Here is a 144,179-nt window from a genome sequence, read left to right on the forward strand (position 1 = left end):
GATGCCTAGCACACAGGGGAGGGGGTAGGAAAAAAAGAGTGAAACACTCACACACACAACACGCAACACCCCCATCCCCACCCTAACACCATACACACAACCAGATGCAATAACATTACATATTCACCCCCCACCCCTCAGGAATAATGCAAGGAAAAAATGATTTGAAGAAAGTGAGTGTAATAATATAAAATACTAGAAATACGTCCTCAAAAGTCAAAACAGTATATACATATATACAAATGGAGGGGCACTGCCCAGTTCACAGTGTCCGTGGGCCACAGGGCCATATCACATAGGCCAAGGCCTCACTTGACTCCTTCCTCAATACGGAGAAAACACTGCTGGGGCATTAGGTCAAAAATACACAGGCACCTCAGGGGGAAGGGGAAGGGGGGCACCTCAGCTAGAAGATGGTACAACACCACTGCTCCTAGAGGGGGCTACATGCCCTCTGTGATGGCCTGGGAAGTGCAAGGCCAAAGTCTCTCAAGTGGGTGGTTTGCCCACTGCTTGGTCCTGGGAAGTGCAGGGCCACAGTCTCTCTAGTGGGTGGTTTGCCCACTGCTTGCTCCTGGGGAGTGCAAAGCCACTATCTCTCAAGTGGGTGGTTTGCCCTCTGCTTGGTTCTGGGGAGTGCAAAGTCATAGTCTCTCAAGTGGGTGGTTTGCCCACTACTTGGTCCTAGGGAGTGCAAGGCCACAGTCTCTCTAGTGGATGGCTTCTCCACTGCTGCTGCTACCAGTGGTGCTGGTGGTGGTGCATGTGGCGGTGCAGGTGGTGGTGCTGCTAGTGGTGGGGGGAGACTCCAGCCCTTCCCCTGCAGCCGTGGATGGCTGAAGTGGCATGGTTGGTGGTGGGGGCTCAGATCCTGTCAAAGCCCCAGGCCACCTGTCCCTCCTGCAGGGGAATGCCCTTTGCCCTTGCCCTAGGCAGCTGGTGGTGCCTCCTTGCCCTTGGCAGCTGGTGGTGCATCCTTGGCCTTTGCAGCTGGTGGTGCATCCTTGGCCTTGGCAGCTGATGGTGCCTTCTTGTACTTGGCAGCTGGTGAGGCATCCTTGGCCTTGGCAGCTGGTGGTCCCTTCTTGCCCTTGGCAGCTGGTGGTTGTTCCTTGGCCTTGTCCTTGGCAGCTGGTGCAGGCACACTGCCAGTGCTGATTGGTGTCTCCTTGCGGCCACTCACACATGCAGTCGCTGCCGAAACTACAGTGGCCGTGGACTGGCTGGCTGAGGTGCTGGCCTGGGTTCTGTTCAACCTGGCCTGAAGTGAAGGACGGGGGGTAGGGGTAGGGAAGAGGTCAAGGGTGGAGAGGAAAAACTTCTTAGGGACACCCAGGTGGGAAGATGGTGAAGGTTTGGGAGTGGAGGAAGAGGAAGTGGTTGTAGGAGGTGTCTGTCTGCAGTGTTTGGGTGCAGGTGCATGGGCTGGATGCTGTTGTGAAGTGGATGGCTGTTGGGTGTCTGAGTTCTTGAATTTGTGTACTTTGGGAGTAGGGGGCACAGACAAAGTGGGAGAGGACACAGGGGAGAGGACACGCATGGATGTGGGGGTGGTGACTGCCGGTGAGGGGTGTTTAGTGATGGGCGTGCTGGTGATGGATGTAGTGGATGAGGATGTAGTGCATGCAGGTGTGAGTGGAGACGCAATTGGGAGGGAGGTGGACGACAATGAGGAGGGGGGCACTGTGGATGTTGGTGTTTCTGCTTCTTGATGGTGTTTGTGTGAGTGCCTGAGGGATGATGTGTGGTGCTTGTGTCTGCCTGAGCCATTCCTGTGTGTTGTCTTGGGTGCATGCAGGTCTGACTGTGTGCTTGGGATAGGTTGGGGTTCAGTGGAATGGGACTGGGTAGAGGAAGTTGGAGGGGGAGGCTAGAGACAGGGACAATGGCTGCCATTAGGGAGGAGGCCAGAGCCTGGAATGGATGGTTGCCATGCCAGAGTGAATGGCCTCAAGGAATGCAGTTGTATGTTGCAAATGCCCTGCAGGCCCCTGGATGGTATTCACTATGGGTGACTGCCCAACAGAGATTGATCGCAGGAGGTCAATAGCCTCCTCACTCAGGGCAGAAGGGCTAACTGAGGTAGGACCTGAGATGCCTGGGCGAAGGAGATGCCCACCCTCCCCTGGGTGAGCGGGCACGGGATACTCGCTGAGGGGCTGCTGGGAGGCCAGTGCTGGGACGGGGGTGGGCGCTGTACCTGTACTTGGGGTGGCCACAGAGCTGTCCGCCACCAGCAGGGAGCGTCCATTGGAGGAGGTATCAATGTCAGAACTGTCCCCTCCTGTCTCTGCCGTGGTGCTCTCCTCGCCCTCCGCCCCACTGGTGCACTCACGGTCAGTGGATATGGCATCCAGGGCCATGTGGGATGCAGCTCCCTCCATCGCCGGTGCCTCTGCTTCTCCGCCAGATGATGCTAATGCACAGAAGGACAGGGTGACAAAACATTAAGGGGGGTGAAGAGACAGAGGATACACTTGGTCAATGCCAGCAACAACACACTGTTGCTGTACACAACACCTAGGGGACAGACCAACGTTATGCGATCCACTACCACTCACAATGCTAGTCACCTGGCCATGGCCAATCCCTAACACCAATAGCAGCGTACCTGAGACCCAGTCCAGTGGTTGATGCCCACTAGCATGTTTGGGGGTGGAGTGCTTCAGCCCCAGCCCCAGCCCAACATTGAACCTACCCTGCAATGTCTGGCCTGGCCTAGGGGCACCCACAGGGCCACAACCCTGACCCAGAGACCACCCCACCATGCACAATTTAAAGATTTGAAACTGTACTCACCCCCTTGTGGCTGCTGTGATGCCCTCAAGTGCCCATCCAGCTCTGCAAAGGGCACCGCAAGTATGCAGAACATCAGGGGGGTCAGGGTCTGACGGGCACCCCTTCCTCATTGGGAGGCCAACCCCAGCTGGGCCTCCACCGTCTTCCTTGCCCAGTGTCTCAGGTCCTCCCACCGTTTCCAACAGAGGGTGCTCCGCCTACCGTAGACCCCCAGGGTCCGCAGGCCCTTGGCGATGGAACACCATATACCATTTTTCTGATGGGCACTGACCTGCATGTCTACAGATTGTTAATGGAATACATACTTCAATCATTTGACATTGCAGATTGTTAACGGAATACATACTTCAATCATTTGACATACTACATACTTGTATTTTTTATAGTGGTGTTTAATTACTTGCTGAAAATATTATGGGGATGTGCAATGGGCTGGGGTGATGGTGGAGGAATGTCCAGGACTCTATCACAGGTGTATTGTCCAAGGGGGCATAGGAAGTGGAGCAATGGCAGTTCAAGGTGGACAGGGTGACAGAGTGGGAAACAAGGGTGACATTCAGGAGAGTCTTATTTCCTGGCGGTGGTCTTGGCAATGTTCTCTGGCTTCTGCCTGGATCGCTGGGACCATTTGAGGGGTGGTTCACCTTCTGCAGGGGAAAGGTGCTGGTGGCCTGTTGTTCCTGTGGCGGGGCCTCCTGTCCACTAGCATCAGAGGAGGTGGAGGGCTGTTCATCGGTGTGGCTAGTGTCAGGGGCCCGCTGGTGTGCCACTGCCTACCTCATGGTGTTGGCCATGTCTGCCAGCACCCCTGCAATGGTGACCAGGCTGGTGTGGATGTCCCTCAGGTCCTCCCTGATTCCCAGGTATTGTCCCTCCTGCAGCCGCTGGGTGTCCTGCAGCTTGGCCAGTATCTCGCCCATCATCTCCTGGGAATGGTGGTATGCTCCCAGGATGTTGGTGAGTGCCTCCTGGAGAGTCAGTTCCCAGGGCCTGTCCTCCCCCGTCGCACAGCAGTCCTCCCAGCTTCCCTGTTGTCCTGTGCTCTGTCCCATGAATCGTGTGCCCACTGCCACTGACCCTAGGTCCCTGATCATCCTTTGTTTGTGAGGCTGCCGAGGGTCTCTTTAGTGGTGGACCCACTGCTGATTGACATGTCCTGGGGACAGAGGTATGGGCCCGCCGGGTGGGTGCTGTGCTGATGTTTCCTGAGGGGGGAGGCTCTGTGGTGCATGAGACTGTGGCTGGGTAACCGACTGTCCGGAGGTCCCTAATGGGCCAGGTTGGTCATCCTGATCCAGACGAGCAGAGCTGCTGTCATCACTGTGGGCCTCTTCTGGGGATGTACTGGATGTTGCTGGCACCTCCTCTCTGGTGACGTTGGGTGTGGGGATGTAAAAGCGGTGTTATTGTTTCTGCGTGTGACATCTTGTGCATGGGTGTGTTGCCCTGTATGGTTGTGAGTGCCTGTGAGCTTTGCCTTCTGTGAGCAGTTATTTTGTGGGCTAGGTGACTCTCTCTAGTGTTCATGCTGTGGTGATGGGTGTCCATGCAAGTCTGTGAGTGGTGTTCATGCATTGGCGGTGCATACAGTGCTGGGTACTGAGATGGGTGGCTTGTGATGGTGGGGTGTGTGGGAGGTGGTGGAGTGATGGGAGTGAGGGTAGGGGTATGTGATGGCATGCAGGGAGTGGTGTGATAGTAATAGAGAGTTGACTTACCAGAGTCCAGTCTCCTGCTACTCCTGCCAGGCCCTCAGGATGCAGTATTTCCAAGACTTGCTTCTCCCATGTTGTTAGTTGTAGGGAAGGAGGTGGGGATCCACCGCCAGTCCTCTGTACAGCTATCTGGTGTCTTGCAACCACGGAATGCACCTTCATCCGTAGGTCATTCCACCTCTTCCTGATTTCATCCCTTGTTCTGGGGTGCTGTCCCACGGCATTGACAGCTGTCCACGATCCTCCACCATAGCTCCATCTTCCTAGCAATGGATATCTGCTGCACCTGTGATCCGAATAGCTGTGGCCCCACCCGGATGATTTCCTCCACCATGACCCTTGGCTCCTCCTCTGAGAACCTGGGGTGTCTTTGTGGTGCCATGGGTGTAATGTGTGTGGTATGTGTGAGGGTGTGTGAGGTGATGTGTTGGGTGTGTGCTGTGAGGTGTGTGGATGGTGTATGGGTGACAGTGTTCTGTGGCTCTGGTTCTGTGGGTGCTCTTGATGTGTCTCTCAGTTGTCAATTTCTTTGAGTTGTAAAGGGATGTGGGTGGTGTGTGTTTTATAGTGGTGTGGGTGTAGTGAGTGTATGAGTGTCAGGTGTGTGTAGCTTGAATTGTCCAATGTAGTGTTGTTTTGTTAGGTTGTGTGCATTTTGAGCGCAGCAGTATATACTGCCAATGATTTACCGGAGGTGAATGTCTGCTGTGGAGATTTGTGGGTCATAATGCTGTGGACGTAATTCTGTTGGCGTAACGGTGTGGGTTTTGCTTCTACCAGTTTATCACTGACCTTTGGGCTGGCAGACTTGTGTTGTGTCTGTATAGTGATATACAAAAAGTACACTGTTCCAAGAGTGTTTAACTAGCCTAGAGCACCCGAGGTGTCAGAAGCAAAACCCTCAAGCATCACAATGGATGACTAGCATCATCATTGGGAATTGCTCCTCGCCAGGCTGGCGCTGCAACGCCTGACGGGCTCCCCTAAAAAGGGGGGCACTCAGCCGTCCTGTTCTGATGATATCTCATCAGACAAAAATACCTATATTTAGGCACCAGCAAACGTTCGGAGAGAGTGAAACTAAAATTAGTTATTCATCCCATGTTTTGCGTCGTGCGGTCCAACAGGATCCAATGACGCTCCTAGAGAGGCGCGAGACGCCGGTTTCAGAGGGTAGGTCCCAAGTGTTGGACCTGGATAACCTGAGTTGTGTTTTTTCCAAGTCCCCGAAACACGCCTCTCAAGGAGCCCTTCCTGACTAAGGGGATGGGCGACCTGATAGTGACGTAGGCAGCTCCCTTGAATTGTAAGTGACCGACACATATATTTAACTTTTTCATTATTAATTGGAGAAGAACTGACATAATAATTCTTGTTTGGTCCTGATGAAGCGTCATTGGATCCTGTTGGACCGCACGACGCGAAACATGTCGACCCTTTCCTGAGGGTACTGTTAAACCACAGACCCTGGTAGTGTGTTTGCTCTTTGAAAGTAATTGAGCATTAACACTCAGTCTATTACTTTCACTTTTTATTTTTAATCTTGGTCTTCATCCCAGTATATTGATTAAAGGTATGAAATAATTTTGGGATGAATAACTAATTTTAGTTTCACTCTCTCCGAACGTTTGCTGGTGCCTAAATATAGGTATTTTTGTCTGATGAGATATCATCAGAATAGGACGGCTGAGTGCCCCCCTTTTTAGGGGAGCCCGTCAGGCGTTGCAGCGCCAGCCTGGCGAGGAGCAATTCCCAATGATGATGCTAGTCATCCATTGTGATGCTTGAGGGTTTTGCTTCTGACACCTCGGGTGCTCTAGGCTAGTTAAACACTTTTGGAACAGTGTACTTTTTGTATATCATATCAGTGGGAGACTGTACACTGGACCACATAATCTCCTGGTCCCTCCCCCCCCTTTCTTTGCTCTAGTGTCTGTATAGTGACAGATTGCAATGTCTGGGTCATAATATGGATAGCTCTATACCGCTGCCGTCGCGGTATGTTGGTGGCAGTCGGCATGGCGGTAAGCGGGACTTACGGCCAATGTCATAATTAGGGCCTTTATCTCCGCAAAGAACTCCTTGTGTGATGAAAATCACTGCACGCATGCATGGCTCCCCGAGTGGAGATTGACGCAGTGCCAGAGTTGCGACCGGAACTTGGACACACGGCCCACTGGATCCACACATCCGGAACGACGCAGCCTGACTTCCTGCAAGAAAAATCGACTCATCGCCTGCAGTGCAACAGAAATTTTCCTGCATCGCCCACCAGATCAATTTCCCTGCACACCCAGGATTTCTCTGCATCGTCCCGATGTGTCCAAATACCCCGCAACCCAAAGAGGATCCAAGTCTGCATGCCGCAAATCGATTCAAGGTCTTGGCTGTGTGAAAAATAACAATGCGTTTTGTGTGTGCGCCTGAGACACCGACGCGCACCTCCCCGTTTTCCACGCATCTCCTCCGCTGCAGTCTCTTGCAGATAATTAGATGCAAACCAGGTACTTTCTGCTTGCAAGAGACACTTATTGCTTTTAAGAACTTAAGACTCTTTTTATAATTTTCTAAAGTGATATTTTAATGTGTACTTATCAAATCTTGACCGTTTTGACCTTATTTTATCCAGAAATATATTTTATACTTTTCTAAACCTATGTGGTGTATTTTTGTGGTGTTTATACTGTGTTATCGCATGAATTATTGCACAAATACTTTACACATTGCCATCTAAGTTAAGCCTGACTGCTCAGTGCCAAGCTACCAGAGGATGGGCCCAGGATAATTTGGATTGTGTGTGACATACCCTGACTAGAGTGAGGGTCCTTGCTTGGACATGGGGTAACCTGACTGCCAACAAACACCCCATTTCTAATAGTGAACATAATGGTGCACAGTTTCACATTGACAGGCGGGGGATGGTGCATGGGCAAGTCTGGTGTTGGTAAGACTGGCAGTGCAGTGTACCTTTTGCGAATGGCAGTATGAGTTACATGTTGGGATGGTGGGTGGAAATCTGTCTGCTCAAGGTAGCTCTGTGGGGCAGGTACCACAACATTGTTGATGGATCAAATAGAGTCAATGCCAGTTTTGGGGTGCATTGGGTGTGACCGGACATGCTGCTATTAGCCCGGGAAATAAGGCAGTGGAAAGAGCAAAAGGGACTGGGCATGGGGCCCTCTGTACTGCCTATGCCAGGTGCATGGGCTGTGCAGGGGCACCCAGGGACACACCACATCACCACCAACCTTTGCATGGGGGTTTCACCGCCATGCAGAGTAGAAAAGTGGGAACATACCTGGAGGGTAGGGATGATCGCAATCCTGGTCTGGTGCCATAAGACAGGTGGCATTGCCAGTCTGCAAGCTGCTGGCAACCTGCCAGTGCCAAGCCATTGGTCCCTGGGCATAGCCCATGGACAACATGTGCCACTACCACCTGTGCTGTTGGGGGTGGTCATGGCAGTCATGGTGGTCATATGACTGCCGGACTTGTAATGAGGGTCCATGTATGCACCAGCATGACTACCTGCAAAATCACCATCAAACTAGCTCTAGGTCCTGACCTAAGTTCAACTTTAGCTAAGTGGCTATGTCCAAATTATTTTACCATCAGGCACTGCAATGCAGAAACTGAAGTACACAGCAACAAAAGATACCCATGCTGGCCATCCCTGGGTCCTCCCCTGTGCCTGTGTCAATTTAGCTGCACTGCCAGAATGCTGAGTCTCTTGCATCATAGTGCAAGGATGGCTGCATTTAGGGGGAGATCCTAGTTGTGTAGGAAGGAGTACCTTCCAGCACAGACAGAAACTGAAATGGAAATCTGCTAGGTCCATGTGTGCTGTACAATGTAGCACACATACACCAACAAGAGGAGCAATCAAAGGAAAAAACAGCATAGTGTCTTGGCAATGCCATCCCTGGGGTGGTGTAAGGTTTCAGTACCGCCAGGGTGTATGTGAAACATTGAAGACTGGGACAGGGGCATATTCCAATGAGTGTTTGGCTTGACCACTGCAACACACATTGCAAGGCCTGACCATGCAAATGGATGCACAGGAAGGGTCCACAAGACCAAGATGGCGTCAAGCCACCTAAAGGATTTACATCACAACTAGTAGATATGACGCAGTCTATTGCACCACCTGAGCTTCTCATGTGACACTTAGGTGGGGCAAAGGGCTGATAGTCCGGAACCATGATGTACAGGGACAAAGGTGCAGATTTATGGAAAGTGGCACTGAAGTGTGTGTGGCCCTCTTTACTTCCCCACGACCACTATCAAGGGCAGAGGAGACACTGCACACATCTGAGGATGAAGATGTGGAACAGATCAGCTTCACTCGTAATAGTTCACGGTAGCACATGGCCAGTGTTCTCCTTTGTCCTGTGCTTCTGATTATGCCAGTGTTAGCACAGTTGGATATGTGTACTCTTCACCCACACACTGTTGACATGTCTGCTATGGACTGTCATTGTCTCTCACTTACCAATTGGCAATTGCTGTTCCTCTGTACTTTACAACACTTCACCCAAGCATGTCCCATGACATGTCCCTCAATCCTGGACTTGTGTTGAGTCACAATTGTATGGATTTCACACATGGGGTCACTGACCTGGACTACAACAGTCATAAATAAACACCTCCTACACAATTCTGCATGTCTTTGTGTATTGTGATCCATCTACTACGCTTAGTAATTTAGATGTGTGTATCCATGTCATTGGTCACAGAATATCAGTACAAGAGTGCAGGACTGTGTGGGCACAAAGCTACACACAAGGTCCCTAACATGACAAATGATTATGCTGTTCTTATCCCCTGCAAGCAATTCACTGAGTACATCACAAATAAAGAACACATGTATGCTTCACTCGTTATATATGACAGGAATGGCTGCAAAACAGTCCTAGGGCAATATCATCAGCTAGGAATACCAGTAGAACATGTTGGTATGATACAGAGGTACCTAATCTCATTAGTGATTGCCACCGGTCAGTTTTACACAATAGAGTTCAAATATAGGATATTGTCAGATGTGCCACATTCCTACACAGGACCCCAACACTGGGGGATGAAGTACCACACCTATCTGTCCAATACAAAGTAAACATAGGTGGTCATTTAGACAAACCAGTTACCGCAACGCTGATGGCTGCCAACTAACCACTGCAGTGGCGATTATCCATTTGTTATATTATGACACACACAAACACCAAACCAACAGAATACAGCCACGTACACAAATCCGCCAGCCCAAAGGTCAGTAGTAAACTGTCAGTCCCAACACCCATAACGTTACGCCAACCGAACAACACCCACAACATCATGACCCATGAACATTCAACAGCAGTAAACCACCAGTGCGCTCAAAATGGACACCCAAATTTAAACTACACAACATTGGCCAATTAAAAAAACACACACCTGACACCCATACACACTCTACACCCACCCACTCACACCATTATAGAACACACACCCACATTGCCCACAACCCTTTACGAATACAAATTATTGCCACCAGACAGACATCAAGACCACTGCAACAACTACACACACACCCATACATCCCTCACGCACTCCACTACGCACACCCAATTACACCATGCGATACCCACACACTTACACTCACTACACAACACCCAAGGCCCCAGAAAGGCACCTCCTTTTCACAGATGAGGAGTTGCGGGTCATGGTGGAGGAAACAGTCAGGATGGAGCCACAGCTGTTTCGAGCACAGGTAAAGCAGATATCCATTGCAAAGAAGATGGAGCTATGGCTGAGAATCATGGACAGGGTGAATGCCGTGGGAAAGCATCCAAGAACAAGGCACGACATCAGGAAGATGTGGAACGAACTACAGGGGAAGATACGTTCCATGGCAGCAAGGCACCAGCACGCCATAAGGAGGACTGGCAGTGGACCCCCACCCGCTCCCCCACAGATCACACCATGGGAGGAGCAAGTCTTGGCATTACTGCATCCTGAGGGACTTGCTGTATTGCCGGAGGACTGGACACTGGTAAGTAAACATTTAACACTTATCCCCCCCATACCTGCATGCCATCTCACACCCTCACTCCCATCACTCCACTCCATCCCACACACTACACCTACACATATGACTAACCACAATGCAAAGCCCTGCATGCCATACCAATGCATGAACAGCCCTCCCAGCCCTGCATGGACACCCATCACCAAAGCATGCACAGCATAGAGAACTAACAAGCACACAATACACCACCATATACAAACAAAGGTGGCAGGGCAACAACAATGATAGAGAGGAAGATAGGGAGGTACAACATGTCACAGGCATGAAGCATAATACATCACTTACATCCCCAAAGGTGCCCCAGCCAATTTCAGTGGAGAAGAGGTGCCACGACTATCCACTCCCCCAACAGGATATGCCCCCAGTGATGACAGTAACTCTGGACTCCAGGATATGGATCAACAACCTTGCTCATCAGGGACCACTGGTCAGTCAGTCCCCCCAGCCCACTCCCATTCCACTACAGAACCTCCCCCATCAGTATCCAACACCACAGCACCCACCCAGCATCCCCACACCTCTGTCCCCAGGACTTGTCAATCAGCAGTGTGCACACCTGTACAGGGACCCCAGTCCACACGTCATACCCAAGACAATCAGGGACCTGGGGTCAGTGGCAGTGGGCACACCATTCAGGGGACACAGGCACAGGGCAACAGGGACACTGGATGGACCGCCGTGCGCCGGGGGAGGACAGGCCCAGGAAACCAAATCTCCAAGAGGCCCTCACCAATGTCCTGGGTCCCTTCCAAGGACACGATGGGCCAGATCCTGAACAACATGCAGGAGAACAAGCAGCTGTAGGAGGAATATCATCAGGAGATCAGGGAGGACTTGTAGGCCCTCAACACCACCATGATCTCCATAGCAGGGGTGCTGGCAGACATGGGCAACATCATGAGGGAATGGACTGCACAGCAGCGGGCTCCTACCACTAGCCAGCCTACAGACCAGCCCACCACATCCACTGCAGCTAGTGGACAAGAGGCCCCGCCACAGGACCCACAGGCCACCAGCACCCCATCCCTGCAGAAGGTGAACCACCTCACAAATGTTCCCTGCGGACCAGACAGAAGCTACAGACAATTGCCAAGACCAAGACCACCACCAGGAAATGAGACTCTCCTGATTGTCCCCCTTGTACTCCACCCTGTCACTTTGCCCACTTTGAACTGCCTTCGCTCCCCTTCCTATGGCCCCTTGGACAATGAACCTGTGCTACAAACAGACTGGAACAATACCCTGGACTTTCCTCCACCATCACCCCATTCCATTGCACTTTACCCTCAATTTTATATCACTACAATAAACACCCTTGAACACAATTTGAGTAACACTGTTTTATGTGTCTTAAATGTGCATTTGTGGGAACATTCACATTGAGTGCAAATGATCTGAACACTGTGACAGCTAACAAAAAATGACCTGGATCTGTCTGTAGTGATCACATCAGGCCAATGTTGTCACATCACCAACATCTGAAAAACAAGAAGCCATAGGTGACAGTAAGTAGAGATGCAAAGGAAGTGAATGCAATCATTCCACAGGCACACAGATTAATAAATAGTCAGAGAAATGGGCAGTCCCACTGTTTCAACTGTGTGTCATTGGAACTATTGTTGTATAACTGATGTTCTGTTGTCCTCATCCTGAATCCTCTGCCACCTCATCCCCACTGTCCTCAGGGTCCACTGCTGCCACAGGGCCATCTCCAGTCCCCTCCTCCTGAAGAAAAGGCACATTTCCTCTGAGGGACAGGTTGTGCAACATGCAGCATGCCTCTACTATCTGGCAGACATTTTCGGGTGAGTAACACAGGCATCCACCTGTCAGATGGAGGCACCTGAACATGGCCTTCAGGAAGCCAAAGGTCAGCTTGATTATTCTTCTGGTTCGCCCATGTGGCTCATTATAACGGTCCTCAGCCTCTGTCCTGGCATTCCTCACAGGGGTCAGCAGCCACAAGAGGTTTGAGTAGCCAGAGTCACCTGTAAGTATTGAGGGACAACATATAGCCTTACACAATCCTATGGGGAGAACACCTGAAGGCATACACTGACATACAGTGGGTGGGGGATCTGGCTCACCTATTAGCCACACTGTAGTTGGGCAATCACATTTGGGATGCTGCTGTTACTAAGGACGAAGGCGTCATGCACTGACCCAGGATACTTGGTAGTGACGTGGGATATGTACTGGTCCGCCAGGCACACCATTTGCACATTCAGTGAGTGGAAACTCTACCAATTCCTGAACACCTGTTCATTCTGGCGGGGGGACTAATGCAATATGTGTACTGTCAATTGTCCCAATCATATTGGGGATATGGCCCATTGCATAGAATCCTGCCTTTACTGGGGCCAAATCTTCCACCTGGGTGAAAGCAATGTAACTGCACGAGAGTTTCACCAGGACAGACAAGACCCTTGCCAGCATGTTAGAAAACGTAGGCTGTGACATTCCAGCTGCTAATCCCACTGTCACTTGGAAAGAACCAGTTGCCAGTAAATGGAGCTCTGATAGCACTTGCACAAGAGGGGGGATCTCAGTGGGGTGACTGATAGCTGATATTAGGTCAGGCTCCAATTGGGCACACAGCTCTGTGATTGTGGCCATGTCCAGTCTATAAGCCTGTATAATGTGCCTGTCCTCCAGTGTAGCCAAGTCCACAAGGGGTCTGTACACAGGGGTTCATCTTCTCCTCCCATTAATCTGCAGCTGTAGCTATCTAAGGGACACATGAGTGAGTAGGCTGTCACAATTCGAACAATGGAACCACAACCTCAGTGTACATGTTGCATTTATGTGATGGGGCAGTGGAAATGCAAGGTATGTGCAAATCTAGGCAGTGATGCAGTAAAGGTTAATCTGATGTTCGTCCATCACCATGACATGGCGACCGTCTGTCCTGTATGTTAGGACAGGTGGAAGTGAGGTAACTCCGCTGACGTTGTGCATCGTGGCGGAAGGCAGTCTTGCACCACCATGCAATTCCTTATTGGATAATACGTGGCTCTATGGAGTACAGTGGCCAATGGGGATCTGTGCTGACGGTGATGGTGTACACCGCCGCGGACGTGACCACCATTTTCTATCTGATTCCTCACTTGTTTCCTGACCTTCAACAGGAGAACACCTACACTGCTTGTGCTGCTTGGGACCTGTGTCTGGAACCTACCATGGCCTGTGGGACCGGGGAAAGGTCCCCTGCCTTCACTTCGGAGGAGTTTGGAGCGATTGCTGGATGGGGTCCTACCCCAGTACGGACTGCTGCATGGGCCTCCAGACCAACAGGTGAGTATACCTTGGGCATGATGCATGTGGGAAGGATGCATGGAGATGTGTGTGCAAGCATCGTGTCATCGGGGGATGATGTCATATGGTGGTGTACATGATGTGCACCGGCCGATGTGTGTGCCAGCAATGAATGAAATGGAATTGGTGGGCCATATCTGTGACAGGCTGGAAGTGTAATGGTGTCATCCCGCCTGTATCAACTTTGCAAGTCAGCGCCCATCAAAAGAAGCCATAATGGCATGCAATCTCCAAGAACATGTGGACCCTGGGGGTCTATGGCAGGCGGAGCACCCACTGTCGGAAATGGTGGGAGAACCTGAGACGCCGGGCACGGAAGACCACCAAGGCACAGCTGGTGATGGTCTCCCAACAAAGAAGGGGTGCCCGTTGGAACCTGACCCCTTTGATGGCCTGCATACTGGTGGTGGCCTACCCAGAGCTGGATGGGCGCTTGAGGGCATGACAGCAGCCACAAGCGCTGTTACAACAATATTTTGTAGGTGACATGGGATCCGGGTGGTGTGTGTCAGTTAGGTGCCTCTTAATGCCAGGCCAGGCATTGCATCGTGATCCAGCTTCAGGTTAATGTTTGAAAATGAAAACAAGGTAACATAGAGAGGTTGCATTCCATGTCAGACAGGGCTTAGTGGGTCCCAGGAGGTGTGCAGTTGGCGGTGTTTGGCCCTCATCTTGCTGTTGCATGTTGCCAAATCAATGGCAGTGCAATACATAGTGCTCAAACCTGATCCCTGTGTGTGACGGTGCTGTGTATTCCAACTGTAGTGTTGGTGCAGTAATTGACCCAGTGTTCCCTTTCCATCCCCCCTTTATCTTCTGTCAACCTGTCCATGCGTGCATTAGCATCATCTGGCGGAGGAGCAGGGGCACCAGTGACAGAGGGAGCTGCATCTCACAGGACCAAGGAGGCAGAGTCCACTGACGCCAAAGGAACCAGTGGGATGGAGGGCGAGGGAAGCACCTCGGCAGAGACAGGAGGTGACAACACAGACTCAGATACCTCCTCTGATGAAAGCTCCCTGGTGGTGGCAGACACCTCTGTGACCACCCCAGCTGCAGGTACAGCTGCCACCCCCGTACCAGCACCACCCTTGCAGTAGCCCCTCAGTGAGTTGCCCATGCCCCTACACCCAGGAGGGTGGCATCTCCTAACCCCCAGGCACCTCAGGCCCTGCCCCAGTGAGCCCTGCTGCCCTGAGTGAGGAGGCTAATGACATACTGAAATCCATCTCTGTAGGGCAGTCAACCATTGTGAATGCCATCCATGGGCTGGCATCCCAGATGCAGCAATGCAATGCATTCCTGAAATGCATCAACAGTGGATTGGCTGCCCAACAGAGATTGATTCAGGCTCTGGCCTCCTCTCTGATGGCAGCCATTGTCCCTGTCCCTACTGTCCCCCTCCACTTACCACTTCCCAGTCCCAGTCTCCTCAACCCCAACCCATCCCATGCACACATCCAGACAAGCATGCACAATGCACACAAGAGTGGCACAGTCAAACACAGGCACCACACTTCAACAAACAAGCACACATGCAAACACCAGACAGTTGCAGACACAACCACATCCACTGCCTCCACTGTCTCCCCCTCCTCCTCTCCTCCACCTCCCACACAGTCACATCCACACTCAGACCTGCATGCACTGCTTCAACATTCACCACCAGCATCACCATACCAAGCAGCACACACACCTCACTAGCAGACACCTCAATACACATGTCCCCTGTGTTGTCTTCAACCCTGTTTTTTCCCCCAAAGGTCACAAACGCAAGCACTCAGACACCCAACAGCCATCCACCTTAACCTCCACTCTCATCCCCCCTCCCTCTTCCCACCCCACCATCCCTAAGAAGCTTTTCCTTGCCCAACATGACTTCTTCTGTCCCCGCCCATCCTGCCCATAAAAGCAGGGTCCTAACAACCCAGCCCAACACCTCAGCCAAACAGTCCACGCGGACAGTGAGGGTACCTCCTAGTCGTGGAGGCAAGACAGTGTTGGCTCCCACTCCACCAGCCAGAAGGGTAAGGATCCCACAGCCACTGACATGAAGGGGAAGAAGCCCTCGACTCCTGCCATGAAAGGGAAGAATTCCTTGACTCCTGTCATGAAGGGGAAGAAGCCCTCGACTCCTGCCATGAAAGGGAAGGAGGCCCCACCTCCTGCCATGAAGGGGAAGAAGCCCTTGACTTCTGCCATGAAGGGGAAGAAGCCTTCGACTCCAGCAGAGGTTGGCAGGATGACACCACCAGCAGTAGTCACGGAGCCCTCACCTCCCACAGAGGGCATGCTGGCTACCCTCCTGGGACTGCTGTACAAGGAGCCAACTCCAGAACCAGTGGGCAAGTCACTCACCTGAGAGACTGTGGCCTTGCACTTCCCAGCACAGAGAAATGGGCATGGAGCCCCCTCCAGAACCAGTGGGAAAGTCACCCACCTGAGAGACTGTGGCCTTGCACTCCTCAGCACAGAGAAATGGCCATGGAACCCCCTCCAGAACCAGTGGGAAAGTCACCCACCTGAGAGACTGTGGCCTTGAACTCCCTAGCACAGAGAATGGGCATGGAGTCCTCTCCAGAACCAGTGGGAAAGTTCCCGAATTTGACTGAGGTGCCCCCCCACTCCTATCCCCCTGAGGTGCCAGCCCACTTGCCAAATGATGCCTCTACAGAGTTCTGTGCAGTTGCTGTCAGGGGACAAGTTGAGCCTTGGACTGTGCCCTGTGTCCATGTGGGCCCTTTGTACTTTGGACTGGCTATTGGCCCTTTGTGGACAATTGTACATATCAGGTGGCTTTTCCCTTGATAATACATTGTCAGTACTTCTGAAATCTGGTCCTTGTTTTATTGTGCAGTGTGTCATGTGCCTTTGGTTTATGTCTGCAGTTGGTTGTGTGTATGGTGTGTGTGAATGGTGTGTGTTGTGCATGTGTGTGTCACTCTCATTTTCCTTCCTCCCGCCCTTGTGTGCTAGGTGGCTGTACTTACCGCCATCGTCTTCATCGGCGTTGGTGTTCCAGGTGGAGCATGGCATAGAAGATCATCGGGAAGACTTGAACTTCCGGTTCCATGGCTGCAGCGGAGTCCTCTGTGTACTTGTTTTTCATTTTCTGTGTTCTGTTTCTGCCAGGCTTTTGATGGTGTTGGCACCGCCCCGGAAATCCTGGCGGTTTCCTGTGTCATAACATGGTGGGTGGTACTTTGTCTTCTGCCTGGCTGTTGATGGTGACCACTGTTGTGCGTGGTGTTAACGTCCTGGAGGATGGTTTGGTACATTGACTGTCTATGGGAGTTCTCACCACCATGGTCATAATTTGGCGGTAATTACCGCCACTTTATCACTTACCGCCAATGTCATGATGAGAGCCATAGTCATCTTGAGTGGTGGGTACACTGGATGGCAGATGCATGTACAAGTGTTGTTGTTGCCAATGTGACAGCTCTGTTGTCAATAGGTGACACACATGTCAACAGACATATTCGGAGGCAGGATGGAATCCCTAGACCAACACATAATTTGCACTGTGCACCCATGGGAAGACCCTGAGACCCAGGAATATATAACACAAAATTTATGGGAATAGGCAAAAATGTTTATTAAACTTTCAACAAATCTAAAAGAATAAATAAGACCTACCCTATCCTAAACTAACCTATTCTAATTATACTTATCGGACAACTAAAGCTATCTACCCTATGCTAAACTTAACTTACACATTTAACACCACACTCTAAACTTTGCCCCCCCACCCCCCTTACAAGACACATGTAGGACAACATATACTTATAATATACTAATAATACACATATACTAACTCATCCTAAACAAATATATATTTTTTGTAATTTTATTTTTGCATTTTTTCATTTTTTTAAATAAAAATAAACACATAGATACCCTAGCATGACCCCCCACCCATCCACCCACTAATTAACACATAAGTAAAGAAAACACCCCAAATACACTTATCCTATCTAATCTACATACCTACACTAACCCAACACTAACCCCCTAAAACCCACAATAAAATATATTAGAACATTGGAAGGGAAGGGACAGAACTTGGAGGTGGCAGATAACATCAGAGTCAAAGTTTGGCCTTCTTTAGTTTTTTCTTCATGTATTTCAACATCTTAGTACTGGCGGCTACCTCTTCTTCCAAGCTGTCCAAACGTTTTAGTATGAGGGATACATCCCTCTGCAGATCATGCAGCAACTGTGTGGCAATGGCAGCATGTGGTGTGGGCTTTTGCGGTGATGTGGTTACAGTTGCTGCCGATGTGGGTGTGGTGCCAACTGTGCCCCCCTGCACCGCTGAGGAGCTAGGAGTCTGCTGAGCCTTCTTAGGCAGTGTGGGGGCCCCTTGTGGGAATGCCCACCATTCCCCAGTTCCATTCTCTGCACGGAAGCAGCGAGCCATGCATCTGAACCCACCCTGCCAGGATATGGAGGCCTCACATTGCAGCATAGGTCCCCTGGTGCCAAGGGTCCAGAAGGGATAATCCTGCTGTCTAGCTTGTAGACATCCACTACTGGTCAGGGCTGCTTGTGTCCCAGGTGTGCTACAATTGGCAGTGTGTGCCCCTACCCATGCCTTGGTGGCAAGCTAGTTCTCTGCTAGTGCTATGGATATTGAGTAGGCCTGTTCCCTGTGTGTGAGGGTGCTGTGTACGCCAACGGTAGTGTTGGTGCAGCCTTTGACCCAGTGTATCCTTTGTCTCTCACCCCCTTTTATGTTTTGTCATCCTGTCCTTATTAGCATCGACTGGCAGAGGAGCAGTGGCACTGGCGACGGAGGGAGCTGCATCCCACAGGACCCAGGAGGCAGAGTCCACTGACGCTGAGGGCACCAGTGGGACAGAGGGTGAGGGGAGCACCATGGCGGAGACTGGAGGGGACAGTTCTGATGCAGATACCTCCCCTGATGGAAGCTCCCTGGTGGTGACGGACACTTCTGTGACCACCCCAGCTACAGGTACAGCCGCCACCCCTGTACCAGCACCACCATCCCAGCAGCCCCTCAGTGAGTTGCCTGTGTCCGCTCACCCAGGATGGTGCAGGAGTCTTCCCCCACCAGCAGCAGCACCACCTCCACTTAGCTGGCGGATGGAATGTAATCCTGCCTCCGTGGCCTGCTGTGTGGCCTGTCTACTCCAGCACTAGTGGGTATGACACCCACCTAAGAGACTATGACCTTGCACTCCCCGGGACCAAGCACAGGGTATATTGCCCCCTCTAGAACCAGTGGGTAAGACACCCACATGGCCAACACTCCCCAGGATCAAGGGCACAGCACACGAGGTCCCCTCAAGAACAAGTGGGTAAGACACCCACTTGGCCAACACTCCCCAAGATCAAGAGCACAGGGCATGATGCCCCCTCCAGAACCAGTGGGTAAGATACGCACATGGCCAACACTCCCCAGGATCAAGAGCACAGGGCACGATTCCCCCTCCAGAACCAGCGGGTGGGACACCCACTCCAGAGACTGTGACTTTTCACTCCCCAGGACCAAGCACAGGGCATGTTGCCCCCTCTAGAACCAGTGGTCTTGTATCATCTCCCGGCTGAGGTGCCCCCCGTCCGCAGTCCCCCTGAGGTGCCTGCCTATTTACCATCTGATGCCCATGCAGTGTTCTCTCTGTGTTGAAGCAGGTGACATGTGTGGCCTTGGACTTTGGCCTGTGGCCATGTGGTCTACGAACATTGTGAACTGGGCTGTGTCCCTTTTTCTGTACATATGTATATATCTTTTATCTTGCCTAACTTATTTTTCATGTTTGTCCTTGCATTATTCATCCACATTACGGGGTTAAATTGTTTTTGTAATGCAGTTGATTGTGTGTAGAGAGGGGGGATGGGGTGGTGCATGTGTGTGTGTGTGTGTGTCACTCTCTTATTCCTCCCTCCCTCCCTTGTGTGCTAGGCGGCTGTACTAACCGTCGTCGTCCTCGCCGGCGTTGGTATTTGTGGTGGAGCAGAACTTAGAAGATGATGGGGAAGACATGCAGTTCTGGTTCCATGGCGGAGTGGTTTTTCCATTAGTCTCCAATGGTGATTCCTTTCCCTTCTGAGGTCTTTTTCTGCCAGGCTTTTGATGTCGTTGGTACCGCCCCGGAAGAGGCGGCGGTTTGGCATGTCTTAATATGGTGGGTGGAACATTGACATTCGCCTGGTGGAGACGGCTCCCGCCGTGGTGGCTGTTGTTTCTACCCTGGCCGTCGGTGTGGTACATTGGTTGTCTTTCGGAGATCTTTCCGCCATGGTCATAATTTGACGGTGGTTACCGCCAGCCGGTTGGCGGTATTACTGCCACTTTAACACCAACCACCAGGGTTGTAATGAGGACCATAGTGTGTATGACACACTCTGCCTACATTCCACCCAGAATATGGATGGATCACATATTTGGGATTTCACTCATTGCATATACCAATGGTTGTTGTTTTTGTATGGTCAACCTGTAGCCCTAGCTGCAAATGTTCTCATCCATACTACTGTGCATACCACAGACATGTCTGCGCAATGAGTGAGGTCGTGTTTACTCTGTGTCAAGGATTTGCCCCATGCCAGTGGCAGGACAGATTACTATGGATAGACTGTGCAGGCTCAACTTCTTCCACTAGTTATTATCCCTGGGCAAATCATGGTGGCCTTAGTTACCAATGATGCCCCCCTCATTACACATGTTCCATGCAGCCATTGCAACTCTCACACTGAGTTGTGACAGTGTTCAGTTCCAACATGACTTTATTTCTATTTGTCAACATCCCCGACCTCAGGTGTAGGCCCCTTGCATACATCCTATTGGGACATGATGTAGTCGGGTGTGATGAGCTATTGATTAGCAAGTTGGCAATGTGAATGTACATAATATGTTGTGGCCCGTGGATTGTGTCCTGCAGTTGTCACATACCAGTGATAAGGCTGTAAGTGATGTGTGTGATGGTGGCAGTACAATGTAAGACATCACATATGATGTCACAACATCACTTTTCAGATTAGCAACTGTTACATACTCCCTGAGGTTAGACTCACCTTCCTATGGTATAAGTAGTGGAGATTGAATAGACCAAAGCAGGATTGGTTATATTTGTGAAGTGTTTATTTACAAGTTTAACATGGTGATTTCAGTGGCTCTTATGTGTAAAACTTGTCCACAATATGCTGTCTCTGGCGTACCCCAGCAGCTGTGTTGTTCTGTTCCCCCTCCATATCGTCAACACCATCCTCCTCCTCCTCCTCAGGCAGGCCAGCAACCTCGTTGTACATTGGCATGTTCATTTGCACACATATGTTGTGCAGGATAGCACATGTGAGGATAATTTTGCTCACAATGAGTGGGGCATAAAGGAGGCTGCCTCCTGTCAGGTCCAGGCATCTGAATCTGGATTTTAGTATGCCAAATGTTCTTCCCACCACATTGCGTGTCTGACGTTGTCATTCATTGTAGGCATGCTCTGCTGCTGTGTTTGAGTTTGCAAATGGGGTCATCACCCACGGCTGTATACAGTAACCCTGATTCGCTGCAAAGGAAAAAAGATGTAAGTTAGTGTTAAAGCTTGGAACATGTTTAATATGTAGCATAGCAGTTGTCATTTGGATTTGGTTGTGGCTCAGATGTGTTTGTGGTATGGTGAGAGTTCCTGGCCTTGGGCTAAGTTTTACTAGCACTGTGTTGTAGTATATGACAATCTTGGGAATTGGCTCAGGGACCTGGGACATATAGGCCCTCATTATGAACATGGCGGTCCGTTCCGCTGGCAGTAGAAACCGCCAACAGAGGAGTGGGCCGGACCGTCAAATAATGAACCAAACGAAAGTCAGGCATCCTGCGAACCACCCACCACCAGCAGAGGAGTGCCGACGACGACGGCAGAGTCCGCCCACAGGCCGTCGGAAAGGCCCAACCCGCCCATCAAATTATGAACCACCATTTCGCCGCCAGTTCCGGGGCGGGAACCACTGCCACACACAGCCAGGCGGAAATGAACCAAATATATGGAAACACTCACCGGAGTCCCACAGAACGTGCTGTGGCAGACACGGATAGAGAGCTGCAGATCATGCCAACCCTGCTCCTTGCCATATACCTCCACGACTGAGACCGCCGACGAAGACGACGACGGTAAGTACCGCAACCTACTGAACAAGGGAAGAAAGGGCACAGACACATACCCACCCACTCTACCCACCCTGCAATGCCCCCAACCCTTCACAGCAGCACAACCCACACCCCCCACAGCAAGAGATACTTACCCGACACAAAGCCCATCCAACTTGACCATAGTACATACAAATACCCCATACCCATAACAAATGTTACAAAAGACCAGGGTTCAACGGCGTGCAGCCCAAACACAGGCCACACAGAAACTTTAATATGAAGCTCACAGAGCCAAACAGTTTAAACAGGGCCAATGGCCAGTCCGTATGGCGACAATTGCCATGAGCCACAACGGGCCCAACCTGACTCCCACAAGTGCATGGCACTCCACCTAATGGGGGACCACATGGGCATCCAGGCACCTCATGGAAGGGGGGCAGGGGGTGGTCGGGTGGGGATATTTTCGACGGGGGTGGGCCTTTGACTTTCGTTTGGGAAGTGGAGGGGGTGGGCTTGTCCTTTGAAGGGGGTGAGGGCTGTTTGGATCGGGTGGAGCTAGATGGCCTAGACTCAGTCCGGGCCTTTTTCTTATCTGGGGAAGGGCAGACAGGGGTGGGGTGTGATGTGGAAGGAGCGGAAAGGGCAAGGAGGTGAGCACGTTTGGGGACAAGACGGGTGGGCCAGTGGGTTGGAAGAGGTCAGCACGGGAGAGGAAAAGTTTCTTTGGAGCAATTGGGGTGGGTGTGGATGGGGGCGTGGGAGTGACGGTAGAGGGTGTGGATGTATGTAGTGTAGGGATGCGTGTAGTGGATGCAGGTGACTGCTCAGTATGCTGTGGTGTGGCGGATGTCTGATGGGTGGGTGTCTTGGTGCGTTTGTGTGTTTTTGGAGGGGGTGGACACAGTGCGAAAAAACAAACAGTTAGTGTGGATGTATGTTGTGTGGGTGTCTGCAAGTCTGGTGAGTGTGCTGCATGTGTCAACTACAGTAGTGGTGGTGAGTGCAGGTGTGGTGTATGGGGTGCATGTATAGATGTCTGCTATTGTGGTGAGTGCAGGAAGAGGAGCAGCAACAGTGAGTGAAGGTACAGTGCATGAGAGTGTGGATGTAGAGGAGACAGACAGGGAGGCGGAAGAGGTGGGCACACTGGGGAAAGTGGACGTTGTTGTGTGTGCAGGTGTCTGTTGGCTGTGTGAATGCTTGTGGTGGGAGGTGTGGTGCTTGTGTTTCTGGATGGGCTGGCACGGCCAACTCGGTAGGGAGCAGAGGGGAGGGCGGTGATGGAATGGAGGTGGTGGAAGATGTCACAGTAGTGGTGTGTGCACTAGGGTCCACCACCGCCAGGGAGCCCCCATTGGAGGAGGTCTGGGAGCCACTACCTCCTGTGGTAGTAGCCTCCCCCATGGAACTCCTCTCGCCCTCCCACCCACTGGTCCCCTGGACTCCAGGAAATCGTAATCAGCATGCCATTCCAACTGAAGTGCTGGTGCTCTCTGCACTCCATTTCCTGGCCACGGGCTCATTTCAAGTGACAGTGGTCATGGGTGCTGGTTTTTCACAGCCAAGGTTCAGCCAGGTACTGACAAGATTTCTGAATGCATTTGGATGACATCTGCAGTCCAATGTGAGGTTTCCCCAAGGTACTGACCTACCTGTCATCAAGTCTGAATTCTATGCCTTTGCCAACATACCCCATGTCATAGGTGCCATCGATGGCACTCACATACCGATCATCCCCCCAAGAGTGAGTGAACAGGTGTACAGAAACAGAAATAACTTTCACTCCATGAACATCCAATTGGTATGTACTGCAGACCACTACATTTCACATGTGAATGCCATGTTTCCAGGTTCAGTCCATGATTCCTTTGTGTTGAGGAACAGTAGTGTGCCACAGAAGATGGAACAACTACAAGAGGACAGAGGGTGGATCATAGATAAGTTTGCCTGCCAGTAACTGACACATTGCAGAAAACCAGTCTGTCTGGCTTAGGGTCATACCAATGACGAGTCTGTATTGCACCATCTTCTAGGTGATTCTGGCTAATCAAATTTGCATTGGCTCCTGACACTAGTGAGGAATCCCAGGACGGATGCAGAGATGAAAAACTATGAGGCCCATGTACGTACTAGGAGGGTAATAGAGTGAACTATAGGTCTCCTGAAGGCTAGATTCCGGTGTCTACATATCTCTGGGGGTTCCCTGGCCTATGGGCCTGATAAGGTGTGTAGAATAGTGGTGGCCTGCTGCATGCTGCACAACGTGGCAGTGAGACATTCTATCTCCCTCTTGGAGGTGGAGGGTTTTATGGGTCCTGATCAGTTACCTCAGAGAGGTGAGGAGAGTGATGCTGATTATGAGGAAGGGGAAGATGACAATTCCAGGAACCAACTGTTACAACTCTACTTCCAGTAAATGTGTGGGACTTTTCCCTGACATTGGGGTTAGTGACTAATACTGTCAGTGTGCTTTGTCATATAGGGGGTGTTGGTAATGATAGGCGATACATGGCTCACTTCTGCATGGTACTGACTGAAAATATATGCATTTCCTCCTTGCCACCCTTTAGGCACAAAGGACTCCCATAATGCACAGATTCAACAATAAAGTTGTTCTCTGCCAGTTGCATTCATACTCCACTTTGTTCACAATTTAACACAGGGGACAGTGTTACAGGTGTGAAATGTGTTTTATTGGTTGAAGTGAGTGAATTGTGCTATTTACAGTGATGGGAAGTCGTAAGGGTGGGGGGGTCCTCAAGACCAGCCTTGTTGCTAGTATTGATGGGTCCATCTTGTCTAACAGTACTTCATATTGCCTCTTAGCAAAGTGTGGTTGGTCGTTGGGTGGGATGGTTGCTTTGCATTTGTTGCAGAGTTACTTATTGGAGGGGGCCTTGTTTTTAGCTGGGGTTCCAGTGCCATATCTTGGCCTGAGGTTCCGTTTGGGTGCCTGCTGTTGACCTTCATGGGATGACATGGTAGGTAGGCCCTTCTGTTTCCTGTGAGGGTAGTTCCTGGGATGTTTCTGCTGCTGGGGTCATCTGATGCTGGTTGTCCGGTGCTGTTGTGGGGGCATCTTGTCCGGTGTGGGTGTCAGACTGGTTTTTGACCAGCTGCAGCAGTACTCCTGCTATGGTGGCCATTGCGGCATTGTGCTCTTTCCACTGCTCCATGGCCTGTTGGTGGTGTTCCTGCTGCATCCCCTGACTGTTCTCCAGGGTGGACACAATCTTTGCCAACCTGCCTTATGTATGTTGGTAGGCCCCCAATACCTAAGATATCATGTCCTGGGCTGCTTTATCCATCCTGTGGCCTCCCTCTGGCCCACTGCGACCCTTGCACTTCCCTAGCCCCCTGCGCCTGTGTCCCCTGCACAGGTCTGGCAGTACCACTTGTACTGGGGTCCTCGCCTTCCTGCATGTTGGGAGTGGAAGACTGTGGCCTCTGTACCTGTGTTCCACCAGTCTGTGCCCTGGGTACACTGGTGTGGGGACCCCTGCCCTGGGCTGCTGGTCTTGTCTGGGTGGTTGGGGTGACAGTCATTTCCTGGGTGGGGCTGCTGCATGGTGAGAGTCCATGACTGTGTGGGGGGCCTGCCTGCCCATCAGTGTCCAGGGAACCTTCACCAGTGTCCTGTTAGGAGGCCTCTGTCTCCCTAGGGGGCACTGGCACTCCTTGTCCCGTCCGTTAGGGTTGCATGGGTGGTGGTGCCTGCTGGGGGATATAGACATGTCTGCTACATATGCATGAACGTTTGAGGTGAACAGTACTATGCTATTTTGTGCTGGTGTTACTTTCAGTGGCCTTCCAAGGTGCCTTTGTGAGGTTGACATTGCATTTAGCGCCAGTGTGGGGTTGCATTGTGGTGGGGGGTGTCGTTCCATTGTGGGTACGTGCAGGGGTGGGTGACTGTGCACAGCAGGAGGGATGTGGGCCTGTTAGTAGGTTTGTGGTCATGCAGGGAGGTGGATGTAGTGGCTGATGCCTGGGTGGGGTGTAGGTCCTGGTGGGTGTGGGTGGGGTGGGGTGGGGTGGTGCATGCATTACAGGTGTGGTGGATATGGGGTAATTGTAGATGACTTAACCGATTCCATTCCTCCAGTGAGTCCAGTGAGTCCCTCTGGGTGCAGGATAGCCAGTACCTTTTCCTCCCCCAGCCTTCTGCATTGTGATGTGGTGACTTGATGCCATGCCCTGGACCTTCCCCTGCAGGTCGTTCCATCTCTTCCGGATGTCGTCCCTGGTGCGTGGATGGTGTCCCACTGCATTGACCCTGTTCACAATGGTCTACCACAGCTCCATTTTCCTGGTGATGGGTGTGTGCTGCACCTCGGCTCCAAAGATTTGTGGCTCCACCTTCAAGATCTCGTCCACCATGGTCCTTAACTCCCTTTTCGTGGAGCGTGGATGTTTGGGGTGGACATGGTGAGTGTGGTGAATGTTGTCGGGGCGGGGAACGAGGTAAGGGTGCTCTTCTGTGGGTCGTGTGCATCTCCTGTATGCTAGCGTTCGCTGTCTGCCTCTGGTGCTCTCCTTCTTCTTGTCCTGCTTTCGTTGCAGGGGACTGTGGGATGTGTCTGGGGGAGTTTTATTGGGTTCTGGATTCAGGTGTGTGGGCCATACGCCTATCCAATGTGTGCACTTCTTGCTGTTGAGTCCACTTCCCGCCCGCTGCGGTTGCAGCCACCAATGGTCGTCCGGCCTCCACTGTCCACTGAGGTGATTTGTGCATCATTATTTGGAGGGCGGGATGTGGGTGTACTTGGCGGTGGCGATTGGGGTGGGGAAGTCCAGGATTCCCACCGACAGAGTCATGGATGGGAGTGGTGGTCTGGTGATTTTTGGCGGGGTAGGGTTTTTCGTTCATTATATGGCGGGTTTCCATTCACCGGCAACTACGGGATTCTGTTCACCGCCGACACGGAGGTCTTTCCCGCCGTGTTCATAATGACCGCCATAATTTGGAATCCTAACTGATGCTCAGTACATATGTAGCATGTGTTGTGTAGTGCATCTTTGTAGCAGTGTGCTATCAGTAGAGGGGACATGACACATCCTTGCGACACAATGGGGTCAGATGTAGTGACAACACGGTAGTGCCCTACACAGCCTGAACATCCCAGCCATTTTGACATGTGTCAGTACAGATGACGTGCAAACCTTAGGCCCATTTTAATGAGTAAGTTACAGTGCACAACACAAATCCAAAATTGGCATCACTGTGCTGCATGATTTTCACTATGCAGGAATGCACCATTTGTAATATGTCACAAGGCAACCCTTTGTTGTCCCCTGCGCCGGTGCCTAATATGCAACTGTACGCCAACACTGCTGACCTTGCACCAGGGTGCTTGGCTGGTTGCCCTGTGGAGGTGAATATATCTGTGCAGGAAGGGACACCTTCCTATACATATACTAGTTTCATGGGCAATTAGCTCTTTCTGTGTGTGCAGCAGTATGCAGCAAGCATAGGTGGCACGTTCATATGAGGTCAAATAACAGTCAATTTCCTTACTGCAACCTGCAAACGCCATCCCTGGGGTGATGTTTGATCTTGGCACTGCCTCAGGTTTTAGGTGACACTTACATAAGAGTTAGCATCATCATGCTATGTATCTTGCAGTAACACACCTACAGCAACACACATTGCACGCCCCTTCCACACAAAGTGCTGTGGAGGAGGGGGCCATATTTACAATGTAGCTTCAAATCACAAAAGAGTGGTCATCTGCCAACCTGTACATACAGTGCAGACCATGACAATGGCATTAGGGTCTCTTACATTTGTCTCTTAGTGATCTTGAGTGGCAGCTGATGTTTGTGCCAGCCATCAGGTGTCCAAGGGTGTGTTTTCCATTGTTTCTTGATGATCAACATTACTTCCAGTGTCTCTCCTATCTTCCAATACATGAATCATCATTTATAATGTCAACACATGCACAGTGCAGGCTATTGGATGGGGCTCAGCTACTTAGCAAATGTGTTCCTTAGCATGGTGCATGTAAGGTCAGTGGTGTCCTAACTAATCCTACATAGTCCCACCATAGCATCCATGATCTGCACTGTCTAACAGTGACTCTGCCCCATGGCTGGCCATGTATTGTTCACGATACAGACATGATGGTGTTGTGGATCAGTAAATGGTGCATGTGAGGTGTCACTACAGTAGGTGTGGTGCCACTTCTCACAAATCTGGCACATGGTATGTGAAGGTTGTTAAATTGTATTCCTATGTGTGTGACCCAATGCATCAGGCAGATGTATATGCACACTACAGGTAAGTCAGGTATGTGTTGACGAGATGTAGTTGGTATTGGCACCAGTTGTCTGGCATTGGATGTTTGTTCTGGCAGAGACTTCCACGGCATGATTTAAGGGGTCTATGCCGATGTGGGACTTTCGTTACATGAGCATGGTGCATGCCATTGACATTGCTGTGCTATTCTTTGTTTGGTGTAATGTGTCTGAAGTGTGTGTAGTAGCCAACCTTTGGGCACTTGTAGTGGTTTGTGGACATCTTCTGTTAGCAAAGGGTACATATCTCCACCTGTCATTCCCGTGGTGTGCCTGTCAAGTTGTGGATGTGTTACGTACAGGTGGATGTATGTGTTTGTTCTGTGCACTAATTGTGCTGTACTGCAGCATGATGCATATGTATTGTTACCTGCACATCTGTGTAACCCTGGCTATGTGTTTTTGGAGTCGTGTATGTCTTGTGTGTCCTACAGGGTTTGTGTGTTGTGTGTATATTGCTAGGTTTGTTGACTTACCCACAAGTAGGCCATTGCCATATTGGCCATCCTGGAAGTGTTCCATGATCCTGCTGTGCCTGAATATGTAGGTGTCATGGGTGCTACCAGGATACTTGGCTAAAATGTTTGTAAATAGTCCATGGTGGTCCACTATGGCCTGAACATTTATGGAATGGGCATTCTTCTGTTTTCTGTAAAAATGTTCTCTTGCCTCAGGTGGGATAAGTTGGACATGGGTGTAGTCCATTGAAATCCAGCACATGCGGGAAGCCAGCAAATTGGTAAAATCCCTGTTTTATCTCCCGCTCCATTTGCTGGGTGTAGGGGAAGCAGATGTGGCGGGGTTTCAGAGATGATTGCGTCTAACACCTTCAGCAGGAAGACCAAGAAAGACAGCTGTGACTCACCAGCAACTAGTGCACCCATTGTCTGGAATGAGCCACTTCCCAGCATATGCAGGACAGCTAGCAGCTTTGTGACAGGTGGTATATTATGTAGTGTCTGCAGGCTGGCTGTGATCTGTGGCTTACTGGTGCAGCAGGCACAGTATGGCTTGCCGGTTGAGTCGGTATGTCCTAAAGAGATCTTGTTCCCTGAGACCAAGGAGGGTTGTCCTGTTGTTGAATATCCTCTCCTGCCTTCTGCGTTGCATTTGTGGGTGGCGTAGTGGTGGTTGTGGTTGCTGCAGTAGTGGTGGTGGGTGCTGTTGTTGTCCTTTGCGTCATCTCCCGAGCTGGAGCAGTAACACTTCCATCTTGTCCTGTGGGTTGCCAATGTTGCATCTGTGTGTTTCCTTAAGTAGTGGTGTGTGGGCCTCATTTTAACGCCTGGTCTGACCCAGTCATTAAAATTTGATGGCAATCGGGGTTAACGTAATTTTTTGGGTCCGCCTCCCATCCGTGCGTCATTGTTGCATGGGTGGATAAATATGGCGCTAAGGGCTTAGAGTCATTTTTTGGATGGGAATGCATACCTTGTATCTCATTGACGCAAGGTGGTTTCATGCATCCAGAAAATTACGTTAAATCCAATATTTTGACGTTAGATAGGTCTAGCGTCAAAATAGAAATATGGAGTTAAGTTTGCGCTGAATTAGCGTAATAAATTATGCTATTTCAGTGCAAACTGAGTTATAAATAAGGGCCTTAGGCGGTCATTCTGACCCTGGCGGTTAAAAACCGCCAGGCAGAGTGCCGCGGAAGCACCGCCAACAGGCTGGCGGTGCTTCTGGGGAAATTCTGACCGCGGCGGTAAGGCTGCGGTCAGAAAAGGGAAACCGGCGGTTTCCCGCTGCCCCAGGGAATCCTCCACGGCGGCGCTGCAAGCAGCGCCGCCATGGGGATTCCGACCCCCTTCCCGCCATCCTGTTTCTGGCGGTTTTCACCGCCAGAAACAGGATGGCGGGAACAGGTGTCGTGGGGCTCCTGGGGGCCCCTGCAGTGACCATGCCACTGGCATGGGCACTGCAGGGGCTCCCTAACAGGGCCCCATTGAGATTTTCAGTGTCTGCTTGGCAGACACTGAAAATCGCGACGGGTGCAACTGCACCCGTCGCACACCAGCAACTCCGCCGGCTCCATTCGGATCCGGCTTCCTCGTTGCTGGTGCTTTCCCACTGGGCGGGCTGGCGGCCTTTTGGCGGTCGCCCGCCAGCCCAGCGGGAAAGTCAGAATGACCGCCGCGGTCTTTTGACCGCGGTACGGTCTTCTTGCGGTTCCCGCCAGGCCGGCGGCTTCCGCTGCCGGCGGGGGTCAGAATGACCCCCTTAGTCTTTTCACTTCCCAGGGCAGTTGAAGGACATGCAGGACAAAGGTGTATCCAATAAACCTTAATACAAAATGAGGTTTTCCGACCAAAGTCCAGAGGTGGATGCATGCGAGTCCGTCTGTGTGCTTTTGGTGCTTCGGGGAAGAGGAAGGTGGAGTGGAGACGGAAGACAATTGGTAACTGGCTGCCATCAATGTGGAGGCCAGAGCCTGAAAAGATCTCTGTAGGCCAGCCATTGCACTGTGAATGCCTTCTAGGAGTGCATTGCTCTGTCGGATTTGGGTTGCCAGTCCCTGGATGACATTCACAATGATGGACTGACCCACAGAAATCAACCTCAGGAGGTCAATAGCCTCCTCACTAAGGACAGCAGGGTTAACAGGGGCTAGGGCCATGGTGCACGCTCAAAGGAGATGCCTACCCTCTTGGGTGGGCGGACACAGCCAACTGGGTGAAGAGCAACTGGGAGGGCAGTGATAGAATTGGTGTGGTGGACAAAGATGGTACTGCGGTTGTCCCCGATAGGTGGGCCACCACTAGGGAGTGACCATGAAGAATGATTGGTATCTTCTGTGGCACTCCCCCTGCCCTCTGGGTCAGTGAGTCCCTTTGTATCGATGGTGTCTTGACCCAAGTCCCATGTCCAGATGCTTCCCTACTCGGTGCGGCCCCATCTCCTTTGCCTGATGGTGCTGATGCTGTCAAAAGGGCATGAAGTAGGGTCATAACACTAACATGAGAACAATTCAATCACAATTGTGAGATACATAGCATACCATCATTTCAAGTGCCCCTCACATGAAGTGCCAGCAAAGTGTCACCATCATATGCCAATACAAAACCATGAATGCCATCTGGAATTACAAAGGTAACCCAAGAGAAAAACTTGGTCTCAGACAACTACATTAGTATGGTTGAAGTCTAGCTGCCACACTAACCCAACCAAAACTAGATGACCACTCTACCCCAAACCTGTGCCACAGACAGCACACCACATTGAACCAGTAGCCAACAATTGGACCTCATTGTAAAGTACCTTACCAGTTACACAGACACAAGCTTATGCACACATCCAACTTGCACTGATGTAATCTATCAACAATAACAGATGTTGCTAAAAAAATACAGACAACACTGGAACAAACATGTCATACCTGGACTAGGAAACAAGGAAACATTCATGCCAATACGAACAGATCACTACAATGTACAGTTCTACAACTGACATCTGCCCAAAATGAGTCCAGGAGGTAGTAGCAAGGCCACTCAGATGTGCCCCGCATGTGTGTTGCAAGGAACAACAATGAAGTTAGTTCCTAAAAATAATGGAGAGATGTCTTCTCAATACACACAAGAATGGTCCTTTAAGGCCCAGGTTAGCCCCCACCAATGTCTCATATACATATCCATGTTTACTTCTAAGTGTGTTTGTAGTAGACAACTGTACTGTGCAGGAAGGAGGGACAAAAACTTTGTAATCACTAACTGAAGGACACCAAATTGTTGTACAATGAGAAGCTACATTACAACCCACATATCAGACATGGCAAGTATGGCATCTGTCTGTGGATGAATGTGTGAACCCAAACACATATGATGCAAACATAAATGCAAATCAATCCATGATGTATCCTAAAAGTTAGTGCACAATTCCCAATTAACACACAGGTGCTGTGCGCCTACAACCAACATTCCACATTAGGCCTACAAATGGCCACAAAGGAGATCCACACCCTGGCCATACCTGTCATGTCCATCATAGCTACTGCCGTCACATTTGACTAATGACATACTATGAGGCATGATTGTATCTGTTTGAAAACATATGATGATTCCTCAGTCCTATCTGGGTTATCACAATAAATGGACAACCATTGCAGATGTACCTTTAAAGCAACAGGACCCTATGGACCTATATGTTACAGATTCCAGACATCAACCCATCTACATGGCTAGCACATGCCTACATCTAATGCATAGTTATTATCCTAGTGGAAATGGAGCACATGCAGACACATAGGCAACTGGAATGTTGGCTGCACTGATGACACATCACCCATGTCAATACACATTCCCCACTTACCAAGGGAAAGTAGTGTATTACAGCTGCCAAGGATTTGCCATGTACGTCATGTTACATGTATGATGGGCACTAATGCATCAAAGGCTGCTGTGAGGCACCAGCACTCAACATACAATAGAGAAAACATACACATGGTTTGCAGAGGTCACCATTCACATATCCCTAGACACATGGTAGTAGACAGTGAGCCGCATCATACCTACCTTTGGACTGTGACATTTTAGAGGAGTGATCTGTTGTTGGAAACTAACACCCACCAGAGTAGGTAAAGCAGAAGATGTGTACACTAAATACAGTCATGTATGCTCTGTCTTGTGCAATTGGAGTAAGTGTGGCCTACAGTTTATTCCCAGGTCCTAGCTCCAAAAGGATGAGCACACAAGTTTGAAATACACAGCCCGTCTAAACCAGTTTAATCCCAGATGATCTGTAACACATGACACATCCCACATTGTCAGGGGGAGCAAACTGTCCCTCACTCAATCACCTGGCAAAGAGTCAGGCATTAATTTGCATTGTACTCACCTCCTTCTAGCTCCATCCATCTCCGGACTGGCCACTGCCAAAATGCAGGCCATTAGGGGGTCATGGTCCTGTGGGAACCACATCCACGTTGGGAGGACAGACCCAGCTGGGCCTCTGCAGTCTTCTGGGCCCAGAAGCTCAGGTCCTCCCACCTCTTCTGACATTAGGCACTCCTCTGGCTGTGGACCCCCAGGGCATGCACCTTCTTTGCAATGGCTCTCCAAATTCCTTTCCTTTGATGGGCGTTGACCCGCATGGATGCAAGTCTCAAGACAGCATATTATGTCGAAAAGCCCCTTACAAAATGGCTGAGTCTTGTACATGTTAGTGCACCAAGCTAATTACATCCTGCTGTGACCATCCTGTTCACCTTTGGCACATAGCAGTCATTGGACCCTGTGACATGACTACAAACAGTCCTCAATAGGGTGCCCTACAGATGTTCCAGCTCAGGCCCTGCATTGACCGGGTAGGCCAACTGTGACTTTTGTGGGACATGAGCTGGCCATATGACATTGACCAGGAACACAATATAACACATCACACAAAGTGGCAAGTGATAGGTAAACCACCCAACAAAGAACATACACAAACATCCCCTAACTATGAATGTCACCCACTGCATAAAGCCCCTACAGGTCACAACCAGCCTACAGACTGACCCATTGTGCTTGGACAACAACAAAGGGAGTGACAGGTTGAGCATACAAAGAGTCAGGCCTGTCCATGTGTGAACATTTCTGACACAGATGCAGGCACCTACTACTGCAGGGGATAGGATTCTGTGTGTCAGATCAACATAACAATTCACACTTCACTAAACCTAGAGTACCTCAAGAGAAAACTGGCCATGCATGGTACATGTTCAGCTTTATGTCCAAACACCGGAGTCAAATATCATGGCAAATCAGTCAACAACACACTGACTGTAGATGTGCAATGTCCACAGTACAAGGAGCATTCATAGGACACATCAGACCTGGTAAAAGAGACAACAAGGCGGTGGGATCGAAGGACCTGTCAAGGTTAAGTGAGGCTCATTGTCAGAAGAGTACATCATTCACAGATTACCAGCCTGCCCCCAATGCAATTCCCATATTAATCAGTGGACAGAGGCTCAGTAAGCTGCATATCGGCAGAGAGGCATGATTTGGCAACATCACATGCTGTGCAGGGGTACAGGGAGTGGACACAGTGTCACACTTGCTTTGAAAAAAAGGAATCAATACCAGACCAGATTTCGACTTTTGCTGTGACTAACAAAAGACTGGCCCCGGTCTCTGCAGGCTGAGCAGACAGACCTACACAAAACACCATATCTGACAAGTCACGTTCATCACAGTACATCTTGTAGCCTACAGCCAATTGCCATTGGTTGTCTATGTGCAGAGCTGAGGGATATTGTGAGTCATTACCTGTCTGCAGAAGAACAGTCTAACAAGGCCAGAAGTGGCTAGAGATCACTGTGCAAACACAGAAAGAGCTCAATAAGTGATCAATCGACATATACAACATGCATTTACACCTGCTGTCATGCAATCACGTGACCACACATGAAACACATTTCATGCCAAGAGTTGCCTGGGGACGGCTGTTATTTCACCTCATCTACTCATGTGCATCCAACACAATATGGGTAAGGGAACACCCAATACACGCTCACCATATTGTTTCAGGACTCCAAACCTGTCACTTTATATAGATACACGCCCATGAACTCAACAATTACTTCACACTGTCAGCCCCTACAGGGATTTGAGGACACAGTCTGACAAACTAGGCCTAAGCCTAAACTGACTAAAGCTAAAATGTAGAGTTACTGAGAAAATTGCGCATATGAGGCACTTACCTGCTCCTCTGGTACGTCATAGAGCTGTCCACACAGGGACAGGACCCCATCCACCAACTTCTCAAGTTCTTCTGGGTAGAAGGCAGGGGTCCTATCACCTGTTCGATGAGGCATGATTGTTCCCAGAGGCAGTAGACAGTAGACAGCAGCTCAGGTAGTGGAGGTCTTGCCGGCAGCAGTGTCATGAGTCAAGTGAGGGATTCATCAGAAGATTGAGGCCACATCCGCCACATAAGCGACCATCACCATTGGCGGACACTGCCATTGGCCCAAGACTGCCACAGGCAGCAAAGTTATCCAGTGGCAAAGTCCATTGTGATACCATCTGCCTACCGCTAAGACGACATCCACCGGCGGTCGTGGGCAGTTTCTAATGTCCAGTGGAGTAGGTCAGGCAGCCGCCATTTTAGAGACAATGTGATGAAACGCAATTTTAGATGCGTCTCAAGTTTGAAGTGCTGGCCTGGTCCTGTTTTGTAGGTCAATCGATTCAGTGTACATATTGCTGTGTGGTCCAGCACATATGACAACATAATTGGGGGAGACCCACCACCCTCTCCCCCACCGGCATTCCAGGATTTTGGACATTGAATCACAGTCAGAGTTTCAAGTTAGATGCACATATTATTGTTATCCAGATAGGGGATGTGTGCACAAATGTTGAAAAGCAAGGGGGTAATGTGTTGCAAAAATGTTAACATGTCAGTGTTGTATGAGTGTATCATATTTTCAGTGACTCAGATGAAATGTCACAGGTCATATATTACATGTATTATGTAATATTCAAGGTACACAATGAAAGATGGCCACAACTTCCTTTTTTACCACATAATGACCATGGGAGGAGAAGGATCAGACAACCTACTGTGTACCATCCACTAGCAGACTTGAAGGCCATGGAGGACAGACACTTCATCCAGATTTACTGCCTGGATAGGCAGACAATTGTGGATCTTTGTTATCAGTTAGAGACAGATCTGATGCCAGCCACTTGTCATCCAAATGGCATACCACCCAGTACACAAGCCATGTCAATGATGCACTTCCTGGCCACAGGGTCCTTCAAACATACAGTGGCCCCATCTGCTGGGATGCCCCAGCCTTTGGTTAGTCTGGTCTTGAAGGATGTTCTCTCAGCAATGTTGAAACACCTGGACAGCTACATCCGGTTTCCCTAACGTGAGGAGTTTGGCAATGTGAAAGCAGAGTTCCATGGTTTGGCACACATTCCACATGTCGTGGGAGCCATTGATGGTAGCATTGGTTTCACTGCATGGCAATGAATAGGTCTATCATAACAGGAAGAACTACCATTCCATCAATGTCCTAATAGTTTGTCTGGTGGACCTCTACATTTCCCAAGTCTGTGCCCTGCACCCAGGATCAGTTCATGATGTCTTCATCATGCAGAACAGCACGATTCCACAGCTGAAGACACAACTGTACCCAGAGATGGCTTTATTGGTTGGTAAGTAACATATGTCACTTTATATGCTATGACTGCTACTAGTGGGACAACGCTTTGGACTGATTGTTGCACACATGTAGCATTCTCTTATAGGGGACTCTGCATACCTAAACTGTTCCTGTTTGTTGACACCGGTGAGGAACCCAACTATGCCAGGCGAATTCCGCTTCAACAAGGTACATGGAAGAACACAGCGTGTCCTGGAGTGGGCTTTGGGGCCCCGCAAGGCAAGATTCTGGTCCACTGACAAGACTGGTGGAGCCCTCTTCTACTCACCTGCATGCTCCACAACTTTGCCCTGAATAGAAACATCCCATATATCCCTGATGAGGGAGAGCTAACAGTGCCACTATGTGAGCCTCCTAGTGAGGATAACAGTGAATGACAGTGATGAGGATGAAGGTGGAGACATGCGGACAAATCGTATCAATCGGTACTTCACTTGAGTGTACGTATGTGATGTTCTGTGATTAGTGTGACTGCATGGGGTAGTGTAGGGGTCAGTATTTGTTGAGAAGGGTGTCTCTGTCACCATGAAACAGGGAATCTCATTCTATGCATCATACAGATCTGGTTTGCCGGCTACATCAGACTTGAAGATGTAACTCTCTTGAGGATCTCCTTTGTTTGGGGCAGTCACATTCAGTGAAACAACTGAAGTTTGGGAAGTGAGGTTTGTGTCTTATGTATGCCTTTACCTGTCTAAACCCAATGTATGTCACTAATTCCTTCCAGGTCTCCTCACCATGCCATCCCCATGTGGGCATTTCAGAGTTGTGTCATGGGCAGGAGGCTGTTGCTGGTCTGACATGTGAAGTGGACATGGATTGATCCAGGTAATGTTTGCTGCAGATTTGGAGTGTAAGTCTTATGACTGGGCTGCTGGAACAGTAGGAGGGCAGAAATCTGAGCTACACAATAGACCAGTTTGCCATGGTATGTTGCTCCAAAACATCTCATGTGTGTGATCATGTGCCATTGTACCATGTCATTCTGTGCAATTCAATCCTTCAACTTTCACAATGTGATGACATTCATCCTGTATGACCTGTTAGTGACTGTCAATATGTTTCCTCATTGCAGGCCAGTGTGCCTGTGCCACAGCACTGAAACAGGTATGTGGCATTCCACCAGGTGCTTGCTCTTTGTTATGGGAAGGGCCTGCGTTCAGGCTCTGTTGTACTGCCCTATGTCTGTGCCATGGCGTATGTTAAGTTGGCAGACCTTGTTTTGGCATGTGAGAAGGGTCAACTTGGAGACAAAATTCCATACTCTCTTTGCCTATTCTACGGGAAAGGTCTTACGGCCCTTCCAGGTGTGGTCAGGTGGATGTTAGTAACACGATGTCTGGCCTAACTCCATATGGCTGGATGTTCTTGGCTATGACTGTGCAGACATTCTTATCACCTTATGTGTAATACAGTACAATAAAATGTTAGATGTGACCACCTACCTGTGCATTGTGTTGTTAGTCATCCTCAGCATGACACTACCTGAGACATCTCCCTCCAACCATTGTCTCCTCATTACAACCCTGGTGGTCGGTGTTAAAGCGGTAGTAATACCGCCAACAGCCAGCGGTAAAAAAAATGGGATCACGACCACTGTGGAAACTGCCAACACAGACAACCAATTTAACACTCTGACCACGACGGTGGTAGCAACAAGCACTGCAGCAGTAACTGCCAACAGACAGGTGAAAGTCAATATACCGCCCACCCTATCACAACCCGCCCATCCGCCAGCTTTTCCGGGACGGTACTAACACCATCAAAGCATGGCGGAAACAGGACTTTGAAGAGAAACCACTCACCTATCGACACTCAATGAAGAACCAGGACACCATGGAGCCCGAGTTGCAGGTCCTGCCCATGCTGGTCTACCTCCTCATCTACCAGGAGTATGAACGGCAGTGGCGACGACCACAGTGAGTACTGCACCTAGCACACAGAGGAGGGGGGAGGAAAAAGAGAGTGACACACACACGCAACATGCAACACCCCCACCCCACCCTCACCCACAACACCATACACACAAACACATGGAACAACCTTACATTTACACCCCGTAGCCCCCTGGATGAACGCAGAACAAAAGAAATAGAGTCAAATCAGTGATATATGAGAAATAGTCAGATGTACGTAATAATTAGAAAAACAGTACTTACAAAAATATATAACATGTACATACGGCCGTACATTGTCCACTCAATATGTCCATGGACCACTATGCCAAAACTCATAGGCCAAGCCCACACTTGACTCCTGCCTCAATACGGAGAGAATACTGCAGGAGCATCAGGTTGAAAACACACAGGCACCTCAGGGGGAGGGTGAAGGGGGGGCACCTCAGATGATAAAACGGCATTGCTCCTCGCGGGGGCTCCATGCCCACAGCGATGTCCTGTGGAGTGCAAAGCCACAGTCTCTCAAGTGGGTGGTTTGCCCACTGCTTGGTCCTGGGGAGTGCAAAGCCAGAGTCTCAAGTCTCTCAAGTGGATGGGTTGCCCACTGCTTGGTCCTGGGAAGTGCAGGGCCACAGTCTCTCAAGTGGGTGGTTTGCCCACTGCTTGGTCCTGAGGAGTGCAAAGCCACAGTCTCTCAAATCTCTCAAGGGGGTGGTTTGCCCACTGCTTGGACCTGGGGAGTGCAAAGCCACAGTCTCTCAAGTCTCTGAAGTGGGTAGTTTGCCCACTGCTTGCTCCCGGGGAGTGCAAGGCCACAGTCTCTGAAGTGGGTGGTTTGCCCACTGCTTGGTCCTGGGGAGTGAAAAGCCACAGTCTCTCAAGTCTCTCAAGTGGGTGGTTTGCCCACTGCTTGGTCCTGGGGAGTTCAAAGCCACAGTCTCTCAAGTCTCTCAAGTGGGTGGTTTGCCCACTGCTTGCTCCTGGGGAGTGCAAGGCCACAGTCTCTCAAGTAGGTGGTTTCCCACTGCTTGCTCCTGGGGAGTGCAAAGCCACAGTCTCTCAAGTTTCTCAAATGGGTGGTTTGCCCACTGCTTGGTCCTGGGAGTGCAAAGCCACAGTCTCTCCAGTGGATGCCTTCTTCAACTGGTTCTGGAGGGGGCTTCGTGCCCAGTCTGCTTCATCCTGCCAAGGATAGGGTGAGTGGATGCCTTTCTCCACTGGTTCTGGAAGGGGTTTTGTGCCCAGTCTGCTTTATCCTGCCAAGGATAGGGTGAGTGGATGCTTTTCTCCACTGGTTCTGGAGGGGGCTTTGTGCCCAGTCATCTGCTTCATTTTGCCAAGGATACGGTGAGTGGATGCCTTTCTCCACTGGTTCTGAAGGGGGCTGTGTGCCCAGTGTGCTTCATCCTGCCAAGGACAGGGTGAGTGGATGCCTTCTTCCACTGGTTCTGTAGGGGGCTTGTGCCTAGTGATGCAACACATGGGGTGTGGCAGATCACACTCCCTCACCTGGGTGTCTGAGGCACGAGATTTGCAGGGACCAAGTTGCATGATAGTCTATGGAGGCAGGGCTAGACTCCATCCTGTGACGGCTACGGCAGCAAACTGGTGGTAGTGCCGGTGCTGGTGGGGGTGCTGCCAGTGGTGGAGGGAGGCTCCAGCCCTTCTCCTGCAGCCTCAGACTGCTGCCCACTGGGGCTGCTGCTGTTGGTAGTGGTGCTACTGTCAGCTGTGCAGGTGGCGGTGCTTGTGGCGGGGCCTGCGGTGGTGCTAGTGGCGGTACAGGTGACGGTGCTGGCCGTGGTGCCGGAGCTGCCAGTGGTGCAGGGAGGCTCCACCCATTCTCCTGCAGCCTCGGACAGTTGCCCACTGGGGCTGCTGCTGCTGACAGTAGTGGTGCTAGCAGCGGTGCAGGTGGCGGTGCTTGCGGCGGTGCTAGCGGTTGTGCTGGTAGCCACCAGGCCTTTAAATGCAGCCTTGGATGACTAAAGTGCCTTGCCTGATGTTTTGTGCCCCTTTCTCACCTTGGCAGATGGTGGTGTGACCTTGGGTCTGGCAGCTGGAGTCTTTGAGGTGGCCTTGCTGGGTGGTTGTAGCTCCTTCCTCTTGCTCGATGCTGTCCCCCTCTTCACCTTGCCAGGTGGTGGAATGGTTTTGGGCTTGACAGGGGGTTGGTGGTACACTGGCTGGGCCAACGTGTGCCCCCTTAGAGCATCTGATAGGTGCAGGAACCACAGCGGACGTCGACTTTGTGGCTGAGGTGCTGGGCTGGGTTCTGGCCACCGTGGCCCAAGGGGAAGGATGGGCGGGGGGAGGGGCAGGGAAGAGGTCAATGTTTGCCAGGAAAAGTTTTTTAGAGACACTGGGGCGGGAAGAGGGAGAGGGTTTGGGAGTGGAGGAAGAGGTAGTGGTTGTAGGAGGTGTCTGTCTACTGGGGTTGGGTGCAGGTGCATGGGTTGGATGCTGTTGTAAGTTGGATGGCTGTTGGGTGGGTGGGTGCTTGCGTTTGTGTACTTTGGGAGGAGGGGTCACAGACACACTGGGTGAGGACACAGGGGACGTGTGCCTGGATGTGGGGGTAGTGACTGCCAGTCAGGGTTGTGTTGTGATGGGCGTGCTGGTGATGGAAGTAGTGGATGAGGGTGTAGTACATGCAGCTGTGAGTGGAGACACTACTAGGAGGGAGTTAGACGAGGAGGGGGACACAGTGGAGGCAGTGGATGTTGGTGTGTCTGCATGGGGAATGTGCTTGTGTGAGTGCCTGTAGGATGAAGTGTGGTGCTTGTGTTTGCCTGAGACACTTTTGCATGTTGATTTGTGTGAATGCTGGTCTGAAGGTGTGCTTGGAATAGGCTGAGGTTGAGGGGATTGGGATTGGGACTGGGTAGAGGAAGTTGGAGGGGGAGGCTAGATACAGGTACAAGGGCTGTCATCAGTGAGGAGGCCAGAGCCTGAAATGCTCTCTGTTGGGCAACCACAGTGAATGCCCTCCAGGTATGCATCTTTTTGTTGCAAATTACTCTCAACACCCTGGATGGCATTCAGAGTGGTTGACTGCCCAACAGTTGGGGATCTCAGGATGTCAATACTCTCCTCACTGAGGGCATCAGGGCTGACTGAGACAGGGCCTGAGGTGCCTGGGGCGAAGGAGATGCCCACCCTCCTAGGTAAGCAGGCACAGGAAACACGCTGAGGGGCTGCTGGGAGGGCGGTGCTGGTAGGGGGGGTGGCGGCTGTACCTGTTGTTGAGGTGGGCACAGAGGTGTCCGCCATTGCCAGGGAGCTTCCATCGTAGGAGGAGTTGCTGTCTGTGGTGTCCCCTTCTGTTCTCGTTGTGGTGCGGCGCAGGTCCTCCCATCGTTTGCAGCAGTGGGTGCTCCGCCTGTCAAAGACCCCCAGGGTCCGCACCTCCTTGGCGATGGCATACCAAATACCCTTTTTCTGGTGGGCGCTGACCTGCAGGGAAAAGACAGCAGAAAAGGGAATTAGTCAACCGTCTGGACGGTCACACTTATGGCCCACTAGATCCCTCCCATCCCCTGACGCACATACATTGACCACCATACATGCAGCACTCTGGTCAGGACGCATCAGCCCCGACCCTACATGTGGCTTACACACACAGCAATCCATACATTCATGGCCCATGCATCATGCTCACAGTGTATTAACCTGTTTGTCTGGAGGACCGTAGAGTAACGTGTACTGGGGTTGGACTCCATCTACCAGTTTCTCCAACTCCTCCGCAATGAAGGCAGGGGCCTTTCCCCAGACACATGAGCCACTCTGTCTTCCATACACAGGTCACAGCAGCACTTGCAGTGTAGGTCCTCTCCTGTTGAAGGTCAGGTAGCAAGTGAGTGAACAGATAGAAAATGGCGGTCACGTCTGCAGCGGTGCGTACCGTTACCGGCGGCGTACATCGCCATTTGCTTCTGGAACCCATAGGGCCCAATGATAACCAATGGGAAGTTGTGCGGTGGTCATCGACCACCTACCGCAACGGCACACAATGTCAGCAGAATTACCTCATTTCCACTTGTCCCTCCTCACAGGTAGCCGCCATTTCAGAGGGACACAGGGCATGGCACCTAACTGTGTCACACCAGACATTGGCACAGCAACTGACTCTTGGATTCACATACTGGTTCTGTAAAGGAAAAGATGCATCAATATTGCTATATATGTGTGAATATGACCCTCTGCTCACCGTTTCCTTCCATAGGCTTCAACCGATGAGGCTGAATATGAGATGGCGACATCCTCTGGTGTACAGACCCCTGGTGGACCTTGCGACAATGGAGGACAGACACATTATCGTGACACACAGACTCGATCGGGCCACAATCCAGTAACTGTGTGCCCAATTGGTGCCAGACCTGATGTCAGCTATCCTCCAGCCCAAAGTTATCCCACTCTAGTGCAGGTCCTGTCAGTGCTCCATTTCCTGGCAAGTGGTTCCTTCCAAACAACAGTGGCCATGGCATCAGGGATGTCTCAGCCAATGTTCTCCAACGTGTTGAGCAGAGTGTTGTCCCTGCTGAAACACATGCACAGCTAAATGTTATTCCCCCAGGTGGAGGATTTGGCCACAGTGAAAGCTGACTTTTATGCCCTGGGACAAATCCCCAACATCATTGGTGCCATTGATGGTCACATGTGGCATTTGTCACCCCACCCCAGAGAAATAAACAAGTTCAGGAATGGAAAAAGCTATCCATCTATGAATGTGCAGGTGGTGTGTTTGGCGGATCAGTACATCTCCCATGTGAATGTCAAGTATCCTGGCTCTGTGCATGACACATTTATCTTGAGGAATAGTAGCATCCCATCCCGCTGGGTGTGGCTAATAGGTGATCCCAAGGTCCCCACCCAGTAAAAGTAGGTGTCTGGGTATGGGGTTGTCCTTAAGGGTTAGTGTGTGACTAACAGTTGTCCCTCGATATTTGCAGGTGACTCTGGTTATCCCAACCTCTCATGGCTATTGACCCCAGTGAGGAATCCCAGGACAAGGGCAGAGGAACGTTATAATGAGGCGCATGGGTGAACAAGGGGCATAATTGAACGAACCTTCACCTCCTGAAGGCCAGGTTCTGGTGCCTCCATCTGACAGGTGGATCCCTGTGCTACTCACCCAAGAAGGTGTGCCAGATCATCGTTGTATGTTGCATGTTGCACAACCTGGCCTTGAGACGCCAGGTGCCTTTTCTGCAGGAGGATGAGCAGTCTTTTAGTATCACAGGTGCATTGTCCAAAGGGGAATAGGAAGGGGAGTAATGACAGTTGAAGGTGGACAGGGTGACAACGTTGGACACAAGTGTGACAATCAGGAGAGTCTTATTTCCTGGCCGGGGTCTCTGCAATGTTCTCTGGCTTCCGTCTGGATCGCAGGGACCGTTTGCGGGGTGGTTCTCCTTCTGCAGGGGGTGAGGTGCTGGTGGCCTGTTGTTTCTGTGGCGTGGCCTCCTGTCCACTAGCGCCGGTGGAGGTGGAGGGCTGTTCATCGGTGTGGCTAGTGTCATGGGCCTATTGGTGTGCCACTGCCTCCCTCATGTTGTTGGCCATGTCAGCCTTCACCCCTGCAATGGTGACCAGGATGGTGTAGATGTGTTTGAGGTCCTCCCTGATCCCCAGGTACTGTCCATCCTGCAGCCACTGGGTCTCCTGCAACTTGGCCAGTATCTGGCCCATGGTCTCCTGGGAATGGTGGTATGCTCCCAGGATGTTGGTGAGTGCCTCGTGGAGAGTGAGTTCCCTGGGCCTGTCCTCCCCCGTCACACAGCAGTCATCCCAGCTTCCCTGTTGTCCTGTGCCTCTGCCCCCTGAACCGTGTGCCCACTGACGCCAGGTCCCTGATCGTCCTGGGTATGTGGGGTTGCCTGGGGTCCCTGTAGTGGTGGACACACGCTGATTGATGTGTCCTGGGGACAGTGGTATGGGCCCACTGGGTGGGTGCTGTGCTGGTGTTTCCTGAGGGGGGAGGCTCTGTGGTGGGTTGGGGCTGTGGCAGGGTAACCAACTGTCGAGAGATCCCTGATAGGCCAGGTTGGTCATCATGATCCAGGCATGCAGAGCTGCTGTCATCACTGTGGGCCTCTTCTGGGGGGCACTGGATGTAGCTGGCAAGTCCTCTCTGGTGACGTTCTGTGGGAATGCAAATGCAGTGCTATTGTATCTGCATGTGCCATCTTGTACATGGTGTGTTTCCCTGTATGGTTGTGATCTCCCTGTAAGCTTTGCCTTGTGTGTGTGGTAATTGTGTGGGCTGGGTAATTCTCTCTACTGGGCAACCTGTGGAGATAGGTGTCCATGCAGGTCTGTGACGGGGTTCCATGGATTGTTGCGGCATGCAGGGCTTGGTATTGGGATGGGTGGGTTGTGATAGTGGGGTATGTGTGAGGTGTTGGAGTGATGGGAGTGAGGGTGACGGTGGGGATATGTGATGGCAAGAAGGTTGGGGGGTGATAGTAGTAAAGATTTGACTTATCAGAGTTCAGTCCTCCTGATACTCCTGCAAGGCCCTCAGGATGCATTATTGCCAAGACTTGCTCCTCCCATGTTGTTAGTTGTGGGGGAGGAGGTGGGGGTCCATCACCAGTCCTCTGTACTGCTATCTGGTGTCTTGCAACCATGGAACGCACCTTCCCTCGTAGGTCGTTTCACCTCTTCCTGATGTCATCCCTTGTTCTGGGGTGCTGTCCCACAGCGTTGACCCTGTCCACGATTCTCCACCATAGCTCAATCTTCCTTGCAATGGACAACTGCTGCACCTGTGATCCGAATAGCTGTGGCTCTACTCGGATGATTTCCTCCACCATGACCCTTATCTCCTCCTTTGAAAACCTGGGGTGTCTTTGGGGTGCCATGGATGTGGTGTTAGTGGTATGTGTGAGGGTGTGTGGGGTGATGTGTTGGGGTGTGTGGTGTGAGGTGCCTGAATGGTGTATGGGTGATGATGTTTTGTGCCTCTGATTGAGAGGGTGCTCCTGGCTTGTCTCTCTCTCCTTGCTATCTTTTTTGTCGTTGTAAGGGGTTGTGGGTATTGTGGGTGTGTGTTTTATATTGGATTGGGTGTGGGGTTGTGGTGTGTGTATGTGTGTCAGGTGTGTGTAGTTTGAATTGTCCAATGTGGTGTAGTTTTGTAAGTGTGTGTGTATTTTGAGCGCGTCGGTTTGTACCACCAATGGTTTACCACGGTTGAAAGACCGCTGCGGTGATTCGTGGGTCGTGATACGGTGAGCGTATTCCTGTTGGCATAATGGTGTGGGTTTTGGTACCACCAGTTTATCACTGACCTTTGGTCTGGCAGACTTGTGTGGGTGTCTGTATAGTGGCGGATTTCTCTGTGTGGGTCATAATACCCGGAGCAGAATACTGCAGCCGTCACGATATGTTGGCGGCCGTCAGCACGGCGGTAGGTGACATTTACCGCCAGTGTTCTAATGAGGGCCCTAATGTCTAAGTCATGTACATTACGTGTGATTAGCATTCAACATCCCTGAAAAATAAAAAAGAGAGGTAGTAGGCAGTTTTTTTTGTGATGGCTGTGTTTATTTACATTTGAACAAAATTGAATAGTGATACTGTATACAAAACAATACTTCAGGTGAAGGGATCACTAATGGTGGATGCAATCAATAGAGTAGAGGCCACAACATTTGGGGTCCAGAGTCCAGTGTCTTACTAGCATGGAATATGGAAAGGGTTTAAGGAACAATCAACAGAGTGAGTCTGTGGCACACAAAGGAGTGACATCAGGAAGTGGTCACTTGCTGGCAGTGGTTGGTGTCTTGCCACCTACACCTCGTGATTGGCTGGACATCCCCACTTGCGGGTGCTCAGTAACTACAGAGGCAGCAGTGTCTGAGGTGGGTTGTTCCCCTGGCAGGGCCTCCATTCCAGTGGCTGGTATCGATTAAGGGCATGGTGTGGATGTACCAAAGGAAGGGGTGTGATGTTGTTGTCTATCCCTGTTCATGGTACTATTCATGTTCCTTAGCACCCCTGTTAGGGAGGCTATGTAGGAATTGTGGGCCTCTCACTGTTGCCGTGTCTCACAATGGAACTCCCTCTGTAGCTCAGTGATTTCGCTGAGTTAGTTCAGTACCTGGCCCATCACAGTTTGGGAAAGTTGGTAGGTACCCAAGACCTGACTGATCGTGTCCTGGTCAGGGCCATCACCAGCAACCTCTTTCTGCTGGGCCAGACCATCCGTCTCACACACCATACCCCCACATGCCTGCACCCTTGAATCAGCCTGCCTCCTTCCACGGGTTCCAGGTCCATCATTGTCAGGGTTGGCAGGTTGTGGCTCAGGAACCTGGACTGGGGAGGGCACAAAATGTCAGAGACTCTTGCAGAGATGCAGGTCTTGAGGCGATTTGCTGTCTGCGCTGTTGAGGCCACGGGGCTGGGAGGAGTAATGTGGTCAGGCTGAGGCAGATTGGGGTCATCTCGCTAGGTTTCCCGGATGGGCCAGAACTGTCCTCCACATCCAGCAGTCCAGGAGTGTTCATTTCACTGAGGGCTTCATCCATGGGGGTAGTGGCAGACTCCTCAGTGCCGTTGGTGATAGCTTTCCTAGTTGCAGTGGCAGCCTGACCTGTTGATGTGGAGAGATAATGTTAGTGGTGGTATTGTGACAGATACTTCCAATAGTTGACAGTGAGTCTGGGCAAGGGCCATGTTCACATTGTATTTGCCAGTTTCCCTCTCGTGACAAGTACACATATTGTCATTTGTAATTAGCTAACATTGTAGCTACATACTAATTCCTGTTCAGTAACCTAGCCTAAGACTGTCTGGAATGCTTAGCTGTTGGAGGGATGGTAGTAGACTCATGTTTTGCCAGCGGTGCAGGCAGGACATTGGCTGGGCAGGATGTTGTTGGAGTCATCTTGGAAGCTAAGTGTTTGTCATGCAGGCATTGTCAGGACCCTGGGTGATGTGTGATAGTTGTTATCCTGTGGTCAGTGCACTGTGGAAGTGAGTGCTGCCAATGACATACAACAGATGCATTCTGGGGCCTTTGATCCATGTAGGAAGTTCCTACCAAACGATTTGAGCTGTCCTTCCTGTCTACACTATTTTCATCTCGGCCTATCAGCTCTAGATAGATCAGGGTGTGTTGCCACCTCACAGGATGTACCATGACCTGTAGCCTTCTCCCTCCCAGGTATATCATGTTCATTGTGGGCTCAGGCACTGTTGCATAATATCACCTGGACAGTGGTCTGGTGTTTGGGGTGCATGTCCTGGTCCTCCTTGAATTTATTCTTACATTGCTCCTGACACAACTAAAGTTCACATTGTCTGTCCTCTGAGGTGAGTGGACTTACATAACAAGTATACGAACAGGGAACATTTACCATATCTAGAGTGGATTGAGTAATTGGATTTGGTAAACAGAGCATGCTGGCCTCAGCAGTCATGTGACTCCCTGTATTACATGCAGTTTTTCAGTTAGACTCTTCCAGGTGTGTACTCGTCATGAGTGTTTCTTCAGGTAAAGGTATATTTGCAGGTGTACAGTGTACTGTTGCTTGGATTGTGAGTAAGGGATCATCCTATGGGTAATAACCATTTAAATCCCTGTATTCCACACATTTTACAGTTATTCTCCTGTCAGGTGAGTACAGTTGTATAGCTGAATAGATGGAGAATGGTCATAGTAGCAGAGCACGGAGTTGTGGCTGAGTATAGTGAGAGTCCCAGTGCCTCTTGGCCTTAGCAGTCCTGTCGTTGGCTGTACCACACACACAGACTATATTGATGTGTTGTCATCCTCTCAGGTGGGTACACTCCAATGGGATTTTGACAAACAAGGTAATTTTGATTAGGCTACGCTGCCCTGGTTTAAGTGATGTGGAACAGTGCCTGCTAGGACTTGGAGTGTTGTCAATCACTGTACTACACTCACTATAAGAACATGTTGTTTCCCCAGGTTAGTCTACTTGATATTTTGGAGGCCAGACAGGGGTCTATGGACTGGTCGACACTGGATTGTTGAGTGGGATCATATAGTACGTGGCAAAAGGTGTCCAATGAGCATGCCTGCCAATACAATTTGGTGCCATTTTAGTTGTTGTGACTTACCCGACTCCACTCCCCCAGGTATTCCTGTCAAGCCCTCCAAATGCAGGATGGCAAAGACCTTCTCCTCCCATAAGGTTAGTTGTAGGGGAGGAGGTGGGGGATCACCATTAGTCTTCAGGACCGCAAGCTGGTGCCTTGATACTATGGTATGAACCTTTCCCCTCAGGTCGTTCCATCTCTTCCTGATGTCATCCCCTGTGCTCAGGTAGCTGCCTACAGGGATAGCTCTGATGACTATCTTTTATCAAATTTCCATTTTCCTAGCAATAGTAGTTTGCTGGACTTCGGCTCCAAATCGTTGTGGCCCTACTCTGATGATTTCATCCACCATGACTCTTAACTCGTCATCTGTGAACTGTGAAACATGGATGTTTCTGTGGTGACATGGTGGTGGAAATTAACCTGAAAAATAGATTTACTGGTTAGATGCTGTGTAATGAGGAGGTGACGGGGAGTAAATGGAGTGTAGAGACACAAATATGTGTTGTGGGTGTGTGTTGAGGATGTAGGATTTGTGCTTAGTACAAGTTAGAGGGCTGCCTAATCTATGGCTGGTGAAGTTGTGGGGCAGTGCTCTGGCTTGTGTTCGGCATGGAGATGCAAAGGATTGTAATGCGTGAAGGGTTGTGTTTTATAGTGGTTTGTAGGTGTGTCAAGTGTGTGGATGTGTGTCAGCTGGGTTGTTTTCACATGCAGCCAATGTGGTGTTGTGTATTACTATGTTGACTGCCGACTGCAGCAGTTCAGACCGCTATTGGAAGACTGCCATGGCGGGACCGCCATGGTGTTTTTCGACTTGTAATATGGTCAATGGTTAGTTGACGGCTTTTGGCGGGCCTGCTGGTGTAACTAATAATACAACAGTCTGTATGACCGCCAACATGATGGTCTTTGGTGGCCGCCAACATCACGGTCTGGCGGTCCAACCACCAAACTTATAATGAGGCCCATAGAGCCAGATAACCTCTTAGGTGCCTTTGAGGGCTGTGAGTAAATGGAAAACCATACATTTTCTACTATGCCAAACCAGGTCCCCAATTTAAAATTGTAATATGTTATATGCTTGGAAATTGCCATGGAATTTCCAAGTAGTTCATATTGATAATCATTCATTTTTATCTTGCTTGTAATTTCTGTGTAGCTGGAGTAAATACATACGTTTTAGTCCATTTTTGCATACATGACTTTGAACTTTTTCCAAACACCTATGTTACACAAAATAGGAGACAGTTCTCATAGACAAAGTGATTAATTATGGGATTCATTTGAGTTTGCTGAATGTTGTGTGATAGTATTGAATTTTTATTGTGAAAAATTAACTGTAAATAGATATATTTACTGTTTTTTATAGCTTAGTGTTTGGTACCATTGTCTTGAAACTGTTTGAGCTCATGGAATGTGTGTTCTAAAACTTTTCAACTAATTGAAAAACTGTATTGTAAAAAAAAGTAGTTTGTACTGTTTTCGGGCAATTGTGCGCTGATACTCGGCATTTTGCAGTCAAATTTGTGTTTATATCATTCCTAAAAATCACATTTTCCTCAATCAAACAGTGAAAAAATGACATTTTCCACCTAACAGTGCAAACGGCAGTTCAAGCTTGGTACTTATTTAATTTACATAGCATCTCCATTAAATTCAAATATGAATCTGAATTTAGTTGCAAGTTTAACATTTCAGATATATTTAATCATCTTCGCAGAATATAAAGTCCAATACATCCCATTACCATATCGTCTTTTTCACATACATTTAAGTACACTGTTACTCGAGCAAAAACTTTTTCTAATAATAAGATTTTGCAAAATTTTCCTTGAGTAGAACTGTATCCAAGAAGTATGCTTTCGTTATACACTATCCAAGTAATTAAATAACAATATAGGCATTCAGAATTTTGGAATTCAGACTCAACAGTATAATAACAATTAAAATGTGAACTAACTGCAAAATATGTTAATTTGTCTGAACCATTAAACAGATGGCATAATGTTTCTTTTACTGTTCTTGTACAGGGTTTCCAGCAAATTGGCAGAACATTTATTTTCTTTCATCAAAAAATACAGCATGAAAAATGTGTTGGAGTTTTTAGGAGTATGCATCACAATTTTCATTTGACGTCCTTTAACATGTTCATGTTATGATTGCAATTTCCATATTACGCAAATGATAATCTTAAAAATGGGGATGTTTTCAATCTGTCTTCTGATTTTGGTGCACTGGTGTTCCAGTGACAAAGTTCTCAGCGTTTAGGAAAGCATTACCCCGTTTTAAAATTGAAGTAACCACTTAAGGTTGTTTAGTTAGCCTCATCTAGTATTTTTATTGACACTGAGCTTGGTTGCCGGGAAGGCTTCCCAATATGTATTGGTTGATGCTAAATTATTCATGGCAATATGACGAAATTCTGGAGTGAGAATGTTGAGGAGGTAAACTGCTTAAAGTTTAAGTAAATAAAGCCAATGGCACCATTCAAAATGTAGTTTCAGACAAATGGAATTTAAGGCCCTTTTAGGATTGCACCAGCATATGCGCTGCATGTACTCTTGTATGTGAGAGATATAGGATACAACAAGGGGCTTGCCTCCACCCATTCATTAACATTCATTGGCTTCATTGTTACTCCTATTTGCTGCCTTCTAATTGGCCAGCAGTGCCGGCTTTAGTTCTTTTTCTTTCAGGTGTAACATGAACCAAGCACTAATTGCTTCAGCTTGATTGATGTCCTTCCGCTGAACTTGCTGTGATTAAGGCACTATTTTATTTTTTTCCCAGTCGCCTTTGTTTAACCTCTTCCCATTTGTAGCTATGTTTTGCTTTGCCTTACGTCACACACTTCAACGAAATCCTTTTCACCTTTGGATGGATGTGTATTGTATTGTGACAACAGATGTTATTTGCTTTTATTGTGACAACATAAGTCATTTACTTCCAAATGTATTTTCACTAAGACGCGGACATGGTCACAATTGCTTTTTTTGATGTGATAGCATTTTTTCCAAATATCTTTTTTTTTTTTTGGGTGCATTAACTTTTTGCTCAGAATCATAGGAGTGCTATTCAGATACATAACAAACATTGGAAAAGCAAATACTTCTTAGCTTTGAAACAATAAACTATGTTATATAGCAGTTTGGCTGCTGTGTAGCATGGCTAAGCATGTTAATGAAAAAAACAACTATGATGCTTCCAGTACTAATGTTCTTTAAAAACAACACATTAGTCATTTCTGCAGCATAATGCTGAAATCGTTTCTCTCATATAAATGATGCCAATTGGCTTTGCCACTGCTTGTTATCTGCCTTCATTAATTATTCTCAGCATATCTAAACAATCAGTGTGATAGTTCACTTCTAAAGTCTTTTCCTTCAATTAGATTCACTGAGTCAGCAAGCTGCTTTTGATTTTTTATATTGTGGTGTTTTAGGGCCATAAGGGCAAAGTATATTGTTAATGGTATAAAAGAGACCAGAGAGAGCAGGGAGTGGATGCGCCTGAATTAAAAATGCATAATTTCCTCTTTGACTGTGGGTGCTGTACTGATGCAATGCACTGGTTTTCCTGTATCTAGACAGATGCTCTAACCTTTGATTAGTTGGTTTCCTAATGTTAATATGTTGCCATCTTGTAGTGGTGCCTTTCATGAAACACTGAATCAGCAGCAATCTACATAAACAGAAAGTGGAAAACACTCACAACAAAAGAGTTAGGTAGTCCAGCTTTCACTATGTGCACAAAAGCATTCGTTCTTAAAAGCTTTTCTATATTGTTGTGATAAGCATTTATTTAATTCATATTGTGTTACAGAATTACATTACCAAAAAACTTGAAAAATAGTTGGAAGATACTTAGGGATATATGTAAGAGCCCATAGCGCCAATCGAGCATCACTGTACGCGACACTTCAGTGACGCTAAACCCTTCTCCATATTAACAAAGGAGGTGTAACGTCACTTTTTGTGGCGGTGTGCCACCAAGTAAATATGGGCCCTTCTGATGCAGTTTTGTGCATCAGAGGGGTGTGCAGTGGGTGTTGCTGTGGGTGTGCCACAGCAACACCCATTGCATTTTGACGAGATTTCGTAAACCTGAGGCAGCACCAAAATGTAACGCCACCCAACAGGTGGCATTAGCAAAGTGCAACAAGGAGGAATACTTTAATTCCTCTTCGTTTTTTGCTTTTTCTATGCATGCTGCATTTTGCAGCATGCATGGAAAGAGCAAAATGCCAGACATAATTGTTTAAGTGCGGGAAGGTGACCCTTCCTGCACATGAACAATCATTTCAAAATGACTCTTTGGCACTTCTGTGTGTGCTGCACTCTGCAGCACACACATAAGTGCCAAATCACCATTAGTGATTGTTTATGTGCAGGAAGGGACACCTTCCTACACATAACCAATCAAACCCCTCAACGCAGGCATCCTTGCATGATGGTTCAAGGATGCCTGTGTTCGCTCTGGCAGCTAAATTTAGTGCCAGCACAAGGGACAGCACAGGGGTGCGCCATACTCAATTAAATACAGCGCATCCCTATGTTGTGAAAATGAAGGAGCCGGGTGCTGCCAATTTTGCTGCAGCGTCGCGCTTCATCATTTTCTTTTAAATATGGGCCTGAGTTGTGTGCTAGATTGGAAGTAAAAGTCATCTTTTTTTATAGTGGCATTACCTAATACAAATTTTATTTTAACCAAACACTTACAATTTACCCCTTATCTGCTGGGACATTCCCCCCCAGTGCTGAGCACTTAGGCCCCCAAAATGTTTTGTCCACATGAGCTGTCCAAGCCTTTTTTTCCTATATCCTGGGGAATTCCAAAGGTACCCAGAGTTTGTTGGGTTCCTCTGAAAGAGAAATTAGACAAAATACAGCTGAAGTTTGTTTTCTTTGGGACAAATGAGGAAAAAAGTGCTGCAGAAAACAGTATCTGTTTTTTTGTTCTGCAAATGGGATCAACTTAGGGCTTGTGGTGCTGAAATCACCATCTTCCCAGCTTTTCGGAACATGCAGATCTGAATCAAAAATATATTTTTTTCCACATAGTTTTGGCATTTTACTGGGACATACTCCATTTTCACTATATTTGTGCTTTCAGCCTCCTTCCAGTTAGTGACAGAAATGGGTGTGAAACCAATGGTAGATCCCGGACATTTAAACACTTCTACAAAGTAGACAAAATTCTGAATTTAGCAAGAGGCCATTTGTGTAGATCCTTCAAGAGTTTCCTATAGAAAGTAACAGTTTAAATAAAAAAATATTGAAACTGAGTTGAAAAAAACAGCCATTTCTCTCTGTGTTTTCTTCTGTAACTTTTACCATATATGGCAGATTGTTGAAAGATTTTTGTTACATCTGCTTGACCCTTTGGGTTGTGGGGATATATATGGGGCTTGTAGGTTCATCAAAACCCAAGGTACCCAGAGCCAATAAATGAACCCTACCTTGCAGTGGGTTTTCCTTGTATACTGGGTATACAGCAATTCATTTGGTGAACTATAAAAAGTGAAAAACAGGTATCAAGGAAACCTGTGTATTTCTGAAATGGGCACAAGGTATGGAGCAGTGGTTATCTGCACATCTCTGAATTTAGGGTTACCCATACTAGCATGTGAATAACAGCACATTTACCAAAATGACTTTGTTCTTACACACTGTCTTACATTTGGAAGGCATAAATGTAGAGAAAGACAATTTGCAATAACACTTGTTCTTCTATTCTGTGTTTTTCCAGGTGTCCTGATAAAAATGGAATGTCACTTGTGTGGGTAGGCCTAGTGTCCGCAACAGGAAATGCCCCAAAACGCAACGTGGACACATTAAATTTTTCCACCGAAAACTGGCCTGATTTTGGCAAAGTGCCTAGCTGAGAATTTAGGCCTCTCGCTCAGCTAGCACCTAGGGAAAACTAGACACTATGGGAATCAAGAATGAGGTGACTAGTGGGGCTTTCACCAGGTTCTGTCACTCAGAAACAATTGCAAACTTAAAAGTTTGCCTAATAAAACACATTTTCCTCACATTTCAGAGATGCAAAGTTCTGGAATCTGATGGGACTCATAATCTTCCTTCCACCCAGCATTCCCCCAAGCCTCCCAAAAAAAATAGTACCTCACTTGTGTGGGTAGGCCTAGGGCCCATGACAGGAAACGCCACAAAAACACAACGTGGACAAATAAAATGTTTACATTTAAAATGGACACATTCTTTGCAAAGTGCCTAGTTGTAGATTTTTGCCTCTAGCTCAGCCGGCACCTACGGAAACCTAGCAAACCTATATATTTTATAAAAATAGACACCTTGGAGAAATGACTTGTGGGGTGACTTGTGGGGCTATCACCAGTTTCTGTCACCCAGAATCCTTTGCAAACCACAACATTTTTAAAAAAAAACACTCTAGTGCCTGCAGCAGGAAATGTCCCAAAACATAACGTGGACACATTACATCTTTCTACTGAAAACGGACTCAATTTTGGCAAAGTGCCGAGCTGTGAATTTTGGTCTCTCGCTAAGCTGGAACCTATGGAAACCTAGCAAACCTGTACTTTTTTGAAAACTAGACACCCAGGGGAATCCAGCATAGGGTGACTTGTGGGGCTCTCACCAGGTTCTGTTACCCAGAAACCTTTGCAAACCTCCAAATTTGTCTACAATCACTCACAATTCAGAGACACAATGTTCTGGAATCTGAGAAGAGTCACGATCTTCCTTCAACCCAGCATTTCCCTAAGTCTCCCAATAAAAATGGTACCTCACTTGTGTGGGTGAGCCTAGAGCCCGCCACAGGGAAGGTCCCATATCGTATTGTGGCGATAATGATAACTAAGATTGGTGTACTAATTAGTCCTGGGATCAGGAACAATTTAGGGAAACCTATCAAACTCAAACATTTCTGAAAAGTAGATATCAAGGGGAGTCCAGGGAGAAATAGCTTGTAGGGATTGCCCAAAGTTTCTTCACCAGAATGCCCTGCAAAGTTAAAAAGTTGAATAAAAGCACCAACTATTTTCCTTGCATTTCTGTGCAGTAAACTACAGGAATATGCAGGGATCCCCAAACTGCTTACAATCCAGCATTCTCCAACTTGTCCCAATACAAATGCTACCCCACTGGTGTGCCTGGGCTTGGTGCCAACGTACCAACAAAATTAACGTACCGACGAAATTAAAATATTACCTTTAAATTAAACAAAAAAAAAATACAGCTAATATAAAGTATTAAAATGATTAAATAAGCATTGAATAACAAAAAATAAAACATACTAATAATAAATAATGTTAATTAAAACCATGATACATGAATTCTTAAATAATATATACGCATTAAAGTATTTCAAATAAAGAAATAATAAATGAATGAATGAAAGAATTTTAGAAAACGCAAACAACTACTCGAAAGTGTCTAGGCTCTAAGTAGGAGTCAAGGAATTAGGTTAAATGACAGCCCCTAATCACTTGCTTGCATAAAAAGTCAAGTCTTTAAAGATTTTCTGAAAAGATACAGAGAAGAAGCAGACTTTATGCCAACAGGTAGCTGATTCCAAAAGGAGGCCGTGGATCCAAAAAAAGTTTCTTCAGCCCCCATGAGGAGTGTTTAAAGGGAAGAATCATCACACTCATGGCAGAGGCAGAATGTAATATTCTTCCCGGAACATATCTTCTCAGCTTTTATTTGAAATAATTGGGACCAAGCCCTCTAAGGGTCTTATAGGCCAGACACAATGCCTTACAAATAGTCTGGTATTTTACCGGCAGCCAGTGTAGCTTGCAGATGGCTGCTTTTGAGACAGCCATTTAGGAATGTCGTAGTTTGGACTCTTGCTCCAGGCAAGACTGCTGGTTTAAGGATGACAGTACTTATGTTTGTAGGCGACTATGCTTATCCTACAACAAGTAGCAACTGTCGTCCCAACCCTTCCGGCTCACTAGCAGCACCTCACCAAAAACCCAAATAGTAAAATGTGATTTGTGGCAGCCTTTACGCATCGACTCGAGAATAAGACATCTCGGGGAGTGTCGTGGTTAAACGGAGATTACCCCTTTCTCACAGATACATCATGTCTCATCCAAACACAGGCAATAACGAAGATGCAGTAAAGTTTCAATAGGTTTTATTTAACACAACTACAATCTGCGATAAGTTGCATGGGCTGCAATGATTAGGATAATGAACAGTGCAAGAAACAGAATTGTAAAGACGTGAGTAATTATGACAAAGACCCCCACCATCTTGCAATAGCGAGGAATGACATAAGGTGTGTAATATGTCCTGATACCCTAATACTATAGGCCTAACCTCCTACCTAAAGGAGAGCTGGGTTTGTTAAACCTAATCTGCCAATGCCATATCCATGAGAGGGGCCTCCAACCCTCGGTACCTTGGAATGAGGTCTCTATCTCAGACTCTGCAGGGACACGAAGACTGGGTCAGCGTCAAGACAACGTGCAGCATCGATATCAGCCATAGTGGCAATGCCCTCTGGTCGGAATCCCACTGATTATCTGACTAAAGTGTGATGTATTTATACAGATCTACTAGGACCCCTGACGTAGGTGTGTTTCCAAACAACAGATAACAGGCATGCTTGGGGCGGCAATTAATATAAACAATTCATTCGAAAGTATAGAGAGGGAAAGTCCCTAAGTGTGAACACCTAATGTTTGTTTGTCTTTGTCACTTGATCTTGACGCCTTAGCACGGTGGCACTTATAATGCAAAGCATAAAAAGTGGCCAAACTATAAAAAAGGCAGCCATCCTAGAAGAATTAAATAATTAAATGGACTAAGACATTGCAAGCTAAGTAGGTTAAAAGTCACTAGGTGACGGGGCACGAGTCTGGAAGCTGAAGGCTAAGCTAACTCCTGTTATCCCATTAAAACAAACTAGGATTCACTACAGGAATTGATAGCAGAAACTTTGCAGCTGCATTTTGCATGGATTGAAGTTTAGTGAGAGAGTCCTTAGCCAGATCCAGTTACAAACTATTGCAGTAGTCCAATCTGGCCAAAACTAGTGCAATGACTTCTGTCTTTAACAAAGCAAAAGGTATAAATCTCCTAATTTTATTGATCAGTCTTAAACATTGAAAAGAAGAGGAGGTGACCTTGTTCACTTGGCATTTGAACTTCAAGTTCATGATCCAGTATGACTTCCAGATTTTTCACCCTATCAACTGGGGTAGGGACTGTTGGACCTGGCCCTTTTACAGGGTCATTCCCCAGACCTTTTGCCTCCTTATTTTTTTGAACTTTGTTGGCTGATGTTTTGACTCTGAGCACTTTTTCACTGCTAACCAGTGCTAAAGTGCATGTGCTCTCCCTTACAAAATTGGTATGATTGGCTTATACCTAATTGGCATATTTAATTTCCCTGTAAGTCCCTTGTAAAGTGGTATCCCTATACCCAGGGCCTGTAAATTAATTGCTACTAGTGGGCCTGCAGCGCTGCTTGTGCCATTCACTGAAGCCTGTCAAACCAATCTCAGGCCTGCTAGTGCAGGGCCTGTGTGCGCAGTTTTCTGCCACAGGGACCCAGCATCTAACTTTAATAACCAGGCTCAGAACTCCCCTTTTACTACATGTAAGTCACCACTAAGGTACACCCTAGCTAGCCCTATGGGCAGGGTGCCATGTATGTAGAAGGCAGGTCATGTGACAGGTTGCGTGGCCTGTCCTGGTAGTGACAAACAGCCTAACTTGGTGTCTCACTGCTGTGAATGCTGCCTTCTTATAGGATTGCATTGGAAATGCCCTACCTTATGTCTAAGGGATATCGTCTGATTTATGAGGGGTAGCGTAGGCATGTTTGGTATGGTTGTGATAGTGATGAGAAATGCTGCTTCCTGGTGTGGGTGTATTTTTCATTACTATCACAGGAATGCCACTTCTAGAAAGTGCACATTTATCTGTGCTTATGACTGGTGTTTTGCAGCTTGCCTCCAATCCACGTCTAGGCAGACTGACAGTTGGGGCTTTGTGCATACTTTTCAGACAGCCTGAACACAGGGAGGGTGGAGGTGAAACAGAGGTGCATCTACATGTTGTAAAGCCTTCCTGGGCTGAGAGAAGGGAGAGGCAGGGCACACCTGCATTTGTAAAGGCTGTGCCCTGGCTTTGCACAATAGGGTCATTTACCCCCCCACTGATGTTTGGAGCCTGTGCTGGAGGAGAAAAAGGGCACTCCCAGAACTAGTTGTAACTGGTTAGAACCCCCTCTCATCCCCATTGCAAAACACACTGTAAACCTAGTATAAGTACAGGGGACTTTTCCCCACAATTTAGACATCACTTTGGGCATTCTTGGCACTCCAGGAACCTTACCTGGAGCTGGATGCAAGACGCTGTAGAGAAGGCTAACCAGGACCACCTTGGACTGCTGCTGCTGTGCTGGCCTGTGACCTGTCTGGTCACAAGGAGGAACTGCCACTGCTTGCACCCCTTTGTTGTGCTGACCTGCTGCTGGGTTCGCCAGCCCTGTGCCCCCTTCTTCATTTGTTGTCTCCAGAGTCAGGGTGCTGTGGCCGCTGTCCTCTGTAATTCCCTCCAGGAGATGAGTGCTGCTTTTGTAGCATAGCGCTCCCTTGTGACCTTAAAGCGCTTTCCAAAGCGTTTTTTGCCTGCTGGAGAAATCACCACTGCAGCCCGTGCTACAGATTTGGTCTTAGCAATTTGAAAAGCGCTCTGTTTATGCCCCCAAATCACAGCCACAACCCAGGCGTCGGATTATCATCCAGCGTGAGGATCGCGCTCTTTCAGGTGCCCCCGGGGGACGAGAAGATGGAAAGCGGAGCAAGCGTGCTCCTGTCGGTGCCCAGGGGGCACCAGGTGTCTCCGAATTCCACTAAACTTTCACCGCACAGCCTGGGAACCTTTCTCCAAACACTCGCGCACCGCATCGGGTACGGGCGAATGTCTTCTCGGGCCCCAGGAGGGGTCCGATCATCGAACCGCACCAGCAGGACTCGGGGGAAGGCACTGGGAGCACCCACTTTCCCGGGTCTCTGCCCTAGGAGCAGGACGCTCCTCTCTTTTTGAAAAACTGACATTTCCCTTTAAAAAAAGGGAAGGGAGACCTCGACGGAGGCCCCCTTCCTCTCACCCCAATAATTGTTTGTTGGGCCTCGCCTGGCCCCCACCCCGTGGACAGGATGTGAGGAGGCTGAGGCAGGCTCCACCAAAGATCGAGGGCCCCCTGAGGGGCTGGTTTATCATGAGGAGAGGGTGACGACCGCACCTGTCCCCCAGGAGCACCGTGTGGCCCCCGTTGTGCACACAGGATAGCCGGGGGCCCCCTATGCTCCCCTTTTAGGCACAAGGAGTACCTCTCCATCACAAACAGGTACTTTTCCTGGCATATTGGCTCCAGGAGCCTAGTATAGACCTTGGGGGTTTATAGGTTTCCTACCTGCTTTGGTGACATTACATATATGTGCTGATGTTCCTTTTATGGGCATGACCTGCTGATATGTATTTTTTATGACTTGTGATATGTTCTCTAATGTTCCTTTTATGGGTATTTATGAGGTATTCATGACAAGTGCATAGAATTCTTACTGTAGTTCCTGACTGCTGCTTATGTTGCAGAATCCTGAGTACTTATGTGTTCTATTGTGACAACTGCGTATTCCTGCAGAGTATTAGTAACTTGAGTAACGTTCTGAGAACTGCTAAGGTAGCAGGGTATTACTAATGTGTAATGTTGGTCTAATTATGTTTTGTGCAATACAGTTTATTTTTACATAGCTCAGTGTTGTGTTTACTGTGTGGTGTACAGTTTGCGTCACCTGTGTTGTGTGTGTTGTGCAAACGCTTTACACATTGCCTCTTCGATAGGCCTGACTGCTCGTGCCAAGCTACCAAGGGATGAGCAGGGGTTATCTTGGATGTGTAACTCCCTTGCCCTGACTAGAGTGGGTAGGTTCTGCCTGGCTGACGTGCATACTCTAGCCAACCAGAAACCCCATTTACAACATGGACCTTACCCAGATCCGACGTGGACCAAAAAACACATTGTTGTCAAAATGGATAACCTCCATTTTAGAGGAGTTAAGTTTAAGGCAATGGCGGTCCGTCCATTTGCTGACAGCTCTCATGCAGTTTTTGAAAAGCTTGCTGGAGGGGATATCATCTTTGGCAATGGAGACCACAATCTGTGTATCGTCGGCATATAAAGCCAATGCAAAGCCAAAGGATTTAATAAAAACTGCCAGTGGGGAATCATACAGATTAAGCAGCACACGGCAGAGCCCTGTGGCACCCAGCATGGCAGAGACAAGAGCTCTGGGGTAAATCTCCTAAGACTACAGATTGAAGATGTCCAGAGAGTATGGATTGCAGTAGCATAGCGGTCTGGCCTACAATCCCCATACTACAGATCCTATCTATCAGCAGCTCATCCTTAACAGTATCAAAAGCCGCTGAAAGGTCTAAGGGATCAAAGCGGCATTTCCGCCTCCATCCAGGGCTACTCTGATTTCCTTCTAAAGCCAAATTGTGTGTCATTGGGAAGTTGCTGATTTTCAATGAAGCAGTTAAGCTGACCATTCATCACTTTTTCTACCAGTTTTGCAGGAAACGGAAGTAGAGAAATGGGTCAATAATTGTTTGGGTCTAGCATATTTAAGATGGCCATTTTCAGTAGAGGGAGGACTGATGCCAGATTCCAAGCAGTTGGAAAAACCTCTGAATGAAACGTGGTAGTCACTATGTTAGCCAGATGTAACACTAAAATCTTAGAGGCCATATGCTAAATTTTGGGGGGGCAGGGATCCTGTGGGAGCCAGAATTGATGCCTAGCATGATTTTTTCTAACTGATCCACTGATGGAACCTCAAACTGCTCAAGGTGGCCTCTTGGCTCTCGAAATTTGCAAAGCGGGTTGCTTTGACAGGCTAAGGAATTACAAAAATCTTGAGTATTGGCTGCTACTGAAATCTGAGTAGGTATAGTCCATTTTTTATTGTCCTAAAGAGGGTTCTGTTAGAATCACTTGCCAGTCTAATTTTTTCAGAGAAATAATTGGATTTGGCCACAAACGATACCTTTTCATATTCTTCTAAGTAATCTTTATATTTCTTTTTTTCATTTGCATCGTAGTTTTTGCTGCATTTCCTCTCCTGCCTTCTGCAGCTGTGTTTAAGCACCCTCAGTGATTCATTGAACCATGGCTGAGGCTACTTATTATTATTATTAGTTCTGGTTGTTGCCAGGGTTATGACATCAAGGGCAGGAGTAACCCAATTTGAAAGATGTTCAGCCATCTAGTCGGGATACTGATGAATTTCGGGGGTAGAAGTAGCTAATATGGTATTCAATTTGGTATGATGAATCTTGTGCCAAGTTCTGCTCTCAACCTTTTTAATGCTATGAGCTGTGCATGCATTATCCTGTAGTCAAATGTCCCATGCCACCACCAAGTAATCAGACCAAAGAACTGGGACAAGATATGAGCACTCCAAAGTGGGATTATTAGTAAAAATCCCATCTAGAGTGTGACCAGTGGAATGGGAGGCACTATTCACTTTCTGGGTGTGACCTAAACAAGAGAATAGTTCACAAAGATGGTCAACATCTGGGTCAAACCTGTTCTCTAGATGAAAGTTGAAATCCCCTAGTACTGTGAAGTTCACTTCTGCAATAGATGCTTCGAGAAGTGAACTAATTTTGTTAATAAATGTTGTTCTGGGAACTGGAGGGTGATAGATAAGCATTCTCGAAAACCACTGAGAGTCAGTTAATTTAAACTTAAAAGATAAGGCTTCCCCTCCATTCAATGAGGCAGGAGAAAAGGTGGCTGATAGCCAGTCCCAATAGATGACCGCCAGTCTTTCCTCACTTTTTTGGAGTTTGTCCAAGTGATAGATCGAAAAGCTAAAGGGAACTACAGCTATTAGCTTGAAGGCAAGAGATTTCATCTGCCCAATTTCCGTAATGAAGGCCAAATCAACTTAATGGCCTGCTAAAAACTCATAAAATTCAAAATGATATTTTATTAAGGAGCAAGCATTTAATAGGATGCAACTAATCCTCCTGGCTGTCCCTGAGTTTATCATTTGACATGCTTCTAAGTGAGGGTGTACCCTCAGCCATCGTTGGTGAGAGACTGGAATGAATAACCATTATTTTACAGGCCTGAGAAACCATCCAACAAAGCTCTGACATAGTCTAGGGGCTCAAAGAGACAGAGGGGGTCATTCTGAGTCTGGCGGGCGGCGGAGGCCGCCCGCCAGACTTCCCCCCTCCAAAATACCGCTCCGCGGTCGAAAGACCGCTGAGGGTATTTTGGCCTTTGCACTGGGCTGGCGGGCGACCGCCAAAAGGCCGCCCGCCAGCCCAGTGCAAAAGACCCTTCCCACGAGGACGCCGGCTCAGAATTGAGCCGGCGGAGTGGGAAGGTGCGACGGGTGCAGTGGCACCCGTCGCGTATTTCAGTGTCTGCAATGCAGACACTGAAATACAAAGTGGGGCCCTCTTACGGGGGCCCCTGCAGTGCCCATGCCATTGGCATGGGCACTGCAGGGGCCCCCAGGGGACCCACGACAACCCATACCGCCATCCTGTTCCTGGCGGGAGAACCGCCAGGAACAAGATGGCGGTATGGGCTGTCAGAATCCCCCATGGCGGCGCAGCAAGCTGCGCCGCCATGGGGGATTCCCAGGGCAGCGGAAAACCGGCGGGAGACCGCCGGTTTTCCACTTCTGACCGCGGCAAAACCGCCGCGGTCAGAATGCCCTGCTCCCGCCGACCCTGGCCCCGGCGGTAAGGAACCGCCGGGGTCAGAATCAGGCCCAGAGTTTGCTGACTTACCAAGCAGTCTTATTGTGAGTAGTTCATCCTTAATGTAGTTTAGAGGCCTCTTCTGATCTGATGTAAAACGGCCAGGGAGACTGGTGCTAGGCGCGGTCTGGGTGCTGACAGGTGCAGACTGGCTTGCCTTTGGTGCACCTTCGGTGTGCCATTGGCGGGTTTGCTGCATCGACTCGCTCTTGGCTGAGTTATGTAGCCCGTCATAAGAGGGGGCGTGTCGATGAGCGTGGCAAGTGCTGCACTCATAGCGCGAGTCAGTATACATAAAAAAGGGCAGGAGAAAGCAAAATTCCAACTGACGTCCAGCAACTTCTATCGATTAGCACAGGCTCCCATGTCAGCTGATAATTCATGGAAGCCAAAAAGTTGAATGAAATAAAAGAGGGAGAAAAGCAACTCATAAACAGAATAACAGCAGACTAAAAGGGGCCAAGCCCTTATGCAACTGAGGTGCCGACCTATTGGGAGCCATGCAATTCCAAAACTGGCAACTCCGTGAGTACAAGAAAATAAAATGACACTATCCTTGTCTCAATAGCACAGACACGTTCTCGGGTGAGGTATTAAAGATAATATTATGCTACAAATACACAACTAAAAAGATTAACTAAAAACATTTTCAAAATTAAGGGGGTCACTATGATGTTGGCGGTTCCATGACTTCCATTTTGGCTGTGGTGGTTGTACCGCCAACATTCTGGAGGAGAATACCGCCAAATTATGACCATGGCGGAATTCACAACAGACTACAGCCAATACACTGCCAGCACTGCCATTGCTGTCAGGCCGCCATGGACAGGGGGAGGCCCCTTCAGGCTGGCAGAAACCATGTTACCGCAGGTTTCCAGCATGGTCACACCACCACAGAAACCCTGGCGGAACCCAACAGTATAAAAGGAGACATCCACCTTTTGGAAGTGCCATGACACCAGAACTACACATCTTCCCTCTGCTCCTGGTCACCGACTCCAGAACTAGCTAAGACAACAACAGCAACCATGAGGACACACACTTACCCATCCCTGTGGCAGAATGGCGCATACACATCCTGAATGGGTGGTGAGGGTAACACATACACGTCTTTTTACACTGACACACACATTAACACATAGCCTTATACACACACACAAAGTTTCAGGACACACACTACGTCCAACACACACTACCAAAACACATACTGAGCCACAGACACACAGCACCAACGCTGTCAAACACAACAACGCACAACACCAGCAAACTACACAACTACACAACAATCGTAACACCTCAAATGCACTGTCAATACTCCACAACACACACCCCCAAACCTGACAATACATAAATACAATACAACGCAACAACACCAATGTACTAAGACACACAATCACACAGTCATTAAACAAGGCATACGTCACACCACACAAACACAGCACACAGCATTTCTGGCATACCAATCACCACACCCACACATGCACACAGTACAACCACACAAGGGCACACCACACTCCAAATAACAATAGCCAACATATTCAATGCACACAATATCAACCTAAATGTATGACCCACACACATACATGCCCAACACACCATACCCAGCCATCACTGCGGGAGAAATGCAAAGCACACACCTACACAAGCAGCTCAGACACCACAGGTAGCACAATCACCACACACACACATAACACACTCACACACAATAAGAAGCAGGCAAGACCATAACAGCCATAAGGAATGAAAGCCAGGACAAAGATGATAATGTTGGAACCAACGACTGGTTGGCCCAGATGTATGTCAATAAATAATGAAAAGAGCAGATTAGATATTGGTTTTTACAATCATGAAAGGCCTTAGGCCAGTCTCAAAATGGAAAGTGCAACATGCACAGCTGGCATGTCAGACTGCCGCAACTTGACTCCTGACTGCTAAATTACCTGCACGAGTAAGGGCACAAAGGGGGCAGGCAGGCACCTCAGGGTAGAGAAGGGGGTTAGAGCCTAAATTTGGGAGTTGGGTCTTTGGGCTTGCGCTTGGGAGTTGGGGGCTTCGAACATGACTTAAAGTAGGGCTGGGAACACTTCAGTGGGGTCGAATTCTTGGTGAAGGGAGGGGCATGGGAACTTGCAGGGGGACAGGGGACAACTTGGAGGTGGCAGGGCAAGACTTGGGGAGGGAAACAGATCTTTTGGTCACACAGGGTGGGAGAGGAGTAGTGAAAAGGTTCAACTCCGAGAGGAAAACCTTTTTAGACACACGGGGACGGTCATGGCAAAAGGGTTTGGGAGTGGAGGGAGAGGGAGTGATTGTAGGAGGTATCTTGGTAGATGTTTTGGGTGCAGATGTGTGTGAGGAATGCATGTGTGTGCTGTGTGTCTGTTGGGTGGGTGAGTGTGGGTGTTTATGTGTCTTGGGAGGAGGGGGTGGAGGAGCCGGGAGATGCCATGCTAGATGGGTGAGTGTCTGTTGGGGTGGTGACTGCAGGCATGGTGGATGTGCTGCAAGTGGGTGTGTCTTTGGTTGTGGTGGCTGCGGATGTGGTGACTTGGGTGGATGTCTGAGGGTCTGCTAATGTGCTGTCTGTGGGTAAGATAGGTGTAGTGGCTTGATCTGTGAATGTTGGTGTGGTCTCTGCTGGTGTGTCAGGTGTAGTGTAGGTGAAGGTGGGCGTGGTGGGGGAGTCTGTGCAGGTAGGCGGTGTTGGTATTTCTGTAGATGGGTGTTGTCTGTGTGCATGCCGGTGATGGGTCTTGTGGTGCTTTTGTTTGACTGCAGTATCCTTGTCTGTTGAGGTGGATGCATGCTTGTCTGCTCTGGCTAGGACAGGGAAGAAGGGTGTGGGATTGGGTAGAGGAAGATGGAGAGGGGGCAAAAGACAAAGGGTGACTGGCTGCCATCATTGCAGAGCTCAGAGCCTGAAAGGATCTCTGTAGGCCAGCCTGTGCACTGTGAATGCTCTCCAGGAACGCATTGCTCTGTTGGAGATGAGTTGCAAGTCCCTGGACGGCATTCACAATGGTCAAAAGATGGTCTAAAGACCCACAAAGATCGACCTCAGGAGGTCAATAGCATCCTCACTGAGGCCAACAGGGCTGACTGGGGCAGGGACAGAGGTGTCTTCACCGAAGGAGATGCCCACCCTCCTCGATGAGCAGGCATGGACAACTGGGTGGGGAGCTACAGGGAGGGCAGTGGTAATAAGGGGGATGGTTGACAAAGATGGTGCTGTGGTGGTCCCAGATCGGTCTGTGTGAGAAACTGGGGCTGATTGCAGAGGCCCCCTAACTTTTTGCCCCCATTTTCCACTTTATACTGGTGTTTTCCTGACTCTGATGGTGCCCTGGGTACTGCTAACCAGTCCCAGGGCCTGTGCTCTGTGTAAAATGGATATGCAAATTAGGCTAATTATAATTGGCTAAGTTAACCTACCTATAAGTCCCTAGTATATGGTAGGGCATGTAGGTTTAGGGACCACAGCATAGGTGGTGCACACCTAGGTGCATTGCTGAGGTGCCCAGTGTCATTTTAAAAGCAAGCCTGCCTTGCTGGCTGCTTTTAAATTAAAGTTATATGCAAATTCGACTTTGGAATTAAAGGTACTTCCAAAGTCTTAAACTACCTTATTTTTACATATAAGTCACCCCTAAGGTGTGCCCTATGTGCCCCTAGGGCTGGGTGCCATGTAACTATAAGCAGGGACTTTATAAAAATAGATTTATAAGCCCTGGTGAGGTAAAAACAGCCAAATTCGTTTTTCCCTCATTGAAGTAAATGGCCTTCATAGGCTAGAATGGGCAGACTTTATTTAAAATTTTAAAGTCTCCTTAAATGTTACATACCAAGAATTTGGTATCAAATTGATTGTTATAATAAATCCCACAACTTCCAGTTGTTGGATTTAATATAACTAGTGCAGGTAAAAAGTTTAGACTTTACCTAAAAAGTTGCCAATTTCAGCTCTGCATTGTTTTTGCTGCTGTGCTCTGATTGGCCAGCCTGCAGCAGCTTCTGCCAGGCTACTTTAACGAGGTGTGAAGTGGCCTGACTTCACACAAAGGAATGTGCTTGGGGGAGAGAATCTCCCCTCAGCAGATGGTGAGGCAGGAAGGGGGAGGGCTGCCAAACTGGTCTTCAAAGGCAGAGAAGGACATTTGCAGCACCCAGCAACACCCCCACATCCTGCAAACCCAGACAGCTAGGTGCCCCCTTGATTAGATTAGGAGAGGGCAGGAGAGGGGTGTGTTTATGATTTTTAGCCACACCAGTGGGTGGGCTCAGCCAGATCTCTCCTCTAAAAATCAGATTCATCCATTTTGAATTTTTAGAGACTGTTGCCTTCTGGGATGGATTTTTGCCACACTTCCCAGGAAGTGGTCATCACAGGGGGACAACCCTGTCCCTGATTGGAGGACCAGGGCCCCCCTGCTTTTCACCCAGGGGCAAGGATAAAACTGGCAGACCTGCACCCACGCCTCAGATCCCCACCAAATTTCAAGAAGAAAGAACTACAAGGAGAAGAAGGACTGCCCTACTGGACCCCTGGCCTGCACCTGGACCCTGCACTCAGAAAGACTGCACCAGCTGCACACTTGGGCTTCACCACAAGAAGGACTTTGCCTGGCTTCCACTGGTTCAAGGAGGGACTCCCTGTTTGCTACAGGTGAAAAATTGCTAACCAGAGTCCCCTGCACCAACTCCTGAAAAAGTGACCAGCTGACCACTGCCCAGTGGCCAAAAAGGAGTTTGCGCCAGGTGCATTCTGGGAGTTGAAGTCCGCACTTCCCAAGGACCATCACAGAACTTCTGGACCCTTGGGGTGAGCTGTGGACCCCAAAAGAACCTTAAAAGAACATCTGGGTGAAGCCCCAGAAGTTTGGAAAAGATTGGAGAAATTTTAGAAAAAAGCTCCATAAAGTGACCGACTCGACGCGGAAATTCTAGCCGGCTTGCCTCAACCGCGACCCGGCCTGACTTCGTGGTTCGTCCCGGTCAAGAAAAACATCCGAAAAAGAGACTAAGTCCGAACGTAAAAAGTTGACCGGGACCTTCCAGCCATCGTATCCGAGAAGGGCTCCACGGACGTCGGATCAAGATCCAGGTTTACCCCGGTCGAAGGATTTTCATCTCGAAAAAACGACTAAGTCCGAAGGTAGAAATCACCACCGAGGAAACCGACTTCGCGTATCCGGACAAGGGCTCCAGGAGGTCGGATCCAACTGGCAGGTTCGTCCCGGTGAAGAAAAACTTCAAAATAAAGACTAAGTCAGAAGGTAACTTTTTAACCGAGGCCTCCCGCGACCTGTAGCCGAGCAGGGCTCCATCGCGGTCGGCCTGAAAGTTTGACTTTGTCCCGGTCCTGGTGCAACCAGATGACCCGATTGGCGCTTTTTGTTTCTATGCGCTAGAAAATAATAATACTTTAAAAATTCATATCTCCGGTTCCCCTGAACCGATTTTAATCGTTTTTGTGTCATTTTAAAGATAAAAATATAAGCTATTTTTATAAATTGGTTTTGGATTTTTAAACTGTTTCCTGTGTTTTATTTAATTACTGTTGTGTGATATTTGAATGCTTTACACTTTGTCTCCTAAGTTAAGCCTTGACGCTCGATGCCAAGCTACCAAGGGTAGAGCTGGGATTAATTTACTGAGACCTAACTGTACTTTTGTGGAGGTTTGTGGCTTGTTGCTAGGTGTAGGTACCTACCTGCCCTACCAATAACCCATTTTCCAACATAATTGGAAGCAGCGACGGGATCCTGTACTTGTGTTCAATATCACGTTACAGTTTTAGATAAAACAAATTAAAAATCCTTTAAATTGTCCTAGTGCAAAAATTGTTTTTAATTTTTAATTTTAATTTTTTTTTTTTTTTTAAATTAATTTGGATTAATTTCAATTATTGAATTTTTGTAATTTTTCTAAATTCTTGTTTCCAATTTTTACAAAAAGTTTTTGTTGACACAAAACTAGGGAACCATGGAGCTTGATCTGGCTAGCCTACCCACACTGACAGTAGTCCAGCTTAGGGGGTTGTGTATTGAGAGGGGGTTGCCTGCAACCACTAATCTCAGGAAAGAAATCCTGATTAAATCCCTGACAGCATGGGCTGAGGCCCAAGAGGTAGAGACAGAGGAAGCTCCAGAGGAGGAACCAAAAGAAGATGATGCTAACTCTAACCACTCAGGGGAGGAAAGGCATCAGACCCCAAGTGAGGAAGAGGAGGAACGGTCCTCACTGGACACAGTCACTAGGGGCAGACCCAAAGCTAGTGGTAGGAAGAGGGTCCTTTTAGGAGGAGAGAACCCATCCATCAGGGAGAGAGAGCTGGAAGCCCAGCTAGCCTACATAGCTTTGGAGGCAGATAAGCTTGCCCTAGAAAAAAAGAAGTGGGCAAGCAGAGAAAAAAAAGATGGAAGCAGCGAGAAAGAAACTGAGGTGTCCATGGGTGGGGGAGTTTGCCCCAGATTACCCAAGGGGGTGGTCCCTGCTTATGTAGAGGGGGATGACATTGATAAGTGGCTAGGGGCCTTTGAGAGGGCACTCCAAATGAGAAGGGTTAGGCCTCAATACTGGGGTTCCCTTTTGTGGGAGTTGGTCCCCAACTCAGGGAGGGATAGGCTTCTGACCTTAAGGGGGGAGGAGGCAGATTCATACCCTAGTATGAAGAGGTGCTTAGTCAAGAAGTTTGGTCTGACCCCAGAGCAATATAGAATGAAGTTCAGGGACACCCAGAAGGTCAGTACCCAGTCTTGGGTTGACTTTGTGGACACCTCACTAAAGGCACTAGAGGGCTGGATTATTGGCAACAAAGTAAATACTTATGAGGGGTTATACAATCTGATCATGAGAGAGCACATCTTGACCAATTGTATCCAAGAAAGGTTACGCCAGCATCTAGTGGACTCTAAGCAGACCAACCCTAGAGAGCTAGGGGAGGCAGCTGATGAGTGGTTGAGAACCAGGGTGGTTGTCAAGTCCCAGGGGGGAGACTCCAAGAAGGGGGGGACAGGTCCCCAAAAACCTAAGGAGGGAGGTGGTAAGCCCACCACAGAGACTCCCTCTGTACCCCAGAACCCTAAGAAGGAGGAGAGTAAATCCCACTCCTACTCTGACATGCAGAGACAGGGAGACCCAGGGTTAAAAAAGCTCTTGGACAGTAGGGCTTGCTTTGACTGTCAGCAGACAGGTCACTTCAGAGGAGATGCAGCCTGTCCAAAGAAAGTGGTTAGCACTGGGCTGTCCAGTGTAGCCATAGAGGAGGATTCCTCAGATGATGAAGTCCTCCTAGCATTGTGCTGGGAGACAGGACCAGATGGTAAGCTGGTGATCCCTGAGGGTGGGAGTAGGCACTTCCACCACATTCAAGTGAATGGGATCCCTACCACTGGCCTGAGAGACACCTGTGCCAGTCAGACTGTAGTGAGTGACCGGTTAGTGACCCCAGACATGTATGTCCCAGGAAAGACAAAGAAAGTCAGGATAGCCACAGGGGAGGTCACCTCCAAACCTGTAGCCATAGTGCCCCTAGAGAGGGAGGGTATCCTTGACTGGATTAGGGTGGTAGTCAGTGCTGACCTTCCCCTAGATTGTATCCTGGGCAATGACCTCCCAGAGGTGAGTCTGGTCACAGATGGGGTGGTTGCCCAGGGCGCCCCCCCAACCCAAAGTCCTGGGGAGTCAGTCCCTACAGTTAGGAGACAGGGGTCCCCAAGAAAAGGAAAGAAGAAAAGGAAGGGTAGGCCACTCTTAAAGAGAGTTCCAGGGAGCCAAAGGCCTTCTGCCCCAGTAGGGGGGGAGCCCAGAGTTGGCACTGGTGAGGCCTCACCTGACCCCAAGGAAGTCCTGAGTAGTCAGGCAGCTGTCCAGATGCAAGGTGTTGCCCCTGCACTGACAGAAGGGAGAGTGGAAGGAGGGTGTCTGCCACAGGAGGTGGTAGCCCCCCACTCTAGACAGCAAGAGGGGTGCCAGGACCCCAAAGATGCCCCTAAAGCAGCTCAGCCACCTGTCAGTGGAGAGCTTAGGGTGTGGTTCTGGGTACTGACAGCTGTCAGTAGCCTCTGCTGGGTGCTAGCCTTCCTGGCAGCACTGTACTTGGCCTGGGAGGCAGACCCCAAGGCCAATAGCAAAGTAGGCCCCCTGACCCTGTTGGTCATGGTGGGGTTGCTCAAGTGTTGGGTGACCTCTTTGGGTAAGCTAGGTCTTGCCCTAGCAAAGTTAGGAGTAGGGGAGGTGGGCACCTCACTACCCAAGTTGGCAGAGAGAGAGGAGGAAGACCCCCCTAGAGGGAAGTTTCAGTTTGGGTTGGGTCCTTTTACTGTTGGGATGGCTTCACTACCCAGAGGGAGTGACCCTGACAGGAGGATATAAGGCAGAGTAGGCCCTGCAAAGGGACAGCCAGTTTTCTTCACTGTCTTCCTCGCCTAACAAGCCAGGAAGACTCTCCCAGGGTTGGGCTGAGTCTCCTGGGCGTGTGGGCTGGGGGGGGGTTGTGTGAGAAACTGGGGCTGATTGCAGAGGCCCCCTAACTTTTTGCCCCCATTTTCCACTTTATACTGGTGTTTTCCTGACTCTGATGGTGCCCTGGGTACTGCTAACCAGTCCCAGGGCCTGTGCTCTGTGTAAAATGGATATGCAAATTAGGCTAATTATAATTGGCTAAGTTAACCTACCTATAAGTCCCTAGTATATGGTAGGGCATGTAGGTTTAGGGACCACAGCATAGGTGGTGCACACCTAGGTGCATTGCTGAGGTGCCCAGTGTCATTTTAAAAGCAAGCCTGCCTTGCTGGCTGCTTTTAAATTAAAGTTATATGCAAATTCGACTTTGGAATTAAAGGTACTTCCAAAGTCTTAAACTACCTTATTTTTACATATAAGTCACCCCTAAGGTGTGCCCTATGTGCCCCTAGGGCTGGGTGCCATGTAACTATAAGCAGGGACTTTATAAAAATAGATTTATAAGCCCTGGTGAGGTAAAAACAGCCAAATTCGTTTTTCCCTCATTGAAGTAAATGGCCTTCATAGGCTAGAATGGGCAGACTTTATTTAAAATTTTAAAGTCTCCTTAAATGTTACATACCAAGAATTTGGTATCAAATTGATTGTTATAATAAATCCCACAACTTCCAGTTGTTGGATTTAATATAACTAGTGCAGGTAAAAAGTTTAGACTTTACCTAAAAAGTTGCCAATTTCAGCTCTGCATTGTTTTTGCTGCTGTGCTCTGATTGGCCAGCCTGCAGCAGCTTCTGCCAGGCTACTTTAACGAGGTGTGAAGTGGCCTGACTTCACACAAAGGAATGTGCTTGGGGGAGAGAATCTCCCCTCAGCAGATGGTGAGGCAGGAAGGGGGAGGGCTGCCAAACTGGTCTTCAAAGGCAGAGAAGGACATTTGCAGCACCCAGCAACACCCCCACATCCTGCAAACCCAGACAGCTAGGTGCCCCCTTGATTAGATTAGGAGAGGGCAGGAGAGGGGTGTGTTTATGATTTTTAGCCACACCAGTGGGTGGGCTCAGCCAGATCTCTCCTCTAAAAATCAGATTCATCCATTTTGAATTTTTAGAGACTGTTGCCTTCTGGGATGGATTTTTGCCACACTTCCCAGGAAGTGGTCATCACAGGGGGACAACCCTGTCCCTGATTGGAGGACCAGGGCCCCCCTGCTTTTCACCCAGGGGCAAGGATAAAACTGGCAGACCTGCACCCACGCCTCAGATCCCCACCAAATTTCAAGAAGAAAGAACTACAAGGAGAAGAAGGACTGCCCTGCTGGACCCCTGGCCTGCACCTGGACCCTGCACTCAGAAAGACTGCACCAGCTGCATACTTGGGCTTCACCACAAGAAGGACTTTGCCTGGCTTCCACTGGTTCAAGGAGGGACTCCCTGTTTGCTACAGGTGAAAAATTGCTAACCAGAGTCCCCTGCACCAACTCCTGAAAAAGTGACCAGCTGACCACTGCCCAGTGGCCAAAAAGGAGTTTGCGCCAGGTGCATTCTGGGAGTTGAAGTCCGCACTTCCCAAGGACCATCACAGAACTTCTGGACCCTTTGGGTGAGCTGTGGACCCCAAAAGAACCTTAAAAGAACATCTGGGTGAAGCCCCAGAAGTTTGGAAAAGATTGGAGAAATTTTAGAAAAAAGCTCCATAAAGTGACCGACTCGACGCGGAAATTCTAGCCGGCTTGCCTCAACCGCGACCCGGCCTGACTTCGTGGTTCGTCCCGGTCAAGAAAAACATCCGAAAAAGAGACTAAGTCCGAACGTAAAAAGTTGACCGGGACCTTCCAGCCATCGTATCCGAGAAGGGCTCCACGGACGTCGGATCAAGATCCAGGTTTACCCCGGTCGAAGGATTTTCATCTCGAAAAAACGACTAAGTCCGAAGGTAGAAATCACCACCGAGGAAACCGACTTCGCGTATCCGGACAAGGGCTCCAGGAGGTCGGATCCAACTGGCAGGTTCGTCCCGGTGAAGAAAAACTTCAAAATAAAGACTAAGTCAGAAGGTAACTTTTTAACCGAGGCCTCCCGCGACCTGTAGCCGAGCAGGGCTCCATCGCGGTCGGCCTGAAAGTTTGACTTTGTCCCGGTCCTGGTGCAACCAGATGACCCGATTGGCGCTTTTTGTTTCTATGCGCTAGAAAATAATAATACTTTAAAAATTCATATCTCCGGTTCCCCTGAACCGATTTTAATCGTTTTTGTGTCATTTTAAAGATAAAAATATAAGCTATTTTTATAAATTGGTTTTGGATTTTTAAACTGTTTCCTGTGTTTTATTTAATTACTGTTGTGTGATATTTGAATGCTTTACACTTTGTCTCCTAAGTTAAGCCTTGACGCTCGATGCCAAGCTACCAAGGGTAGAGCTGGGATTAATTTACTGAGACCTAACTGTACTTTTGTGGAGGTTTGTGGCTTGTTGCTAGGTGTAGGTACCTACCTGCCCTACCAATAACCCATTTTCCAACAGTCTGCCACTGCCATGGAGTGTCCGCTGGAGGAGGATGATGATGATCAGAAGAACCTGTCTCCCTTGTGGCACTTCCCTCAGCCTCCAGGCCACTGGGTCCCTCGCTGTCGCTGGTCACAGCACTCGGTCCCGGGGCCAGCAGCATCTCCACTCACCTGTGCCCCATCTCCTTCACCTGCCGCTGCTGATGCACAAAACTAGAGACCGGGAGGGAGAGACAGAGAGGGAGAGAAAGGATTATCATATTCCTCATATACACACATCTAAACATGCACAACTGCAGGTGCACATGCCCAGGCTAGGCTAACTCCACTGGCATTACACATATCCTACATCATGTCACATCATGTTACTGCTATCCACCCCTTCATGTCATCCCTCACACCGACATTACATTCTGAGTAAGTTAGCACAAATGGACTAATCCACCTGTACACCTGTAAAGCTGTGTCAGCATGCTACTCATGCCCTTGCAGAAGTAGATATATCATGCATATTCCAGATCCTATCTCTCCTTACTCCTATCATCTATTGGAAGAGCAGGTGAATGATTGCAACACATCATACATGTCCTAGAAATGCACCTGACCAGTCCATCTCAATTACTAATGTCCCTTGAAAGTGTAGGCTACCCAAATCACATCCCACACAGCACATGTCAAGCATATCACATTGCTGGCTGACCCCCTATAAATATATACTAACATGGGTACCTGAACTGATGAGGCCAAAACAAGTGGCACTCCCAAACAGGTGACAACTGATGTGTACAATACATATCTGGGGAAAAGCCATGGCATGACATTCACGCAATCACAGAGGAAAATCTTCACACAGTAAACACAAATATACCACACCAGTTCATTATTGCATATGCAGCTCCAATGGCCTACAAAGCACCCAATAAACATCCAAAGGTAATCACTGAGTGCAGTGTCATAACAACTACACTATAGGAAGCCACTATAGACATCATAGGCCACCTACCATTTCACCTGACATGCAGTTACAGAACTTCACAACATGAGTACGCCAACATTACTCACACCACACCTGACATGTGATTACCTATACCTAACTCAAGACTACCCAAATGTCAAATGGAAATGACATGTACACATGATTTACACATGTCCCTACACGACTGCCAATGCTTCAAAAACATCTTCCATCTCAACACATACCTGCTTTCAACATAGTGGTACAACATGATCAGCACTTCATTAACACATAAGTGATGCTATACAGAAGCCTCACCTAATTCGACCCATCACATAGGCCAAGGGTAGCATAGACTGTCCCACACCACAAGGTGTGCTCCCAATTAACCATTGAAACATGATGTAGGCAGCATATTACCAAAGTTACAAAGGAATTGCTAGGGGATTTGCACGCAAACCATTGATATCTCCTATTGTGTAAGGCTGGCTCTGCCAAGGCACATGCCTTCTCTATAATCCACCCATTGGGACAGAGTTGAAAAGGCCACATGTCAATTACATGGAAAAGCATTAGGATTAAAATATTAAAATCAGACTCCCAAGGTTTAATGTCCCTTTGTTGCTACCTTCACATACCCCATTGAATGGAGATGAATGGACAATGGGGTTACAACGACAAACACAGATCTGTACTGGCCTAGACAGGCCATATCTGTGGTGTACATGAGATGGCAGCCTCACCTGGAGTCCAGACCTGTACCAGTAAAAGTTGTTTGGAGCCTTTACCAAATAAGTGACTCAACCTGTTGGTACAACAGGTGATAAGTACAAATGGGAGTGGTCAAACATCTTAGAGTCACTGATGCGCAGACAGATGGACCGGAATAAAGTAAAATGGTATAGTGAAACACCAGATCACATGCATAGAAGTGGCAGGATGTGCAACACGTGTGCCGTTGACATTGGGGTATCTCCGCATGCAGTCAGAATGATGTTTTGATACATGATTCAAAAACTTGCCAGCTCCACATCTCATACACTGGCAAGGTAGGTCCAAGTCAGCTACTGCATCATCACACAAGGTACAGTGAGACAGCAAACAGCATACAACCCTGGGCAAGTACCAGATAACAGTCAGTACTTACCCCCTTGTGGCTGCTGTGCTGCCCTCAAACACCCATCCACCCCAGGGTAGACCACTGTCAACATGTGGCCCATTAGGGGGTGTCAGTGTCTGACTGGCACCCCTACCTCATTGGAAGGACATCCCCAGCTAGGCCTCCGTGGGCTTTCGGCCCCAGCGTCTCAGGTCCTCCCACCGCTTGCAACAATGGGTGCTCACCCAGCTGTGGACCCCTAGGGTCCGCACTTGCTTGTCGATGGCACACCAGATCTCTTTCTTCTGATAGGCCTTCACCTGCATGGATGACACAGATAAAAGGAGAAAGTTATGTACACATGCACCATACCAACAGTAGTTGACACAACACAACTGTAACAGCAAGTGAGCCCACATACCCATCATCCCTGCCCACAAACCTGTATGGTATGCCACATACTTGCACCTACACCAGTTCACATGGGCAACTCACCATCACACACAACACCAATCACACAAAGCTGGGGCATTGGACTCACCTATTCCTCTGATGCCCCATATAGCTGTTCATACAGGGGTAGACCTCACCCACCAGCTTCTCCAGCTCTTCCTGTGTGAAGGCAGAGGCCCTATCACCTGCAGGATGTGGCATAATGGCTCAAAGAGGCAGTATACAGCAGCTCATGTAGTGGAGGTCTTGCTAGCAACAGTGCCTAGAGTCAAGTGAGCAAGACTGCAGAAAATGGTGGACATGGCCACTATGTTCAGGACTGTCACTGCCGACGGTCATCGCCAATGGCGCCACTCTGCCATAAGCAGCAATGTTAACATATGACAAGTTGCACGGCGGTTGCGACCGCCTACCGCCATGAAGACTTCCGCCGATCAGTGCATGACTCCTACATTATGCGGAACAGCAATGTCCAAACCATGGTGGCACAACTACATACAGAGACGCCCTGGCTGGTTGGTGAGTATGCATTGTCATGTGTTTGAATGTAATGTGACCTGTCATCACAATCTGCACACTTGCAGTACCTCAATTGATTTTGTCCTACCACTGTGTTCACAGGTGACTTTGGCTACCAAACCTTCCTTGGCTGTTGACACCTGTGAGGTACCCAGCCACGCTAGGGGAACTCCATTTCAATAAACCCCACAGGAGGACAAGTCATGTAATAGAGCATACTATCAGGATCCTGAAGGCAAGATTAAGGTGCCTGGAGGTGCCCTCCTCTCGCCCCACAATGTTTGCCAAATCATTGTTGCCTGCTGTAAGCTCCACACTCTAGACGTGAGGCATCAGATACCATTGCTAGCTGATGAGGGTGAGGCAGTGGTGCCTGTGCCTGCAAATGGTGAGATGAAAAGAGATGAAGAGCCAGAGGAAGAGGGAGCAGCTGACTGTAGGACTGAGCTCATCAATCAGTACTTCTAGTGACACAGGTATGTGAGGAGGACCATTTCATGTCTTGTCAGTGCAGAATCAGAAATGGATAGCTGGCATTACACCTCTTGACCTTTAGCATATGTGATGGTGTAATGATGTCCAATGCCTGTGTGTGAGTTGTGGTGGCAGACAGAAGGAATGTAAGGTGTACAGTATTAGTGATTGAGCCCTAACATGTGTTGTAGCTACTGATTCCAACATTCATTTCTGTCATGGGCTGACCGGTTTAGAGCTGGATTTCCTGTATTCTCCTATTGCCAGCTCCTCCCACCCACAGGATCCACAGGATGTGGATGTAATCTCGGGGTCTGCTACCTAGGGCTTGGGATATACATTGTCAGTAGTCAATGGTGAAAGTGTACAGTTCTGAGAGGTGTTCACGACAGAGCCTTGTGCTGTATAGGTCCTAACTGGGTGCCCATGAATTTGAGTCATACTACAATAGACACGCAGGTAATTAACTGTATATTTGATTTCTGTCTGATCATGCCTTCCATCCTGATGGTACTCTCTGTCTTGCTCTGATTGAAGATGGCTCAACAGTCTATACCCTGGTGTTACTGTGGATTTCAAAATCATACTGTGACATATGTCCAGTGACATTACTGTTGTCATGTGCATCCTGCTGAGGGGGCCTCTGCCTGATGGCCATTACACTGCCAGTTGGAATCAGGGGGGCATTACCAGTCCACATTCGAGTAGAAGGACATATGTTGTGGTACCATTAAACACACATGTACAGTAGCTAAGTCCATAAGGGATTTATTGTGCATATCAGTTTTGTGAAAAGTCAAATAAAATTGAACAACATAACAAACAGGTGATGACTGGAGTCATGGTAGATGGATTGATCAGAGTAGCTGCTACAACATTTGGTCACACAGGTCCTGTGACCTTGTACCATGGCAAAATGGAGTGAGGATTCAGAACTGTCAACAGGGTGTCTCAATGGCACACAAGGGTGACAAAGCAGGAGAGGTTTACTTCCAGGCATTGGGTTTGGTCTTGGCTTCTGATGCACCCGGATTTCTGGATAAACGTCCACGTTTGAGGGGGGTCTTCAGCTACAAAGGGAGGGGTGTCTGAGGCTTGGGGTTCCCCTGGCCCCCATTCTACTAGCTGTTGCCGATGTAGAGGGGCAGATGTAAAGTTGCAAGTGGAAGGGGCCTAATGGTGGGTAACGATATCACACACAGTGGTGTGCCCACTCCCAGTGTTGGCAGGACCATCGTTGTCTGGGGTGTAAAGGTCCGACTCAGGTCCCTATACTGTGGAGCACACTATAGATTGAGCAATATTTGAGACACAGTTTTGGGGTTGCTTGCTTGGCTAGGAAGTCTGAACAACTGAGGTGGGCGGGAATGATGTGGGCAGGGTGGGGCTGATAGTCGTCGACTGAACAAATGTCCCGGAAGGGCCAGGTGGGTCACCACTGTCCAGACATCCTGGAGTGTTACTTCACTGGGGCCTTAATCCCAAGGAGGGCTGGCAGTGTCTGGTATCCTCTCCATGGTGGCAATGGCAGGGTTACCTGCGGATGGAGTGAGACACAGAGTACAGTTTAGAAAGAGTGTTTGGTACCCTCTTTGTGTTGTACAGACAATGGCTTAGCATGATTCCCAGAAATGACAATGACAGTTGCTGCACAGTATAGCTTTGTGGTACATAGAAGTCTGTGACAGGAGTGCCATACTCCATTTTATGTGCTCTAATCAACGATTTGTACATATGGCACTGCTGAGGGTTTCTGATACTTGACATGACTAATAGACTCTGCTACCTGGTGAGTAGTCAGGCGTGGTAGTTGTCACACAATATGGCTGTACATTGCATCATGATGTCCCATAAGGAACAGAGTATGTAGGTATGCAAGGCTAATACTCCTGTCTCTTGATCTTGTAAATGTGCATGGACTCTGGCATCTTACTTTCCTACCCATGTTCAGTCCATTACAGGCTTGGTGATATGGATCTGTGTCCATTTGGGATAGTTACATGGCTGTAGCTGTGTTTTGACTTGCTTGCTATTGTGGTGTGCCAATGCATTGCTGTCATTGCCATGTACTGGTCCTCAGTCGTACATTCTAGATGGTGTAGATAGTACAATAGTTGTACATGCACGAACTGTGATGTTATGTGCACATTGCAGGTATTCGCATTGTTGGGTTGGTGCATTGTGGTAGTTGTAGTGATAGGATTAGGCTGTGGTATCCCTGCCCTTGTCAAGGGCTGTGTGGGCAGTAGGGCTGTGTGGGGTGGTGGCATGAAGGACAGGGTCATTGGGTGACTGGCAGGTAAGTGTAGTGGGACATTCCGCGAATGATGGGGTATTTGGGTGGTGAGGAAGCATGTAGAACACAAACGTTGTGTAACATGGATGCAGTGGGTGCTTACCAGACTCCAGTCCCCCAGGTATTCCAGTCAGGCCCTCAAGATACAATTTCTCTAAGACCTTCTCCTCCCAAGATCTGAACTCTGAGGGAGGAGGTAGGGGCCCACCTCCAGTCTTCTGCACGGCTATTTGGTGTCTTGATGCCATGGAAGACACATTCCCCCATAGGTTGTTCCACCTCTTCCTGATGTTGTCCCTTGTATGTAGATGGCTGCCTACTGGGTTTACCCTATCGACTATTCTTTGCCATGGCTCCATTTTTCTGACAATTGATGTTAGAGGGACCTGTGCTCCAAATAGTTGTGGCTCTACCCTGACAATTTCATCCACCATGACCCTCAACTCATCGTTGGTGAATCGTAGGTGCTTTTGTGGGGAAATGTTTGAGATTGTGTTTATGGTGTGGGTGGTGTTGTGTATGAAAGGTTTCAGTGTTGGGTGAATTATGGGGTGTGGGTGATGCATTCTGAGGGATGGACCGATGTAGCAGAATGTGTGTGCTCGTTTTGTGTGTATTGTGTTTGTTTAATTGATGTGTGATGCATGTGATGTGTGTGTATCTTTAGTGTTAGGGTGTTTTCTCTCTGTATGTGCCTGCTCTCAGTGTCTCTGTATGGTGTTTTAGTTTCAAAGAATTGTGGGTTGTGTGGGGGTGTGTTCTGTAGTGGTGTGTGGATGCGTGTCAGGTGTGGGGAATTCAAGATGTCCAATGTGGTGTTGTGTTCTGTCAGTGGTGGTTTCTGACCGCGCCGGCTCACACCGCCAAAGTTTTACCTCCATGGAAGAACCACCCTGCTGATTTGTGAGTCGTAATCTGGTGGGTGGATTTGTGTCGGGCTGGCAATGCAGGTGATGGGACCTCCTCTTTGCCACCCACTAGTGTCCTGCGGGTTTGAGAAATGTGGCTGTTTTTTTGGTGGTCTTCACGGTGTGGGTCATAATACTGCAATCGGATGACCGCCAACATGGCCGTCTTTTGGCATAAAGACCGCCAAGAACATAATGAGGCCCTAAGTCACAATAATTCATTTTTTTAAATATTCAAATCCAAAAATTAACATAAAATATACTCTTGGAGTCAAATGTACTAGTCCCAGTCAAAAGAAGGCAACATTAAGAAAAGTGTTTGACTTTGGAGCAGTTAGATTTACTATTCTGACTTTATCTGAAAAATTAAAATGTACTACTCCCCCCAAATTAAAAAATGCATATACATAAAAACATTAATAGAAGATATCTTTTAGCATGACAAGTTCATACAAAGAATTAACAAATAAAATTATTAGCTTAACAATTAAACATATAAATAATTAATTGAAGATACTTAAAAAATATAACTATTAGATTTTATATGTATTTAAAATACTTCCCATTTCACCCTGAATATCCAACACATACTGAAACAAATTAAAATATTAAACATAATAATGCATATCAATTTAATAAATACTACAAAATCATAATATAAATGAAATATGTTACAATCATTTAATATATAAATAAGTAAAATCAAGTAATTAGTTAACAAAATCAATAAACTAATAAACCAATAAATATTTGTAAATAAGTACCATTACAGTTAAAACAATTTACATATTTAATAATCCAATTAACAAACTAAAAATAAAAATCATAAACATTTACCATCAACTATTTAAAATAGTTCCCACTCTAGTCTCCTACATAACCAGCAAGTACATTCAAGTTAAATTAGACATATCTTGAAATATATTACCAAAAAAAAATACACTCAAAAAATGTACAAACAATTATCTTAAATAATAAATTACAAGACAAAAAACAATAAAACACAAAAAACTAAATAAAAAGCAATATTACATACAAGTATGTTATAAAACAATATTTCTGACACTTTATGTACTCCTCACACTATTTTTGAAATTATATTTTGGTGGAACACCATAACAATGATGATGGTGATGTGGACGATGACGATATTATATCTAATTTGGAAACACATTCAGATTGTGCTCTAATGTATGAAACTTGTTCTCAGTGTTGGAGCTTGCCACCAAAAGTCAGTAGATTATAGATTGTAGGTAATGAGCCTGGGAAATTACCTGTGGTAACCATAAATGCTAATTTCCAACTTATGTGGAAGCCAGCCTTCATACAGCAACCTAACTCTTTGGACTAGGTGTTGTGTGGCCATGTGGCTGAGTATAGAATATGAAATTTGAGACAGCCCATGAATACAAATGTCAGATAGACCAAGTGCCTCGGCCACACTGTTCATGACAAGGTAGCAGCTACCTCAATCCTAGACAAAAAGATAGCTTTGTATTTAGAGGTAGCTGCTACCCTAGGAAGGGTATTGACAGGTCATTAGTTTAATACAAGGACAGGCTATTTGATGTAGTTGGTTCCATCAGAAGGATTCTGAGAATTGCAGAACAGTCCATGGAATCTGAGGAAACAATGGACCCTGAGATGTTTTCTAATTGAGCCCAAACAGTGTTTTATTTTCAGAGAAATGCCAACTCAGCCATGCCTTCTGAAAGACATAAGGGTCATTGGGATTGACCCTACATTGGAGAGTCTTACTGCCCTTGAGTCAGGCCCAGATGGGTAATGGTTTCTAATTGAGGACCTTCTTATTAATGAAAAGTGGAAATATGTGCAAACCTTTTCCTCATTAGACAGAGCACAAGTGTCACTATATTTGGTCATACGGAGGTGTGTTTTTCCAGGAGTGGCAGGTTCCAGGGCTGTCATGCCAGCTGCTTTCCCTAAAACAAAAGGATCAAGCACCTCTACCATTTCCCTGAGTATCAGTAGCCCATGTTTTCCCTTCAAAGAAGGAGGGGAGGTTATCTGCCAATGAGCAGACTTGCGGGACTCACCCAAGGAAAGCAAGAACCTCTGTTTTTATATTGCAATTGAGGACAGCAAAAAACTTTATTTCAAAACTGGCAAAATATTTTGAAATGCTCTGGGTTCTTTTAATAGTTTGTGGCTTTCAAACAGAGTTCTGTAACGCTGATTTTCAGGTAGTTTTCCAAAATACAATTTGGGTTTCAGTATAACAGTCAGATCAAACAACAAAAAGGATACAAGTTTGGTAACTGAAACTGCCATAGAGCAGCAATATGTAGGAATAGGAACAAACCCTTTTAAAAGTTTGTCATTTACCATCATTTTAAGATGGAAATAATTATTCAGCTCGAAGATGGTCTTGTCTTGGGGGATTGGATGCTAAGCCTAGATTTCAAGGATGCTGATTTCTTGCTTCAGTTTCTTTGGCCGAATCAGATGAACTGATTGACAGGACTATCAGTCAGTCTGTCCACCTGTACACAATCTCTCTTTTGAATGTCTTCACCAATTACCAAGAACAATAGCTCTGCTGACTTCCTTCATTGAGTATATCTGAAAACAATGGCTCACTATAGTCTCATTTATTTTTTAGAAAACATCTGTTTTCTTGTGGATGTCAACATTATTCATGGGTCAATATAGAAATCACAACAGAATACATACATGGTATGTAATCATGTGGTGATCTTCAATAAAAAAGACTGAAATCCCAACCATTATCACAAAGATAATAACATTTATTTTTCAGAATTACAATAATTACGGGTGATCCTTTGCTCACATACATGAACATACATGAACAAAAGTGCCAATGTGAATAACAAGTGAAAAAGTGCATGACAAATAATAAAAAGACGCACAACTCTTGACTCCTTCAATTATTTCTAGGCTTGGGGTCAGTGGGTAGGGTCTATGCACATCTGTAGTTGATGGCTTTTTGACCTCTGGTTATTGGGAGGTCATCATCAGGACAGAATGGTGAGCACCAAGTATCTCCAGCAAGTTGCTTTTAGTAGTTGGGGCCCCAGTGATGAATCTAAAAGTAATACTGGTGGCAACCAATGCTTCAAAAACATTCAAGCCGATTCTCATTTATAATCAAAAAGAAGGGATACACTGGTGTCCAATTTCCGCTTAACAAGCAATACAACTTTACCAAAAAGAGTCAGCATGAAATTTCCTAAATATGCCCAGATTTATTTACAGAGAGATATATTCGCAGCATGATGACTGCATGCTCTGACTTCCTCCATTCAAGCAGAAGTCCAAGGTCCCATCACTATTGGGCTCTCCAGTGCCTAAAAATCAAGTGAAGGTCTCTCGTATATGGACCAAGGAGCTCGAGATGAAGAAATAAGAGAGTAAAGTGCATGGTGGTTAGATTACTTAGAGGTGTGAAACAGAAGTGTCATTTTCCTCCATCCTTCGATCTTGTTTCAGAGTCGGATGCCAGTTAATGGGAATAGAAGGCTCTAGTGTGGCCATTTCTCAACTGGCAGTGCATTGTTAAAGAGTGAGTCATTAATGCACATAAAATTTTTAAAGCTTCTTTCACGCTCCTTGGTTATCTGTACCTTCACAAAACAGTAAGTGATTTGCACTGCTCTTCTTTGTATAGACAACGTCACAGCAGCCAGTTTAAATGAACTTATTGGATGTATTTGTTCCAAATCCTTGACAGAAATATGAAATATGAATAGGAAAGTCCTTTTAAGAGATTTGCCTAGAATGAGGAATTTAAGCTAGTCTATAATATCTCCTGGGCATTCACAATTCTCTGGCAGATTGGTGCTCCTGTTATCTAAGAGACTACAATGATTGGCAGTTAGAGCCCTTGGGCACCAGTGGGACCACATATCTACTGAACTCTTTGTTTCAGACTAAATTCTCAACTAAAATATATTTTATGCACCAGATGATTTCTCAAAGGATTGGTCAAGGGTTCACGTTCATGCTTTTCCACCTATTGCTTTCATAGCCAGATGCCTAGCTCAGATCCATGAGACTGGTGATGACTGCCCCATTATGGAAACTAATCCCTGGTTCCCCTTTGTTCTGTAACTTTCCATACAGTATTCTATTCTCCTTCCAACTCACATCCATCTGTTGTTGACTCCTTGGGGTATGAATCACAAGATGGCATTGACGGCCAATCTTTAGTTGATGTGTAGAAGCCTAATTATTCAGCACCCATTCAGGATACAAACGACCGTTAGCCAGCTCTTCTAGATAAACATAATATCAATTTATTAGGGATAGAATAGAAAGACATGTACATGGAGGATGCTCTGTACTAGTGTACACTCGAGCAGCCTAATACAAGGAAGTAATACATGATCTTTTATAGTATTAAACCACAAACATAATTCAACGTCTTATTGGTTCTTTGGCTTTGACGTATGATTGACGCATGACTACTTCTCCATTATGGCTGAGGTCGTTTTTCCTATCATACTATATATAGTAACAAAAAGCATAGAAAAGGATTTTACACAAGGTGGCCTACGTGCCTAATATCACATGGTCCATCTTGTGACAGAACTCGAGAACATCACGTACTCAGACTGGTACTTTCCAGAAGGGAGATTGCTTCAGCTAGCATGCAATGACGAGGATCTTTCATGATGTCTGTTCAGAGGGCAAGCCTTGCAACATAATGCGTTCCTAGCAGTAGCGAATTACATTTGTAGGCCTCTTTACTTAATGATAGGCCTGTGCAGAGATTGTCATTGTGTATCACAGGGGCCACTAGGCATAGCATACCTAAGACCTGTAAAATGCGATTCCACATTCCGCCCTCTGATACTCAATGACAAATCTAAGGGTCATGGTGTATTGCTCTCATTTATACCTCTTGCTTGTCCCTGTTGTCATCCTTATATCTTTTTCTTTGATAATGTGTGTGTTTCTGGTGACAGTTTCTTTTTTTTTTTTTTTTTTCAAGAGTAGGGCCAGGAAGGATGGACAAACTGGTATGAGCACACATATCGTTATCAGTGCCACGATCCCTATCGCTAGTACCTCTACCAACCAGGTACCCCAACCCCTGAACCATGCTGCTACTCGATCCAGCATTCCTCTGACGTCTGTCCCATCTGCCACTTTCCCAGCTCCTTCTTCTTCCTTTTTTATATCCTCTATTTCCTTTCTTATATTCCCCACGTTGGTGTCCTCTTCCTGCGCACCCCGCCAAGTGTTCTCTTTTCCCCCTTCTGTAATTCTGTTCTATGTGCCATTTTTGGTAGCACAAATGCTAAGTAGCAGGTACCTTGCCAACCTGCTGGCAATTTAAAAAATGCAGATGTCCCACATATAATAAATATTCCTTTGGGAGGTGTCAGGCCTATGGACAAGCCTGTTGTGTCATTTCTTTTGTAGTCCAGGCTCAAAGTTGTATTGCAAATACTATGTCCCACATCAATTCCGTGTTTGCTAGTGTCTGCGTTACCTCTTGAGCATTTTAAACACCATGGTGCCTTTATTTCTGTATCTATGGCCAGGCATGGTATTCGTTGTTCTGAGCCATGATCCCTTTCAGTGTAACCCTTACCTTTTTATGTTGTAAATGCATTCAATCAATTCTCTTCTTCTTTCTTCGGGTTCTAATCTCCTACACTTCTTTCTTCTCCTTCTATCTTTTTCCTTCAATTTATTTTACACTCTTTCTACCAATTTTCCTTGCATATCACCTACATAAGGTTCGTCTTCCAAACCATAGTCATCCCTTTTTCTCCTCATTTCTCCTATCTTTATATTTTCTCTTATTCTCTCCTTTTCCCTTTTCCTTGTTCTCATTTCTTTTAAATTTCCCCCTAACATATTATCTAATATGTTACATGCCACGAATTCTGTGAGGGGCATCTAAGTGTAATTTCTTTTCTCCTGGCTAGTGGTCGGTAGGTGGGTACATATATAACAATCAGACACATTTGCTAGTTCTTTGTACATTGATACCATTTGCACAAATGTATTGTCCTTATAATCTTCTCCATCTTCTTTCCATTTTGTATATTTCACCCATTTTGTTTTATCCTCCACCCTCTCATGTTATTTTGAGATATTGTTGTTCTCACCACCTGTTGTTCTTTCACCTTGGCCATTTTTGGGGATGTAGTGTTCCTGGTCGAGCCATGGAATGTGTATGTCGTCTTTATATACTATCAGGATTGTTGTTATTACTATAGCTGCTACTGGGGTGAGTAATGCTGTGACCACCACAGGCCACTTCTTCTGCTCCTTTTTCTTATGTTGTAATCTTAAATCCATGTCGCCTTATAGGGTGTGGTCAGATGTGGCTAGCACTTGAAACCAGTTCTATTGGTATGTAACCTTTGGTACCTCCTTATTCCTGTAGGAGTGCCACACGAGTAGTCTATTCCTTCTGTATATTTTCGGGGTGACGTTGAATGCTATTTGACACTTGTAGTTATGCAGAGTATAAAGGGATGAATCCCAGTGTCCAGTTCTAAGGGAGTTGAATGCGATAGTCCCGAGGGATGGCCCTTTTGTCCTATTTTTGCTATATTCCTAATTGGAAGAGGCACCTCCCAATGGGGCTACAAACCGCACTGATCCTAGTGACCAGCCGCTTCCGTAGGACTGGGATCTGTACCTCTTGGCGCAAATTTTTCTAGCGGACTTTTAGTATTCTGTTCATTTATATCCTGATGTCTTTAATACTTAAGTGGCCTTGCTTGACTCTCCGACTCCTGTGGAGAGTAGCACAAGCAGTTCTGAAAGAATATCCTGGTGTCTTGAGGACCCGCTTGCACCCTCCGACTCCTGTGGGGTTGCAGCACGAGCAGTCCAAGAACAATGCTCTGGTGTACTGGGGAACCCGCTTACACTCTCCGACTCCTGTGGGAGTGTAGCACGAGCAGTTCCGTCAGTGTTGACTGGTGGCGCTTGTCGAACGAAGGTTGTACCGCTGTGGTGAAGGTGGCATTACTCTCATTGGCAACTTTGTTGGCGGCTGGTCGTCCTTTGGTCTAGCGGCCTTCTTGGTGTGTGAGGTATGGACCCAGGATGTGATGCCCTCACACTTGACTGCTGTGGCTGTTGTCAACAGGACTTGGTATGGTCCCCTCCACCGTAGTTGAAGGCAGTGACGTCTGGTGTGGCCTTTACCCACACCCAGTCTACAGGATGCAGTTGTGTTCCGGTGGTGTACCTTCTTGGTGTAATAGCTGTGGATCCAGGAGGTCATTCCCTCCTACTTTTCAGGAGACCCAAGCCCAATCTCCCTGTTGGAGATCATGTCCAGGTAGTGCTGTCCAGCCAGGAAGGGCCTGCAGCACCTAATGCTGAAGGTAAGGCAAACTGCTGTCAAAATGTCCTATCAGATAATACCTTCTCAGCACCAGACATGTTCATAGGCCAGTCAAACAGTATCTCAGTCGGTGCTCACTTTGACAACTTTGTCAAGGGTGCCTTTCTTGACCAATGAAGCAAGCGGTATTGCATCAATCTAGAACCGCTCAGCAGATGCACAAAATCTTATAAAGGGACATATCTGACTTGTTTATGGGGTAACTAGCACACTCTTAAACTCAAATAAACACTAAAAAATAAATAACAATTACACTCAGTAACAGTGGAATATTCACACAAACTATTTCACCAAACAAATGGTGATCCAAAGGTCAGGCGAAAACACATGTTACACTGGTATACAGCCAGTATAATTTTTTTAACATAGCATTGTATCCTATTATTCTATTTCAACACCCAGAATATCTGCATCAATGCTGGAAGGGTTGGGACTTTGCAGGCATCACCGCCATCAGAAGTCACTTCCCCTTTCTCGTACAAGTGTGATGTTCTGAAATGCTGATGTTCCTTTAAGATATTATTTTTATTTTATTTATTTATATTTGGCACCCTCATCATCAGAGGTATATTACTCATAGCTGTATTGCAGTACTACATAGCACATCCTAAGGTAGTAATAACTCTATCCTAATATAGGTATTTTCAATACCCAAAACCAGTTTGGAGAATATTTAGTTGCAATCTACCAACACATGAAGGCAATCCATTTCACTGCGCTCATTTAAGATGTACCACGGAAGACTCCCATTAATTATGAAAACATAAAACGTAACATAGACAGACGGATACAGAAACCACATCTTCTCGTCCATGTTCTGAAACCTAGGAAAAAACATGGATAGAAAAATACTCCTACGTAGAAACATACATCCTGCGTCCAGGGTGTATATAAAAAAAATCCTATTCCATTCAGCTGTACATTTATTTTACATTTCTACTTGGAACGTCATGGTAACATATCGCAACAATCCGTGGCTTTGCCCTTGGAGTCATGCCCAGAGTCTGTGGTTTTCAGAAATGGGGAAGGTAATCTTAACTGCTACAATTTAATATAGGGACGGGACCTGGCAGATAAATGCATAAAATAAAATACCATAAAAATAAAACACATTTGTGACAAATGTGCTGCATTTTTTTTTTTTTTTTTCTTTCATTCATTGCCCTTTTGACACCCTGGTTGCACTCACATGACTTCAACATACTACATGTACTGCAGATGTTTAAACATCCACTTGTGTTATTTTCTTTTAGCCTCTCATTAAGTGAAATCGATCAGTCACTAACACGTCATGTGTAATTATTATTACTGCACTAATGTGTTTATTTTAAATATCAATACACCTTAGTAGAAATTTGCTATTACATCATTAACTCACTCTGCACCCCAACAACAACCCACATTTTATATATCTGTTATTTCCTTATATTATTTACAATTCATCACATTTAACACTTCTTTTAATTTCTATATCTCTTCTTTCATTGAACATGACTAAATTATTAGTATGTACTCTATAGAGCTATGAAGAAATACACAACCAGGGGTATGGAACTACAAATAAAAGCAAAATTTTGTTATTCCTTGCTTTCAAAATACCTTCACAAACAATGTAACTAGGAAAGAAACATTCTGCTAAACTACCATGATGTTTTAGGTGTCATTTCTTTGAAGCATCATTTAGTAAAATGTGCGGATGCATGGTGGTATTTCCAACATTTATATTCATAACAGGAAAAATCAATGTAACCTTTTCATCAAAGTTACACATTGCCATAGTAGTTCCTGGCATGAACAAAACTACTTTGTGCCAAAACTACTTTGTGCCAATATTCTTCGTATGGAAGAGTAGAATGGTGTCACTACCACTGAAGCCAGCCAATAAACAGAGAGACAGAATTCAAATAACAAAAGATCTGTGATAACCAGTTTATGGCAGAATTCTCAAAGAAAATCACAACGTACACCCATGGTATCTGTTCCTGCATTAGTGCAAATTTACAGCTTTTATACATGAGCTAGCATTTAATGAGGCAGACCAGGAAATCGAACTCCTAGACAATATTTGTAAACACCATTTTAGCAGGAGGAAAATATGCATGTCTTTTTACAGGACAAGTAGACTGATGACACAAACTGTCCCATGGACAATTTAGACATTTTATAAAATTCCACACTCCTGACAACATATTGTTAACTGCTGCAAATGAATCCTCTGTTCCCTCCAGACTAAATTTGTTCACTGTAAGAATTTTGGCAACCTTTGCATGGGTCAAATATTTTTAAATGTAATCCCTACATAAGAAAGTTCTAATTTGTTGTACACCTGTGGTTCCTAACCTTTTTACTCCTGGGGACCACCAGTGAAACGTTACTGGAAGCCAGGTACCCCCAAGCAATTTGCACAATTTAAATTTCAAACATGAAATCATTCTTTTTATATTGAAAAAATATGCAAAAATCTAAACATTTTATTGGAAATGTTGGTGCTGCATCTTGGCGACCAACTTTTCAATTTTTAACCATAAGTGCCTCTCTTCTCTCCCTATCCTTTTTGTCACATTTAATTAATTTTTATTATAGCATCTCTCATACCAGTGTAGGTGTTGGAGCACTTTACAGCACTTTAAAATGAAAGACTGGGAAAAAACAGCTTTCTAATTTGTGCTATGCAGTTGGCATGCAGCTCCTTAATTGCAGTTCATAGCTCAATGTGCTAGATTACTATTATGAACTGTACAGTAACTAAAGAATCTCTGTGACAAAAGCAGTAACCCACTGTGCCATCCACTGCCACTGTCCAAAACTCTCATTCCTCCCCAGCAGGTACATTAATCACTGGAGTTATCTTGACGCTTTTATTTTTTTGCTGTACAATGCTCTTTGCAGTACTTTTAAAACAAATAACAAGTAATAAAGTCTGAATTTTGTGTCTTATTACGTGTGATAACTTAACAATTAAACTTAAATTTTCTACAGTGTGTAAGCATGTTACAGCCATCCCTTGTCTACTTGCAAACCTTTCCCATACTCAGTGTAGTGTCAAATTATAGTGTAGTAATTGGAGTAGTGGCCACATATTTCAGGCCAGTGTATCGCCTTCTTACAATCCTCCCACCAATCTCATGGTACAATAATGCTAAACAATGTATCCAGATCCTTCCAAAGCAGCCCTTCCCATGGCTATTATTCTGTTTAACTCTGTACATTTTTATGTACGTCGAGAGACTGTCTCTTGTGATCTCCAGCTGTGTGTTTGTATTGCTGAGCACCTCCTTCCACATCTTGATGTTATGCATTGTGTGATGTGCATACGTGGACATATCCCATAGTAAATTGTGGGATCCCTCTCGCCCCTTGCCAATACATTTTTCCATTTCATTTGATATCTGTTCGTACTTCTGTTCATTTTTTTCTTATTGCATTAGCCACTTCCTCTTTACCCTGGCTATGGAATAACTGTCTAATTCTTTCACAAGGTCTCTTACGTTTTGCTTTTATTTTTCACTTCCTCATCCATCAAACGCCATTCCAGGGTGCGGCTTTCACGTTCCGTCTCTGCCTGCTGTTGTAGAGGCAGCTCAGAGTGTTTGGTCCCTGCTGTGGTGCCCTCACGCTGTAGTGTATTTCCCAAATGTCTTCAAACAAAATCGATATTTTGTTCCTGTGACTGTGCACTTGTCACAGGAAGAGAGCTTGACAAGCCCCTATGGATTTTTTTTTTATCCTCCACATACAGGACAGCCCCACATTCAATGCACATCCCATATGCAACTAGCATGTAGGCAGCATTGTAAAGCACCACACATGTCCGCAAAGCTACAGAAACACTACTGTCATTTTCCTTGCAAAGTCAAAGTCTAAGTACAGTAGTGCCTATAGGCCTTCTTTCGCCTCTATTTGGTACGCTGGACTGTCCTTGGGGCTATGTTGATGTGTCTCTACTTTGCCTTTACTAAGAGGGTTCCTCGTGACTGTCTTACCCTAGCCTTTTGTTACATAACACGAAGACAATTACAATCGTTCCAGAAAACAGTAGGATGTCGGTGTATTTTTTTTACACCGCTCATACCCCGTGACACAGAAGGGATAACAATGGGTATATTCACACACGCAGCCTCTCTTTGCCAGCCGCAATTATTGATTAGTAAAAGCAGGAAGCAAGCCGGTCTGCATCCATGCCACAATTTCAGCCAGCCATGTCCACCTTAGCTCACAAAAAGTTTGAAATCAGACAGTACCCAAGGTGCTAGTGACGGCGTCCACACTGGCGTCCTTTGGGGTAAATCAAGAGATGACAGAATAGTCAGGAGGGACAGGGTGCGGCTGTATGATATTGGAAGCTGGACCAGATCCTTGGCCAGTGACACACAGATAATGCAATAGCGGTGAACAAGTCAAGCAACCACATGTGACGGCAGAACCATAGACAAGGGTCACAGTACAATTAGCCCTGTGGGGTGATCCTACTCCCAACCCTTGTATCAATATGTAGTGAGTGCAGGGGGGGTGTTTGTACTGTGTGATGTTTGCAGATTAAATCAGTCAATTGTCATAAAAATCTGTATTATGTCGCCCATGAGTCCACCCACCTAGTCTTAAATTTTCTAAAAATTCTTATCCTAAATCGCAAATGCATGAAGTCAAAATAAATTACAGTACACCACCTTGTTGTCAACCCTTCCTTCATCAATCAAAAACCACTTTCGCACACACACGTATTTATATCTCAAAAACCACTTTCAGACACACACACGTATTTATACCTCAAAAACCACTTTTGCACACACATGGATTTATACCTCAAAAACCACTTTCGCACACACACAGATTTATAACTCAAAAACCACTTTCGCACACACACGGATTTATACCTCAAAAACCACTTTTACACACACATGGATTTATACCTCAAAAACCACTTTCACACACACACAGATTTATACCTCAAAAACCACTTTTACACACACATTGATTTATACCTCAAAAACCACTTCTACAGTTTACACCATTTCACATGAGTAGCCGATAGTTCAATATGCCATAAGCATTGTTCAAAGAGCTGCAATATTACAGGAAACAGATAACATAACAATTTTTTAACACGACAAACAGAGCCTGCCTGCTCCACTGGAATGAACCACAATCATCCAGTTACTGGAATGAACCACTATCACTCCTATAAACACAAGGAAGCTGAAATCACATGCCAGTTCCTCTTAAATGTACACATAGAACCTGGAACGGACTACTACCATCCCATATCTGGGCAACGCCCTTTTACAACACCCTCTCTGACCAGAGTTATCCGCCCCAGCCCCTCCGGCTGGGGACCTCAAACAGCGACTCGCGCTGTGTTCTGAAGCAACACCGCTAGTTGCCTCTATTCCTCGGACATCTTTTTTTTTTTTAACAGTAACAAGCTACATGAAATACAGGAAGCTATTCTAAGTATACAGCTGCAGCGCAGGGAGGAAGGAAATGGTGTAATACAATGGAAGAACCAAATTAACACAGAATGCTAGCAGCCCGCGGACGGTTATAGTTAACTATCTGAATGTTTTCACGAGGTGCATTATCGGAGCCCGCAACAGAGGACAACAGAGGAAGAAATGCCCTTGGCATGCCACCGGAGACAGAGAAATAAAAAAATGTCATTACAAAAAGCTGGCTAAGGGGTACGGCAAATAGAAATATTAACCACTCTATGCAGGAAACATATTAACGAAACACCCCAGTTACCTCCCTGTTTCGCAATATTTACACCTAAAACACAGTAGAGCAAACAGCGAGAGCAGGACCACGAAGCAGCAATAGATACTCACGACAGCTCCAGACTCCGTCGCAGGAGGGGCCCTGTCCAATGGGTCAGCTGTCGCCCCAACCGAAACAGGAGCCGGGCTGAAGGAAACTATTCGCTGAACGAGACCGCAATTCTTCCATTCTCCACCAAATGTAGAAGCCTAATTATTCAGCACCCATTCAGGATACAAACGACCATTAGCCAGCTCTTCTAGATAAACATAATATCAATTTATTAGGGATAGAATAGAAAGACATGTACATGGAGGATGCTCTGTACTAGTGTACACTCGAGCAGCCTAATACAAGGAAGTAATACATGATCTTTTATAGTATTAAACCACAAACATAATTCAACGTCTTATTGGTTCTTTGGCTTTGACGTATGATTGACGCATGACTACTTCTCCATTATGGCTGAGGTCGTTTTTCCTATCATACTATATATAGTAACAAAAAGCATAGAAAAGGATTTTACACAAGGTGGCCTACGTGCTTAATATCACATGGTCCATCTTGTGACAGAACTCGAGAACATCACGTACTCAGACTGGTACTTTCCAGAAGGGAGATTGCTTCAGCTAGCATGCAATGACGAGGATCTTTCATGATGTCTGTTCAGAGGGCAAGCCTTGCAACATAATGCGTTCCTAGCAGTAGCGAATTACATTTGTAGGCCTCTTTACTTAATGATAGGCCTGTGCAGAGATTGTCATTGTGTATCACAGGGGCCACTAGGCATAGCATACCTAAGACCTGTAAAATGCGATTCCACAGATGTCATAGAACCTTTCAGGGTAACCTGGTCTCTCTCTGGACTCTTGGCTCAGATCTTAACCTTAACCAATCATCTCAGGTTGAGGGAACTAACAAAGCTTACAAGTCAGCTTTGAAGTTATGATCTCACTGGTGCTCAGAAAAGGATTTTTTTTTTTCATAGAATGTCACAGTTATTCTCAATATCTTCACTTTTTTAGCAGCTTAGGGGAAACCCTTTATCCTATTAACAGCATTAACAGCTATAGGTGAGCCATAGATCACGAGAAAATGGACAATAAGCCCACTGGAAAACATCCTTTGGTAAATAGTTTGGTGAAAGGGTTTTGGTATTCTAATCCTCCAGAACCATGTTACTCAACTTCCTGAAAAGTGTATTTTGTTTTGTAGTTGTTCCAGAATTGGATGGATAATATTTTGCTTTATTATAAGTTGCTGCCAGCAAAATTAATGGCATTTCTCTGGCTTCCTTCGAGAAAGTTTCAGATCCTAGGGCTAGATATATTTATATCTAGCCCTAGGATCTGAAACTTTCTCGAAGGAAGCCAGAGTAATGCCATTAATATATAGCCCTAGGATTTTCAGGTCTCACCGGATAAATGTAGTAAGATAGGTGGCTGATCAGTATAGGGAAAGGTGCGGAAGACATTGTGACGCGAAGGGTTTATTAGCTTGAACAGTGTAGATGAGTGTGATGCCTGCCGAAGCCAGAGCAACGTGGAAGAAATTCACGATGTTCACTTTCAAGCTTGTTTTCTTTTGACATTCCGTAGATAAACTTATTTGCATCTGCATGTGTGAGAAACAGGCTGTGAAGGAGATTCAGTCTCAACCTTGAGAACGATACCACAGTAAAAGATGGAATGAAAACAATGGCCAGGGAATGGCAAGGCAGCCAAGAGACATGTACTGATAACATAGCTAGAAAATACTGGAAGGGGATAGAATCCAAGCTTCAGGTTATTTAAACACTGAAAGGTGTGTGAGGGAATTGAAGCTCGCAGATGGAGTTGTGAAACTGTCATCTTCAGACTCAGAGCTGCCTCCCTGTTGTGCTGTTCCAAGACCGTGACGCTCGAGGGGGAGAGAGGTCCAAGCGGGCGGTAGAGGGCTTCCCAGCATTTCGTGAACTAAGTTAAGTTCCACCCAGGGATGAAAGGCTTTAGTTTCTCTGCTCTATTATTATGATTGATTATCATGCTTGCACTGTGTTTATAATCTGAAAAATTCAGCTTGTTTATAGTTTTTTACTTACTGTACATTGTACAGTGAGTCTGCTACAGTAATTGAAATATGCATTTTAGTGTGCAGTAAATCAAAGCTTATCTGAAGTATTCAACTCATTTATATTCTGCTTCCTGAACATCGTAGTGTATCACATTTTGGTATACAGTTATTCCAAGTTTATATCTGTCAATGAACTCTTTGCTCAGATGTATACATAGATGCTCTTTGTAGTGTACTTATATATAAATAGATGCTTTTTATTTAAATTGCTATTCTTATTCTGTCAATGAACTCTTTGCTCATACGTACACATAGATGCTCTTTGTAGTGTACTTATATATGAATAGATGCTTTTCATTGCTATTCTTATTCCACTATTGTTGATGTGTTAAATGCCTGCATTTACCTGAAATTCTAGTAAAGCTAAATTGTATTCATAATTGGCGTGTGGTCCTTCATTGAGCGTCCTTATTGACTTATACCGAACAGGTGTCAACCAGCCATTTGGATAAGACATTTGGTACCAGAAGTGGGGTATAGTCAATAATGCCTCTTTGGGGACATAAGAAAAGTGAGGCAGAGAGCGGAAGACAGCATGGGGCAGAAGCCAGACCCATTCCCGGGTGGTTAGCAACTGACCCGTTCTCTGGTGTGGCAGGACTCCTGAACCGGTGGGCAGCGCCGGTGTTATGGGAGGCATTAGATGAGAAAGTGACTCCTCTTTTAATGGAAGATGCGGTTGAGAGTGTGAAACTAAGAGGGGCGAAGCTGGAGTTGAAAGCAGCAGGGCAAGTGGGATGGCTTTTCCTGTCTGCGCTCCGTACGGTATACTGGAAAACATTAACACAAGATGCAGAGATAAAGAAACTGCGGGATGAGGTTGCAGCCTTACAGGAAAGGCAGTTACTTATGAAAGAAACTATAGAAAGTGCAGTGACTAGGGGTGAGCAAATGGAGGCAAGGTGCACCGCATTAGCAGTGCGAGTAGCAAAACAGAAGAGTAGGCAGAAGCCTAAAATACCCTCAGCTGTGCAAGTGAGGGCATTGGTACGCAAAGAAAACTGGGATCCTCATACTTGGGATGGAACAGTCTCGGATAATGATGATGACCGGAATTGGGAGGATGAGGTGGAAGTACGTGTAGCAGAACTAGGAGTTGAAAGTGGAGAAGGATGTGTAGGTGAAATTGAAGGTGAAAAGGGAAGTGTAATGGAGGTTCGCCCACTCGTGCAGAATAAATCAAAGGGAGTGAATGGTGGGCAAATACAGAATTCACGTTTGGTAAGCGATTATACACAGAGTGAATTGTTAGAGATAACTCGTATGTTTAGGCTGATGCCTGCATAGCCCTTGTTTAAATGGTTGGTGAGATTGTGGGACACTGGAGCAGATGGTCCATATTTGTCGCCAACCGAACTTTTGAAAATAGGATCAGTAACTACACATGCTATGTTAGGGCAACGGTGACGAGGTGCACAGGGGCACCAAGCTTTCTCTCTAATGGGTTGGTTGATGGAAGGAGTGAAGCAATTGTACCCAACTGCTATAGATGTGGAGGAGAGTTGGGGTCCTTGGCATACGATTTCAGAGGCAAATGAACAACTGCGAGAAATGGCGATGCAGAACGCAGTGTACTCCCAACAGTTTTTAGGACGTGATGTTGAACCTGTGACAGCAGGGATCAGGGCACGGTTAATCAGAAATGCCCCTCTGCATATGAATGGTGCCTTGTTGGCCCTTCTAGGACCCGCTCAGGGAAGACCAGTGGGGGATGTGGTATTATTAATGGCACAATTAGAAGGGCTTGATAGACAAAAATCACAAGAGCTGTGGGGCAGGACAATAAGTATAAGGGAGGAGAATCTACAATAAAAGTGACCAGATGACAAATGTGGATAGATTTGTTGAATGCTGGGGTGAAGAAAGAGGAGATAAATGGAAAGCCTACCCCTTATCTGCTTAATAAATGGAAAGCATTGCAGCGTAGATAGAAAGGGAAAGAGGCATTTGATGAGAAACAGCTCTCTCACCACCCATGGAAGAGTCTGAGAAGGAAAAAACAGAATCAGGGAAAAATAGGAAGGTGCCTGTCTCAACTCTATATCCAGATTTGTCCAGCGATGGCTGGGAAGTCCCAGACCCCTTATTATGAAGGTCAGGCCAAACCTCGGGGGGTTAGAGCAGTGCAAGAGGTAAGCCCCGGGGACAGGCGGCCATATGTACCTCTCATCATTTACTGGCACAAAGGAACACAACATGTTATGGCACTGCTCAATACAGGTTCGGAAGTAACTTTGATAAATGGAAACCCTAAGTGGCTGCCAGGGAAGGGTGTGATCATTAATGGTTACGGGGGTGCAGACACAGAGGCCTAACCTGTTAAGCTTAAATTGTCAATAGGTAAAGGACCCCCGTTCACGGCAGAAGTTTTAATAGCTGAAGTACCAGAATACATTATTGGCATGGATTTGTTACTAGGCAAAACTATTGATACGCAATGGGGAACATTTACTTTTGGTGTGAGGAGGGAACACATAAAGAAATCTAGGACAGTTCTGGTTGGGCATGCAAAGTGGAGTCCATTACATGTGCCTCCTCCAAAGGAGCCGGTGTGCATTAAACAGTACCGCATACCCGGAGGTCATAAAGATGTTTCAGAAACCATACAGGGGTTGCTAGATGCAGGTGTGTTAAGGCTGGCTGTGAGCCCATTTAACTGTCCTATATGGCCCGTGAAGAAACCAGATGATACCTATCAAATGACGGTTGACTATCGACAACTGAATAAAGTGGCTCCACCCTTGGCAGCCCCCGTCCCAGACATCATCACACTGGTGGAACAGTTGAGTAAAGATGTGGGGGAATGGCATGCCATGATTGATCTAGCAAACGCCTTCTTTTCAATTGATATTGATGAGGCCAGTCAAGACCAATTTGCAATAAACTGGCAGGACAGACAATTCACATTCAAGAAGTTGCCCCAGGGGTACGTGCATAGTCCCACATTGTGTCATGGGCTAATAGCCAGAGATTTAGCCAACTTCTCGGCTGGAAGCACCCGACTTGCACATTACATTGATGACATCATGATCACTGGGGACACTAAAGAGCAAGTCTCAGACACGCTGGAAAGATTAATTGAATACTTACAGCAGAGGGGATGGGCTATTAACCCAAAAAAGGTCCAAGGCCCGGAACAAGAGGTGAAATTCCTGGGCGCTATTTGGTCAGGACCAGTAAAAAGAATACCACAGAAAGTGATTGATATGGTACAGCAGCTAAAGATTCCTTCAACTAAGGTAGAAGCACAACGATTTATTGGTTTGATGGGATTCTGGAGACAACATATCCCTCACTTACGATTAATATTGAGCCCATTATATCAAGCTACACGAAAAAGGCACCCTTTCCAATGGGGACCTGAACAGCAAGAGGCCTTTGAGGGAGCAAAAGATGCATTACAGAATTATTTTGCGTTAGGTCCCATCACAGAAGGAGACCCATTTGAGCTGGAAATGATAGTACAGGATGATGTAGTGATGTGGAGTTTATGGCAGAGGCAAGGAAAAAAGAGAGTGCCACAAGAATTTTGGTCAAAGAGATTAACTCCATCCATTAGCAATTATACCCCATTAGAAAAAGGAACTAGCAGGAGCGTATTGGGCGTTAGTAGAAACAGAGCGCATAACTGGTGACCGGCCGGTTACCTTTAGAACACGGGTCCCCTTACTAGGCTGGATAAGAGAAGGAGGGGTTGGCACTAAAGTAGGCAGGGCACAGGAGTCTACCATCGTAAAGTGGAAATGGTATCTGCAGCAGAGGGCAAAACCCTGGCCAGCAGGAGTATCGAAGTTACAAGAAGATATGCTGGGGGCAGTGGACTTACAAGCAATGGTCCCCTCGCCAGAGCCATCTGAGATGGAGTCCTCACCAATTAAAACAGCCCCACCTTTTAAACAGCTCACAGAAGAAGAACAGCAAAATGCATGGTTCACAGATGGTACCGCCCGGTACCATCAAGGAAAAAGACAATGGCAAACAGTTGCATTCCAGCCTGCTACAGAAACGCTGTTGCTGCAAAGAGGAAATAATGGATCAAGTCAGCTTGCAGTACTGCAGGGGGTAGCAGCAGGGATCGAACAGGCCCCCATCGGAGAGAAAACGTTTGTGTACACTCACAGCTGGGCCACCTACCAAGGACTAGTAAGCTGGGCCCCTACTTGGCGCAAGGATGGATGGAAAATCGAAGGCACCCCCATTTGGGGAGGCGAGCAGTTGTGGGAAGAGATGTAGGAGAAAGGGCACAAATGTCAAATCTATGTGGGACATGTGGATGCCCATTGCCCATCGGACACCTCACTTTCATCTCTATTCAACAACACCGCAGATCAGGTGGCCAAAACACGAACAGTGATCATCAATGGGGAGGCTGAAGCTGCTCTAGCAAACTGGGCCCATGCAACATCTGGACATCTAGGAGAGAATGGCACTTATGCATGGGCACAGCAACGACAGATTCCAGTTACTAAAGAACAGGTCCAACAAGCAGTAAAAGAGTGCCCCACATGCAACCAGATAAGACAAATGCCCCTGCAAAAGAAGCCTAGCGGCCATATCAGAAGAGGAACCGCAGCTGCTACAGTGTGGCAATTGGACTATATCGGGCCGCTACCAAAGGAAGGAGGAAAAAGCTACGTATTGACCATGGTGGACACCTACTCTGGCCTTATGTTGGGTATGCCCTGTAAGTCTGCAGACCAAAAGTCCACTTTGTGGGGGCTAAACTACCTGATAAAACATTATGGGGTACCTGATGAAATCCAAACAGATAGGGGCACACACTTTTCAGGGAAAACAGTGCAGGATTGGGCGCAGGAACAGGGAATTCTGTGGATTTTACACCTTAGTTATTATCCACAAGCTGTAGGCATGATTGAGAGATATCACGGATTGTTGAAAGAACAGCTAAAAAAGTTATCAGCACATCAGACTCTAAAAGGATGGAGTAGTAATTTAGACAAAGCCTTGTTCAAATTGAACAATAGACCAGTTGGGCAGCAGACTCCTTTCATTCGGATGACAGGGCATGATAAAGAAATCACCCACACAATGATTGTCTGGAAAACAGACCCTCAAACTCGATTACCTTTACAGGCTTCTTCTGGCAGTATGGGACTGGACCTGTTTGCTCCAGAGGATGGAGAAATACCTGTAGGACAGGTGAAGACTGTTCCCCTAGGAATAGGAGTGAGAGTACCACCTGGAACATACGGTAGAATTGCCCCTCGATCCAGCCTAGCCATCAAGGGAGTGTCGGTGCTAGGGGGAGTCATAGACCCAGATTTTAGAGGAGAGGTTAAAGTAGTATTACTGAACCAAGGAGATGCTACTGTATCGTATCAAACACTTGACAGGGTTGCCCAATTGATTTGTGAACAAGCGTATACCCCCCACATTGAAGAAAGATCTGCCCCCCCGTAACACTCAGAGAGGTGAAAGAGGATTTGGAAGCACAGGAAGAAGAGTATGGGTGCATCATCCAGGGAAAAAGCCAGAGGCAGGAGAGATATTGAGTCAAGGGGTGGGGAGTACGTATATTGTACTTTAAAAAAATTCTAATGTACCTGTATTTGTACCTGCAGTGAGACTTACCCCACGGTCGTAAATGATGACATCTGCATCGATGACGTGGTTCCTGTTTGCGGTCATGATTATAACCGGAAAAAGTATATTGGTCCGACCGAATATAGCAGAGAATGTCATCACGGACCTTCATGTCACTTGTGCACCTCAAGCCGCTAATGTAACTGATGACCAGGGAAATGTTTCACTTTGCAACGTGAAGGTACCTGGAGGCAAGTGGATGGCTGCCAAAGCTGTAACCTGGAAGGTAACTGGACAGCAAATCCGACATGCCAACAGACTGAACGAGTTGCAGGGAATGCCCGCAACAGTACAGGCTTTGAATTATACGCTAAACATGATATGTAAATATTGTGATACCATTGTACCTTTTACACCAGTACAGACATATCCGTGTAGATCTTATGATTGTTCTAACAAACAAGATATTTTACCAGGACATATGGTGGTTGTTACAATGACTAATAGAACTAAAGGAGTTCGATAATGCAAACCGCCCGCCTTTATGTTTTATGTAGCCGAAAGACGCATGGTCAGCAATTTAGGCAAAGTTTCCATAGTTCGATATAGAATAGGATGTAAGCAAGCTTTGCATGCAAGCATAATTAACCATATTGTGTTACAGATAACTATTGCGAAGGGGAATGTTTCTAAGTATGATCCATTATGCACCCCATGGACACTACAGTTATGGCCCTTGCCGAAGTTACGCATCAGAAGAGATCTAGGATCCATGATAGCCGGGGCCACCGGAATTGGGGTAGGGGCCCTGAATGCTTTTGATATTGAAGCCATCAGGAATAAGCTATCTTCTACAGGATATAGTACAGGGGAGGCCATAAAAGTAATTTCACAATGGGGGCCCACACACTCACAGGAAGTATGGAAGGTTCTGCGTTGGTTGTATCGTGATTGGCAATGGCATAATTTCACTTATGAACAATTTGGAAAAAGCTTTCAAAGCACACAAACAGTGTCCAAAGGAATTCAGTGCATACTATGGCAAAGCATTGTTAATCAACAGTATGTAGACTTCAAAGTGGAATGGGGACAGCTTCAAGGTGAATATTGGAGACAACAATTGCATTTGCCTGAGGAAATATGGGTAAAGCCCATACAATTTTATTGTGAGGGAGAGATGTGTTATGCTCATTTTGATATAGCTAGAAGTGATCTTTCTCCTGAAATATGGTGCCTCTTTATATTGCTCCCCTAGTGATAGGTGAAGAATGGTGGATACCTCACACTGACAAAAAATGGATTGATCAAACAAATCACACAGTAGATCCCACTAGATGTTCAAATTGGTCTAAGGGGTGGGTATGTACCCACACTGGACAGGCGCTAGATCCATGCTGTCACCCAATACCAGGAGAATGTGAATGGTTACCTTATCCTATTAATGGCACAGACTTATATCAGATAGGAACAGAGAGTATATGTTACTTTACTAATCATCCCTTACTTATTAACGGATTTGTACAAAGCACCGGAGAGCAGGTAATGTGTATGTGCAATATTACCAGCATTATTGACATAAGTACTCACATCCTATACCGACCGACTAAGTTCACCACAACTACATTACAGACGCAAATGCAAGCACAGTTAGAATGTAACATCCCGCTTGTTGTGAAGCTACCTAGACTAGAGGCAATCAGGCCCTATGCACAAATCACATTTGCTAAATTCGACATGGCAGCTAAGTAAACCAAGGATACCGCCATACAGATGACCATAGACGCCAAACAGCTTATGCACACTGCTTCACGCATCCAGCAAGTAACTGAGCACCATTCGTATGACATCTTATTAGGTTGGGCACCAGGAGCTACAAAGACGCTAAATATAGTGTTACATCTGCTAATCTGGTTATTGATTGTCTGTGTCACGCTAATGATTATACTATGTAGACTATATGTACGCACAAACCAGCTTTATACTAAAATGCAAGCGCTTAGAATAATGCTAACAAGTATTTGTAGCAATCTAGCTAGCGAAGTGATACAATAAATAATTCTTGTTTCGCAAGCATAGCGCTCATCTATGGGTTGGAGTGATCAGGATAGGGAAAGGTGCGGAACACATTGTGACGCGAAGGGTTAATTAGCTTGAACAGTGTAGATGAGCGTGATGCCTGCCGAAGCCAGAGCAACGTGGAAGAAATTCACGATGTTCACTTTCAAGCTTGTTTTCTTTTGACATTCCGTAGATAAACTTATTCGCAGCTACATGTGTGAGAAATAAGCTGTGAAGGAGATTCAGTCTCAACCTTGAGAATGATACCACAGTAAAAAATGGAATGAAAACAATGGCCAGGGAATGGCAAGGCAGCCAAGAGACATGTACTGATAAAAAAGCTAGGAAATACCTAAAGGGGATATAATCCAAGCTTCAGGTTATTTAAACACTAAAAGGTGGGTGAGGGAAGTGAAGCTTGCAGATGGAGTTGTGAAACTGTCATCTTCAGACCAGAGCTGCCTCCCTGTTGTGCTGTTCCAAGACCGTGACGCTCGAGGGGGAGAGAGGTCCAAGCGGGCGGTAGAGGGCTTCCCAACATTTCGTGGACTAAGTTAAGTTCCACCCAGGGATGAAAGGCTTTTGTTACTCTGCTCTATTATTATGATTGATTATTATGCTTGCACTGGGTTTATAATCTGAAAAATTCAACTTCTTTATAGTTTTTTTCTTACTGACCATCGTAGTGTGAGTCTGCTACAGTAATTGAAATATGCATTTTAGTGTGCAATAAATCAAAGCTTATCTGAACTATTCAACTCGTTTATATTCTGCTTCCTGAACATCGTAGTGTATCACATTTTGGTATACAGTTATTCCAACTTTATATCTGTCAATGAACTCTTTGCTCAGATGTATACATAGATTCTCTTTGTAGTTTACTTATATATAAATAGATGCTTTTTTTAAAAATTGCTATTCTTATTCTATCAATGAACTGTTTGCTCATACGTATACATAGATGCTCTTTGTAGTGTACTTATATATGAATAGATGCTTTTCATTGCTATTCTTATTCCACTATTGTTGATGTGCTAAATGCCTGCATTTACCTGAAATTCTAGTAAAGCTAAATTGTATTCATAATTGGCGTGTGGTCCTTCATTTAGCGTCCTTATTGACTTATACCGAACAGGTGTCAACCAGCCACCTGGATAAGACATGGGCATTCAGAGCAACGAACAGAGTAGTTGAAACCAAAAAGAGATTCACAACACTCAGCAGAAGTTTCAGTTAAAAAAGAAGAGAAACTTCCACAATCAAAAAGAAGAAGATGTCAGCTATTTCAGCAAAAAATGCCAGGCAAGATGAGAGTTTTATTGAAGAACAGGAACTTGGCACTGGGGCTCTGCTAGACAGTGAAGCAGAGGTCACAAAATTTCACTGGAATTTTCTAGGGCATCTGGAGGTGAAAGCAATGGACAACTTCATAGAAGTTGAGACTGCAGACATGCACAGCTCCCCCCCAATGGAGTGTATAAAATAAAACTACTATTAGAGGGAGACATTGAGCGCCCAATTGATATAATATTTTGGGAAATATGGAATTTATGATATTTTGTTGGCTGAAAAAGATTGGCTGCCACAACTTGTCAGTGAAGTCCCACAGGGGAACAGATCATTAAGCCTTGCTTCTCACCCCTAGTTCCTATAAAATTACTTGAGTCATACCCATTTGATAGGGTATTGGCACAGGCCCCCGGGCTGTATCGAAACCATGTTGGGTAGTAAAAAGATTCTCCCTGCCACATAATACCCATAAGGTCCCAACCACAGCCTCAGCCTCAATATCCTACTAAGCGTGAGACTAAAGTTCCTGTGAAAGAGATTCTGGCACAGCTAGAGTACCAGGGTATAATTGGGCCCTGTGTCTCACCAATGAATATTCCTTTATTTCCTGTTGCCAAACCAAATCATTCAACTAGATTAGTCATAGTTTATAGACATTTAAACAGTCATTCATGCACATTTGCTATTCAAAACTCACACAGCACAGCACTCATTAACAATATGGTGCCCATAAATTACAAAACAACGTTGGCTATTTCGAATGGCTTCTTCTGCCAAAATATAGCACCTGAAAGCAGCGATCTAACATCATTTAGGCGGTCATTCTGACCCTGGCGGTTGAAAACCGCCAGGGCAGAGTGCCGCGGAAGCACCGCCAACAGGCTGGCGGTGCTTCTGGGGCAATTCTGACCGCGGCGGTAAGGCCGCGGTCAGAAAAGGGTAACCGGCGGTTTCCCGCCGGTTTCCCGCTGCCCCAGGGAATCCTCCACGGGGATTCCGACCCCCTTCCCGCCATCCTGTTTCTGGCGGTTTTCACCGCCAGAAACAGGATGGCGGGAACGGGTGTCGTGGGGCCCCTGGGGGCCCCTGCAGTGCCCATGTCACTGGCATGGGCACTGCAGGGGCCCCCTAACAGGGCCCCATTGAGATTTTCAGTGTCTGCTTGGCAGACACTGAAAATCGCGATGGGTGCAACTGCACCCGTCGCACACCAGCAACTCCGCCGGCTCCATTCGGAGCCGGCTTCCTCGTTGCGGGTGCTTTCCCGCTGGGCGGGCGGGCGGCCTTTTGGCGGTCGCCCGCCAGCCCAACGGGAAAGTCAGAATGACCGCCGCAGTCTTTTGACCGCGGTACGGTCTTCTGGCGGTTCCCGCCAGGCCGGCGGCATCCGCCGCCGGCGGGGGTCAGAATGACCCCCTTAGTTCTTTAGACTCAAAGAAAAGTTTTTCAAGGCTTCCACAGGGGTACAAAACAGTCCATTTTACACAACATTGACCCTGAGGCATTGTCCTATGTTGATGACAACTACCTAATAAATTATGATGATCTCATTCACCTTCTGAAATGGGTTGTCCACATTGTTGTGGGATTTACTGAATGCAGTTACAAATGTAATTACAAGAAAACAAAAATTGCCCTACTCAGTGTCCTATGAGTTGTCAGATGAAGGCAAGAGCCTAGCTCCTCCACTTTCTAGAAAAGTGTGCACAGTTGCAACCACCAAACACCATAAAAAAGTTCCAGGCTTATTGTTTTTTTTTAAACTCTAGCAGAACTTTAATTCCAGATTATGCACAACGCATTAAACCATTATATGATTTAATAAGCCCCCACTTTTCAAGCAAATATTGGACAGTTGAACATAAATGCAGTCTCAGAGCATTACAACTAGACATGCTTGCAGCAAGACATTTAACACAAGGGACAACAAGACACATTTGGTCATCAGAGTAACTGCTGGTGCTATCAGTTTCACCTATGTAGCATTTAATAAGGGTGATACCGCCCCTATTACATACAAATCACACTTTTACCCCACAGCTGAACAATGCTTTGCTCCCACAGAAAAGATTATTGTTGTCTCTCCAATCCCAGCCCTCGAGGCTGTCACAATGGTTAGTGTTCTTAACGCAAAAGCATTACATCCACATTGGATTCAATGGGAAGCGTCTCTGACAGCCACTGATGTAGACTACAGTTTTGATCTAAAATTACAAACTCAAGAGTTTGATATGAAATGGAATATCCAATACTGGCAAATACTTTGCCTGTTGACAAATATCAAACGATTATTTACACTGATGGATCAGTCCAACCAGTCATGGGCACAAAACATCAATACTCGACCGCTGGGCGGCTGTGAGTGACTACATGAAATATGGTAAATTCCATCCAAAAAGCTCTACAACACAGACCGTAGGGGACTGCACTGCACAACTAACAGAGCTCAAGGCTCCAGTCATAGCGCTGGAACACATGGATCCAGAAGAGCTATCGCTGATAGTCTGTGATTCAGTTTGCTATGTCCAGTCCTTTAATGAACACCTGCCTTACTGGCGTCAGAATGGGTTCAGAAATTCAAAAGACAATACCATAGAACAAAGATTACTGTGGGGGAGAGTAGCGGACCTGAAGGAAATGCCACCCAATGTCCATGTAGTGCATATATTGGGACATCAACGTGGAGGACTATACGTTGCAGGCTCTACCTCAGCTGCTGAAGTGGCCAAGTCAGCAGTAGCTATGGCTTCTGTAGCTGCAATAACTCTTTCACAAATAAGGTTGGATGATGAAACACTTGCTGCTGTGAAAGCTTCTGCTAATGGCATGCCATTAACAAAGGCACATCTTGCCAAATCTTCCTACCGCATAACTAGGCTAAACACTGCCCTAGTAACAATACCAGGGATGGGTGATCATTTCATCCTCCATCAAGATCAAAGATCTCAGTTGATAAAAGCAGCACATGACGGAGTTGATCCTGCCCATGCCGGTGTTTACTGTAGAAACATTTTCAGGTTTCCTGATTTTTTTTTTTAAACAAAAAGAAAAATAAATGGACAGGGGGTAGCCCGTGGGCAGGACGATCCCCTGTGGGGGCAATATTTTTTTTTAGTTGTTGTAGGGTTTCCCTGGGGGCCATTTTGACCCCCAAGGAAACCATACAACAACAACAACAAAAAATTATATATCTATATATATGTCTATATAGATCTATATATATATATATATATATAAATATATATATATATATATATATATATATATATATATATATATATATAGATATATCTATGTAGATCTATCTATCTACATGGATATACATATAGATATATGTATATATATATATATAGATATATCTATAGATATATCTATGTAGATAGATATATATATTTAGAGATAGATCTATATATATCTATCACTTTTGTCAATACGTGTGTGGTTTCCCTGGGGGCTGCAATCGGCCCCCAGGAAAACCAGACCCACATGTAAAAGTGATATATATATATATATATATATATATATATATATATATATAGATTTGCCACCAGTTGTCTTGCAGTTGCAGCTTGTGTCTTCAAAGCAATGCACATACTTCAACTGACCCTTTTCAACTGTAGCTTTCAGGCAGCAATAAAAAAGTCAAGTAAGTATTGTGATTATGTTTCTGCTACAAAAGGGTCAGACTTGTCTAGTGGCAGTTTTAGTGCTATAAAGAAGCGCAGAAGGTTTATATGTCTACTGCGAAGAGCAAATCTGTATCTTATGTAAATAGCTGAGTACATTAGTAAAATCAGCCATTACCTGCGCTATAATACAAATGAAATGTATGTGCGGGGTGGAGGGCGGCTATGGAGAGATGAAGGGCACTTTTTCTGGGTGGTAATGAGGGAATCCGAGGAGGAGGGAGTGGGAGCACCAATAATGATTGTTGGACTGGGCGCAGGAGGTGCTAAAAGACTGTGACAATTGGTATGTGACAAGGTGTTTTTTGAGTGTCTTGAAAGAACGTGCTGATTGAGGGAAGAAGCGCAGGTAAGGTGGCATCTACTGTTGCACGTATCTCACACACACTATAGATTTTGTGACTGTCTACATAGGCTAGTGTTTTAGAGCAACAGTTTAGCCAATAGCAGAGATGGCATCTTGATGGATGACTGCTGCCGACACTCGGGTTATAAAGGACAGCTCTGACATAGGATCAGAGACTGAGACATCAGATACTGAGACAGCATCTGAGGGGTAGGACAATGGCGCAGACTCTGGGAGTGATTTTTCAGTCGGAGGAGTCCCATTCGATAACTCCTCTTCCAGTACATTATGAGGGAGGTGATGAGGACAGTCCTGCTGTCCCTTTGAAAGCAGTCTGTGCAACTGGGTAATAGTGGGTTAGCCCAACCCAGAGAGCAGGTGAATGCGGCGGCAAGCAGAGAGAGAGAGAGTGCTCTCTTGGGAGCTCCCCAATTTAGTTCAGCCCCAAATTCCACTGCCCAAATCGTATTGTGGAGACATCATAATTATCTATCGCAAAACAAACTGGTTTTGTAAGGCAGGCACCTGTGTTTTTGGTCCTGGGTTCGGCGGCCATATAGAGAAACACACTAAACCCAAACATTTCTGGAAACTAGACATTCGGGGGAGTCCACAGAGGTGTGACTTGTGTGGGATTCCCCAAAGTTTTCTTACCCAGAATACCCTGCAAAGCTGAAATGTTGAATAAAAACTCTATTTTTCTCGCATTTCTGTCACACAAACTACAGGAATATGCTGGGATCCACAAAATTCCTACCACCCAGTGATTCCTCACCTGTCCTGATAAAAACACTACCCCACTTGAGTGCCTACACCTAGTGCCTGCGTCAGGAATGGATCACCCCTGGGTCAACAGCTGCCTCACCAACATTGACCGTTGTGTGATCTATTCCTGTCACGCGCACCAGGCCTACCCACACAAGTGAGGTACCATTTCTATCGGGAGACTTAGGGGGATGCTGGGTGGAAGGAAATTTGTGGCTCCTCTCAGATTCCAGAACTTTCTGTCACCGAAATGAGAGGAAAAAGTATTTTTTTGGCCAAATTTTGATGTTTGCAAAGGATTCTGGGTAACAGAACCTGGTCAGAGCCCCACAAGTCACCCCATCTTGGATTCCCCTGGATTTCTAGTTTTCATAAATGTGCTGGTTTGCTAGGTTTCCCCAGGTGCCGGCTGAGCTAGAGGCCAAAATCCACAGGTAGGCACTGTTTTCTATGAAAAAATGTGATGTGTCCACGTTGTGTTTTGGGGCATTTCCTGTCGCGGGTGCTAGGCCTACCCACACAAGTGAGGTATCATTTTTATCGGGAGACTTGGGGGAACGCTTGGTGGAAGGAAATTTGTGGCTCCTCTCAGATTCCAGAACTTTCTGTTACTGAAATGTGAGGAAAACGTGTTTTTTTAGCCACATTTTGAGGTTTGCAAAGGATTCTGGGTAACAGAACCTGGTCAGAGCCCCACAAGTCACCCAATCTTGGATTCCCCTAGGTCTCTAGTTTTCAAAAATGCACAAGTTTGGTAGGTTTCAATAGGTGCCGGCTGAGCTAGAGGCCAAAATCTACAGGTAGGCACTTTGCAAAAAACAGCTCTGTTTTCTGTCAAAAAATGGGATGTGTCCACGTTGTGTTTTGGGGCATTTCCTGTCGCGGGCGCTAGGCCTACCCACACAAGTGAGGTATCATTTTTATTGGGAGACTTGGGGGAACGCTGGGTGGAAGGAAATTTGTGGCTCCTCTCAGATTCCAGAACTTTCTATCACCGAAATGTGAGGAAAACGTATTTTTTTAACCACATTTTGAGGTTTGCAAAGGATTCTGGGTAACAGAACCTGGTCAGAGCCCCACAAGTCACCCCATATTAAATTCCCCTAGGTCTCTAGTTTTCAAAAATGCACAGGTTTGGTAGGTTTCCTTAGGTGCCGGCTGAGCTAGAGGCCAAAATCTACAGGTAGGCACTTTGCAAAAAACAGCTCTGCTTTCTGTCAAAAAATGGGATATGTCCACGTTGTGTTTTGGGGCATTTTCTGTCGCGGGCGCTAGGCCTACCCACACAAGTGAGGTATCATTTTTATCGGGAGACTTGGGGGAACATAGAATAGCAAAACCAGTGTTATTTCCCCTTATCTTTCTTGACATTTTTTCCTTCCAAATATAAGAGAGTGTGTAAAAAAGCCGTCTATTTGAGAAATGCCCTGCAATTCACATGCTAGTATGGGCACCCCGGAATTCAGAGATGTGCAAATAACCACTGCTCCTCAAAACCTTATCTTGAGCCCATTTTGGAAATGCAAACGTTTTCTTGATACCTATTTTTCACTCTTCATATTTCAGCTAATGAATTGCTGTAGACCCAGTATAGAATGAAAACCAACTGCAGGGTGCAGCTCATTTATTGGCTCTGGGTACCTAGGGTTCTTGATGAACCTACAAGCCCTATATATCCCCGCAACCAGAAGACTCCAGCAGACGTAACGGTATATTGCTTTAAACAATCTGACATTGCAGGAAAAAGTTACAGAGTAAAACATAAAGATAAATGGCTGTTGTTTTCAGCTCAATTTCAATATTTTTTTATTTCATCTGTTATTTTCTGTAGGAAAAACTTGTAGGATCTACACAAATGACCCCTTGCTGAATTCAGAATTTTGTCTACTTTACAGAAATGTTTAGCTTTCCGAGATCCAGCATTGGTTTCACACCCATTCCCGTCACTAACTGGAAGGAGGCTGAAAGCACCAAACATAGTAAAAATGGGGTATGTCCCAGTAAAATGCCAAATTTGTGTTGAAAAATGTGGTTTTCTGATTCAAGTCTGCCTGTTCCTGAAAGGTGGGGAGATGGTAATTTTATCACCAGAAACCCTTTGTTGATGCCCTTTTCAGGGAAAAAACTACAAGCCTTCTTCGGCAGCCCTATATTCTCATTTTTTTAAAAAAACAACGAAATTTTCACTGTATTTTGGCTAATTTCTTGGTCTCCTCCAGGGGAAACCACAAACTCTGGGTACCATTAGAATCCCTAGGATGTTGGAAAAAAAGGACGTAAATTTGGCGTGGATAGCTTATGTGGACAAAATGTTATCAATGCCTAAGGGGGAACCACCCCAAATAGCCAAAAAAGGGCTCAGCACTGGGGGGGGGGGGGGGTAGGCCCACCAGCTAAGAGGTTAAGGCTGTCTCTGCAAAGTGGAACACTGAAATCTTTGTCACTTCACGAGAAACATGTGTGTTCTTACGTGAAGGCAGGTTTCTCAGAACACCAGCTGTTCTATTATAAAACATCCCTCTGCCCCCTATACCTTAGAGGGAGAGTTCCATCCAGAAAATTGCCACTGCATGCTTTCACTTCACTGCAGATGTCTGCTGAAATTTGACATCTTTTCATTTTGATGAGAGACTCTCAGTAGACCAACAGCCCACTTCACTACTATCATATTCAGGAACAGGGGAAGATGTCTTCCTACGAAACCTGAAGGGTGGATTAGGACTAACACTGCTGAGCTCTAGTAGTACCTTAGTGGCATAGATAGGAATCGTGACACTTAGCACTCTGACACTATGGTGGGACTTATCTTGTGTTTCACTTTCCTTGTCTTTTAGCTAGAACACAGTTGATTCAATAAAATATATTGAACTGATTTCTTCTTCTGTTTGTCTGAGCGTGTGAGAGATGAATGTAATTGAGAGAAAAGGATGAGATCTGTTGCACCACAATTTCCCTGAGAAATCAGAATTTCATGCGCACAGCTGTCACAAATTACTTCCACTCTCATGTGCTGATGAGGTACTGTTAGTTGCCGGTAGGGTTAGGCCGACAGTTGTCACACAGAGTGGAATTGGACTCAATTCCCCACAGCCTGGTGGTGCTGCCACCTGAATCCAGTAGTCTCATTTATTATAGTTCAAGGAAAGCATGACAAAAGGGTACCCTTCCAGTAAAAAACTGATACTAGACTCATACAATCAGTCCTTGCACTATGGTGCAAAGATGTGTGCATGATGCTCACCAGGGTAGGAGAATGCCATATCTGTGTAGCTATGGCACTGTCCTTATCTCTCCTTCTCATGCAGCACAGTATTTGTGGGTGCTGCTCTGTGTTGTGTGCAAGGTTTGTAAATGTGGAACTTCAAATCTTTGTAACTGTCAGGGAAAGTGATGGTGCAACATTACAGCACTCATCAATGTAGTCTACCCAACTCAAAATCGCTGGAGCAATGCATGCCATCTGACCTCAAATGACACTGTGGTGAATAATGCAACATAAGCATGGGTAGCAAGCTCTATATAAATACAAAAAGCTAATTAATCCAAGGGCTTCTCCTCCGCAATGGCGGAGTAGCATTGCCCCACTGGCTAGGAGCCATCAGAAGAAAAATAAAACAATATTTCATTATCATTTTATTTTTCTGCTGCTGGCTTAGCCAGCATGTGCAGAGAGGGGGAGGGCTAGGCCATCGGACGGTAGTTGAGTGCACTAAGTGTGCATGTGTGTTTGGCCGACTGTCTTAGGTCGGCCAAACACATACGCGCACTTAGGTTGCACAGCTGGGCTGAAGAAACTACACAGACCCAAGTCCACTCTCTGAGTGGCAGACCAAGCCGCTCAGGCCAATCCTGATGCTGCTTTCATGCTATGTATAGCATGAGAGCAGCACTAGGATTGCTGGGAAGCCTATGATGGTGTCCCAGTGAATACTGGGATACCAGAAGAGCATAGGAGTGAGGCTACAGGAGAGGGCAGCGGGAATAGTAAGTGTTTTTTTTATTACCTTCATTTACAATTCGAGCAGAAAAAAATACTTTTTTAAATGCTGAGTAAGGGTCTGATTCACATAAGTGCATGAAAATGGAAAAATGCACATGCAAGTCAACATTCTCTCATGTTTAATAACGCACTGTGGATTCGTGTAAATAACTGCTCAAGATCGTGATTACCACAGGAGACAATCTGCCGGAACTGTGAATTGCCCCCAAGGTAGCCATGCGGGCTGAATTGTGCCTGTTTATGCTAATTATTGACAAAAAGTTCAAACTGTTGGTATGGCCTCAGTTAGCATTTTGCCAAAAACGACAGATGCCATATCCATGAAACTCATGATTCCTCAACCCATTTAACCCATTAAGAGCAAGAAACCTAAGTGTAATAAATGTATGACCCTGATACATAGGGAGAATGCTCTCTACATGCAAGGTCCTTGTTTTTTTCAGTTATTTAAACAATCTCCTGTTTTTGGAGTTTGAGTGTAAACAAAAGCCACGCTGGGTCAAAAATGTTATCTTGGCTCTGCATAGTGTAGTACCAACAAAGCATAAGAGCTGGAGAGAGTGCAATTCTAGGATGGACAAGGCAAATTAACCTGCCCTTTTTATGTCATGATAGTGTACGTCTTTCCCACAGAGAAAAAAATAAAAGGAAATATATGTTTTCACGCCTTTTTACCATGAATACTTCAGTAGATTGTTCTTCCTGCGGAGCATCCACTCGAGACTACAAGAAATCTATCATCTCCATATGTTTACATTGTGTTTATATTTAATTTTATGACTCACCACAATGCACAAAGCTGGATAAACAGGAGCCAAATGTATGGCTTATATATGCATGAAATCCAACAGAACTTCAAGGTGGGTAAGGAGAGAATGCAGCATATTTAAAGGGAGAGCTGTCAAGGGGGTTACTTTATAGGCAAAATATTTTTCAGATGGAAAATAAAAAATGTGCAGGTACACATTTGCACTTCGTTTGTCCATGATGAATTTTCCACTTAAGTATGAGCATTTCATGCATTTTAGTACCTCGAAGAAATCTATGACGCTTTTAGATTCCAGAGAGCATTACTAATTTTATTTGGGAGTCATTTAAAAGCTGAATTCTCCTCTAAACTTTGGAGAAACTTTTGTGTGAAAATTTCCATTTTTTTTTTTTTTTTTTTAACTCGGCACAGAATCGGTCTCTATTCCTTAATATACTTCGTCTGCAGAACGCACACACTGGTGGTCATTACAACCCTGGCGGTCGGTGTTAAAGCGGCAGTAAAACCGCCAACAGGCCGGCGGTAAAAAAAATTGAATCACGACCATGGCGGAAAACCGCCAACATAGACAGCCACTTTAACACTCCGACCGCCACGGCTGTACAAACAAACACTGCGGCGGTAACCGCCAACAGACAGACGGAAGACACAAGGAACTAGGACGCCATGGAACCCGAACTCAAGATTCTCCCAGCCTTTATCTTCCTGCTCCTCTACCAGGAACAACAAAGACGGTGGCGAAGACCACGGTGAGTACTGCACCTACGACACAGGGGAGGGAGGAGGGAAAAAAGAGTGACACAAACACGCAACACGCAACACTCACATCCTCACCCTCACCCACTACAACACACACACAAGTATATGTAGATACATTACATTTACAACCCCCAACCCCCCTGGAAGAATGCAAGGACAAAAGGAAATGAGTCAAACGTTTGTAATCTATTAAAATACAGTAATCAGAAATATATATATATACATATTTACACTATAAACAAATATATACACCAAGAATACAAGTCCAAGGTATTCCACCATCATAGTTCGTGCACCACTGGGCCCAAAATGCATGGGCGAGGCCCACACTCAATACCCGATCAAAAACGGAGAGAACACTGCTGGGGCATCAGATAGTAATGCAACAGGCACCTCAGGGGGAAGGGAAGGGGGGCACCTAATCCGGATGAGTGCACGACGCCAGATCCACGAGGGGGCTCCATGTCCACTGCTGTATCCTGGGGAGTGCAAAGCCACAGTCTCACAAGTCTTTCCAGTGGGTGGGTTGCCCACTGCTTTATCCTGGGGAGTGAAAAACAACAGTCTCTCAAGTGGATAACAGTCTCCACTGGTTTTGTAGGGGGCCTTGTGCCCAGAGTGCTTCATCCTGCTAAGGACAGAGGTAGTGGATGTCTTTCTCCACTGATTCTGGGGGGGGCCTTGTGCCCAGAGTGATTCATCCTGCCAAGGACAGAGGTAGTGGATGTCTTTCTCCACTGGTTCTGGAGGGGGCCTTGTGCCCAGTGATTCATCCTGCTCATGGCGCCCTCAGTAGCGTAGGAAGCTTTGGCGCTCATTGGCCTGCGGTGCTGGTGGCGCGGTGTCCTGTTCAGCGGTGCTTGTGGTGGCGGTGTCCTTGGCAGCAGTGCTTGTGGCGGTGGTGTCCTTGGCAATGGGGCTTGTGGCAGCGGTGTCCTTGGCAGCGGTGCTTGTGGCTGCGGTGTCCTGTTCAGCGGTGCTTGTGGCGGCAGTGTCCTTGGCAGCGGTGCTTGTGGCGGGGGTGTCCTGTTCAGCGTTGCTTGTGGCGGCGGTGTCCTTGGCAGCGGTGCTGGTGGCGGTCTTGTCCACCGTGCAGGTTTTCGCCGACTTGCCTGTTTTTCTGTGCCCCTTCCCCACCTTGGATGGTGGAGCAGCTGTCTTCCCACTCCCAACTGTACCCCTGGGAGAGGCTTTGGTGGTAGATGTTTTGCCTCTCTCCCGCCAGGCACTGGCCAACTTTTTTTGCTTTTGAGGTGGGGGACTGTCCATGATCTGGCTCCTTGGCACACTGACTGCCATGCTGTTTGGCGCACTCCAGAAGCCAGTTACTACTTGCACCACTGTTCCCGCAGATGTTGTGGCTGAGGTGCTGGGTTGGGACCTTGAAAGGCGGGCCCTAGGGGACTGAAGGGGTGGGGGAGGTGAGGTGAAGAGGTCAAGGTTGGACAGGAAAAGTTTTTGGGACACACTGGGACGGAGGGGGTTTGGGAGTGGAGGAAGAGGTAGTGGTTGTAGGAGGTGTTCGTTTGCTGACTTTGGGTGAAGATGCATGGGCTGGAGGCTGTCGTGAGGTGTATGGATGTTGGGTGGGTGCGTGGCTGCGTTTGTGTACCTAGGGAGGCAGGCTCACAGACACACTGGGAGAGGACACAGGGGATGTGTGAATGGTAGTGAGGGTGGTGACTGCACGTGAGCAGGGTGTGGTGGTGGGTGTGCTGGTGATGGAGGTAGTGGCTGAAGATGTAGTGCATGCAGGTGTGAGTGGAGACTAGACTGGGAGGGAGGAGGGAGACGAGGAGGATGGGGGACACAGTGGAGGCAGTGGATGTTGGTATGTCTGCATGTGTATGATGCTTGCATGAGTGCCTGTGGGATGTGTGGTGCTTATGTTTGCCTGAGCTTCCCTTGTGTGTGATGCGTGTGCATGCTGGTCTGATGGTGTGCTTGGGATAGGCTGAGGTGCAGGGGTTAGGGTCTGGGTGGAGGAAGTTGGAGGGGGGAGGCTAGAGACAGGGACAATGGCTGCCATCAGTGCTGAGGCCAGAGTCTGAAAAGCTCGCTGTTGGGCTGCCTGACCAGAATGAATGCCCTCCAGGTATGCATTCAAAATGGTAGACTGCCCTACAGTGAGGGACCTGTGGAGATCAATGGCCTCCTCACTGGGGGCAGCAGGGCTGACTGGGGCAGGGCCTGAGGTGCCTGGGGCGAAGGAGATGCCCACCCTCCTGGGTGAGCGGCCATGGGGCACATGCTGGGGGCTGCTGGGAGGGCAGTGCTGGTAGGGGGTGTGGTGGCTGTACCTGTAGATGAGGTGGGCACAGAGGGGCCCGCCACCGCAAGGGAGCTCCCATCAGAGGAGGAGTCCGTGTCGCTGGTCTCAGCTCCTGTCCCCACCGTGGAGCTCCCCTCGCCGTCTGTCCCACTGGTGGCTTCTGACTTCGTTGTGTCGCCCTCCAGGTCCATGTGGGATGCAGCTCCCTCCTGCTCTGGTGGCACTGCTCCTCCGCCTGATGATGCTAATGCACACAAGAACGGGGAGACCACAAAAAGGGGGGGGAAGACAGACGAAAGACATGTTGAGTGCATCCAATACCGATACAGTTGGCGGACACTACAGACACAGAAGCCCCCTGCACTACGCCGTGCACTTTGAGTTCCCTAATTAATCACAGGGACATGGGTTACAAGGCCTATGCCCGATTGCTGCACACAAGGAAGTCACAGGAGCCTGACTAGGTGTAGTTGGCTCTGAACACAGGTGGGGTGGGGTGCCACAGAGCCTGCCTTAAGAAGGGACCTTTCCTACTAAACTCGCCCTGGCCTAGGGGAACCCACAGCCCACCTCCTCCACCCAGGCACCAACAATGCGCACTGAATCAGCAGAATGAGAGTGCACTCACCCCCTTGTGGCTGCTGTGATGCCCTCAAGCGCCCATTCAACTCCGGATAGGCCACCACCAGGATCTGGAACATCAGGGGGGTCATGGTGCAACGGGCACCCCTCCCACTTTCGGAGGCCATCCCCAGCTGGGCCTCCGCCGTCTTCTTGCTCCAGCGGCAAATGTCCTCCCATCTTTTACGGCACTGGGTGCTCCGCCTGTGGTGGACCCACAGGGTCCGGACTTCCTTGGCGATGGCACGCCAAATATCATTCTTCTGGTGGGTGCTGACCTACAGGAATAGTACAGGGGAAAAGGAGAAGATATAACCATCCGCACTGTCACAGTAATTGGCCCACATCCCTGCCCTTGCTATGACGCACATGCACTCACTGTCGTATCATGCACGCCTCATTCTCCCCACCCCTATGTTTCATCAACACCACTCCACACAGGCATTGCCCATTGGCATGCTCACTGTGTACTTACCTGTTTGTCTGGAGGACCGTAGAGTAGCGTGCACTGGGGGAGGACCCCATCCACTAGTTTCTCCAACTCCTCCATGCTGAAGGCAGGGGCCCTTCTCCCAGACACAGGAGCCATTGTCACTTCCAGACTAGGGTCACAGCAGCACTTGCAGTGTAGGTCCTCTCCTGTTGAAGATCAGGTATCAAGTGATTGAACAGAGAGAAAATGGCGGTGAAGTCCGCCGCGGTGCGTACCGTCACTGCCAGCGTACATCGTCATTGGCTCCTGGGACCCCTAGGGTCCAATGTTAACCAGTGCAGGATTGCGCAGCGGTCTTCGACCGCCTACCGCGATGGTGTACAACGCCAGCGCAATTACCTCATATCCCCTTGTCCCACATTACAGGTCAGGCAGCTGCCATTTCAGGGGGCCACATGGCATTAATTTTGACTGTGTCACACATACCTAGGCCTTGCTTAAACACTGATACAGCCATATATCGATGTTCAAACATTTTGCTATCAAGTTGTGTTAACGTACCTCAGTGTTGGTTGACTCTCTGCTCGCTGTTCTCCTCCATAGAGCACGTCCACTGGGGCAGGTGAGGAGATGGCGACATCCTCCGGTATGCAGAACGCTGGTGGACCTGTCGACAATGGAGGAGCGACATGTAATTGTCACATACAGACTTGATCGTACCACAATCCTGGAACTGTGTGCCCAGTTGGAGCCAGACCTGATGTCAGCTATCCGCCATCCCACAGGAATCCCCCCTCTAGTGCAGGTCCTGTTAATACTCCATTTCCTAGCAAGTGGGTCTTTTCAAACAACAGTGGCCATTGCATCAGGGATGTCCCAGCCTATGTTCTCCAACGTGTTGTCCAGAGTGTTGTCTGCCCTGCTGAAACACATGCGCAGATACATCGTGTTCCCTCAGGTGGAGGATTTGCCTACAGTGAAAGGTGACTTCTATGCCCTGGAACATATCCCCAACATCATAGGTGCCATTGATGGGACCCATGTGGCCTTGGTCCCCCCGCAGGAGTGAACTGGTGTACAGAAACCTGAAGAGTTACCATTTTACAAATGTGCAGATGGTGTGTTTGGCTGACCAGTACATCTCCCATGTAAATGCCAAGTTTTCTGGCTCAGTGCATGACGCTTACATTCTGCAGAATAGCAGCATCCCTTATGTGATGGGCCAACTCCAGAGGCACCGTGTGTGGCTATTAGGTGAGGACTTGGACCCAATACAGTGTGACTAGGTGTCTGGGTCTGTGGATGTCCCTAAGAGTTAGAGTGTGTCTAACAGTTGTCCTTCACCATTTGCAGGTGACTCTGGCTACCCCAACCTGTCATGGCTACTGACCCCAGTGAGGAATCCAAGGACAAGGGCAGAGAAACGCTACAATGAGGCCCATGGGCGAACTAGGAGGATTATAGAGAGGACCTTCGGCCTCCTGAAGGCCAGGTTCCGGTGCCTCCATATGACAGGTGGTTCCCTATTCTAGTCACCAAAGAAAGTGTGCCAGATCATCATGGCCTGCTGTATGCTTCACAACTTGGCTTTGCGATGACAGGTACCTTTTCTGCAGGAGGATGGTCCACATGGAGGTGTTGTGGCAGCTGTGGAGCCTGTGGACAGTGAAGACGAGGAAGCAGAAGAAGAGGACATAGACAACAGGAACACAGTGATCCAGCAATACTTCCAGTGAGACACAGGTAAGAAGACAACACTGCCTGCTACATTTGATTTAATTCTTCTACCTCTCATCTGTCTGTCATTTTCACCCAGTATATGGACACTGAGTTGTCACTTTCCCTTTCGATTTCACAGATGGGGTCTCACTGTGTGACCTCTTCTTTGTTTACGCATGGACTAGAGCTGTGTGACATAGGTATGTTGACATTACATTGGATATAGCATTTTTCCACAGTTATTGCAAATACACATTTTCGAAAGCACAGACTGACTCCAGATTGTTTTGTGATTTAAGGGTGTTTATTTAAGTGCTAAATAGTGGAGGTGGTTGTAAAATGGTCAGGGGTGATGGTGGAGGAATGTCCATGACAGAGTCCAGTCTATTAGTCTCACAGGTGCATTGTCCAAAGGGGCATAGGAAATGGAGTTAGGGCAGTTTAAGGATGGACAGGGTGACAAAGTGGGACAGAAGGATGACAATCAGGGTGGTCTCATTTCTTGGTGGGGGTCTTGGCATTGTTCTCTGTCTTTGTCCTGGATCTCAGGGACCGCTTACGGGGTGGTTCTCCATTTGCAGGGGGTGGGGTGCTGGTGTCGTGCCTTCTGTCCACTAGCGCCGGAGGAGGTGGTGGGCAGTTCATCGTCCAGGCTAGAGTCAGGGGCCCCTTGTTGTGCCACAGTATCCCTCCTGGTGTTGACGAGATCCTTCAGCAACCATACAATGGTGCCCAGGGTGGAATTGTTAGATTTGAGTTCCTCCCTGAACCCCTAATACTGTTCCTCCTGCAGCCGCTGGGTCTCCTGAAACTTGGCCAGTACCATTGCCATCGTCTCCTGGGAATGGTGGTAGGCTCCCATGATGTTGGAGAGGGCCTCGTGGAGCGTGGGTTCCCTGGGCCTGTCCTCCCCCTGTCGTACAGCTGCCCTCCCCGTTCCCCTGTGTTCCTGGGCCTCTGTCCCCTGAACAGTGTGTCCAATGCCACTGCCCCCAGGTCCCTGGTGTTGTTGGGTTAGCCTGGGTTCCCTGTAGTGGTGGACACACTGCTGCTTGACGTGTCCTGGGGACAGAGATATGGGCCCGCTGGGTGGTTGCTGTGCTGGTGTTTCCAGAGTGGGGATGCTCTGTAGTGGCCTGTGCCAGTGTGAGGGAAACCGACTGTCCTGAGGTCCCAGATGGGCCGGGCTGGTTATCTAGATCCAGTTGGACAGAACTGCTGTCATCACTGTGGGCCTCTTCTGTGGGTGGAGTGGACATGTCTGGACCCTCCTGTCCGGTGACGTTGGGTAGGGGTCCTGTAGGGGTGTAAAGGCATGATTATTGCATCTGTGTGTGCCATGGTGTGCAATGGGTGGGTGGCCCTGTACCCCAGTGCTTGCATTCTTGTGTGGGACCTTCTGTGATAATGGTTTAGGGAGGTGTATGGGTATGTGCAGTGGACATACTTTGGTGATGGGTGTCCATGCTTTGGTGTTGCATGCAGGGCTTGGGATGTGTGGTTTGTGATAGTGGGACATTTGTGAGGAGTTGAGTGATGGGGGTGAGGGCGAGGGTGGGGGTATGTGTTAGCATGCAGGTAGGGGATATGGTAGGTAAAGGTTTGACTTACCAGAGTCCATTCCTCCAGCTACTCCTGCGAGGCCCTCAGGATGCAGTACAGCCAAGACCTGCTCCTCCCATGTTGTTAGTTCTAGTGGAGGAGGTAGGGGTCCACCGCCAGTCCTCTGAATCGCAATCTGGTGTCTTGAGACCACGGAACGCACCTTCCCCCATAGGTCGTTCCACCTCTTCCTGATGTCATCCCTAATTATTTGGTGCTGTCCCACTGCGTTGACCCTGTCCACGATTCTGCGCCATAGCTCCATCTTCCTAGCTATGGTGGTGTGCTGCACCTGTGATCCGAATAGATCCTCCTCAGAAAACCTGTGGTGTCTTTGCGTTGCCATGGGGTGGTGTGGGTGTTGTGTGGGGTGGTGTGTGTTGTGATGTATGGGGTGATATTTAGAGGTGTGTTGTGTGAGGTGCGTGAATGTTGTGTGAGTGATGAAATTGAGTGCCTCTGTATGCTGGTGTTGTCTTTGCTGTGCTGTCTCTCTGGCCTTCATCAAAATATTTGGTCGTAGGGGTTTGTTGGTGATGTGGGTGTGTGTTTTATAGTGGTGTGAGTGTGTGGGAGTGGTGTGTGTATGTGTATCAGGTGTGTGTATTTGGAATTGTCCAATGTGGTTGTGTTTTGTAAATGTGTGTGTATTTTGAGCGTGGCGGTGTGTACCGCCAATGGAATACCGTGGTTGAAAGACCCCCGCGTGGATTTGTGGGTCGTGATAGTGTGGGCGTATTCCTGTTGGCATGTCGGTGGAGGTTTTGTTATCGCCAGTTTATCACTGACCTTTGGTGTGGCGGACTTGTGTGGGTGTCTAGATTTTGGCGGATTCCGAGCTGTAGGTCATAATAGCTGTGTCGGAATTCCACGGCCGTGGTGGTGTGTTGGCGGTCTTCTGCATAGCGGTAAGCGGCTTTTACCGCCAATGTTGTAATGACCCCTACTGTCTAATGGTAAGCCCGAGTGATTAGAAAATTATAACATTTAGAAATATATTTGACAAATTACTTCTTGATGGTGGCTCTGCCATCTATCTTTTTGCAAATGAAGGCACTTTCAAAGTGAACTGTAACAATGTAATAGTATTCCCTATTGTAATCTGCTTTGTAAAATATATTAATTAAGGCATTTATGAAAAACTAGGCTAAAATATTATTTGCGCAGCTTTTCACTAAAGCCTTTTGACTTTGATGATTCTACATAAAGGCGGAGATTCACAATTCAAATATTTAAATATGATGAATCATGCAGCACAATCAACTTTACATACAGTTCTCCCACTGAGAATCAAAGACTGCCACATAGCTACACAAAGGAAGGTGACCGACCAAATTGAAAATCTAGATTGGTAAAATGATAGATTACATGGGTGTGGCTTGATACCAGAGAACAATGGTGGCTTGCTCCGGATGTTCTGCGGGCCACGGCGAGAACATGTTCGAAATGTCACAGCTCTTCCCGCTGACAACAAATTCCACACTAAAAAACACCATGGGTATGATGTGAGGTATCTACTTCTGCCATTTTCTTGCCAATTTAGCAACCTGTCGGGAGCATCATGAGGAGTCGCGCTCCGTCTTTACAGAGCGGCTGACATTTCATATTTATTTTCATTGCCTTCAAGTCAGCAAAGGCATTATGGAAATGCTGTGGTTCCTCCTGTTGCTATCACAACTCACGCTGAGAAAAGTCATTGGTATGATGTTAGCCTTTTACTTCAGCCATTTTTCACCACTTTTGCAGCCTACAAAATGTGCTTGCAATATTGCGCTTTATTTTTTCAGAACGGCCACCATTTTGCAATCTTTGCACTCCAATGCTGGGTGTGAAGTAATTAACAGCTTCTATGACATGGCAGAACTGTTCAACTATTACCTTATTTTCTAAATACTTTATTCCTTTTTGACTATCCATTTTCTTGAATTTCTCATAGGCTCATGGAATACCTAGTGCATCTCATATTGCTCTCGAGTGGTTGTTTCTAACAATGTGCCCCATCCTCGCTATTCTTGAGCAGATAATAATTTCTGATATATGAGTAAATTGACGAAACATACAATAATCTGTAACAAATCTATTCAGACTGTCACCAAAACTAAAGGTAGTTCCTCAGAGTTATGTAATTTAACAATGGAAGACAACACATCTGCCCATTACAGAGTGAATCCTTCATTTGATGCGTGCACTAGAACTGCTATCTATTGTAAATCTTTTACTAAAGGCTTAAAAAAGACCCTCCATCTCCAATGATATCGCCATTGCTACCTGGAACTTTTACTGAAAGGGATTTGCGATTTGCATTCTTATATTGAAGAAACAAATTCAAGGTAGCGGGGTCTGGATGTAAACGGCCACAAATGAATGACAGAACTACGGACATGGAGCACAGGGTTTCAACTTTTGCGCATACTACACTTCAAGTGAAATGTCTTCAGCCACAGCTCTCTTGACTTCAAAGACAGGTTGAAGATCTAGAAATCAAAACAGAAGAAAAAAATCTATGCATTTACAGGACAACTGAGGATATAGAATGTACAAATCTGACACCTCCTTTAAATCATGTCTACCAAATTGTTAGATGTACCAGAGATGCATGCTTTTAATATACAGAGGGTGCATAGATTGGGGCACCAACATAACACTGCATCTTCACACAAAATACCTAGAGGAGTGATCATCTACTTCATGGAATACACAGACTTACTTAATGTCATCTCTGAAGCCAAGGCGGATAAAGAGCTTTCATGGTCAGGAAACAGTATTTATTTTTTGCAGAACTATGCCAAAGGTACCTTAGATCACTCCAAATAATTTTTACATATGAGACTGGAGCTTCTGGTTTTTGAGTGCCTGATTTAGACTTTTTCATCTGAGCCTTTTTAAGGTTACCTGCAAGAATAAATCATCAACATATGAACGTCCTGCACCCTTGAGAATTTTACTTGAGGAATGAAGGCTTGAAGCCATGGATATATCCAGATTCCCTAATCATTGACAAGCAGTTCTCCTATTGAATCACCTGTTATTTTTGAAGTCGCTCTTCTTATGATGCATTAATGCCAGTATGTATTTAAATGTTTTTTATTTCTTTCTATATAACCAATTTTACTTTCTTTTCAGGTGTTGTCATCGAACATGTGCCTGTGTTTGTTCCCCACCTCATCTGTTTAAAGTCTCACTCAAGCATCCTTCTTTTGGAGCTCAGACGTGTCACCCTTCTCATGTGGCCTCAACTCCTCCATCTATTTGAACCCTATTGAAATTTGTTTCTTTTCCTCCTTCTGCTTCCCCTTTTGTATCCTCACCTATTTCTACCACAACATCTTTATCTATTTCACTTTTCATTTTTATTTTTCCCTTTCTCTCTGCCCCAACCTCCTTTTCTGCTTTACCAATTTCATGCTTTTTGTTTTATTTCCTATTTCAACCAGTTTTGCCTCATATCTCTTATATGTTATTTCTATGACTTAATATGCCTGATTTTAGCTTACATTTTTGTCATATGTAGCTTCAAACACTTTGGGCCTCATTTCGAGGTTGGCGGATGGGAAATCCCATCCGCCAAACTCCTGAAACGGTGGCCGCCTCCTACGTGTCAACCTCCCTGATGAAGTCATTATGAGTTTTCCGCTAGGTTCGCTGACTTATCAGGAAACAGGCTACAGCATTGTCTCTGGCTCATAATAGAGCTGGCCGCAATGCTATAGCCAGCATGGTGCACCAGCACCCACGCAATGTTCATTGTCTGCACAGCAGACAGTGAACATTGCAATAGTGCTGGGCAGGGGGACCCTCTGCACCTGTTCTCCACCAACACCACCATGAAAAGGCTGGCGGAGAACGAGGCCATAATCCAGAGGGCAGCACTGTCCTGGCGGATTATGATCTCCACCACCGCCAGGCTGCCGGGATCCATGATGCTGGCAGTGCTGGTGGTTCCCTGGTGGCTAACTGACAGGGTTGTATTGCGGCAGTCGGACCGCCACATCCACCGCCACCTTGAGTGTGGTGCTCCTAATGACCCCTTTTATCTTGGAATTTGAAGGGTTTGTGTTCACCTGTTAAGTGACAGCATTTATTATCCCACTTATGAAAGCTTAATGCTGGTATTACTCTTGTCCAAGAAACACCTTTTCCAGCAGATGAATCTTTAAAACTAAAAAGAGAATAGTTTGGTGTGGTTTTCTTTTCCCCGGTTAACGGAAAAAAATGGTATTGCAACCTTCTGTCACAAATCTCTTAAACTTCAATTTGTTTTGCCATAAACAGATACTGATGGAGGATGGTTCCTCATCAAATTCCAGATTCTATTTTTAATGTTTACTAACCAACAAATGCAGACTGTTATTTTTGATCTAACATTAATTATAATCTTATGCAATATGCAGATAATAACTTTATCTTTCTAGGAGATCATAACCAAATTGTTGATCCCTTTATAGACAGACATTCTGCCTCTAATTCATTCCCAACAAGTCATAAATGTATTTGTTCATTCAATACTCAAAAGATCACTAATAGATACTTGGCAATTATGCAATCCTATTTAAAAGTAGGCCTGAGGGGAATGTCAATCATGTTGGAATAATGGGAGGGGTTTTAGTAATGCTGCATTACTTTTTGACACAGAATTATTGATAATTGTATGATTTCTCCTCCTTGTGTAATTAGGTGTAATTTACTGGGAAATTTCCTAATGTGAGAGTACGTTTGGTGATCGTGAGTAACTGCTCCCTATTCATGATCTGCTGCATTTTGTGCTGTTTCCTAGTGCAAAATACATCCTCACTTCCATTTTGAACTAGGGGGGGCATTTTTAAATGCAGGATTATTATTCTTGTGTAATCAGGTGGAATTCCTCTATAATTCAGCGACATTACGCTACACTGAATCACAAATTACACCCACCCCTTCTTTATAGGAGTTTACATATTTCTCTCCCGTCCGTCACAAAACAGTTGAGAATACATAATATTTTTATCTCACATGTGTTAGACTTGGCATCCTTGGCATGATCTCCCCTAACTTTTTTGCCTATGTTTCTCAGGTTGTTGTTGTGTGCTTGCCTCTGTTTTTGCTGTTTTTGTTACTCTGGGCACTTTACCAGTCCTATCCAGTGCTAAAGTGCAAGTGCTCCTATGTAAAATGTATGTGTAGTTGGATTTCCATGACTGATATATCTGATTTACTGTTAAATCCATAGTACAGTGCACTAGAGGTGCCCAGGGCCTGTAAATCAAATGCTACTAGAGGGCCTGCAGCAATGACTGTGCCACCCACATTAGTAGCCATGTAAACAGGGCTCAGACCTACCACTGCAGTGTCTGTGTGTGCAGTTTTTAGCTGCTAATTCAACTTGGCAAGTGTACCCACTTGCCACGCCTAAACCTTCCCTTTTCTTATGTGTGAGGATACCCCTAATGTAGGCCTTCGGTAGCCCCAGTGTATGTCAAAGGTGGGACATGTACTTATGTGTTTTATATGTTATGACAATGAAATATTGCCAAATCGTTTTTCACTGTTGCAAGGCCTATCTCTCTCATAGGTTAACATGGGGGTTACCTTCAAATATGATTAAAGGGCAGTTTACTTTTGAGAGCAGGTGGACATGTGGAGTTTGGGGTCTCTGAACTCCCAATTTTGAAATACATCTTTTAGTAAAGTTGGTTTTGTGATTGTGTGTTTGAAAATGCCACTTTTAGAAAGTAGGCATTTTCTTGCTTAAATCATTCTGTGACTCTACCTGTTTGTGGACTCCTTTTCTGGGTCAGTTTGACAGTTGGGCTGTTTGCACCTCTCTGTAGACAGTGACACAAAGGGAGCTGGGGTATAGTTTGCATATCCTGATGAGCTATCTGTGCTAGGAGGGAAGGGATGAGTGGTCACCTATACTTGAAATGGCTGTGTCTGCCCTCACACAATGCAGTCTCCAACCCCCTGGTGTGTGTCTGGGGCCTGGCCTGGGCAGTTGATGCTTCTGCCTGTGGAAGGGGACAAAGACTGGACTTTGTTGTGCATTCCTGCTTGTGAAGAAATCTCAAAGGTCTTGTCCTGAGCTTGCCTCCTGTTGTTGAAGTCTCAGGGCCATCAAAGACTTCCCCTGCCAGCCCAAGCGACTCTCTGCTGAGACTCCTGCCCTGCCAAGTGGTGCCCCATCCAGTTCCTGGGGCCTTGAAAGATAAAGCTGTCAGAGCAAGACTGAAAATCCAGGCACAGACCGCCATGCAGGGAAATTTTCTACGCACCTTTCAAGACGCGGCTGAGAAACAACGCAGCACCGTCTTTGCGGCTGAAATCTATGCTCCACCTGCATCACGGTGGTAAGATCGACACACACAGCTGGAGAAACGATGCGCAACACCCGCTGACAGAGGCTGATAATGTTGCAACCCACATAGAGCAGTTTTTGCTGATACCGTGCAGCAGGATTTTCGATGCAAACCTCACTGGCCGTGGAAAAACAACGCAAAGCCTGCCCAGACCTGAGGTGCATGTCCAACTCGACGCATTGCTCTCCCGTGGAGAGGAAAAATGACGCACGCCGACCCGACCAGAGGAGGAACAATGCACAGTCTCACTTGCGAGTAGAAAATCAATGCATCGCTGGCCTTTTCTGATGCATACTTGCCCGTTGGGTGTTATTTTGATGCACACCAGGTACTTTTTCACTCTAACAGCGTTAGCACGGTTTTCTAAGGATTTAAGACTCTTTTTGCTTTTTAATTCATACCTTGACTTGTGTTTGGTGGATTTTTGTTGTTTTGGTCTTGTTTTGTTTAGATAAATATTTCAAATTTTTCTATACCTGTGTCGTGCCATTTTGTAGTGTTTTTACTGAGTTACTGTGTGTGTTGGTACAAATACTTTACACCTAGACTCTGAAGTTCAGCCTGCCTGCTTGTGCCAAGCTACCAAGGGGGTAAGCGGGGGTTAACTGAGGGTGATTCTCCTTTACCCTGACTAGAGTGGGGGTCCTTGCTTGGACAGGGGGTAACCTGACTGCCAACCAAAGATCCCATTTCTAACAACATGATTTATCTCTAAACTTACTTTCAGTAGAAATAGGATAAATTTAGATATCCGACCAGGTTCCAGTATACATACAACTAGATAGCCTCCTAAACACACTAAACCAATGAGACAGAGATTTAAGAACACACTTCTAGTAGATACTCCTTACACCTCTTCTTTGATTACATTGTTTCATTAATGTGTTCACATTATTTAACAGAAGATATTGTTTTTCATACAATTCAGGATTCTTTCGAAGCATCTGTGAGAGATTTTGTAATTACATATGGTTCTAAAAAATGGAAACAATCCAATGCAGAAACTAAACAAATTCTGAACACTTATAAGCAACTAGCACACACTACATATTTTTACATTGAAAGACAGGAACTGATTGATGCTAAACTCCAGTTCAATAAATTGTCCACTGAAAACACATTACCTGGTATGGAAATCCGGTGCCATATATTATGGCATCCAAAATAACTAAAAAAAACTCCTTGCAATCTATGCTACCATTAAAAAAAAAATGGACTTGTTTCTAGATTGTCAACATGATGCATTATATAGGAACTCTGCCATTGCAAATAAATTTGTTCAATTTTTTCAGGCATTATATACACCAGAACATTCTCCTACCTCACATTAAATCACAAATAACCTGTTCACCATCTAAAAAGCGTTTGACACATATTTCGATTTTTCATCATAAGGATAAGACATATCAGTGATCCAATTCTATACAACACTAATTTTGCTAAAAGGAGGTAAAGCTTCAGGGCCAGATGGCTTCACGGCAGATCTAATTTCACTCAAAAAAGATAAAGCTCAAGGGCCAACTGGCTTCACGCAGAATCTTTGTTCACTTTTCCAAATTCATTTTCTCCAAACACCCTGCTTTCATTGATTCTTTTTTGGATTCAGGCAAATCATCTGGATCATTTTTAAATGCTTGCATTTGCCGTATCCCAAAAGAAGAAAGAGATTCATAGTACTGCAAGAATTAAAGAGCAATTTCCCTGGTCAATACTGACTACAATTATTTTCCAAAGTTTTAGCTTTTAGGTTGGAACCATTTTTACTGCAACTATTTGGTGAAGGGCTTTGGTAAAGGGAGATACACTTCTGGCAACACATGGTTATTATTTAACATTCTGTCTTATTACGCTAAATTGTTGAAACCCATAGCACGCATTACATAAGATTCTGAAAAGGCTTTTGATCAAGGTGACAAGTTGTTTATTTTTAACTTCTTAAATGGCTTAGTTTTGGCTCTAAAATTATTCTACATCTCCTCAAGCAGCTATCTCCATAAAAGGTCTTAAGCCCCATATTTCTCATTAGGTACAGGAGTTAGACAAGGATGTCCCCTTCGTTCTCTTCTTTTTAACATTATGTTAGAGGCTTTTCTGTCTAAACATAGACAAAGTCAACAACTTCATGGCTTCCATCATAATAACCAGCATTTAAAAATAGCAGTACATGCTGATCAAATCAAATCAAATCATTAACATTTATAAAGCGCGCTACTCACCCGTGCGGGTCTCAAGGCGCTAGGGGGGAAAGGGGGGGTTATCGCTGCTCGAACAGCCAAGTCTTTAGGAGTCTCCGGAAAGCGGAGTGGTCCTGGGTGGTCCTGAGGCTGGTGGGGAGGGAGTTCCAGGTCTTGGCCGCCAGGAAGGAGAAAGATCTCCCACCCACCGTGGAGCGGCGGGTGCGAGGGACGGCAGCAAGTGCGAGGCCAGCGGAGCGGAGGGGGCGGGTGGGGACGTAGAAGCTGAGGCGTCTGTTGAGGTATTCCGGTCCCTTGTTGTGGAGGGCTTTGTGTGCGTGGGTGAGAAGATGGAAGGTGATCCTTTTGCTGACTGGGAGCCAATGCAGGTGTCTCAGGTGTGCGGAGATGTGGCTGTTGCGGGGTACGTCGAGGATGAGGCGGGCCGAGGCGTTTTGGATGCGTTGCAGGCGGTTTTGGAGTTTGGCGGTGGTCCCGGCGTAGAGGGTGTTGCCGTAGTCCAGGCGACTCGTGACAAGGGCGTGGGTCACGGTTTTTCTGGTGTCGGTGGGGATCCAGCGGAAGATCTTGCGGAGCATGCGGAGAGTGAGGAAGCAGGCGGAGGACATGGCGTTGACTTGCTTGGTCATGGTGAGAAGAGGGTCCAAGATGAAGCCGAGGTTGCGGGCGTGGTCTGCGGGGGTCGGTGCGGTGCCGAGGGCCGTGGGCCACCAGGAGTCGTAGCTGATATTCAGCTATGTCACACCCCGAATCATCAATTCCAACTTTCTTAAATTGTCCATTCTTTTGTCTCTTGATATAACTGGATAAAAAAGTTACCCTGAAAAATATGAACATTTTCCACTTAATAAGTGTACTTTTAAACATCATTTGTTATCCACGCATTTTGCATAGAACACAACCAACATTAAATACTTAGATCTGAGGTTCACCCAATCTATTAAAGACATTATTTTCTTAACCTTAAATAGCGACCTTATCCCTTTTGTGGTGGAGATGTATGGATACTATCAAGATCATACTTGTACTCATTGTATTATGTACTGTATCTAATGTTCCAATAAATATACCCTTCAAATATTTTAGGAAGAAGAATTGCATAGTTTCTTTGGAACAAAAAAAAAAAACTACTTAGGTTCCTGTGGAAATTACAGAATTTAAAATACAATGGCAGAATAAATGTTCCGAATTTTCATACCTATTATACAACCTTTTTATTGAAACAGTCTACATATTAGATATTAGAAAATTTGACTTTTAACCCTTATGGGCGGACTTGAAAAAAGTGTTCTCCTTTTGCTTTTTGAGAATACTTGACATTTGAAGGTAAGCCACACAATATATCCTCCCCCATCTTTAAGCATACATGCAAACTGCTTGAGCCAGTATTTTCATATACTCCCACAGATATTTCCTCATTCTTTTATTCCACCATCTGGAACAATGAGCTCATATTACTTAATACAAAACATATTTATTGGAAAACACAGAGAAACAAAGTTTTTATTTGGGTTCACCAATTGTTTTCTGACAAGTCCTTGTTGACTTTCTCTGTACCACAACTTCTCTTTGATCCCCCAACCTCCTCTAAAGCTAAATTTCAATCATTAACAAATATCATCTCTAATACATATGAGGAATTCTGAATGTGCACTTCCATTGCCTCACCTTCTATGCACACATACATACTCTGCTACGTTCTTTACCTGAAGCCTTTAGCATTTATAAGCACTTAAAGCACACTTCCATTGACAGACCCAAATCAGATACTGAACTCCATTGGGAACACAACCTAGAAATAGTGTAGGGCGAAACTTTGAAAATCATCCTGTGCAGCAAATATAAAATAAACCCTTTTTAATGTACATCACAGATATCCTCTATGTCCTTACATAAAATCCCCCCGCGTTACTGTCACGTGTTGGTCATGTCACACAAAAAATACAGACATATTTCATTTATTATTTCTTTTCCCCTGGTACATAAATTTTGTGTTGCAAGCTTGGAATCAGAATAATTCATTTTAATTTCAAATATGCCTTTCTTCTACATAGATGGTTTCTTAGGAAGCTTGCCTGAGGGATGGAAAAGGATATCAGTTAATGTACAAATACTTATTTACTGTTGTCAATCACTTAACAATAGATAGCGAAAAAATAGAATGATTTTAACAAATTATCTTTTCATGCTTGGCGGAATGCAGTATGTTACAATCATCATTTAGCTGCGACATATAATCATCCTATCGCATTGGCTCTCAAAAGTACCTCACTATTGTGGCCAGTTACAGGATTTTGGATAGGTATGCAAAACCTCAATTAGCTCATTACCATTCAACAGAAGAAATTCTTAACCCTCATTGATTTTTTTTTCATTCTGAATCATGTTTCTCAGTTTACACATTACTGTTGAAGAATACTTATTATATATTCACTTAATGATCAGACTATTGTTGTTATTGTTATTTAATCCATATGCTTATGTTTTATTATACAAATATTAAATGTACCCCTTTCTCCCCACTTTTAGCTTTTTTGTTCTCTTTTTACATGCTTATTTAATATACTGTTATCCTTGATTCGAGTTTCACAATTTGATGTTATTGAATTATTTATTACATTTGTAATATTTCAATAAACTTTCTCTAAAACTTATAAGTGATTGATTACATAACTGTAGCACACACTACAAATTCATAGGCTAAAGCACAATGATATATTTTTCTAGGGAAATTGAAGGACAAAGTATTTGCGACAAGGACCACAAAAGAACATTAATAAAAATGGAATTGAGTTAATTGAGTTAATATTATCTGAAAAAAATTCAGACTCTATAATATGCAGCAGCTGACAGAAACGTTGAGAGTAACTCTGAAACTTTTCATTTGAAGGAAGCTACATAATAATGTTGGTATTTCGATCTTACCAGTTGTGTACAAATTGTTCACAGTATGGGTGTATTGGACTTGTGAATTTCTGCACTGATTGTAGGGATGAATTTCCATACCTAAGCATTGCTTTGAATCTGGTACCAAAACCTCTAGTTACCATGCAACATAGGTATTAGCCACTTGTGGTTTTTAAGACCAATGTTACTACAAGCATCAGAATGAGGGGTTTAGAGATCAGGAGCATCAGTTGATCCTAACCTATAAATGTGAATCTTTCCCATTCACAAGTGCTGCATATTTCTCAAATGATACTTTGTGCTCAACGGTAGAAAGTGCAAGAGGAATAACGTAGCTTCTTGAACTTCATAACACTAAAATGGAGCAAACCAACACATTACCATCAACATCAGAATTAACATTTGAAAACAAAAAGAGTTTTCAGAATATTTTCAGTGGTGTTTGCCTTATGCAAGAGATCATATGTAGAGCTACTGGTCTAAAAAAAAAGCACAAGTCTATCAAAAGTACAAACAGCAGCAGGAACATACATCGACTTCTATCAGTCTTGGCTTTTAGTAACCTTATTAGGATCTTGAGATCATTGCCGATGAAAGCAGGGGATTTATTTATGTTATGTGGTATTTTAATATGTGTGTGGTTTGGTCCCTAACTATTTAGTAGCCAGGCTAGAAAGGCAGTGCCCTTTCCAAAACATAAGCTCTTTTTAGATAGAACTGAACCAGACAGAATGTGCTTAAACCTCTCAACGTGAGCACATCAAATCTGCATTCACCATTGGCTCTCTGTTAAATTCATCATCAATTCAAAGGTCCTTTGCACCACTATTAAAATGGATTAAAACAAAGGTGAAGCATCTGCAGAGTCTAGATACACACTACGTGCCATCCAGAAGCCTCTGATTATACCTCAATTTGTTGGATTTGCCACCACCTGATGTAAGAATGGCACCTGACTTGACAAGTCAATAACATCTGCTCAAAATATGTTCTTTTTGGTATAATTTTAATTAAATACTTTCTGTTGAGGTAACTGATTTATGCCAGCTCTTCTAATTCTGATGCATGAGCTTAGATACAATTACATTTGGTGGTGTGCCTTTTACAAATAGTTTAAAAAAAACATAAATGTTTGAAGACATTCATTTTGTCTGGCTTGCTAGCACTGTTCTTTTCATGAGACACCATCTCATGCATGCGTTGGTGAATTGGCCATAGAAGAACTTAGGAGGACTGACCCACAAACGTATTTATGAATACAGGATGTGGTACTACATGATTACTTTTTTTACATAATTTTTTATGTCTTTGGGAATTGTTTCCAGACCTCCAGCTTCCATTTAGAAAAGAGAGTGCTGTCCCATTTATTTGTACGAATTGTTTTTGACAAATGTAATATTTCCTTTTTATTCTTATTTTAGATGTTTTGGCCAATTCACAAAGGCATATGCAAGTCTGTAAAAGAGTACTACAGAAGTATTGCTTTAAGTACTCCAAATTGCTTTTGTGTGTAGGCCCCAAAGATGGGATTATTCAGGGAATATTCATATACATTTAGTGCAAACAGAAAAAGATGTGTCCTTTTTGCACTTTTACTGAAAGAGTGTTGGAATTTTTATGGCTGATTCATAAAGGGATGTAAAAATATGTATAAGAGTACTTATGTGCTGCTATGGCCCAAACTCATAAATATTTCCCTTCTTATTTAGACATTCTGGAATCCCTCAATTAGTAAAGGGCAGTGCGAATTGATGGTACACATTGGGGTTGATTGACAAAAGCACTTATTAATAGTGAAAACTGTACTATAGAAGGTATGTTTTTGTGTTCTTACATGTCTTTATGAATTGGCCCTGAAACATTCAGCACCCTGTTGGTATGCTTACAAAGAAAACACAGTAATTTCTTGATGTACTATGTGTGTAGGAATATGTTCTGAATATTCCCATTTTCATTCCCATTCAAGTTGTTTTGGGAATGATTCACAGAGGCATGAACGAGGACGACAAATAATATCACACAAGTATTCTTTTAGGTCACCTTACGTTTCTTTGTGAATCAACCTTCAAAGTCAAAGCCCAGGAGTTTCTTCTCACGTTGATATAATTTACTAAATTACAAAAATATATCAAAACTACCTGGAAAACATGATTTACCACATCAAAAATGTACAAGGTAAGACAACCTTCAGACTTATTCTTAAATTATATTATTTTAACGTTCACTACTCCTAACACTTTATAGAAAAACACTTGTCTACCTAATATTGAGTAGGAGCTTAAAAGAACATCTAATTATAACTTTATTCACATGGGGAGAAAAATGAATTAGCTGGGTGTTGTTTCTCAGCTTGCTACTACCTTGCTCTTCATTACTGGGACAGTGCCTGTCAGACAAGTTTGATATGCGATGAAATTTCCTTTAGATTATTTTGGAAAAGAACGTTTCTTATTAAAATGTTTTTCAATGACTGCAAATGCTGCTTTTACAAATAATTATAAAACAACCTGCCTTTGGAAGTAATGTTACCTCACGGAGTAACAGGGAACGAATGACCTGTGTAGGACTGCAGGGGGGCTAAAAACAAATAGAGATGAGCAATAATACTATAAATAAGGTTAAAAGTATATTTTTTCCAAAATGAGGTTACGTTTCGGGGGCTGTATCACAAAATGTATTTGACTGGAGCTGTTTCATGTTCGTGGTGGCAGGTTAAGGGCAGTGTTTGCTCCAAACACCTTTTACAACACTGCTGGAAAACATGATTCTGGGGATGGTAATGTGTGACAAGGACGATTAGGAATATAAGTGTGCAGTATTCTGCTGTTTTGCTTGTATCCTCTGTTTTTTTTACATTCTGCTAAGCTGTTGTGCTACATTATGGAAAAGCGATTTTCTTGCTATCTACTGAAGTAGTTGCGGTGCATGCTAGTTTGACTGCTATTTCCTACTGTTTTTTTGTGGTATGCTGTTTTATGTTTTAAATGTTTTGTTATGCTTTGGGTCTAATATTTTGCTGTGTTGTTTACCTCAGGTATGTTACCAAATACTGCTATATTTTTGGATGAAAGCAACCATCACTTTAAAGTTCTCATGGCAAGCATTCTTTTTTCCACAGTCTAATGTGGTAGTATAGTGCAGCTCCCACTCTTCAGCTTCTTGAGGCATATGGCAGCACAACACTGTGGCAGACACTGGGTGTAAACTTAGTGCACACAGTGCTCAAATCTTTTCATACACCCCCTAGAGCACAAATAGTTTGCTTTATGTAGCAGTGTCAGGACAACATCTGGATTGTATGTTTCTCACCTATTTCAAACTTTAAGGGAAACATGAAAACCTTTTGCAAAATACTGAACATAATGTCTATGTTATGTTACTTCAAATTGCCTTAATTATAGTTGCCCAAGTATTGGTTGGTTATTTATCGCACATGATAAATAATGACACCCTGGAGATTGTTATATATTGGATGTAATAAGTCAAGCTCCTGAAATAGTTGAGAATAGCATATATATTTTGTTGCAGACCCATACCCAAATCCACAAGTTCCAGTGTTTTTGGGCCTCCGCCCACCTACCGTCCTCCTCAGTAAACATTGTCAGGTTTGACCATCCAATTTTACCTACGGAATACTCCAAGGGGTAGGAAAACTCCAACTCGCTCATAATTATGATACCTGTGCAACCAGGGTTAAAAGGTATCAGAACATAACATGGCACTTATAATCAAGGTCACAGATGGCGTGACCATTGCCATTGATGTACCATAAAACTACATTCACAACTTCAGAGGTAGCTGCTTTGTAACCAGTGTCAAATCTATGCCCATTAAGAGTCTCATTTTATGTGGTATTCAATAAAGTATTTGTATGTTTGCAGTCTGATTATTCCACTTTCAGTGCAACAGGTTTTAGAAAGTTTAATCATATGAGACAAAGTTACATGGAACACCCAAAATACTTTTTTGGATGCAACTCTGTCACAGTGCCCTTTCCTCGGGATCTGCACGCAGCTGAACAAAAGTCCCACCTCCCGGCGTCACCAACTCAGAAACCTATCAGAGCACAGAATTATGATGAAGCCAGGATGGGGAAGGGAATTAGGGTAGGAACTGCAGGGAGAGAGATCTGAAAAGAAACGGTTAGAACAAATATGCATATACTCATTCTTAACAGTATAAACTCACCAATAGACTCTTGAATAAAGGTGTCTCCGAGGTATCAGATTGAGACCCTTTGTGAATTGGGCGTAGCACCTTCTTTGAATCATGGAACAAGAACAAACTGAAACCTCTGAACCCAGAGATGACAAGAGCTTTGGACTATGGTCATACTCTGAATATCAATCATGTAACAATTATGCATTCATAACATAAACGTTTGATCTCAGCCTAGAAATTCTCAAAGACTTAAATATGTATCTCACATATTATGCCTCCCAAAAAACAATGAAACTATAATTTGCTTATCTCCAAAACGTTTTCACATTTACTTCTAAGGCCTGAAAGTTTTACTCATTGAACTTGAAGCGCTTTGTTCATTGGGCAGAAGAGCCTTGTTTGTTGTTTATGAATCGCTTTGATCATCATACATGCAGCGCTTTGTTCATTATGCCAGAGAGCGCTTTTACTTGTTTTGTCTGAAGCGTTACGCTTGTTGTGCTAAGGGGCGCTTTATTCAAGTGGCCTGAAGCGTTTTGATCCATGTGCCAAGACTGCTTTAGTCATGTGGCCTGAAACGCTTTGATTGTTGTGCCAAGGGCGCTTTACTCTTGTGACCTGAAGCGCTTTGCTTGTTGTGCTAAGGAGGCGCTTTACTCATGTGGCATGAAGCGTTTTGACTGTCGTGCCAAAATCTCTTTATTCGTGTGTCCTGAAACGCTTTTGATTGTCATGCCAAGGGCGCTTTACGCACGTGGCCTGAAGTGCTTTGCTCGTTGTGCGAACGGGCGCTTTACTCATGTGGTCCGAAGCGCTTTGATCGTCGTGCCAAGCCCGCTTTACTCGTTTGGCCTGAAGCCCTTTTATCTTCATGCCTGGACTGCTTTACTCTTTGGACTGAAAGCGCTTTGCTCATTGTGCTAAGGGCCGCTTTACTTTTGGAAGTAACGACTCCAAGATTGGGCTCATCAAGATTGGGCTCATCAAGACCTTACCGCTATGAGTACGACCTACTTGTATCTGAATTAACCATGAAAACAAGGATACTCCGATTTGCTGTCAATCTGCCATGCAGGAAATCTGCTCCTCTTCAGAGGAACCCTCACGGGGCCAGACTGAATCGAAGTCTTCAAAATAGTGAGCAATGTGCTTGGGTGTGGCTGGGCTTTATATTCCTGCCACACCCCAAGATGGCCGCTGCCTCTTGAAACCTAGGAATTGTAGTCCATTCATAGAATAGCACTGATAAGTGTATCTTGTCCACCAAAATCCTGAACCTGCAGCTACATGAGCTTTACCACAGGGCATGCAACACTGATAACCACTTCTAGAACAAGAGGGGATGACAAGTGGTGCGCATGAAGCGCTGCAAATACGTGCAGTGGAGTTTCGGGCGGGACCAGGACCGCGCACTGCCTTATTCCTGACAAACTCAAATCAGAATTTGATAGCACATAATTATTTGAAAGTTGGTATAACCAATTGCCATTAAATGTACCTGGTGAAGGAAGTGCTTTTATTGGTTTTAAGAGTGCATTTCTAAGGTAGTTGACTGAAGCAGTCACTATCATTACCTGTAGTTTATCCTGACTTTATTTGCTCATTAAGCCATTTTCACAAAGACAAATCAACAATTTTAATTAAAAATGACCTCACTTGTTGTGTCGTAAGGACATTAGGATCCTGAAGACAGAGTTCTCCCTAGGTCCACAGCAAGGTCACTGGACAAAACATCCTGCCCAGGAGTTTGGACAGTTAGGGGCTCATTACCAATGCTGGACTGCCAAACTCTCAGGGAGGACGCTAGCATTTCCTGCCCACCTTATTACAAGGTTTCTGCTGGCCTGATCAGGCTGAATAACAGAAACCTTCAAATTGAGCATTCCTGTTGGTCAGACTGGTAGGAAAACTGCTATGAGATAGCACTCAGCTCCCTTAAAGGAACAAAGTGCTATCTCATAGCACAAAGGAGGCTGACAACCACCCTCAGAATGCACACTGTATGTAAAGCAGACAGTGCACATTCCGATGGTGCTAGGCATGGGGGCCCTGGCACTGCCCATGCCATGGGCATGAGCAGTGCAGGGGCCCTCCTGTGGCCCCCTGTACTTGTTCTCCATCAGCCTTTTCATGGTGAGGAAACCGCCATGAAAAGGCTAGCAGAGAACAAGGTCATACTCAGCAGGGTGATGCTGAGTTCAACCCTGCCCTGGCTAATTACAACCAAGACTGCTGTCACCCCATCCAGATAAGGGATCCAGGCGGAGATGGCTGTTGGTTGGCAGTCGGACAGTCAAACTCATAATGTGCTGGTTGGCCCGCCACAGCCGCGGCAGTCTGACCTCCATTGCGAGGATGGCAGTCTTGTGACCACCAGCCTCATAATGAGGCCATAAGTGATGAGGTAGAAGGACATTCCAGGTTAGGGGAGAGCAGGGACAGTATTGGTAGGGACAACCTCTCCCAAAAGTGGAGGAACAACATAGACAGAGAGGATTCTAATAATAAATAATAGACCAGTAATTCATTGGTCCACTGTGTTCATTTAACTGTGAAACCTGACATCTGGACATGACAATACAGGATTATTTTTTAAATTTCCCTAGAAGATTACCCAAAGTTTGTATTCTCAGATGTGAAATAGCCCCTTGAAGAAATTAGCAGCATTTGTTCCTAGAAGTTATTATGGCCACAATTCTACAGGTACGGGCTATTTTATTTGTAATGCCATTTTTGAGATCATTATAATTGTATTTATACAGCACTTACTACCCCTGACAATGCTTCAAAGAGCTTTTTGGCTATTAGCACACTACTTCAGAACCCCTGAAGGATTACTGGTGGATTAGTGTAGGGAACTATGAGTACAGTATCAGTATTGGTATAGGGAGCTATGAGTTCATTTGAGCAGAGGACATGTGAGTCTGCTAGTTGGTTTGAATAGAATGATGGAGGGATAGAGGAGGGAAGAATCCAGAAGTGTTAATTGGGAGATCATAGTAGTATGGGGAGGTCTGGGATGAGTAAAGGAGAGGTGGAGAATGGAAGAGTCTGTAGACGGGGATTAGTGAGATCATAATAGTAAAATGGGGTTTGGGATCAGAGGAGAGATCAATGAAGGAGAAAATAGTAGTGTTGCTTGGGAGATCATTACAGTAAATTGAGATTTGGGTGATCCAAGAGGGGTAGAGGAGGGAACAGTCTGGAAAGGGTTATTTTGGAGATCATAGTAGTAGAATGGGTTTGGGGTGAATCAGAGAGTGGAGATAGAAATTAGATTGATAGAGGTATAGGGTGATGGTCATACAAAGTAAAGCTTTCACAAGAGTATTTTTTAAATATCTTTATTTATTTGTTTCCTCTTGTACAGTAGGATTAGAGTAGTAAATATATAGAAACATGATTACATAATTAAGGGAATAAAAGTGTAAGGAATATAGTATTCTAAGATTCAAAGTTGAATCGTATAAACACAGGCTTTCAAGAGCTAAAGTATTTGAAGTTAATTTGTGTGTGTACTTTTATAACATTATTTTATCTTTCCTCAATATTTCAATGGTGAAATGCTTGTAGATAAATGGTTATGATGACATTTACCTACTGTGATATTTAAAATTAAAAGAGAGACTTATAAGCATCTGATCAAGCAACCCATATAGAAACTATGATCTATGAGCATGTCAGGTGTAGAATTATACCACTGCTAACAAGTGCTAAAGTGCATAGGCACTCTGTCTAAATTGTATTGTGGTTGGTTTATCAATGATTGGCATTTTTGATTTACCACTACGTCCGTAGTAATGTGCACCAGAGTTGCCCAGGGCCTGTAGATCAAATGCTACTAGTGGGCCTGCAGCACTGATTGTGCCACCCACATGAGTAGCCCTGCAAACATGTCGCAGACCTGCCACTGCAGTGTTTGTGTGGGCAGTTTGGAACTGCCAGTTCAACCTGGCAAGTTCACTTACTTGCCAGGCCTAAACCTCCCCTTTAACTACATATAAGTCACCCCTAGGGAAGACTCAAGGCAACCCCATGGACAGGGTGTGGTATACCTAAAAGGTAGGACATGTACTGGTGTGTTTTACATGTCCTGGTAGTGAAATACTGGCAAATTTGTTTTTCACTATTGCAAGGCCTAACTTTCACACAGGTTAACATGGGGATTGCCTTTAAAAACCTTTTAAGTGTCATTTCCCGGGTGGGGTGGTGGGGCAGATAGAGATGTGGAGTTTAGGGTCTCTGAACTCACCATTTAAAAATACACTTTTTGTTAAAGTTAGTTTTTAAATTGTGAGTTTGAAAATGGTACTTTTAAAAAGTGGGCATTTACTTGCTTAACCATTCTGTGCCTCTGCTTGGTTGCTAAATCCACGTCCAGGTCAGATTGACAGTTTGGCTGTTTTTGAATTCACTCTAGACAGTAACACAAAGGGAGCTGAGGTGTGTCCTGCATATCCTGATGGGTCTCCTGGCCTACAGTGGGAAGCAGGAGCTGACACCTGTGCTTGAAAGGGCTTTGCCTGTGCTCTCATAATACAGTCTCCAGCCACCTAGAGTGTGGCTGAGGCAGGGCAAGGGGAGGGCAGGGTCTTGTGCACTACAAATTCTTTCCTTTGACATTTGCCTACTTCAAAGGCAGAAATTAGTATAAGTATTGGACTGCTGACCGCACAACTTTAGAACACTCTGGATCAAAAGGAACCTCTGCCAAGGAAAAGAGCTGAAGAGCTGTGAGGATAATTGCTGCCCCTTTGCTGTGTGCGCCTTGCTGGGTTGACCTGCACTTGCTTCTTCTGCCTTAGAGAGAACAAAGACTGGACTTTGCTTGTATCCTGCTTGTGAAGTTTCTCCAAGGGCTTGGACTAAGGTTACCTCCTATTAGGAAGTCTCAGGGACATCAAACACTTCACCTGCCAGCACCTGAGCTCTTTTGCTGAAACCCCTGACTTGCCAAGTGCCACGTCAGTTCCTTGGCCCTTGGAAGGAGAAGCTGGTAAAATCTGAGTGCAAATCCATACAGAAAAATTTACGCCTGTCTTGTGGCTGCAGAAATCAACGTATTGCCAGCTCAGCATGACTCCATTGTTACCGTACGCCTACATTTTCAATACATCGTCCCTGGGCGCCAAAACTTTAACATGACCACATGGACCTGAGGCTGCCTTCCCTAAGATCGACACATCTTGCCCTGCAAGGAAATAATCAATGCATTGCTTCCTCAGCTGGGAAAGAATCAATGCATGGCATCACTTGTGAGTAAGGAATCAATGCATTGCTTGCTTTTCTGATGAACCTTCGGCCCTGTGGCTTTATTTCTGACACATACTGGGAACTTTGCCCTAAAACAACACATCCATAGATTTCCATGGACTAAGACTTTTTTTTACTTTAAAGATTGATATCTCTTTTTGTGTATGTTGGATATTTGTTGTTTTGGTCTGCTTTGATTTAAATAAATATTAGCTATTTGTCTAAATTGGTGTGGAGTTCTTTTGTGGTGTTTTCACTGTGTTACTGTGTGTGTATGTATAAATACTTTACACATTGCCTCTGAGATAAGCGTGACTGCTTGTGAAAAGCTACCACAGGGGTGAGAAGGGGTTATATTAGATGTGTGACTTCCTTACCCTGACTGAGTGAGGGTCCCTACTTGGACAGGGTGTAAACTGACAGCCAATTAAAGAACCCATTTCTAACAATAACAACCACCTATTGTCTTTTTCTTGTATGGTGATGTTTTGAGGCAGGGTGCCAATTTTGAGAGGGGGTTCCTTTGTTGAATGTATTTGGTGATTTTATTCCTGATGAAAAGTGTCCAGTTTCACATTTTGCTTTGTGGGTGATACAAAGCAGCTTGAAGGTGGATCTTCTGGCAACCGATAACCAATGTAGGGCCCTCAAGGCATGAGAGATGTGGGCTCGTAGCTTTACATGTAGGAATAGTCTGACAGCCTGTGTTGTAGTTTTCATAGTAGATAGAGATGACACATGGTAAACGTCATTGTTTTAATCCAGTTTAGATAGTACAAGAGAGACAGTGGCCTGCACTTTGTCTGGAAATCTGAGGGTGGGGGGAAGATGCATTGCAGAGTTTTCATGACGAAGAAGCTTGATTGCTAATTTGTCCACTTGATCATTCATTGCTGACTTGGAGTCCATGGTAATTCCAAGGTTTCTTACTTCCTTCGATAGCTTAGAAGGTGGTTCATCAGGCCAGGCACAGAGTGGGTCATCATTTTTCCAATTGCCACCTGTGAGCGTTTTTCTTTTGGAAGCATTCAGTCTGAGATGGCTCCGTATCATCCACTCATCAACGACTCTGAGGCAACTGAAGTTTTGTGAGTTTGCAATGTCTTTGGGGCATTCCAGTTTGAGGAGTGTTTGTGTGCCATCTGCATAGTTATAGCATGTGAATTGAAATTTATTGATCATTGTCAGTAATAACAGCAAGTTGATGTTGAATAGCATGGGTGAGATGATGGTGCATTGAAGGACCCCTGCTTTTGTCAAGTACGGTTGGGACGAGAACGAGGCAAATGGATTAGTCCTGGGTGGAGTTCACGGAGCTCTGCTAGGCGGAACTCTGCGAAGTGCAGAA

Source organism: Pleurodeles waltl, chromosome 8 (genome assembly GCF_031143425.1).
Source record: "Pleurodeles waltl isolate 20211129_DDA chromosome 8, aPleWal1.hap1.20221129, whole genome shotgun sequence".
NCBI lineage: Eukaryota > Metazoa > Chordata > Amphibia > Caudata > Salamandridae > Pleurodeles > Pleurodeles waltl.